Below are 144096 nucleotides of genomic sequence, written 5' to 3' on the forward strand. Positions count from 1 at the left end.
TACATACTACATAATAAATAAGCACAACAATATTAATAAAAGTTACATAAAAAACAAAAACACACCCACAAAAAAATACCCAGGAACAAACACTGTCAGTGTTTCCAAGCACTCTCCCAAAACACTCTCATCACACTGACAGATATTGACAAGCTTCACTTAAGAATATATTTATGACACAGACAGAGGTCAAATCCTCCACCATGACTTAGACCAACACTTGACTGTCTTCATAGATATTTTGCAGACCTTCTGATCGTATCAGTTAATTATGTGATGTCTCATTTCCTCGACTCCCCAGTTTACATCACTTCTCCCCACTGTGATATTAATGTAGGGAACATCTGGCCTCCCAACCCCTCCTGGGCATTCTACATCGGAGTCTGTTCTGGCTGTCTATTCTTCCCATCCATTGGTTCTAATGCTTCTTCATCTGAGATGACATGTCCTTGGGTAGGAGAGCAGCTTGGTAGTTAACAAGTGACATCAAGTGCCATAATAAGATACCAAGAACAGACAGTACCAAGAGTGGAGGAGGGTTAGTAATTGTTTTGAATTATATTGCTTATACTTTTCTATAAATTACTTACAAACAATATCTCATTAGGGTGCTAATCTGGACTTTATTACATTACAAAACTGTAATTCTATTTTAACCTATTGTGATGTACACTTGCTTTTCTGTTGCTGATCCTTGTCTGTATTCAGCTTTATCCCTCAGATGGATACTTGATTTTTTTCCTGAAACTCTTTTGGTCCTTCAATGATTATATGTCACTCAGGTCCTAATGCAGCAATTCATCCTCTTCCTGTACTAATTCTTAACCACTAAAATGAGGTTCAAACTCTGAAATGCAGTGTTATCTTTTCTCCTGGCATAATGAGGTGCAAATTGGCCAAACATCCCAACTTTGAACTCATCTTTTCATATAATATTATTCTGGCACTTCAGTAGACTCGAGATGATTAACATAACTGTGTTAGTGAGCTATGGTGTCTGCCATAAGATCCAGTTTTTTTCTCATGGCTCTTGTGTTTCTCCACTAGACACTGACCTTAACTGATACCAGAAAAGCTTGAAGACCCATACATTTTCTTCCAGGATTCTTTGTCATTTCATCCTTATTGCGCTTCCACAACATTAATGACATTCATTAAGAAAGGAAATCAGGAGAAAAATAATTCTCAAAAAATGTATACAACATTAGAGCACAGTATTAATAAATTGTCAAAATTGAACAGCATTCATCCCCAAAAAGGCATACAGTCTTCTAGAAATGAACCTGTTTATGACAGAAAGAATCTGTCAGTGGACATGTTGACTACTAGCATTATACTGCCATCTCCACTTCCAGGTACTTTCTTTGTGCAGCATGTTTACTTTCTGAATTCAAGAGCTTTTTCCAGGTTCTCAGTTGTCTTCTTAAATCTCAGAGATGTGTTGGCTGGTAACATTAATTTGGCTAGTTTTAGTGGTATTAGGTGTGTACATAGGCATGTCCTGCTGTGGGCTTGTATCCCACCCTGGTCTGTAGCATCCTGAGATCTTGAATGAGTTCTTCACCTTTTATGAGCTACGTGGCCTCCTTCGAAGTTTTACTTTTTATATTTCATCTGCTCTGCCTCTTTTTAACATGTGTTTTTACTACATCATTCTCTGACCACCACATATTCGACTAGACAGCTTCTACCATCTTCAAAATAACATTTATTTAATTGCACTTTCCTGGGTTGTGTGGTTCCTTGAAGACCTCTTCATTCTGGTAAAAGTTCTTTTCTGAGAAACTGTGTCTCTTTGGCTTTGAAAACATTCCTAACATGTGTACAAGTAGAAATCTTTAATTTATAGTAGACTGCCTAGCTGGATACTGACGGATTAAGAAACCTGAATTTAGCTTTTGTTAGTCATATGCAGGAAGAGTCTTTTTATAATCTGTGCTTCATAAATCTGTTTGTGGCTATTTATGGAACTGGTTACCGATCTAAATGAATAAAGTTTTTTTCAAGAATAATCATGTGAATGTGATTCTTCATGTGGATGGTTCCTTTGGAGACCGAAAACAGTTACCCTATGGCATCACTCTGACAAACCATATTGGCACCTTCCTTTTTTATTATGTTCTACTTCTGGGGAATGTCTAGATACAATTCTCTTTAAAACTCTCTCACAACCTCTTTCTGTACGATTTTGCTGGTCAAAAACTTAAAATTCCTCCCCAACCCACTTCCCTTCATTGCATCTTAGACCTTTTTCCATTTGTTTATTTTAAAGTTGACTTTTTTGCACTTTCTGTGCTGTCAAAAAATCCTTAATCATTAATCAGACCCCATTTATATTCAGGTTTTTGTGTTCATGAGAATTACTTATGAATGCTCACCTGTACGGGAAAAACCCCACATATGATACACTGTTCGACATGTCTTGATGTCACTATGGACTCAAAAAAACCCTCATTTCAGGCCATTTAGGCACCATATTTTATGCAGGAAATTGCAGCTTTATAATGATTAATAAACAAATAGGTTTGTTCAGCTAAAAAGAACAGAAGGACTTGAAGGACTTGAAGTTAAATATGCCACATCAACTGGCCCCAGAGGTTCACCCCCTGAAGGGAAATGAGGGTCAAAGATAATCCTTTTCACAAAATATACACATATCTATAGGCATGAGGAGTGCTTTTTTGAGGTTGCTGACTATGATATTCTGTGGTGGGCTGGCGCCCTGCCTGCCTGGGGTTTGTTTCCTGCATTGTGCCCTGTGTTGGCTGGGATTGGCTCCAGAAGACCCCCGTGACCCTGTAGTTAGGATATAGTGGGTTGGATAATGGATGGATGGATGACTATGATATTTTTGAAAACTGATTCTTTATCAGTGGATGTAATCATAACTCTCTCGATGGTTAAAAATGATACATTTCAAACATAAGTGTACGGTTTATGGTTTTAGACTATTTCCAGGTCAGTGATTATGAATTTGATGTTTTTTTTTTTTTTATTTCTGATCTTTTATTAGGGATCTGGCCCTCTATGTACCTTGACCAATTAGTGTTACAATCGAGAATATTTATACTCATTTTATACACATTTCAATATTTCAAATATTTTATGCAGCTACAGTATTCTTGTTTATTATGTACTTCTACCTCAGGTAAATCATAAAATTTCTTATGAACACCCTATTAGAGTTTGTCTTTCTTAAAATATCGTTGCCCCATCCAGGGTTTCCACCTTGCTCCCAATGCTGCTGAGATACATTTAGCACTGAAACAGACCATGGCTTTCAAAATAAATGTAGTTGGGATTTGATAGCAGGGTGTTTACAGACAATGCCTAAAGTCTCAATATCTTCTTATAATTTGTGTTTTAATATAAATTCTTGCTATGTATTCATGTCGCTTGCTTTTTAAAATGCTTTCTGATGATTTTTTCTGGGAAAGCCACTATATGAAATAAAAAATAAGATTGGTTGATTGATTGATTCTTGAATGGCCACAACAGGGGTGTTACAGTGGACCTAATAAAGCGCCTTAGTGGTAAGGTCCTCTATATATCAGTTTGACTAAAATTAAATTGTGTCTTATAAGATCTCTCTTTATTATTCTTAAAAGCCAAGCAACTCTACTTCTTTTAAAAATTGTATGTGCCATTTCCTAATAGAAAATGTCAACCTTCATCCATCAGATGACACTGGCCATATTCACATTCTAATAATAACACATGTGAAGTGTCTTTGATATATTTTATAAATTCTAAGATTTTCAGACAACTAAGACCCAAGATCCCTAATAATAAAACCCTGATTTTGGATTGGCCTAAATAAAACCTCCCAAGTATGCAGCTGCCGGAGCTTCTAGGCATGCCATTGTCACGATCCCAGCATTCACATCACGTTTACCAAGAAAAATCACTCAGCTATGAAAAGGTCCATTCAAGGCATTCTGTCTTCTCATTCAATCATCTGAAAAGAGCAAGTGTCTTAGGGTAATTTTCGGAAGTAGAAACGGGGAATGGGGAAAAATGGATGGCTTTCTGATAGTGGTGTTAGTAAGTTACATAGCATGTTAATTGACACTTGCATATAATCGCACAGTTTCATTTTTTATTTTGATGCAGGGTATAGAAATGCACTAAGAAAAAAGTTTTGATTAAGTAACACAGTCACCAATGTCATGCAAACACTCACATGATACAACATATAGATGATGCTGGCAATTGTTCATCTCCAGTGCATTATGATTGGCCTAAAAGTTGCTGAATCCCAGGGTGTAGTAAAACTATTTAAATACTGTATGTCAAAAATGTACATTTTAATGGCAGTCAAAACATTACTGAAATAACTTCTGACAGAATCTTTAAGTTCAGTATTCGCCGCAGCAGAATAAATTTGCCCCTAGCTCAATTAAGAAGAGCTGAAGTTTGGCTGACACCCTTTGCCCAAGGAACATGTATTTATTTATTGGAGACTTTAGTCTGCAGCAGCTGCCACCCACTGCTACTGCAGTTCTTTTGCAGTGCCTGTCACATTCTGGCAGATCTTTTGTGGAGTTTGATGTCTCCACCCCATTTTATGGAAATGGACGTGCAACACTGATGGCATTCACTCTGCGGGGCTCGCTTGCTGCTTCAGAAAGTCACTCGGTGAGTGGGAGTGCTAACAGATCAGGGTGCAAGTGTGCAGGGCAAGGGACATCGTAGGAAAGTGAAGAGAAAACAGAATGTGCAAAAGAAGTTCATTCTTCAATCGATTTGAAAAGCACTTCGACAAATCTGTTTCATCCAAAACAGCTATAAAGTACTGTACAAAACCAGGACATATTTTATAAACATTTTGGAAAAGCAATTAAATAATAGAGGAAACATTCTTTCTTTCTTTCTTTCTTTCTTTCTTTCAGTTTAAGTGATATAAGGCAAAGTGGATCCAGAGTACTGGCTTTAAATTCTGCACTTGATCTTTATCTGCGTCTTACCGTCTCCTCCAGTGCTCATGTAGGATTTTCTCCCACATTGCACAGATATGCAGGTTAGGTTAAGGTGTGGATTTGTCCTACTGAGATTTTGAGTAAAAGTGTGTGATTCCTGCCAGAATAGGCTCAGCTCTCTAAGGGTTACCCAGGTTTGAGAATGATGTTCGTTTCTCTTTTTATTAGAAAAACTCCATTACATAAAAACACACACAATAATTTCTATTTACTCAAAACTTTAAAAAAAAGTCAAACATCTACACAAAAATATGCCACTGGATATTAAACCACCAGTAATAAAGCACTTTGTTATTTAAACACTTCTTGCGCAATAACACTTTCAAACTGTTTTGCCACCCCCTACTCTGGCCCCCTTAGCCAGGCTCTCTTTTGTAGACGTCTCTCCCCCATTGTCTGCTTCGTCTCTAATTTTAAAACCAAATCAAAGGCCCGCTTTTTCTTCTACCCTGCAGGATTTTGCTCTAATTTCTTTCCTAAATAGGGGTGTGAATTTTCTGTTCCAGTCTTATTGTTTTTGCTTCTTTTATTCCATTTGTATTACTTTAGTTCCTTCATTATTTTTCTATTTCAACATGATTTTGCCCACAATAATGCTAAAGTGTACACCTTAAAGGATGGCTATTCCAGACTTAGGTGGCATACTGGTGAAATGCTGCTTCCTATCCATGGATCTCACTTTCTAGCTATAAACCTCAGCCTTGTCACCATCTCAGTGGACTTTGTCAAAGGCATTACAGTAATGCTAGATATATTATTTTACGATTTGCTTTGGGTCATTGCATCAGGTGTTGCTTTCACTACTGTACTTGTAGCAACAGCCCAAAAAACACAAATTAAAATAACACAGATATGCTTCAAGGTTGCTTGTCTTTTTGCCATCACATACAGTATGAGTAGCACCCCTCTGCTAGTGCAGCTCAAGTTCAATCCATTTTTATTCACTTCTGTTGTATTGCTGGTGCCATGTAATGTTGTATCTTGTTTACAGAACATCTTATAAAATGTGCTGAAGATATCTGAGTGTGTGACTTCACAGTGCCATGTGTTTCTGATTAATGGCAGATTACTCAAATGAAATTTGAAGCCACAATTTGACTTTTTTTCTTTCGCTGTAGAAGTGAACCATGATCAAATTACAGCTTCTACGATTTTCTGAATTTTGTTTATTTATGAAGAACAGAAAGCCAAAGTTTTATGAAAAGGTTTACAGCCCACCAGGCCTAATGATCACAAGACACTGGGCTGGCGCTAAACAATATTCAAACCACATGTCTATGTAATGTTGATTTGCTTGCACTAAAACTTAATACAAATGGGGCAGTCGAAGAGGTCTGCGTATTTAGAATACAACACACACATAGTATGTGTAAAAGTGAAAACAAAGTTCGGTGTCTGGCACACGTCTGACTTCTCCTCAATATTTAAAAGTCAGTTATTCATAACTCTGTGGTGTTTGTTTGATATTCTAGTTCTGTGCTTTTTCATTTCTGCTTTGTTTGGTCTTATATAGTACTCTTCTCCAAGTACAGGCTCAACATTCATAAAATTTTAATGTAACATAAAAAGAAGAGGCAGTCACAGCAGCCTTCTACACTCAGAACAACACAAAGGAGGCAAAAGATGCAAAAATATGGTGCCGTTATTGTGCATAAATTACAGAAAGATCTAAAAACTGCAAGAAAAACAAAAAAGAAAGTGGTTGTGCTCCTTGATCCAGTCACACTGCGGGCCCAAAGGATGCAGTCTGCAATAGGTTGGCTTTTCTGTCACAAAGGAGAAAGTCAGACACAAAACGAATTATCACAAGACAAGGAGATGTAAGAGGGAAACAAAGTCTGGGATGGGTAAAGGTCAAAAGCAATGCGATCATTAACCCAAAACACCAAAGTCATTATTCCACACAAAGTCCTAACTAAATGAATGCATTCTTTGACAATATCCACAAACTTGGATGATGAGAGTTCAATGATGCCAGCTGATGTTATGATATTATGTTACATGTGTCTGTGTATTTTACTATTGTTTTTATTATTTCTGAGTTGTTATGTATTGCATTCTCATGTATTGTCTGTTATGTTTTTAATTACATACTGTCGCTTTAAATGTGGTTATACTCCATGTTCTTTTTTGAGTGGAGCCCCAAGAGGCAGGGCCACCCTGACATCACAACTCCTGCAACCTCTTTCAGGTTATTTAAGTCAAAGCCAAAAGGAGAGCTCAGGCATGGTGTATTATGTCCTGAAATGGAGTCAGAACCAAAACAACAATGGGGTTTAAGAAACCCAGAAGGATTCATTGACCAGCCCAGGCCACTGTGCCTGCCTGGAAACGCCTCACCCCAATGGGCTTAATCTCAATTCTTCTGGCCTGCCTCAGGCCCTGCAGGCCCAAAAGGGATTTAAGCCTGAAAAATAACTTAAATGTCATAAAGTGTCAAATTATCTCTCAAGAAAAGAACAATTTAAAGAAAAAACTTTTGTTGAAGAGACCAACTGAGCATGCACTGATGTAGCACATTGAATCATTATAAATAAAGAGATATTTATTAGAAATTCAAAAATATAAACAAAGGCTCAAAGAGGGGTCTCAAAGGCAATCCTTAACTAACAAGTCCTAGATGTCATAAACCAAGAACAAGGCAGAAAAAATGTCAAACAATAGCCAGTAAATCCAGAAACAAAGAACAATCCTCATAATTCCAATAGATTTCAGTGTGCATTGAACTAAACTCTCCTTTGGCTTTGACCTGAATAGCCAGAGGGGGGGCTCAGGAGTGGTGATGTCAGGGTGGCCCCACCTCTTGGGGCTCCACCCACAAAGAACAAGGAACGTAAACACATTTAAAGTGACAGTACCTCATTCTAAACATAGCAGATAATACATTTAAAAAACAACTGCTAAGAACCAACAATAAACATAAACACATGTTCAATATCATAAAAGATGATGTACTTCCAATAACCACATGGTAGCAATGGTAGGCTTTAACTAGGAACCCACAATCAAAAACTACAAACAAAATGACAAACCAGTAAATAGTACCATCAATCTCAATAGCACAGGCATCAACTTCAATTTCAAATTGCAAAGCTATATTTTGGTAATGTAAAATTGGTGCTGTACTGAATATTTCTTTTAAAGTTTCAAAAGATTGCCAAGACTCTGATGTCTATGTAAATATTGGAGATGATTTGATGGTTGGTGAAGCGATGGGAGGAATTTTTGCACAGGTTGAGAACAGGCAGTCAAAAAGAGCAGAGAGGAACAGAAGATGAAATTTAATTGTGAAACACAGAGGGGGCTGAAACCAAAAAGATGATCATAAAGGTGCAAGAATGAAATTCAAAAGTCAAAATCAAATTATTTAGATCTAATCATTTGTAACCAGGTAATCAAACAAAAGTAAAAGAGAAACACTTTTAGAAAGCATGCATAACCCTGGACATAGAAGGATATGCAGCGCCGGTTTAAATATTTTCATGGCAGTAATGTGCAGCAAGACTTCTGGTGCTCTCTAGCAATGAAGAGTTATGTCATAGTAACTATTAATCAAAATGGTGGCATCTTTAAAAAAAAAAAAAAAAGTCGTTATTATGGTGTTTTCAAAACAAAGCAATGAAAAACAAATATGTTACACATAATTACAGGTAATTAATAAAAATGAACGTAAATTCCCCACACTTCCAAAACCATAATAAAAAAATTAAATTCATGATAAAAAGATTGAATATAGGTTATCATAACAGGGAACAATAATTATCCCAGAGATTTTAATAAAACATTGATAATAAACCAATATCCTATGAAGCATTGGACTTATTCTGGATGCTTATTTTGGTATTTTACAAGTCAAGACAGCAAGAACTCTTGACTTGTCCATGCTTAGGCCTACTCTAGAGATTCCGTAACATAGAAAAATCACTGACAACCAGATGAATTCAAATTTTTCTAATTTTAAGAAATTTGTAGACCAATGAAAGAACTCTACCATGGAAAATATATTGTATCATGAAAAATAAAAATGTCTTTAATGCACACTAAAAACTAGGGTCAAAGAATATTTCTGAAAATGTGACTAACGATCAATAACCAATATAAGGACATGAACACTTATCTTTTTTCTTTGAACAAGTAAGACAGAGCTTCAGTAAGACCATCTGCTGAAATCATTTGGCAAATTTTCTGAAATATGCACTATTCTCCATGGCTTTAGATTCTGGCCTGTAAAACACATACATTTCCACTTTGGGTAGTGGAGCTTCCAGCAATAATCACATTCATAGCCCTTATGGAATGGTAGATTTTTGCAAAAAAAAAAATCTTACACGCAGAAGGAGTTTCCCTTGAAAAATAATGGAGACTTGTGGGTTCTACTTTCATTAAAGATTTCTTAAAACACGAGACCCAATGATTTAATACCATAGAAAACCAATTTATTTTGGACCTATTACCTATCTGTAATCATGAATAAAAATGAATTAAATAGGGCTCAGATCTACTAATAAAGAATTTAATTGTATAATAGTGCAAACTTCCTACTTAGAAAGAACTGAAGGTGTACAATATTCCAGAAGCCCATGGCCAATGGGTCCTCCATCTATTAAGATATTGTAATGGAATTTTTTCAGTGCTCTGTTGTTTCAAGATTGCTGAGCTACAGAAGTTCTTAGCTGCACCAACGTCAATTTTTTAAGGTACAGTAAAGTATAATAATTGTTTTTGGATTTCATTATTTTTTGTGGTCTTCAAATTGTGCGGCACTATAGTTTTTCATGTGAATGGTTACAAATTTAGTATTTTATTTTTTACATTTTGTTTTGAATATCCATGTGGTCATCACCATTCTGTGACTTTATTGCCAGAATGCAATGATCATTAACTAGGAAGTGGCTGCCCAAGAAGTATTTAACACAAAAATTTAAAATCCATCACCACATATTCACTGTTTTCAACGATTATGGATATTCTTGAATCAAATTCTGTTACGTTCGACTCTATAGTCTTTTAATTAACAGTTTTGAAATAGCTAGTGCTTCATCTTTAGACAATGATCTTAGTTTACAATTATGACTTGGGGCTCTTGGTTTCCTTAGAATCAACTGCTTTTGACCCAGCGAGTTCAGAGACTTTAAGTTTTCATTTCCCAGTCCTTTTCTTCAGCCCTTGCAGCATATCTTCTTTTACACCTTTGGTAGAACACAATGAGAGCTAATGATTCCTTATTATTTATAATTCACTAAGGCAAGACACCTATGGAAAGCACGCCGGAAGGGGCGTGGATTCACTAAGCCGCCGACAAGTAAGACACCTATGGCGCACGCAGGATGGAGCCACGCCCACCAACTCCAAGACCATTGGATACGACGTCAACTCGCAGAGCCACGCACACCAACTCGGACGCGACGACACAGAGAAAACGGCGTCATTTATATTCGTCTGTCGTAGAGGCCACATGCTACTCCAAGCCACGTTGACTGTTCATAGAGGCGTGTTTCTCACGGAGGTGAATCACCATATGCAGCATGTAAAACGGTTTGCGAGGGGTATTCCCATGGGATCCTTAAAACATTCCTTTACAACTGAGGTTAAAACACAATGAAATAAGCAGTCTTTAAAAACCGAGTTTTCGGTTTTGCACGACCACATGCACCATAGCAAACTGTTTTACATGCTACATACAGCAATTCGCCTCCGTGACAAACATGCGTCTTCTTAGATGCTCCTGCACTTTGTACACACCCACCTCCCACCTCACTGCTACCGTGGTCGGGTGTCTTGGTGGATTATATATAGAAAGGCAGCCAAAACCACACAGAGCAATGAAAAATTTACGTGAGTCACAGGTGTATCTGGACTGCACAAAGAAGACAACGACTCGAGTGACGAGTTGGAGGTGGGCACATGAGCAGGCAGTACATACTGGACGAGAAATCAGCAGACTAGCATGACGGAGGGAGCGAGTGGACGTCTTCTCCTCTCCTCCCATTCCACCCTCCGTGCCTGAGTGCCGCACGGACGATTGTGTGTTGGTTCTTTCCGTGCATTGTAACAATGTTGCTTTTCTTGCTGATTTATTACATTACCGATTTTTCAAATGTTAATTTTCTCCCTGTGCTTAAAAATTATTAAAAATCTGGCCTGATTATGCGGCGTATGGTACGCCGCGGGTTGGCTAGTTATTTATAATTACTGAGATTTTTCAGTAGGTTCCAAAAATCATTTTATTACTTTTAAATGCTACAGCTCTTAAAATAGACCCATTTATTATGTTTGGCCTTCATCTTAGAACACAATAAACATCAAAGATGCAAGTCTACACAACAAAAACAATTAAAAACAATAATCTCATTAACAAAGCGTAATCTTATTCTTTTAGAAACACCATGGTGTTGTGTTTTGATTTTAGTTTTTTTAGTGTTTTGTTTTCAGTTGTTAATTGAATGTGCCAAAGCAACAATCTCTTCAAAACTAAATGTGTCTAGGTCATTATTTTCTTATCTTTTGATTCATCTGCTCAACTGTATTTATTTGATCTTCTCCCATTATTCTTACTTCTCCAGGTACCTAATAAAGTGTCAGTTCAAGTTTATGTTTGGGCACAAACGACTAAAGCAGACTGCAAAACTATCCCCACAAAGACCAGAGGCCTCATGCATAACGTTGTGCATAGAATTCGCACTATAACATGACGTAAGCACAAAAGCCGAAATGTGCTTACGCACAGAAAATTCCAGATGCAGGAATCTGTGCGTACTCCAACTTTCGTGTTCTTCCATAAATCCTGATCAGCATGAAAACTAATGTACCTGCACGCGCCTTCTGTCCCACCCCGTCTCCTCCCAGAATTACGCCTCTTTGAATATGCAAATCAATATAAATAGACCTTAAGCTCAGCGTTCTGTGAAAAGGCAATGGCAAAAGCAAGAGGGAAAATATAAGAATTTCAGCGAATACCAAGTGGAGGCAAAGAAAAACGTACTATTTGTTGGTTTATACAGTGGTATAATCAACAAAAGGAAATTGATCGAGTGACATAGCGTGTTGGAGAAACAAGCTCAAGTTCACAAAGTCACACAGTGCCTGACATAAAAAAGAAGTGGTCACACATGAGTCACCGTGAAAACGTGAGACGTAGCCCACCGTCTGAGTGTCATATGAAAGTTTATTAGGGTACAGTGAGAAAAAAAGGCACAGAGTAGGAAAAACGCATGAAATGTTAACTTCAATCTCGAAATATCCACTTTAATCATGTAATTTATTTTGTCATTAAAGCAGAACATAAACTTCATCTTAAAATCATTTAATTTACTAGTTTCTCAAATCCCATCGTAACTAAAGTAGCCTGTTAAATGCTTTGTTTTGTATTTGATTTTCAATGTGCTCTATGTGTGTGAATCACTATGTGCTTCCGTTCTTTCTCTTTCTCTGACAGGACACAGAATCCATTACATTTGTGATATTACAGCTCTCTGAATAATTAAAATACTGAGATGTATACGTGATATCTTTATCATGATGATAGGAGTTAAAGCATGTTATTAAACAGGGGAACATGGTGCGTGATTGTGTGCGACCTTCGATGAAATTATTGTAGCAGTACTGTCTCTTTCAAACATACTAAAGTGCTAACTTTTCTTTCTCCAAATACCCAATCGCCACACAATAAGCTCTGTAATAGACGTTAAGCCATCTGTAAGCTTACAATGCCAATTCTTCAAAACTTTTAAGGAACATTGAAATATCTTCATAGTACGTGTTTAATTATTCTATCCATCTATCCTTCCAGTGTCGCACCATCCTCAGCAAATATACAGCGCAAAGCAGGAACAATCCGCGAACTAGCTAGTGCTGCGGCACCGTGTCCTCACATGTTTAAATATTAACAATACAGATTATTTAAATGAATTTAAAGTTGTATCTGTATAATATAATCAACATATTTTGCTGAATTTCATCTTAAAAATGATATCGTCATCATATGTAAATACATAATTTATAAAGTGGTGCAGGTTGTGTAATATTATAACTGTAGTGCAAGTTTACAGTGAAGTTAATGTACTTATAAGTACAAACAGTTCAACAAGGAGCAATTGATTGAGTGCGTTTATAGTTCTTGGGATGAAACTCTTTCTGAGTCGCGAGGTCCGTACAGGAAAGGCTTTGAAACATTTTGTCGCGGCTGAGGCAGAGTGGGCTTGATGCTGTATACCGATAATTCTCTTTCCGATCAGCTGCTGCTGTGATTCCCCACTCAGATACAGTGATATAAATATTCAGAGTGTTGCAGTGAGAGTAATATGGAAAAAGATGATCCTTTGTGACAACTCCTAACGGGAGCAGCTGAAAGAAGGAAATAAAAGGTGCAGTGAGAGTTACAACGCTAAAGCAGTTATGGTATTTGGAATACTATGGCTGTTCCCTGGACCATTATATTGTTACAGGTTAATTACAATCAGATGCATTACACTAATAAACAATATGCGGTTAGTTTCAGTGTATTTATAAAGCTGCGTCAGGAATGTGGTTCTGCAAAACTGAGTGGAGAACTTGCGTATGACTGGGTATGAGGTACCGTGGAAAAGTGCGTGGCTTTACGCCAAGTGTAGGTTTTATACATCGCGATTTAAACGTGAAAATGTTCTTACGCAACATTTCTGTGCATATGCACCATTTATGCATGAGGCCCCAGGAGACATAAGAAAGAAGATTTTTATTAGCAAAATGCACACAAGAATTCTCCCACAATATCCAGACTATAGCGGCAACCAAAGGCTGTAACACAACAGAAAAAAACCTGAAAAAGGCAATAAGAAACTACAGAAAAAATGGTAATACGATAAATCAATAAACATAAAGATCAGAATTACTAAATAGTCAAAATTAAGATATAAACACAAGATACAAGTTATATTTAACCAATTGCAGTAAAATCTCTAAAATCATGACAGAAGGAAGGCCAAGAGAAGTTCCTTCAGATCATCATTGCTCTTTCTACAGAAAAGAAAAACTCATGACCTTCGGCATAACCACCAAATCCTTTCATGGTGTCCCCTTTATAAGAACTGTGCCAGCTTCTCAAACGTAACTCAGGTATTTAACTAAGAAGTCCATTACCCAAGAAAAGTGTTGCAAAGAGCAGGTGAAGATCAAACCGAACAAAACAGCAGTCAGAGCAAATTCAAACGTGTACAAAAATACTATAGGGAAGCAGATTTCAAAAAGGCCTGCTTACTAAATTTCAAAATAAATACTATTATTTATACTATTTATGCTATTTATACTATTTTAACAATTATCTTAACCTCATTTTGTTTTGTGCAATGTGTATAATGCATTAAAGTAATCAATTCTTCTTCAGTTTCATGTATGAATTATCTTTCAAGTAACCAGTGCCATGATTATTGCTGCTACCTTGCAGCTTCTGGAAACTGGGCTGAAGTCCCAGCCATGTCACTGTGACCAATTTATGCATCCTCCCCATGTCTGCTTGGGATTCTTCCAAAAATTAAAAAAATATGTAAAATGTAAGGTTAATTGACAATTCTCATTTGTCCAAGTGAGAATGAATGCACATTTCTCATTTGTGTGTGTGAAGGTATCCAGTGCTCCATTGAGGATTAGTTTCTGTCTTCCACCAGATACTTTGATGCTAAATGATCATTACAAGCTAGAACCCAAATGTGGGTTGGCTTGTGGTTAAATGTCTGAGCAAAGTGTAGAGCTAAAAAATTTGAAGGTGTAGAGTTTGGGTAAAAAAGGTTGTTTGTTTGGTTAACTAAATTCTTGCCGTTACATTTGATAACTGGTTTGGATGATTTTTTTTTCTTCTAGACAAGACATCTATCATTTATAGCACAGGGCAGATGTGTTGAGAACTATGATTTGGTGCTTAACCTGAAAGGACTCACCAATGGCTGGAAAGAGGTGCCCTAAAGTCATTGATTGGGCGATGAAGATAAGAGAGGGGTAGTAAACAACTTCTCTCTGTATCTTATGGATTATTTGAGTTTAGAACATTAAAAACTGTACACACTGATGTATTGACACAAGATAGGCAGGAACAGTGGACACACCTAAAGAAAATGTTAGAAGGACCAGGAGATGTGAAATAATATTGTAATAAAAAACAGGCCAAGGTTAAAACTAAGAGAAGAAATTAAAGAAAAAGAAAATTAAAAATAATCAGAAAATTAAATCACCAGAGCCTAAATGTGTAAAACCAAAATCAGTCAATTAAACAGACAAGAAATCCTGTCTCCAATTAAGCATTATATACCACAAAAGAATTTGCTTGAGATATCCAAATATTTGCACATCGGGGTGGCACACTACCATATTTTTGATTGGGGAATGATGATTTTAAAATATTATATAGTTACATTTTCATAAAACCAGCCACCGGCATAGCAACTTGTAAATAATATGCCCACATCCTTAAGAAGAGACATGAAGTGAAGGCTGAGCTTACAACAAACGGCACAAAATGGGGGTGACTGTGATCGTCCTAAACATAATAAAATGTTTTCATAATAAGAAAAACCAATATTCAAAGTGGAAAACATTGTGTAGGAGGTCTTGTGCAAAATCAAATAAACGAAATCTTGACAACTGCATGGCCACAGTATTTAAAGGAGTTACACGGTGTGAAAAGATCAGACTCGATACACTCAAAAAAGGTTTGGGGCAGCCTCCCGTATACTATCCCTGACTGCAATGGGTTTGTGGATAAGACAAGGAGTCCAAATGTGAACTGAAATCAGGTTGTAAAAATGGTTGGCTTTAAATGCCAAGGCCGGAACTGATATATGGGAACCAGAAGTGACCTTCTTCTGACACAACAACCAGAAGTGACATCGTCATAGGCGCCGGAACCGGACGTGATGTCTTCAGGGATGAGTCAGACAGGTATTCCCGCGTCTGGTCTGTAGAGACAACAGAAGAAGGTTTAGCACACCCTGCCACCCACTGGCTTGGAGTGGAATTACCCTCACTTGGTCCATACCACGTCCTCCTACTTGCACATGCGTGACAATGGGTACCCATGTGATTAAAGATTTAAGTGATACTGCTAATCAGGATATTAGTAGGCACACCACATGTGATGTGATTGGTAATACTTTAGTGGCTTTCATCCTTGGCAGTGTAAAGGGTACATTGAGAATAGGACACCACCCAAAAAAAATCGACCCAGCAATGTTCCTATGGCTATAAACAGATTACTGATGAAAGAGGCCCAAAGAGTCTAATATGACATGTCAGAGTCTCAGACATGCAGTCAGTTAATACCGTTTTGTGAATTGGAGTCTTGTTTATCATAAGGAATTATTTCTTCTCAAAAATGTATCTCTTGACATTTAATTTACTTCTTCTTCTTAATTTTTAGCATGTTTTTGATCAGTACATTGTCTATGGTGTCTTACAGACAGACCTCAGTATGTGCGTCTTGGGAATTGCAGGTCTGACACTGTGGTCAGCAGCACAGGAGCGCCGCAGGGGACTGTACTTTCTCCGGTCCTGTTCAGCCTATATACATCGGACTTCCAATAAAACTCAGAGTCCTGCCACGTGCAAAAGTTTGCTGACGACACTGCCATCGTGGGCTGTATCAGGAGTGGGCAGGAGGAGGAGTATAGGAACCTAATCAAAGACTTTGTTAAATGGTGTGACTCAAACCACTTACACCTGAACACAAGCAAAACCAAGGAGCTGGTGGTGAATTTTAGGAGGACGAGGCCCCTAATGGACCCCGTGATCATCAGAGGTGACTGTGTGTAGAGGGTACAGACCTATAAATACCTGGGAGTGCAGCTGGATGATAAATTGGACTGGACAGCCAATACTGATGCTCTGTGCAAGAGAGGACAGAGCCGACTATACTTCCTTTGAAGGCTGGCATCCTTCAACATCTGAAATAAGATGCTGCAGCTGTTCTATCAGATGGTTGTGGCGAGCACCATCTTCTACACCTTGGTGTGCTGGGGAGGCAGCATAAAGAAGAGGGACACCTCATGCCTGGACAAACTGGTGAGTTAGGCAGGCTTAATTGTAGGCACGGAGCTGGACAGTTTGAGATCTGTGGCAGAGCGACGGGCACTGAGCAGGCTCCTGTCAATCATGGAGAATCCACTGCATCCACTGAGGAGTATCATCTCCAGACAGAGGAGCAGCTTCAGCGACAGACTGTTGTCACCATCCTGCTCCACTGACAGACTGAGGAGATCGTTCAATTCCATCCGGGCACTGGGGGTAAACGTTAACATTATACAAGATTATAGACTGTTATACCTGCCTTGCACTCTCCACCTTGCATTTTTTAACTTGCACTGCATTTTTATTGCTCTTAATTAATATTGTTTTTATCAGTATGCTGCTGCTGGAGTATGTGAATTTCCCCTTGGGAATTAATAAAGTATCTATCTATCTATCTATCTATCTATCTATCTATCTATCTATCTATCTATCTATCTATCTATCTATCTATCTATCTATCTATCTATCTATCTATCTATCTATCTATCTATCTATCTATCTATCACTCCAATTTTAGAATCTTTACACTACCTACCAGTGGAATACAGAATTCATTTATAATTTTGCCATTCACTCATAGAGCACTGCATGGTTTAGCTCCACAGTATATTATAGATCTTGTGCATCACCATTCTTCTAATCTGGCCCTTCTTACCAAGATCTTTTTAGTTGTTCCATGTATGAGAGTGAAGACACATGGTGATTGAGCTTTTCTGTATGATGCACTGAGATTATGGAACAGACGTTTTCCTGCTTTATGTGCGGAGGGTTCTAATAGAGTATTTAAAAAGCAGTTATAAACATCTGATTTGGCAGGCATTTCATTTAGCGGAGTGATTTAAGTTGAGTCAAGTGTCTTTTTGTTGCTTATTGTTTGTTTTTAGCTAGTTTTTAAATGTTTTGATTTTGATATTGAGTTTATGCATTATGTTGCTATTTTGTATAGCATTCTGTGACTGCTGTCTGAGATGGGTGCTTTAAAAATAAATAAATCAATTAAATAAATAAAGGATTAGGTCTTTCCTAATTGCAATTTTTAAACCAAAGAATGATTACAATAACCTGTTGATCATTGTCATTATTTTCTTTTTTTTTAACATATCATTGACATTAATTTGTCCTATCCCAGCTTGGCAAGAATGGGCATATTTTATGAAAAATGAAGATAACCAGACTAAACTTTAAATTTCTTCTTTTTATACTGTTAGTGATGAATTGCAGGTCAAATTTATTTTTGAAATCACTGCTTCTATAAAAATCTTTTTTTATTTGCATTTTTCTTTCTGTCCTAACTTTTTTCTGAGTTGGGGTTGTATAAAAGTCGGTCTAAGAACATAACTGTGAATTCAGTTTAGGATGGTAGCCTGCCCAGTTACAACATCTCAACTCAGTCAAGAACTTATAGATCAAGAGTAAGGGAGCTATTTGAAGTTAAGGCTCATCACTAGGTAAGGCCACAGTGGACGTGATGGGGGCCAGCATCCTGTGCTGCATTTTCAACATTTTCTTAAGTCTGCGTAGCATTTTCCTGGGTAGCTTATAAACTGGCTACTTAGAGTTTATTGGGAAATATAATCCATAAGGAAAGGTAGTACCATAGAGGTAATACTTACAAAATTAACTGCACACTTTTGTGACTGAGCACTATGTCTTTGTATTTTTTTTATCATTAAAAAAGAATGTTTGTGTTGATGACTGCCAGATGGCATCACTGCTGTTATCACTTTGATCTCAGCTCCCTTTATTCTAATTGCCAAGCTGTAAAACATTACCAGTGATGGCCTTCGTCCGGAGAAAAAAGTTTATAGAAAAAGAGAGATGATTGTAGGTATTCCCTTGGCGAATCCAGAGCTGGTAGAAAGTGTGGCAAGAGCTCACGGCAAGGTTGTTATTCAAGTATTTATGTTTTGGAATTAAGTAAAGAGTTTGGCTACCCTGATTTTACCTTTTGTTTAGGTAGCTCTCCATATGCAGCCAGATGCTGTTTTGATTCCACCAGCACAATCCTACAAAATGTTACCTTCATCCTATAATGTAAATGGTGGCTTTTCAAGTGTTGAACAATTTAACAGCTAAGAGCTGAATGAAACAGATAGTCAGGAAGCTTGAATTCTCTATCAAGCTGACTCTCTGCAAGAAGGTGCTGTATTGCTGCCTTCAATACAAGCATTTATCTGAAAATAATAATAGACACTGTAGTTGAAAGTGTTAAGGTATTCAGAGCTGCCCAAATTCCTGTTATCTTTATAGCTCCTAACTTTCATAGTAAGTAGACTGTATATCCCTAATTCATTCTTTAAGCCTAAGACTGCTTATGATGCTCCGTTTGCATTATAGACTCCCTGTGTTCATTTTTCACACAGTGCTGGGTATTTGTGCTTACGGTCAGTCAAATATGTACAGCCACATCATTCCAGATCATATGAGGACTCCTTGACTTTTGTTTGATTTAATTGCATTCAGATTTCCTTCCTCTCTGCTGCTGTTTTGTGCTGCTTTGTCTAACAGTCTTATGTGTGTTATAGAATGGAGCTATGGAAAATAGCTTTTGATTGTGCGTTCTTATGCATCGTTGAAGCAAACAGATTCACGAAGTGCAGAAACATCTCAAAACTTTACAAAAACTAAATATATCAAGGAAAAAAACCAATAAAGATAAACCCAGGATGACTTTCTTACATAAACACTGGACAGAAACCAGTAGAAATGTCATCTGTAAATATACTGTGTACTGTGTCCTGGAGTCTGAAATGATGCCAAAGAAACCAAAGTATTCAAAATGGATGTGTTTATTTTATATTTTTATAAGTCAAAATGAACAAAGGTAGGATACAAATTGCACAATAAAAGGTAGAAAATGAATGAGCAACTCTGCTGCTTCTCAGGACTTCCCCACTCAGGTTACCAGTCAGTAAGATGTTTGACAATTGCCACGAAGTACTGCAATAAGAACCCTTATCCTAACTCATCATCCTCTCATGATTTGGGTAATTTTGCTTTTTTAATGCTGTTGTCTTCAGCTCCCTTCTCAATGTTGAAGTCCAATCCATCCATCTCCCCAACCGCCTTATCCACTGCAGGGGTGCAGAGCAGTCGGAGCCTGTCCCACCAAACATCAGGTGCAAAGTGGAAACAACACTTGGACAGGATACCAGTCCATCATCTGTGAACACACTCACACTCAGCCGTATACTAGGGCCAATTTAGCACCTAACTGACATGACTTTGGAAAAAAACTCATGGGGAGAACATGTAAACTCCACTCGGAGAACACTTGGGACGCAAACCCCGGTCTCTGTACTATGAGGCAGAGTCAATATGTTATTTTTTTCTTTTGTGGCACCGATTCTTATTCTGCCATTTTTTGTAATCCTGACTTTGTGTTTGTTTATTAAGAATAATTTTGTATTGTTGTCATTACCGTATTATTTCTATATAGATGGCACCATTTTGTTTCACTGCTATGAAGCACAGTTCCAGAGGTTGCACAATTAATGACATCAGAGCAGCGCTATTAAGAGCAGCATTGTTTTGCAGATAACTAAGTTACAAACCTTTGTGTGTGTGTGTGTGTGTGTGTATAGTAGTACTATTTAGATTTCCCAGTACCTGAAGTTTGGCTTTTGTTTCTAACTTTGATGCTTGGTTTATGATTTTTGATCAGATGAAAGATCAGCTTGATTCTTAGTTAAAGCTCTTGGCTTGCTTAAGGGTTCCACTTTTGTTTACTTGCGTTCAATCTGTTTGCCTTTCCCAGTGAGAAGTATAACACTCCTGACTCTTAAGTTCAATGGTTGTGTTATGAAAGCCATTGCGCCATCCACTCACAGCTCTCTCTGTTGTATCCCAAGTACATCTGCTGTCTTGTGCTCCAGCCAGACTTCATAAGGTGTCACACACGTGCGCAGTGGAGGTAGTCAAAGGGCGTAACTGAGGGTAAAATGCCGAGTTGAGGGTTGATAAAGTGCACTAATGTCTTGTCTCCCTCTTCTACAGATCATCAGAAGGGAAACCCACATAATCCAAGAGCAACTTACCCATCCCCGTCCAGACCACACCCTACTACTGACCTCACTTCCGCCAGTTCCCTCACAGACCCACCTGTTCCAGCCAATCGTTTATAAAAGCCAACCACCTCACCTTTCCTTTTAGCTCTGTTCGGGACTCTTTGAGATTGCTCTGGTGATATCGTTTTTTTTGAGATTTTTCCTTCACAAAATACAGGGAGGATCCCCAAACCTTTTGTTTTCCCTTGTTACAAGAGGTAAGCAAGCCCCAGGTAGCAGATCTTTCTCATTATGCAGTAGGAATCCACTTTACTGCCATCTGGAAGACATTGGACATAGCCCACCCTACTTTCCATCTTTCCTACTATCCTGTACCATCCATCTCTGCCTTAAATGGCTGTGATTGTCAGGCCTTTCAAATCATAAAAGTAATAACGAGCTGCAGAGTGGCTACAACTACAGTCTCACATCTATAGAAGGCTGAGTTAGACTCTGACCTAACAACTCCCTGTGTGGGATCTGCATGTGCTCCAGTGTCCTCTAAAAATGTTCTCCAGTGAATTCGGCTTTCCCTCTCACTCAATTGGATGTTAAGTCAATTGGACAATTTAAGCTGTCTGTTTTAAAATGTATGGGTGTGAGCACAAGTGTTTCCAATTATAAAAATATACATTTTTATTCTTAACATCACACTGTGCTGATATCTTTATGTATAATATGCTACCATGGCTGTGCATTTGTCTGTCTAGGATTTTAAATCACCTGCAGCTCACAAATTGTTTGACCTATTGACCTGAAATTTGGTACACAAATACTACATGACATCTACTATGCGCTTTCAGGGTAATGATTCACCCCTATAGTTATTCCTCTTTTTATTTTATTTTATTGTAGAATCAACTCTTGGCAGTGGCAAGCGTACAGCGTACTGGCACCATTCTCATACCTATCACCTTTGCTGTCACTTCCCCTGCCTCTTCATATCTTAAATCATTCTTGAGGCAGACTGAAGACTTAAGTGCCAGCTTAAGTGAAAAATTAAGGAAAACAAACTAAGAAATTGCAACACAAACCCTGACTTAAGATGCCGAACAAAAGAAGAGAAGAAGTGGGCAGCAATGGCTCAGAAAAGAAGAGCTGCTTAGGAAGCAGCAAGCGCATCAACCTCTAAGCAAACAAATGCAAATGTACAGAGAAAGAGGATGAAAACTATGAATGCTCAAGTCAAGTGTATTGGTGCAGTGCGCCGTTACTGGTTCATTATAAAAAGGTACTATATAAATAAAGGCAGAAAAGAAATAAATGAATTTCTAATGTACCTTGACATCCTGACCCTTCTTTCACTTTTCCCGCTCTGTCCAGATGTCCAGGATGATTAGCATTTATATCACAAATTATGTTTTTGTTCAGGGGTTTATTGCAGTATTTTGTATTTTTTGTATTATGTACTGTGGTTTACTCTCCTATTTTAATTGAAATCTTTGTGTTTCCTGTACTTGTCTTTATTTAGCATTTATGTAGTGACTAGCTGTGCTACCCATCTAAGACAGGTTAAAATCTAAGTAATCAGCTGTAAAGGAGGCACAAAGACAAAAGAAAAACTTTTAGAAATTCACCCTGTACACTTCAAATAAATTGTGAAGGATGTTGGTCTTTACAGACTTGAGCTCAAAACAGAACTGATTGGTATTAAAACGGCTGACATATATATAGCTGGCAGACAGGAAATGATGTAATGGGGAGCTGGCATTCTGGGAATTGGAAGTGTGCTCAGGTTGTGGGGGGATATTGAGAACTGGAAGGGGACATCTGAGGACCGCAAGAGAATGTATGGGAGGGTTATTTTATTTGTTCAGCAGGGAAAGAGGAGAAAGAGTTAGTGAATAGTATCAAAACCAGCCATACAAGTATTTGAGCCCATAAGCTCTCTCCCAGGCACACATGTGTGTGACACAGCATAGCCTTAATGTTCGCAGTGCACCATCTTTTGGAATGTATATGTAGTAATAAAATGTACTGCAATTGTCATCCCAGCAGATGATGTATCACAAACATTTGTAGTATTAAAATGTTTGTGATGTGCCATCTGTTGGAATTTCATATAAAATGTCATATAAATCTCTGTTAAAAGCAATGATAATATTTATAACGTGTCATCTGTTTGAATGTCTAGTGCAATGTATTTTATTACTACAAATGTTTGTTATGTACTATCCGCTCGAATAACAGAGACATAGTAACCAGACAGACACACAGTCACTTAACCTTTTACTAAGGTAGACTAGCTGTGCTGTCTGTCTAAGACTTGTTGAAATCTAAGTAATCAATGTAGATACTGTAAATGACCGTGAAATCATTCCGTACGTAGGAAACGTAACAACGTAAAATACCAGAAGTGTGAAGAAACAGTGAGGACTAATGCTATCTCTGAAACGGTGACCTTTTAGATTCGTTGCACCACTTGGTAAGCGGAGCAAGGTACGCAATTAATTGTATGTTCTTTCATTTGTTCATTCGTTCTGTTACTTTGTAGAATGTTAAAAAAATGTATGTTTATATTTGTTTATAGTTTTCACGGTGCTCGTGACGATATAACGACTACAGTAAAGAGCCACAGTTTGAGACATAAATAAAGATAAACGCACCAGTCTGAGACTCTTTGCGTATCGATTCTTTGAAAACCAAGGGCTGCTACAGATACATCATGCAATGCATATGTCTCTGAGATTCGCAAAAGCCATGTTAATATTTATGTTGCATCATCTATTGGAATGACAAATGCATAGGTCTCTGTTAAAAGCAGTGTTAATGCTTGTAATGCACCATCTGTTGGAATGACAAATGCAATGCATTTTATTACTACAAATGTTTGTGATGTTCCCCATCTGTTGGAATGACACATACATTTCATATTTTATTTTAAAAGCAGTGTTAATATTTGTGATGTGGCATCTATTGGAAAGACAAATGCAATGCATTTTATTATTAAAAATGTTTGTGATGCACCAACCTTTGGAATGACAGAGACATGCAACTGGATGGACGCACAGAGACACAGACACTTATGGACTATTTTACTGTATATCCAATGATGTACATTCCCTTTTGTTCATTTTAAATTTCTGTGAAACAGTTTGAGTGTAGAGAAGGCACTATATAAATTCTAAATTCGTACACATTGAACACCGGTTATAAATTGAATCTCAGCATTAAAGTGTTTGGGTTTAGACTGACATTGTATTGATGAAAGGTGCTGTTTTAACCTCCCAACTTTGTTATGAGTTAACCAATATTAAGATGTTTAGCCATTCATTTTTATAATATGCCAAGTCATACATATTTGGAGCCAGTCCCAGCAGCACTGAACTAGGGGGAGGAACCAGACTGGAATGAGACACTTAGGGGACACTCATAGTGGAAAGTCACCAGTCAACTGTGGGATGTGGGAAGAAATCGGAGTGCTAGGAGAATGTCTACATGACCATGAGGAGAATCTTTACGCAGAGAAGGAGAGGCTAGGAAACTGAAGCCATGTTGTTTGTTTCAGATAAAACTGGTGCACATAATTCCACAAGGAAATTTATCATGAATAGTACATCAGCAAATAAATATGAATTTTGAATATGAAAGGGCTTAACCTGCAATTTTTCAAACTATTACAAGAATCAAAATTGTATAAAGTTATATTTTTGTGTGACATTTTTCTCTATCTTTTTAATTCAATTAGTTTGACTTTATTCTGTTTCCTGTAGTGATTTAACTTCTTTTTAAATTCAGTTTTGTAAACTGTTGTTTAATGTTTCAAGACTTTAAGTCAATAATACATAAGTTTACACATGTCTTAAACAACTATTATCATACACTGATAATTTCTACATTATCGATATCTATTATTTATTATTTATTTATTATAGTACATACCTATTGACTATATTTATGTATCTAGATACATACCATACATTGCATCAATGTTCATATTGCTAACTACACATCAACATTGCACTTCATGTTGTTACACTGTGGACCCTGAGCTTCACAATTTCATCTATCTAGGTTGAGACAACAATAAAGTTCTCTTTGACTTTGCATTATGGTTATATATCATAACATTCTCAAACTGCATAATCAAACTCGTGGTTACCAGAAGTAGCAGCCATTCCCAACAGCACTGATGACAAAGCAGGAACCAATGCTGGACGAGCCACAAGTTTATTGCATTCCCCACTCTTGCATGTCCCCACATTCACATGGGCAAACTTATTAATGTCCATTTAGCTTAACTTGTGAGGAATTGAAATTTGAGAGAAAAACCAGAGTGTCCAGAGGACAACTCTTGCAGACAGAAGAAAAACAGGCAGACTCAAGATGATGGGGCAGAAGGGTTAACTGTTGCTCACTCATGCTGTCTAGTTTTGCAACAGTTGTCAATTTTTATACTGATATCTTAAAAAACTGCAAAGTTTGTTTTCTTTTTCTTGTGTACTTCAGTTAAATTTTGGACTAATTTGCCAGATAAAATTAACTGGAAGATCGGTAAGATTGTTCTTTAATGGTAATGGACAATGCAGCCTCATTCTGTACTTAATCTTAGTCATGTCTTTAAAATATGGAAACAAATGGTTTAGCAAATGATTGTTTCAGTATAGCCCGTGTCTCTGCGCTGGAAGTGAGAGTGATTTGTTCAACATCCATTTATCAGAGCTTGACTTAGCAATTCCTGCCCACATCCCCACCCCAAACTCCCCCCTCCCCCAAAAAACTTTTTAGGGAAGAACCACTAGCTCAGCACATTATGCGCAAACATAGACTCTCAAGTTTCTAGCCTCAAAAGAGGCCAAGTGCCAAGATGAACTATAGCAAAATCAGCGGCTTGGAAATTATAAGACAACTGGTAAAGGAGGCTGCACAATGTCCGCTTCGATACAATTAGTCACGCGGCTTCTCCTTTTGCAATAATGCAGATAAGGAACTGCATGTGATTGTTGTTTGGAAAGAGTTTTTCAAGAAATCGAGGAAAACTGGAAGCACCCCGAAGTTCCCTCAGGAATTCTGTGCATCAGCATACAAAGACGCATTGTTGAGGCGCGCAACAGCAGACTGGAGTTATCGTCCCTCATTATCTGCTTTAATAAGGAAAACAAAGCTGAACTTGCGGTGTTTCATGTAGGTCCAGCTGGAAATTTGTGGAGGTTCCAAGAGTATTACAGGAAATGACATTTCCTACATTTGCAGGAGAGAAAAGTGATTGAAGAGGGAGGGTGTTTTTAACTGGGAACAGAAAAGCACTGTTTCAAATTACAAAAAAAAAAGGATCCTTTAGCTAAAGCGCTTTGATTGAGTTTATGGATACTGAATGCCCAAAACATGGAAATCTCTTTACTGGTGATGGTGTTCTTGTCTAAAACATTAACGGAAGGTAAGACTTCGTCTCACATCTACTCTTCGTGCCAGATGTCGGATATAAGTCGTTTTTTGTACGGTTATGTTAAAAGAAAAGTTTTACAGTATGGCTACAGAGGCTGAAAGGTTAGAAAAGGAGAGTTTATATAGCACAAGACATCACGTTTTCAAGTCTCAGTGAGCGGATACCTGTGCGTAAGACCAGAGATAATAATCCTGCACGGCGTGGCGCTATATTAAATGATTACGAAACTGGAGGCATTTGGAAGAAAGAAACAATTCTGCTCGGTTGATTTTCCTTTTAAACGTCTTTCTTTCTTTCTTTCTTTCTTTCTTTCTTAGTCCATAGCGCGGTGCCGCTTTTACCGTCATCTTCCAGATCGGGTGGTTTGGCACTTGAATGGGAAAAGTTGAAGCTATGAAGTTCCACATTAACATTCTTCGTCTGATGCCCACTTGTTGTGTTCATATTATATAAATGTGCTTTAGCCATTTTATTTGAGTATATATATATATGTGTTTGTGTGTGTGTCTGTGTGTGTGTATGTATATAGACTGTATATATGTATACCATTGTAATGTGCTTTATAAAGAAAATATTACCATACAATATTAAACTGAAATCAATTAATAGAGCATATTTTTTAAGATAATTGTATATAAAACACATGAGTAATTGGATGTTAAAAAAGAGTTTTGTGTCAATTATTTTTGTGTACTATATACGATCCGTATAATATTCTAATTATTTCATTATTAATTTTACAGTATTATTATTATACATTTTTTAAACTGCTTCTTCTTCTTCTTTTTCTTATTATTATTACTTTGTTAATGCAAATAATACTTATAGCAGGATGGGTAAAAGTAGTAGCATTCCCAGGTACCCTCTAAATGAATTATCAATATCCATCCATCTGAGATTTAACCCAATTTTTGGTTCTTAAAGAGCCTGAGTCCATCATTGGATGCAAAACAGAAACCTAATCTGGATAGTGTGCCAAACTGTCAAGAGGTCCACAGAGGCACATTCACTGCCTCACTTGGAATTTGAAAGTAATCAATTGATTTAACACTCACATCTTTGGGATGTGGAAGGAAAGCTGGACTTGGAGAAAACCCACAGAGACATGTAAAGAATATTGTGCAGCTGTGCCAGCACATCTTTAATAATATTAACACTTCTATAATATAATATCAGTCACTAATGTGCCAGCTATCATTAACATTATAATTAACTCTCTCTAGTGGGATTCAAAACTGAAGCTGGGCTTTAACCTTAGTACCTTGAAAGCAAGTAACTCTACCATCCATCCATTCTTTAAACCTGCTTATCCTGGGCAGGGTCATTAGGAAGCTGGAGCCTAACCCAGCAAGCATCAAGTTCAAGGCAGGAACAGTTTCTGGTCAGGGTGCCCGTTCATCACAAGGTACGAGCTTCAACATTTGAGCCAGAGGAACATTCTGAGTGGTTCCTAATTGTCATGACATTGTATTAGAAAGGAGAGAACAACTTTCATATTATTGGTATACTACTATTACTACTGCTACTACTACTACTACAACTACTACTACTACTAATAATAATAATAATAACAATAATAATAATAATACAAGAAGGAAAGTATTAAAAATCTAAATTTCAAGATGAATAATTAAACTAGTAATTAAATATGTTTATAAATAACATTCAATTATCCTTAAGTTTTTTCTTTAAAATATTTACTGTAAATCAAATAACATCAGTCTTTAATGGAACAACTGTTGCCTTCCTTTGTTTTTCCACTGAAGGAGCTCAAAGTCAGTGGAAAATTCCTACTGATATAATATTATGTATGGCATGCTGAACTAGTGGTGGTTTTGAAAAGCAGCTATTATACAAAATGTAATTTTCATTATAGAGATGAGCGCTGTCTGTCAAGGCGTTGAGATGGTCAGGATGGCACAAGTATCTGTCTAGCTGACTGGCTGTGAAATGCCATGTGGAAGAGTAGAAATGTCCTGCTTTTATTTATTTCATATGATTTAAGAAAAGTGTAAATGGGCTGCAGAGGAACTGATCTTGAATCAATGAGATCATGGGGTTCGTTCATGTGTGAATAACTATTTGTATTTAAAAATTGTTATAGCCAGAGTGTACAATTATATGAGATCTTTGTTTATTCTTAAAGGATCTACAAATGAGTTGTTTATATGAAAATGGAATTGGTAAGCAAAACTTACTTACGATTATTTAGTAGCTAATTAAATTATTTTATTATCAGAGCTGAGTTGTTCAGTTATATCAAAGCAATAATCTAAACTTTAAATGTCTTAAAACCCTGCAGTTAATGAACAAGACTCTGTCGTTTTGCATGAACAAATCCATGTAACTTTCATGACTTCTGATTGCTGTGACAAAGTCCTGCTGTGCTTCTGAACTTCAAGGGTTTTATTGTTTTGTCCAGGTATCCAAACTTGTGATCCATCAAGCGAGCCCACTACTCCCAGCATCCACGTTGCAACCAGCACACATTTGCGTATAATAAAATCTGCTCCCTTCCGGCTATAGGGAGACACAGAGGGGGATACAGCTGTCTCCTCAGTATTTCCTGGAGTGCGTGTCTTCCTATTTACTAACTTCTTCTCCTGTGTTTGGACATCACAGCTGTCATAAACATCCATTGATCCTTCAGTTTTCTAACCCATTTTCCCAGTTTAGGGTTGTGAGGATTTTTTTTTTTTTTGCTATTCTGGTAGCTCTGAGGAGTAGATAGTATGTAGATCATCACAGGAAGCACTCACAATTTGAGACATGGATGAAATGACAAAGAACCCAGAGAAAAACCCACACAGCATAGTGAGAACATGCAAACTCCACATACTCCACGATCCATAATTCAAACTTTTGGCTCTGGAGCTAGCATGAATATTAAATAATAATGAAATAGCCTGGTTACAGGAGGAGGAGATGCAGCCTCTTAAATCCCTGACTTATGGAATACTATCTAAAACTGAGATCTTTCTATATAAAAATGTCATGACATAACGCTAAGGACAGTGCAGTGGTTAACTTTATAGTTTTGGTCTCAGTGCAGCCAATGTTGGTGAGAATTTTGCACAGTTTTTATGTTCTCATGGGAGTTTTTCTTATTGACATTAAGTGTAATTTGTGTTGTCTGGTTTGGAAGGATATGAGTGGGTGAAGAAGTTTCCTCTGCAATACACAGGCATCTCATCCAGCGCTGCTTCACTCCTCATGCTTCATGTTGATAAGCTTTATATCTCTTAGTGAAGTTCAGTTAAGAAAATAGGAGGAAGAATAGCTAGATAAATTCATGTAATCTGCACCTAATCGTTAGTTTTGACTTTAATGTACATTTCTTCTGAGTGGCATCTTCTTTAGATTCTCACCAAGCACCGGTTGTATTAACAAAATTATTAGTCATGGAAAGCCTATTGCTATTTATTAAAATGGAAAAACTATTAAATACTGGTTTATTTGATTTATTTGCATATTACTGCGGTGATTCACTGAGTAGATACATGGCGTTTATCTGTTGTGGTGAAAGCAAATTAGCCGTATATGACAAAGAGGGCAAGAGAGTAAATGGAAATATTTTCATCAGGTTGCAGACACACAGATTTTGCAAGATTTGACATGACACACTTCACTTGTCTTCAGTTTGAAAACATCTTCCTGCGTTCTGAGCAGAACTGAACTGATCTATGCCTTGAGTGAACACTTAATTTGACACTTCTACAGTGGTTTATGTTCTGGAATAGGCACAGTCTATGTTGGGATATAGGAGCAACTGTCCATCCAATCCTGATGCAATCCTAGAGAAAAGTCACAATGGTAAAAATGAGTTTCAAAGATGCTTTGCATTGGGTTGTCATTGTCAGATAAGTACATAGAAACTTGTGGACACATACAAGAGAGGAGCCAGGATTGGTTGGATGTGGAGGGCTTTGATGTGAAATACTACAGTAGTTTAACAATTTTAGAATGTCGAGGAGTCTTTCTGCAAGACTACCCTTGAAAAAACTATGTACTTGTATGGCAATACTTCAGAAAACATGTAGCAACTGGGCTGTGTTGGCAGGCTTTCTTTCTTTTATATCTTTCACAATTCTTGAAAAAAGATCAACAGTATAATGAATTTCTAAGAGGACAGCTCTTTATATAACCCTTCAGCCTAACATTCTTCTCACAAATTCCATTAGAAAGAGCATATTTCATAGCTCCTTATATGCTGATAAATCAGTTAAGTCCAGATGCACCTTCGGCAGCCATGACAGCCTTGTGTCTGTGTGCACAGTCTGTCTATCAGCTTTGCACATTTTTTTTTAATTCATTCTTCTTTGCAAAGCTGCTCAAACTCTGTCAGGGGTTTTTGGGGGATCAGGAGTGAACAGTCTTTTACAGGTCTAGCTACAAATTCTCAGTTGAATTGAAATTTGGACTCTGACTCAGCCACCCCAGGACATTAACATTATTGTTTTTAAGACATTCCAGTGTAGCTTTGGGTTTGTTCTTGGAGTGGTTGTCTTACAGGAAAACAAGTCTCTCAAAGCACATGTTCCTTCCACATATTTAACTCCAAGATTTCTCTGACATTTGCTGCATTTATTTCCCTTTTTACCCTCACAAATCTTCCAGGCCCTGCTGCACCAACTCAGGATGGTGTGTTGTTGTTAATGTGTACTGTTTGGATTACTTCCATTTAGTCTAATGACATAAAAGCTTAATTTTGATCTCATCAGATCATAGAACTTTCTTCCAGTTGACTTCAGAGTCGCCCATTTACCTTCTGGCAAATTTTATTTTATTTATTTACTTTTAACTTTTATTGAATTTATTTAAAGCATGTAACATTCTATACAATCAACTCAAACTTAAGCTAAATTCAATTTAACCCCCACCCACGAGAAAGAGAGAAAGGTCAACAGCCAGAGTAAAACTTTTGAGAGTAGTATAGTGGGGAAGGAGTCTTTCTCCCCAACATAAATGCTTATTCTAAAATATTATTGATTAGATCCTGCCAGGTTTTTAAAAAGTTTTGAACAGATCCTCTAAGCGAGAGTTAGATTTTTTCCATTTTCAAATAGTTTATAACATGAGTTACCCACTGACTTAACAGAGGTGGGTTAGGATTCTTCCAGTTGAGCAAAATAAGTCTATGTGCTAGTAGTGTAGTAAAGGCAATTGCAGTTTGTTTGTCCCTCTCTACTTTAATTTCATCTGGGAGTACACCAAACAGAGCTGTTAATGGATTAGGGGTGATTGTGACACCAAGGCTGTCTAAAAGACATTTAAAATGTTTTGTCCAAAATGATGTTAATTTGGTACACGCCTAAAACATGTGGCCTAATGAAGCTAGAGCTTGATTACAATGCTCGCAGGTTGGATCTTACCCTGGAAACATTCTGGACAAATTTAAATGAGATATGAGATGTGCCTGATAAAAAAAATTAAAGTTGAATAATTGAATGCTTTGTGCATATGGAGCTTGAGTGAAATCTGTGCATGGCTGCCTTCTATTCCTTTTCCTGCTGTACTTTGGGATCTTTAAAAGGAAGGGACTTTAAAATGATTTTATATATTATAGAAATGCTGTCTGAGTCTTCAAGGCTGATCAATATCTCTTCTGGAATAGAAGTAGGTGGGAGGTGAGGAAAATTGAGCAGATTTTCTTTAGCAAAGTTTTGTAATTTGGAGATAGTGGAAAAATTGTGCTGATGGGAAACTAAATTTAGAGTGTAATTGTTCATAGGATGCAAACATATCATTTATATACAAATATTTAAATGAGTTAATCCCATACATTTTACAAACATTAAAAACTGTGTACGTTTGAGAGGGTGGAAAAGGTGGTTATCACGTACAGGTGCCTCAGATAAAATATTCTCTGACTTGAAGTGCTTCCTACATTGGTTCCATATTCTGAGTGAATGAAGGACAATTGGGTTGTTAGTATATTGACGCTACCTTGTATTTACTGGGGTAAAAAGGAAGGAATATAAAGATGTATTGCAGGATTTAATTTCTATTGCAGACCAAGCTGGTGTGTGTTCGTCTATTTGTGTCAGTGTCCACGCTTTTATACCTTGTATGCTTGCTGCCCAGTAATAAAATTGAAAATTAGGTAGAGCCATGCCACCTTCTGATTTATGTCATTGTTGGGTTGCCCTTTGGATGCGTGGATATTTTGAATTCCAAATAAATTAGGTTATGATTGGATCTAATTTCTTAAAATAATATTTGTTAATGTATATGGGGATGTTTTGAAATAGAAATAGAAGCTTAGGGAGGAACTTCATCTTGATAGTGTTAATCCTCCCTGCCAAAGTAAGATGGAAGGTAGACCATCAATGCATGTCTTGTTTTATTTTGTCCATGCAAACAGCAAACCGTTTTATTGACAAAGAGCTTTATATTTATTTGTAATGTTTACCCCTAGGTATTTAAACTGATGTGCAATGATAAAAGGGAAGGTGTCCAATCTAATGCTGTTTGCTAGAGAATTCCCTGGAAAAAACACACTTTTGTTTAAATTAATTTTGAGTCCAGATACCTTTTGAAATTCTGCTAGTTCAGTTAGGGTTCTAGGCACTGAAATTTGTGGGTCTGATATATACAGTACCATATCATCTGCATATAGTGAAATTTTCTGTTCAAGTCCTTCTATGAAAATCCCTTTATCTCTGATGCATTTCAAAAGAGAACAGCCCATTGGCTCAATGGCGATTGCAAATAGCAGTGATGATAAGGGGCAACAATTTCTTGCCTGCGATCAAATCTTGCAAATACAACACTATTGTTATCTCCAACCATGTCCCTCTGATCATGGAGTTCACATCACTATGCCCCACTTACTTATCTTGCAGCTGTCATCTTAACCCCCTGTTATTAGCTGATGAGAACTGTACAAAATTTATATCCAAGCATATATATTTATATCTAGAGACAAAGGCATCCTCAGTGGTTTCTGCAGTATTACTCTGAGAAACTCTGAAGGCATTTTAAAAAGGACAGATTATCTCATGTCTCTCCTAGACAAATAAATCGGAAACCAAAAAGGTCCGAATAGACCAAAAACATGCCAGATCTCCAAATGAGGCACTTTTTAGAAAAAGACAGGTTTTGCAATCAGAACTCAACCTCTTGACAACAAAAAAAACAGAACAACTCATTTTTAAATTGCAACATCATTACTATGAATACAGACAGAAGGCTAATAAGATCTTATCTGAACAAATCCACAAGGAGGGAGTTCGCAATGCAATATCAGTAATCACCAGCACAGACGGAAATAGAATCATTGGCCATAAAAATATAATACACACATTTAGAGATTTTATAAATACTTATATTTGGCTCAGTTTAAAGAATATAAGACATAATCTATTGAATTTTGTAGCACACGACTGATACTACAGCTATATACTTTCAGTGCAGAGGAATTGGATAAACCTCTGACACTATCAGAATTATTAAACACTATAAACTCAGTTCAGAGTGGGAAAGCACCAGGTCCTGATGGCTACCCTGCTGAATTTTATAAAAAAATTTCAATCAAGTTAGTTTCTCTGTGGTGGGCAGGCGCCCAGCCCAGGGATTTGTTCCTGCCTTGCACCCTGTTTTGGCTGGAATTGGCTCCAGCAGATCCCCGTGACCCTGTAGTTAGGATATAGCGGGTTGGATAATGGATGGATGGATGGAAGTTAGTTCCTCTTTTATTAGCAACTTTTATAGAAGCCAGAGACAATAAGATTCTACCTCAAACTTTTCACCAAGCATTAATTACCAATTTTCCTAAGAAAAATAAGGATGTATTACAATGTGCATCATATAGACCAATCTCAATTCTGATTAATGATGTTAAGATATTCTCCAAAGTCCTAGCTAGAAGGATTGAGAAAGTGCTCCCTTCAGTAATATCACAAGAGCAAACTGGATTTATTAAAGGTAGACATTTGTCTTCCAATCTTCAATGCCTATTTAATGTAATATATAAACCCATAAAGTGTAACACTTCAGAAATCTTATTATCTTTGGATGCAGAAAAAGCATTTGATATGGTTGAATGGGATTACCTATTACCACTTTGCATGAATCTGGGTTTGGCCCTAACATATGGATAAAACTACTGCATACCAGTCGAGAAGCTTCAGTTTGTCTTAACAACACTTTCTCAGACTATTTCAAACTAGAATGCAGCACTAGACAAGAATGCCCCTTGCCTTCTGGCAAATTTTAGGAGAGATGTCATGGACCTTTTTTATCTTTGTCCTCCCTGATAAAGGTGTAACTGGTGAGCAATCTCCTCAGTCTATTTCACTAGCTTCTAAGTCGTTCAAAAATCTCAAAGGTTTCATAGTGGCATCTCTTTCTAGTCTTCTTCTTGCACAATCACTCAGTTTTTTGTGGACTACCTCACCTTGGAAGACTTACAACTGTGCCATTCCTAATAACTGATTTAATTGGACTCCAATGGATATTCAACAACTTGGATATTTTCTTCTGTATATCTCCTGACTCCTCACTGAGGCTATTGGGATGTCGCCAGTTAGTCACTGCAGGAAAATTTGCAAATTCAGTATGGCCTGAAAATAACTGAAGCTTCATGAATAGATTATGTATAGCAGCAGAAATGCACAACTCAAATGGCATAACAATAAAGGCCATTAGTTGCCACAGCCTTAGTCCATTTGTGTGCAGAATTTTGGGAGTACTTTCAGACCTCAGACCATCGTTAACAGCTCAGAGAAAACATCATAGGAAGAGCATAACACTCTTACTTGCCATCATTTTACATGTAAAAATGTCTAGTGGTAGCTGAAGATCAGTAAGAGGAAGTAAGTAAAGTTTAGTATCAGGATAAGACAAGACTGGGCTCTTCAGACAACGAAATGAGGCAAAATGAGCAAGAAAAGGGAAACATTAAGGAATTTATACAAAAAAACAAAAGGAACCATGAAAGTGGATGTGAGATGTAACAGCTGCTGATGTTTCCCTTTCATTTATTTTTTCATTTTTTTTTTTGGTCTGTTTGGTCGGTCACTTTATGTCGTTGGAGAGTATGCACATGCATATGACCCGCAAGTGCTAATAGCTGACATTGTGATGGTCATTGCTTGAAATGTGACATTTTACTGTTTTTCTCAATGTTTGCTGTTGTCTTCTTTAATTATTTTGCTTAATTTTCTATCTATTATGCTCACTTTTTTCCCTACATTTCCTTTTCTTGCATATTTAGTATGTGGAACCCAGCCACAGGGGATGCACAAACCAGTGTGCTTCTTCGTGCTGGTTCCAAGCCCGGATAAATGGGGAGGGTTACGTCAGGATGGGCATCCGGTGTCAAATTTTGCCAAATCAATATGTGGACAATAATACAAATTTCCATACCGGATCGGTTGAGCTCCGGGTTAACAACAACCGCCAATAGTACTATTAGCCAACAGGGTGCTGGAGGAAATTTGGCTACTGTTGGCCGAAGAAGGAGAAGAAGAGGGGGGTGACGTGTCTGGAGGCAGAAGGAAAGGAGGAAAGTAAACAGAGTGGAACTGAGGGTAGGAACTTTGTATGTTGGCAGTATGACTGGTAAGGGGAGAGAGTTAGCAGATATGATGGAGAGAAGGAAGGTTGATATATTGTGCGTGCAAGAGACTAAATGGAAGGGGAGTAAGGCCAGGTGGATTGGAGGTGGATTCAAATTGTTCTATCATGGTGTGGATGGGAGGAAAAATGGGGTATGAGTTATCCTAATGGAACGGTATGTCAAGAGTGTTTTGGAGGTGAAAAGAGTGTCAGGCAGAGTAATGATTATGAAGCTGGAAATTGGAGGTGTGATGATGAATTTTGTTAGTGCATATGCACGCAAGTTGGGTGTGCAATGGATGAGAAAGAAGATTTTTGGAGTGAGTTGGATGAAGTGATGAACAGTGTACCCAAGGGACAGAAAGTGGTGATTGGAGCGGATTTCAATGGGCATGTTGGTGAAGGGAACAGTGGAGACAAGGAGGTGATGGGTACGTAAGGTGTCAAGGAGAGGATTGAAGAAGGTCAGAGGAAAGTGGAGTTTGTCAAAAGAATGGACATGGCTGTGGTGAATATGTGTTTTAAGAAGAGGGAGGAACATAGGGTTATGTACAAGAGTGGAGGAAAATGCACACAGGCAGATTACATCCTATGCAGAAGAGTTGATCTGAAGGAGAATGAAGACTGCAAAGTGGTGGCAGGGAAAGTATAGTTAAGCAGCATAGGATGGTGGTCTGTAGGATGATGTTGGAGATCAAGAAGAGGAAGAGAATGAGGGCAGAGCCAAGGATCAAATGGTGGAAGTTGAAAAGGAAGACTGCAAGGTTGAGTTTAAGGAGGAGGTGAGACAGGCACTGGGTGGCAGTGAAGAGTTACAAGACAGCTGGGAAACTACAGCAGATGTAGTAAGGGTGACAGCAAGAAAGGTGCTTGGTGTGACATCTGGAAAGAGGAAGGAAGAAAAGGAAACCTGGTGGTGGAATGAGGAAATACAGGAGAGTATACAGAGGAAGAGGATGGCAAAGAAGAAGTGGGCTAGTCAGAGAGATGCAGAAAGTAGACAAGAGTACAAGGAGATAAAGCACAAGGTGAAGAGAGAGGTGGCAAAGGCTAAAGAAAAGGTATATGATGAGCTGTATGAGAGGTTGGACACTAAAGAGGGAGAAAAGGACCTGTACCGATTGGCTAGACAGAGGGACTGAGCTGGGAAAGATGTGCAGCAGGTTATGGTGATAAAGGATAAATATGGAAACGTGCTCGCAAGCGAGGAGAGTGTGTTGAGCTGATGGAAAGAGTACTTTGAGAGGCTGATGAATGAAGAGAACAAGAGAGAGAAGAGGTTGGATGATGTGGAGATAGTGAATCAGGAAGTGCAACGGATTAGCAAGGAGGAAGTAAGGACAGCTATGAAGAGGATGAAAAATGGAAAGGCCGTTGGTCCAGATGACATACCTGTGGAAGCATGGAGGTGTTTAGGAGAGATGGCAGTGGAGTTTTTAACCAGATTGTTTAATGGAATCTTGGAAAGTGAGAGGATGCCTGAGGAGTGGAGAAGAAGTGTACTGGTGCCGATATTTAAGAATAAGGGTGATGTGCAGGACTGCAGTAACTACAGGGGATAAAATTGATGAGCCACAGCATGAAGTTATGGGAAAGAGTAGTGGAAGCTAGGTTAAGAAGTGAGGTGATGATTAGTGAGCAGCAGTATGATTTCATGCCAAGATAAAGCACCACAGATGCAATGTTTGCTCTGAGGATGCTGATGGAGAAGTTTAGAGAAGGCCAGAGGGAGTTGCATTGCATCTTTGTGGACCTGGAGAAAGCATATGACAGGGTGCCTCGAGAGGAGCTGTGGTATTGTATGAGGAAGTTGGGAGTGGCAGAGAAGTACGTAAGAGTTGTACAGGATATGTACGAGGAAAGTGTGACAGTGGTGAGGTCTGCAGTAGGAGTGATGGATGCATTCAAGTTGAAGGTGGGATTACATCAGGGATCGGCTCTGAGCCCTTTCTTATTTGCAACGGTGATGGACAGGTTGACAGAGGAGATTAGACAGGTGTCCCTGTGGACTATGATGTTTGCTGATGACATGATCTGTAGCGATAGTAGAGAGCAGGTTGAGGAGACCCTGGAGAGGTGGAGATATGCTCTAGAGAGGAGAGTAATGAAGGTCAGTAGGAACAAGACAGAATACATGTGTGTAAATGAAAGGGAGGTCAGTGGAATGGTGAGGATGCAGGGAGTAGAGCTGGCGAAGGGGGATGAGTGTAAATACTTGGGATCAACAGTACAGAGTAATGGGGATTGTGGAAGAGAAGTGAATAAAGAGATTGCAGGCAGAGTGGAATGGGTGGAGAAGAATGTCAGGAGTAATTTGTGACAGATGGGTATCAGCAAGAGTTAAAGAGAAGGTCTACAGGACGGTAGTGAGACCTGCAATGTTATATGGGTTGGAGATGGTGGCACTCTCCAGAAAGCAGGAGACAGAGCCGGAGATGGCAGAGTTAAAGATTCTAAGATTTGCACTGGGTGTGATAAGGATGGATAGGATTAGAAATGAGTACATTAGAGGATCAGCTCAAGGTGGACGGTTGGGAGACAAAGTCAGAGATGCAAGATTGTGTTGGTTTGGACATGTGCAGAGGACAGATGCTGGGTATATTGGGAGAAGGATGCTAAGGATAGAGCTGCCAGGGAAGAGGAAAAGAGGAAAGCCTAAGCGAAGGTTTATGGATGTGGTGAGAGAGGACATGCAGGTGATGGGTGTAACAGAACAAGATGCAGAGGATAGAAAGATATGGAAGAAGATGATCTGCTGTGGCGACCCCTAACGGGAACAGCCGAAAGAAGAAGAAGCATATTTAGAATGTGGAGGTTTTCTTTGATCTATGGAAAAGGTTAGTGTGAGCTCTCTGGTGCTGCTGCTTAGGTCACCCATTATTTTTCATTGTAAAAGCATACATTAGTGTTAAGTCTTGGTAGAATGATAACACATGGAACACATTGGAAGTCTCTGCAAGTACCAAAAAGTCAGGCCGAACAGCAGAAATTTGTTTTTCTGTGGAAGCTAAGTACTCACATCAGATCTCAACAAGCTAATTACAGATCTCATAGAAGAGCAGCTGCGCCTCATGGTGCTCTGACATAACAATGTGCATGATGACCAAGAATATACTCCTATTTGAAATAAGTGTCTGTTCAGTAGAAAAGGTGTAGTCTGAAAATGGCAGCAAGATGCTGAAGTACTTGTCCTGGTTGTAGGGTGCACAGAAAGTAAGTAGAGATCCTTAATTTACTGTACAAAGTTGAAGTGAGAGGATCAGACTTTCTGATCTCATAATATACCTTCTGTAAAAAGCTGGGGTAAAGGCCTATGCAGAGAAGGATAGGAAAGTTACTGCTGGAGGAGGCAGAAAAATGAAGTTTCTATCTATGGCTGAGAAGAAGGGATGGAAACTAGGGGAAGAGCATCCTTAACTGAAAAAAAGATGAGGTTCAAAGTTTAAAAGAGAGACATATGTCGTTATTCCATCACCAAGAGATAAACAGAGATCAGAGCGTCTGTTTTTACAAAGTATGGACAGCAACTCTCAGAAAGTAAGAGTGGGACCTTTTGGCGTCTTTTATTCCCTTTGTCATAACACTCCTTGGTTTCTGCTATTTCTGTGTTTCTTGTTTTGGCCTTGTTGGCTTTTTGACTTTTTTTCCTTTAATTTGATGCATTGGCATTTCTGGTTAAATGTCTACTAACACTTTTTATTTATTTATTTTTCACTTTCATAAAAAAAAAACAACTAGAATGACAGCAGGAAAATACTAGTCTGGTTGCTACATTTTGAATGGTCTTCTACATTGTGAAGATAACTATCAGGATCTAGGGCCACTCACTTATGCTTTGCACATTTTTGTTTTAAAGTTCTTTTTATGTTTATTTCTGTTCTTTTGTATTTAATTTCTGGAAGCGTTGATGTATTTTTTGACATTACTTTTCCTCAGTACTATGGATGCCACCATTTTATCCTGTTTTTTGCTGGACATGACCATGTTGTTGATAGTAACAATAGCTATTGCCAAGCATGTGACTGTCATTGCAACATATGATGTCATTATTTTTACTTCTTAAAATGTTTATGTGTTTACTCCCAAAAGGGCCTAGGCCCTATTTACTGAAAAAAGCCCTGAGTCCTAAACTTCAGCAGAAAGTGAATGGAGAACCATAACCCTCTGCTCCACAAACAACAAAGCATTGAGCTATATTTTTAATAAATTGTATTCAACTAAATTCAAAAAGTGTCCAAAATTGCAAAAGAAGTCAATAATAAAAAAAGTCTAAATAATTCCAAACACATTTTCCAAAACAATTTAGTCCATGATCCAAAACATTAAACTGGGATACAAAGAAAAGAGTCAAAAAGGCAACTAATTCAAATATTATTACTTGCAAATGCAAACATCAATATCAAGGACTTTGAGGGGAGATAAACTCCAAAAGCCGCAGCAGTTTGCCGGTGGAATACCTGAGGCAATGCTATATCTGGACTTTCATCTCCTTAGCCTCAACATACAAACTAATACAAACAGAAAAAGAATTGACATAAGCGACACGTCATTTAACAAAATAAAAAAAGATGAAACAAACTATCAAATATACTAGCATGAATAAGTATTATAAAATTAACAAAAAACAAAAGCATGAATAAATGACAAAATAGACGAGATTGGGCCCAGCTAAGACTATGATATTATCTAGGCATTGGATAAGAATGAAGAACACTATCAACAGCTGAGGGTAAAAGAAACCATCCATCCATCCATTATCCAACCCGTTATATCCTAACTATAGGGTCACGGGGGTCTCCTGGAGCCAATCCCAGCCAACACAGGGCACAAGGTAGGAAACAATCCCTGGGCGGGGTTCCAGCCCACCGCAGGGTAAAGAAACCATGATAGTACAATGATCTTTAACTTTACTGATTCAGAATTAGATTTTTGCTTAGGATTTTGGGGTATGACGATCAGTTTTGGTTTACTTCTTATGGTTTCCTGACCTTAGTAAGTTTTAATTATTTGTATTTTCCAGCACCTTTAATGAATATTCATTTTATGGCCATATTTATTGTACAAAAATATAAAAATTTGAAGACCTGCTCTGCCTGGATAGGATGGATATTTGATTGCTATTGCTGAGGACATTGTACATATGACATTACAGGCACCATTTGGCTTAAAGGCAGCCAGCCAGTGCTTTGGATAGTGTAGAGGAAGCTAAGACATTTGCATTTATTTGGTTGGCAGACGCTTTGATCCAAAGTGGCTTACAAAAGAGACATTATTTGTAAAATTAAAATATTTGTAAAACAACAATATGAAATAAAAGACAAGATGATAAGTTTAGTATGCATACAGTATGTGAATTTAGGACAGCCTACAAGGAAGCACTAATCACACTTTTATATTTTTGTGCTCTTTTCCAGTCTGCCAAGCTTTAAATGTGACCGTTTCCCCGGGACCAGAAGCAATGTTCATGGAAGGCGAAAATGCTACTCTATCCTGTCAAGTGTCTCAACAAAAAAAAACCAACAGCCATTTGGTGTTGCGCTGGGTATTTTCTTGTATGTCCAATGAAGAACACCTTATTGTGAAGATGAACATGAAAGGTGGGCAAATGTATGGCAACTACACCAAACGCTTTGTTCAGAAGCGGTTTCAGCTGTTTGAAGAGAAACCAGAAAAAGCTTTTAATTTAATCATTTTAAACATTTCAAAAGAAGACAAAGGACAATATACCTGTAAAGTTCAGGAAATCAGAAAACATCGAAATAAATGGAAAGCATCTTCAAATGGCACTGCCACAACAAAATTAAAAGGTAAGGAAAAATCAGATGTTGACATTTTTTTTATGTTTTTGCGTGTAAGTAAATATTACTTTTACTAAACTTAAACATTTCCAAACATATCTGTATTTCCCCATTTTTCCTGATTCACAAGAATGTATTTGAGACTTAAACAAGAACTGAATCTGAAAAATGCAAATTATACTTTTAGCCATTCCTAAAAGTTGTCAGATTCCACCACATGACTACCACTTGTAAGTATTTTGAACAGTACTTGAACAGATAAGCACATTGCTCACTTTATTGATGGAAAACAGAGTCTGTGAAGTAGATGATCCATTGCCATGTCCTTTATAGTTCTTGAGGCTGAGAGTAACTTACTTATTTAAAGCTAAACTCAATTAAACCGGTTTGATAATGGATGAGAGAATTGAATGTATGTCGTAATTCATTTTATATGTAGGTCACATGATAAAATTGGTGTCATTCATTTATGATGAAGAAGAGTAACATATGGTTATGCCTAAATTACTACATTTTAATTTTAAATGGTGTTTTTTTTAAAAAATTATAATTGTCCACACCAGCGTTTTCACATTGTTTATGAAAGTATCTCAGTCCACACTAAAACAACTGAAACCTCTAATGATGTAGACATTTGCTTTCACAGGGCATGTATGCATTGATGGAAAAATCGTGAATAGATTGTAATGCTGCTGGCCATGAGATTCATCGCAAAACTGTAGCGACTGGTAAATGATTTGCCTTTTACACGTATTTGCTGTATTCAAACTGAGCAAAACGCAATTAAGATGCATACGGCATCATAGAAAACAACTGTTCTATCCACGCTATGTTAGAATATAGTTTTCTTCCCTTATAGGGTGGCTAACCAGGTAATGAGATGTTGTAAGGAGCAGGGCCGCGCAATAAGCACAAAGTGCAATTAGAGTCAGCGTTTTTGAAAACCGTGTTTTCACCAGTCCATACAATAATTCAGAGACTGCATTTTTAAAAGTATATGCCTCTGCAGAGTGTTTAAAAAAAATAAAACATTTTCCTGGTGTGGCCGGATGTGGGAATGACAGTTCAGGATGCAGCAAGGAAAATTTGGAGAGCCAACTAGGTTGTCCTTTTTATTGTCCTGAAACAGCAAATTCAAACAAAGATAAACAAAAATAACATTTACTGGTGTTTCAGAGAAAGACAAAAGGTGCGGTGACTCTAGTGGACCGTCGTCTGGCGGGTTGTTCTGGCCAGTAGTGATACATCGTTCCAGGATACCTGGGATTTTATAGTGGCTAGACAGGAAGGGGCAGGGCTAAATGCCATCGGCATTATGGGAAAAGAAGGAGATGACAACGTTAGCAGCAGTGCTCCCTCTTGTTGTGGTGGGTTATTACATACCTTGACTGAGCCGGCGAGGAGGTCCTACCACACACATCTGTCAAACTGGTGTGAAAACACAGAGGTAGTGTAGACAAAAGGCTAAAACAGAGAGTAATATCTGTATTTTAAATGGAAACATAATAATGTGGATGGGGCCTTAGCTGTGTACAGCCAAACTGTTACACACTCACTACTGCTTTTATACTAAAATAGGAACAGAAGTAGGAAGACTGTCTGGTTTCATGTGTTTTTCCATTTAAGCAAATATACTAAGAATAAAGTTACCTATTTATTAGTTATTTTAAATGGAACTGCTAGATATGTGTGTATTTATGGAGTATAATGAGGAAATGTAGCTTGATTTTGGTTTTATTTTGTATTTCTTTCCATGTTTTTCAGTGGGCCTTATGTACATTTTTACTTCTTTTGGGATGTCTGTCTATTTTCTTCTTTTATCATGGCTCAAGTTCCTTGAAAGCTGTTTGTTATTGTTTCACATAAGCTATCCTCTCTGTCTCCAGCCCTTGTAGTTTTGATTTAATTTCAATTTTTTATTTGCCTACCAGTTGACCTAAGATACATTGTGACTCATTGCATAATTTTGTATGTGACTCAGGAGAATGGGGTCCTGCCCTTTTGTTTTTTACATGCCCCTGCTGCTGTTTATTGAGACGATACACGTAATCTTTCTCTTTCTTTCGTTCTATTTGTTAGTGTTGGACGCTTCATTCAGGATGGGTTTGGGATGAGGCCTGGGGTGGGGGGTGAGCATCATTCATAGTTTCTTTTTATTTAGTTTTTTTCTGTTCTCCTTTTTTGACTGATTCTACAATATAATAGTTCCAACTTTGTACATTATCATTTACTGTCTTGTCAAAATTAATCAAAGAAAAAGGATCGATTTCCTTAGGCTCCCCAACTACGTTACATGGTTGTACTTTGGGGTGTACTGCACTTTTAACTCCATTTTACAAAAAAAAAAACTGAATACTTTATTTAAAAAAAACACAGATAGAAAATTTCCAATGGTTCTGAATTATTTTTGACATTTTTTAGAACATTAGAACATCAGAAAAAAATTTGATGAGAAGAGGCTATTCAGCCCAACAAAGCCTGCCAGTCCTATCCACTTAATTCTTTCAAAATAACATCACGTTGAATTGTGAAAGTTCCTAAAGTTCTACTTTCTACCACACTACTTACTTTTCTATGTGACTGTGCTTCCCTGTGTAAAGAAAAACTTTCTAACATTTGGGCACAATCTGTCCTAACAAGTTTCCATCTTCTTGAAGAACAACAACACTAATTCCTTTCTTTTGTTAAAAAATAGCTTAATCGTGTACCTCTGCTTGAATTGAAAAGGTTCAACTCCTTCAGTCTTTCTTCGTAGCTCAAACCCTGCAGTCTTAATGTCAGCCTAGTTGCTCTTTTCTGGACTTCCTCTATCTCTACTGTGTCTTTTTAATTTTTTGATATGGAGACCCAAATTGTACACAGTATTCTAAAGAGGGCATCACCTGTGTGCTATAAAGTTTAAGCATAACCTCCTTAGACTAATGTACACATCATGGTGCTATATAACCTAAAATTCTGTTAGCCTTCTTAATGGCTCCTGAACACTATCTGGAAGTTGATTTTTTCAGGTCCACTGTGACTCCTAAATCCTTCTCATAAGTACTTTCCATTTTCAGACCTCTAATTGTGTATTCAAACCTAACATTTCTGTTTCCTATGTGTAATGCTTTAAATTTCCTAACATTAAATTTCATCTACCCAAGCCTGTACGCTGTTCAAGTCCCTCTGTAATGATAGAGCGGATTCTCGATTATCTGCCAATCCTCCTGGCTTGGTATCATCTGCAAACTTAACCAGCTTATTATTTATATTCCTAGCCAATGTAGCTATAACATTTTTACTTCCCACCACAAATCTGCCTACGCCTGGATTATATCTAGATTCCTCTGTAGCGATTCCACCTAGTTTGGTATCATCTGCAAACTTAATCAGTATGTATTTATATTCTTATACTGATCATTTATATATACTAAAACAGCAGAGACCCCAGCACTCATCCCTACTGAATACCACTTCTCCAAATTCTGTAAAAACATTAAAGTGTTTGCATTTAAAATGCTCAAAGGCGTTTATGGATATTGGCATATTTCCTTTGGGATAAGGTCAACTCCTCTCTTTAAGAATACTATTGAACAGGTATGAAGCAGTTGTGAACGCTGACCCGGACACACACAGACGGACAACATAGTTCCACCCAACACACGTTTATTTTCACAATATTTACAATTAGTGCACTCCAATCCCCAGTGCCTCCAGCACCGATTCCCCCAATGTCCAGGCCACATAGTCCTGTGCCTCTCTTTCTCCTGGCCGCCTCCAGTCCTCACTCCAGCTCCATCCTCTTCCACCCGACCTCCGCTAATGACTGGAGGGAGGCGGCCCCTTTTATAGGAACCCGGATGGGCTCCAGCTGCTTCCCGGCAATCTCCCGCGGACACACCCCCATGTGGCGGAAGTGCCAGCTGCGCACCCGGAAGCCGTCTGGGTGTCCCCTGTCGTCTTCCCCCCGGCACTTCCTGGTGTGGCGGAAGTGCCGAGCTCCCGGGATAATCAGGCACTGGGGCGCCGCCTGGCGGTGGCCACGGGTCCCTACAGGGCTGGGCTTTCAAGCCCTCTACCCGAGGCCTCCAGCATAACCAGGACGGACGCCCCCTCGCGGTCTGGAGGAGGCACAAGCCCTCCTCTGGTCCTCCTGGGCGTCCCAGCCGGGCTCCAGCCCCGGCCGGGGACCACACAGTCTAAAAGGAATCCAATTCTAACTGGTGAACCAGGTAATGGTAGGCTGTCAGGTTCTCACTGTGGGCCATCCTTGTCTTTTTTTATTTATTATTTTTTACTTGTTAGGGTATATTATTTTATTCTCATCATTATATTTTTGGTGTTAGTTTGTTTTGTAATATTAAATGATTTGTCATTAATTGTCTTCATTTTTGTTAATAGTTTTGGTGTTATCTTCCTTTTTTCTTTTTTTTTACTTTCTCATCTTTTAGTTGGGTCCAAGGAGATGAGATCTTATAATTTGACAGGTGTTGCTGTCAACAAGGGTATATTTTGACCCCACTTAAGTCATTCACAGGCACCAGTCCAGTTTCTGGAGCACTCGATTCCAGAGGTGTCCAGTCTTTTTGTATTTCTACCTAAAGATACAGCTTGAGTGGCGTTTAACTGTTGAGAATCCAGATTTGTTTAGGTCTTTGTTTAAGGATCTTCTTGATTTAGGAGTCATTTTCCTTTCTTTTTTTCTACTTGGCATTTTCTTCTGTTTAATTATTGTTTGTTTGAAACTTCGCTTTAAATATTAGTCTCTCTTTTTTCAACTACATTAACTATTATTAATTTAGCCCTTCAGCTTTAATTTTTTATCTTTAGTGAAATACTTAATAATTCTTTTTTTGTTTGTTTTAATGGATTTGTTAAGCCAGGGGTTCTCAAACTCGGTCCTGGGGGCCCACTATGGCTGCAGGTTTTTGTTCTAACCAGATTCCTAATCAGGGACAACACCTGATAGCACTGATCTCATTTAAATTAGCTGGTTTTATTTATCTTTTATTCTACATTCAGAAAAGCACAGCAGCATGATTTTTACATTTATAAGAAACACTTCTAATAAATATTTCTGTTTTTGCTATGGATTTAAATGCTTAACTCTCTTTTTATTATATTTCACCCTTTCTCTGTGCAGTTTGCTCCCTTCATTGAATCTTAATAATGCCAATTAAAAACAAGCAGAGCAGAAACCCAAGCAAACAACACTCAATCGTGAATGACTGCATCTACTTTAGTGTCAGCCCCCCAAAGATAATAATAATAGATTGATTAAACAATTTGAACACCTAGAAAAGTAGAATGACAATCAAGATGAAAAAACTGTTAAAAAGAAAAAAATACATACTGCTTAGTACATTTTACTACTTCTTTAAAAAAAATTTTACCAAACTTAGTTTCCTAATTTGTATATTTTCCCAAAACAGGGCATCTGGGAAACAACAGTTCACTTAATTAACACAGGAGTCCAATTAAAAACAGAGGCTGGCTGGAACAAAAACCTGCAGCCACAGTGGACCCCCAGGACCGAGTTTGAGAACCCCTGTGTTAAGCTATTAGTGTTGCTTTAAATAAATTATTTACTCTTTATAACTCATGATTTTTACATTACAACTTGAGAACAAATGGCACAAACAGGGAAATCAAAAAATTTGACTGGCGTCATGAAAAAAATAGAACACTATGGGCTTCTTGTAATGAAAGGTGTTATGTCACTTAACTTTAAGATTTTATTACATATTTAAGGCACGTCATCAATGTACTTAGATTGCAGAAATCTTCTTCAAATGTTTATTATTAATGTCACAGCACTGGAAAATGTAACTCAAGTGAGGCCATTCCTGGGATTAATAAATTCCATCCATTCATTTTATAGCTCACTTGTCAGTTTCAGTGCCATGGAGAGCCAGTCTATCACACTCTCTGCTATAAACATTTCAAAGTTCCCAAATGAAGCAACTGAAAAGCTGGAAAAATAACTTGTGAGAGGCAGAGACACTGTAGGGCTAAACTGGAAGAATTGTAAGGGGAGGGCAGACATCTTAAACACATAAAGACAAAATTACTGACTATTAAGAAGACAGGTGAAGGATGGGTCAGAAGTGAAATAAAGCCAAAAGCAAAACTCAAAAGCACTCGAAGACATTAACTAGTAGACCTTTTTCCTTTATCACGCAAATTTCAGACAACAATAAAACACACAACTTGGCCTTAAATAAAGTAGCTACCCAAGTGATGTAAATATACCACACGGCATCATAGGCATACACACATGTAGAACACGCGTCTAGCAATGTGTGCAGTCGTGGCAACCAAAAAATCCAAAATAACACAACAATGATGCTATCACTGCATGCAATGCAAGAATGAGAAAAATAATTCATTGAAGATAAAAATAAAACAAAATGCATTTTTGAATAAATTATAACAAGTGGTCATTTTAATCAAATTAAACGTGTTTAGGATAAGAGGATGAGGAAAAAATGGAATACCCTGAGAAGAGCCCATACACACACAAAGAATATGCAACTACCAGAAAGGCAGCGGCCCGGGCCAGGCTTTAAGATGAGGGGTCTGCAGCTTTGAGTCACCAGTGCCAATAAATTCTATGCCACCCTGCCACCCACACTATGTGAAAAACTTCACAACATAATCAATGACTAAATGCAGTTCAGACTTAATGTCTAAGTTTAACTTTTGAGTTTTCATACAAGTCCAAGGAGGTTATGCTTAAGCTTTTTAACGCACTGGTGAGGCCTCATCTGGAGTACTGTGTGCAGTTTTGGTCTCCAGGCTATAATAAAGACATAGAATCGTTAAAGTCCAGAGAAGAGCAACTAGGCTGATTCCAGGACTGCAGGGGATGAGTTATGAGGAAATATTGAAGGAATTGAACCATTTAAGTAAACGGACATTAAGAACAGACATGATTGAAGTGTTTAAAAGGGGACTGGGCAGTCTAATGGTCTGGAATCCCTACAGATTTTATTTTTTTTCTCCAGCCGTCTGGAGTTTTTTTTTGTTTTTTCTGTCCCCCCTGGCCATTGAACCTTACTCTTATTCTGTGTTAATTAATGTTGACTTATTTTGTTTTCTTATTGTGTCTTTTATTTTTCTATTCTTTATTATGTAAAGCACTTTGAGCTACTGTTTGTATGAAAATGTGCTATATAAATAAATGTTGTTGTTGTTGATGAAGGGAATTAGCATAATGGATGGAGTCTGTTACTTTAAAATGAGTTCAACAAGAACATGGGGACACTGTTAGAAACTTGTTAAGGGCAAATTTTGCACAAACATTCTTCTTTACACAGAGAACCACAGACACGTGGAATAAGTTACCAAGTAGTGTGGTAGACAGTGGGACATTGAGAACCTTCAAAACTCATCATGATTTTATTTTGGAAGAATTAAGTAGATAAGACTGGTGAGCTTTGTTGGGCTGAATGGTCTGTTCACATGAAAATGTTTATAATGTTATATGTTCTAATATATTACAGAGGTAGCAAGCATCATGAACACAAATGTTTGACTATAAGACAAGGATTTCATTGTATGTGAAACAGCATATGTTACCATGAATTTATTTCAACAATTGTATTCATTTTGTTTCAAGATTTTACAGAAATCAAGTTTATTGCAGAAAGTGACTTGCAAATGGCTATATAATATCTCATGGAAATGGCTATATAATGTCTTAAATGTAGAGAAAAGCCAAGCAAAATGACACCTTTTATTGGCTAAGCCAATAAAAGGTGTCATTTTGCTTGGCTTTTCTTTACATTCATAATGGCTAACACGGTACAACACCCTAGTACTAATGTCTTAAAGAGAATTTTAGTTACTATCTTTGGTCATGAAATAATCCCACTAGTACTCAGAGTGAAGAAAATAACACCCAAATCCATAGCAGGGGACTATGTGCTTGCCATTATAAGCCAGGAGGTCTTCTACTGATGTATTTTGGTCTGTCTGTCTTATGCCGTCAGCCTTATACATGCTGTTGTGCTGCTTTCTAGTGTCCTGTGGGATTTTTCACAACTGTGTTTAGGTTGTCGAGATCTGCTTCCTACTCAGTTGACTTCAGACGATTATATCTGGTAAGTGAATCATTCATATTGGGGGGTGGGTTATCATCTGTCAGCAACCATCTTGACTTTTTTTTTCCTTTGACACAGTGGTGGACTGTCAGCCTATTTTTACATGCCACAAAAATCATCACCCATATTCAGTTATATTTATACATCCTCTGAGCTCAATATAGGGTCATGAGGAACTGGGTACTACCTTTACCGGATGCATTGTAGAAAGGCAGAGTCAAACTATGCACAGCTCACTGGGCCACACTCACTTACACAGGACTGATTTATGAGCAGAATCCTAAATTAATCAAAAACTTCATGTCTTTGGGATGTGGGAGGAAACTGAAGTATCCAGAGAAAATCAGCATGAACATTGAGGAAATGTGAAAAACTTCACTAAGCCATTGACCCAGCTAGGATTTGAACCCTGGACTCGGCGGAGCAGTTAAGCAATGACCCTAATGAATCCATCACCAAGCCAGTTTTAAAAGTTATATTAATAAATGTTGGCCATACCAAGTGTCACTGTACAGGTGCTTCCGTTGTCTGCTCGGCCCCTTTTCTGGTGAGGTAATTTGTTTCAGTGGAGACGGCAATTTCCTGCTGTGTGTGGCGAGAAGTAAATCAGTGGGACAAAACAGACAATTCACTGGCTCACTTTACAGTTATGACAGCTAGTCAGTGAACAGACGGAAACCAAACTGTTAAGGTATTTGTCAGCCCTTTACTTAATCATGAAAACACACCGTGCATATTTAATAGTCCTCATTTTAGTTTGTCTCTTGTTTGGGATATCATGGATCATGTTGCAACTGAACTTTACATTACAGTTTAGGGTTCTGATGAGCATATGTTACCAATGCAGCTCTTACTTTACATTCTGTACTGCATGTGTGTGTGCGAGAGAGAGAGACAGAGAGGGGTTTCTACTGTGCTGCCAGGAAAAACAATTGCTAAACCTGAAAACCTGTATAACTTCAGTAGCAGAAGGAACCTTTGTGCAGATTCATAATATTGGCTTTGGCTGAGAAATCTGTTTTCCATGGTCTCTACACAGTGTTAGACATTCTCGCAAATATGTAAGTCATATCAGAATGGCCAGATTATTCTTTTAAGTGCCATTACATCTACAGCAAAAATTGCTTTAGCCAGTGCAGGATTACAGAGACTAGAACCTGTCCTGGCCTGAGAACAGGAGCAAACCCACGGGGTACACTCCCTGGACCAGGGCTGCTAATCAATGTAGGATACATGTCTTATAGGATGTGGGAGGAAAATCACATAAAAAACCCCATGGCATTACTGAAAGAACATGCAGACTCGACACATACAACGACAGGACTGGAATTTGAACCTGGCTGCCCATAGCTTTGAGGCTGCAGTGCTATCTATTGTGCCACCAAACAGAACCATAAACATGGAGGAAACGGAATCTGTTTCATCTTACATACAATGCTACCTTAAAATATGTGACAATTAATATTATTATGAAAAATCAACACATTTTGTTAAAAAAGACACATTTTTACTTGACACAAAATATTCGCTCTTCTGTTTATCTGTTATCCGAGTTTATTGGTGCTTGATTTCCGAATGTTGCAAATAGTGTTGAATGGTGTGCCATTCTTTTTATAGTATTAACTGTAAATTAAGAACCTGTTCCACTGTAGCATCACATGCGGCTAGAAAGATAGACAGATGTGGACAAATTTGTTGATTCCCTCACAGCTCATTGAAAAAATGCTGCGTACCTCCTGAAAAGTGATTAAATGAAAAGAAGTTCCATCCATCCATCCATTATCCAACCCGCTATATCCTAACTACAGGGTCACGGCCAACAAAGGGCACAAGGTAGGAAACAAACCCTGGGCAGGGTGCCAGCCCAACGCAGGGCACATCCACACACCATGCACACACTAGGGACAATTTAGAATCACCAATCCACCTAACCTGCATGTCTTTGGACTGTGGAAGGAAACCAGAGTACCCGGAGGAAACCCACGCAAACACGGGGAGAACATGCAAACTCCACGCAGGGAGGACCCGGGAAGCGAACCTGGGTCTGAAAAGAAGTTGTGCCATGTATACCTGTCATGCCTTTGTAATGTCATCAGCTAAAGCAAAGCTAATGTGAAAAGAGATCAGGTATTGCTTATTCTATAATGGCCTGTACACATCTGTTGGTACCCTAGAAAAGATCCTAAATAATTGGATATGAGTGATTGTTTAAGGGCAGCATGGTGGCACAGTGGTAGTGCTGCTGCCTCGCAGTAAGGAGACCTGGGTTTGCTTCCCGGGACCTCCCCGTGTCTGCATGGGTTTCCTCTGAGTGCTCCTGTTTCCTCCCACAGTCCAACGACATGTAGGTTAGATGCATTGCCGATACTAAAATTGTCCAAAGTGTGTGCTTGGCGTGTGCCCTGCCTGGGATTTGCTCCAGCAGACCCCTTTGACCCTGTAGTTAGGATATAGTGGGTTTGAAAATGACTGACTGACTGATTTTTTTAAACAAGCTTTTTTTTAAATAGTATCACACATGTCTCCAGTCATTCAGCCTATTTAAATGGGAAAAAAATTAATCATTCTGCTGTTTAGTATCATTGTGTGTCTCACATTGAACATGGACCAGGGAAAGGAAAGGAGAAAGTTGTCTGAGGAGATCAGAAAGAAAACTATAGACAAGCATGTTAAAGGCAAAGAGTATATAAAGGCCATTTCCAAGTAGCTTGATGTCCCTGGGACAACAATTGCAAATATTATTAAGGAGTTTAAAGTCCATTTGACTGTAGCCAACATCCCTGGATGTGGCAGCAAGAGGAAAATCAACCCCAGAATGGACAGAAGGATAGTGAGAATGGTAGACAAAAAGCCATGAACAACTTCCAATGAGATACAAGCTGAACCTCTAGGTTAAATTCCACCCATGTTTGATCGGACCACCTGTTGCTTTTTGAGTGACAGTGGGCACAATGGAAGTAGATGCTGGAGGACTCCACTGTTTAAAGACAAACATAAAATACTTAGAGTGGAATTTGCTAAAATGCATATTGACAAGCCACGGCGCTTCTGGGAGAATGTCCTTTGAGGAAATGAGACAGAACGGGGTCTTTTTGGCAAGGCATATCAGCTTTATGTCCACAGATGAAAAAAAAAATAAAGATTTCAAAGAATAAAAACACCATACCTACTGTGAAACATGGAAGGGGCTCAGTTATGTTTTGGAGCTGCTTTGCTGGGTCTGACACAGGGTGCCTTGAGTCTGTGCAGGGAAAATTTAAATCTCAAGACTCTCAAGACATTCTGGAGTGAAATGTACTGTCCAGTGTCAGAAAGCTCTGTCCCAGTCACAGATCATGGTCCTCCAACAGGATAAGGACCCAAAACACACCGCTAAAAGCACCCAAGAACAGCTAAGACTATTCCAAAGTGGCCTTCTATGAGCCCTAATTTGAATCCTATGGAACATCTATGGAAAGAACTCAAACATACAGTCTGGAGAAACCCCCAAACCTGACACGGCTGGAACAGTTTGCTCAGGAAGAGTGGGCCGTGGGCTGAACTACCTGTTGACGGGTGCAGAAGTCTCACTGAGACCTACAGGATTTGCTTGTTTGCAGTGATGGCCTCTTAGGGTTGTACAACAAAATATTAGATTAAGGGTCCCTTTATTTTTGTCAATGCCATGTTCATTTGTGTTATTATTCCAATGAAATATTATGTTGAATCAAAACTCTAAAGCAAAGTTGGATTTTTGTTAAATATGAAATTTTAAAAAAGATGGGTGTCAGTTACTTTTGTCAGCTTCAAGAGTCAATTGTGGGTTCTTTTTGTGAAGGGGTTCCAAAAAGTTTGTCCATGTCTGTATAGAAAGATGGTAAAAGCAAAGAGCAAACTATTACAGCAAAATAAAGTGAATTTAGAAAGTATTCAGGCCCCTTTCACTTTATGCAAACTTTATTGTGTTGTAGATTTATTTTGATAAAACTTGCTATTTTTGCCCATCGATCTACATTCAATAACCTACAATGTCAAGGTAAAAACATTTTCAGAAGGCTTTGCAAACTTATTAAAAAATCAAAAACTCAAACCTCTCATTCATATAAGAATTTAGACCCTCTATTCTCTGCTTTATAGAAGCCCCATTGGCAGCAGTTACAGCTATGAGTAGTTAGATTAGATCTACATTAGATTGGAGGGGAAGCATACATAAATTTCTGTCTTCAGGTCTCCCCACAGATGTTTTCTGGGGTTTAAATCATGGCTTATGGTGAATTACTGGAAGATGGCCAGAGACTTGTCTTGAAGCCACTTGTTTTGGCTCTATGCTAGGGTCACTGTTGTGATGAAAGGTGAACCGTCACCGCAGTCTGAGGTCAAGTGCACTTCTTCAAGGAACTCTCTGTATTTGGCTCTATTCATCCTGCCCTCAATTCTGACCAGTCTCCCTGTCTGTGCTGCTGCAGAGCACCACCATAGCATGACTGTCTCATTACTATGCTTTACTATAGGGATGGAGCCAGGTAGGCGATAATCAGTGCCTGGTCTTTGCCAAATATAGTGCTTGGAGTTCTGCCTAAATGTTTGTCTCATCAGACCGGAGAATGTTTTACCTCATGCTCTCGGAATCTTTTAAATGCTGTTTGACATACTCAAAGCTGGAGTTAGCCGCTCTACCATAAATGTCTGATTGATGGCGTGCTGCTGACACAGACATCCTTCTGACACGATCTTCCATCACAGCAGAAGTCTTCTGAACGTCTTTTACAGTGACAGTTTGGTTCTTGGTTGTCTCCCTGACCAAGGCAGGCCCAGCTTGTCCAGTTACTCATTTTGGCCAGACAGCCAACTGTAGGTCGAATCCTGGTCGTTCTAAACTTATTTCATTTACTGAGGCCACTGTGCTCTTGGAAACACCCGAAGCTTTAGATATGGTTTTACACCCTTGCCCTGATCCATGCCTAATGACAACATGATCGTCTAGGTCGACAGAGAGCTCATTGGATTTCATGGCATGGTTTTTGTCCTGAAATGAAGTGTGAGTTGTGAAACCGTATATACATAGGTGTTTGCCTGTCTAGACAATGTCCAATCAATTCAGTTTTCCACAGTTGGACTCCAATCAAGTTCTTGACACATCTCAAGGAAAATTAAAGCAATCAGGATGCACCTAACCACAGTTTGTAGTGCCACAGCAAAAGGTCTGAAGACTGATATATAAGTGAGATATTTCTGCCTTTAATTTTAATAAAAGTTGCAAACCTTTCTGAAAACATGTCTTCATTACATGATTATGAGGTACTGTGTACAACACAATAAAGTGTGCAGAAAGTGAAGGAGTCTGAGAACTTTCTAGATCCACTGTATATTACAATGTATATTGGTCTTTTGCATGTCTTTATGTTATATCTGGATAGAAGTAAGATGGGCATGACAGGAGATTCAATTATATAGTCTGATGGCAGTGGGCTTAAAAGAGCTGCAGTAGTGCCATGGTGGAATCAGTTAGTGGCATGATGTGCTATAGGTCAACTCATCATGGAAAAGATGGGCAGAATTATTGCCTTTAACTTTGCTGTCATTCTCCTTTCTACCACTGTCTGCAGTGAGTCCAGAGTCAATCTGGTGATACCATTGGTGATCCTGATCAGCGAATGACACCCTGCTTTATAATCCATCCATGAGTTATATGCTGTATTTTGTTGGTGGCTTTCCAGTTTTACTAACAATGCATAGTAACGCTTAAGGGTTGATAAACTGGTTATACCATCTATGATCTTCTTGTGAATTTCTTCAGTCTCTCTTGCCTCTGGCAGTTTACATGATTTACTGCATATTTTCAACAGTCTTACATGCTTAAAACAGCTTGTTTGACTTGATTAGCTGGCAATAATTCATTCAGGAAGTTAGAAAGCCAGTTTACAATGCAAATGAAAAAGTGATTACAGCTTATTATCCTTCAGTTCACTTTCAGAGTGACTTAATCCAATCCTGGGTTACAAAGCATAAAAGAGTATCGCAGGTGCAAGACAGTAACCAGCCCTGTATGGGATACCTGCCAATCTCAAAATGCACTTAAATGTGAAATAGTTGAATAGTCACTAACTAATCTGAGATGTGGAAAGGAATAAAGAGTTTTCCTGTTTCCTGATGGAGACAATCCCATGCAGACACAGTCTGAGGTAGGATCTGAAGCCAGTCTTCTAGGAATGTGAGGAAGAAATGTGATTGTGCTGACTTCCATTTAATCATACGTTACCAACATTTGTTTATAAAACACACTACCCAATGCACAACCCTTTGATTTTGTAGTTCTGAGGTTTCTGTTACACTTTGCCTGACAATTTGCCAGCTGTTTGCTTCTTTTGTACTTTTAACCATATCACTGACTAGAAATTCACCCAGAGTGTCACTGTTCCTCTCCAGGCCAATGAGCTTAAGGTAAACTAAGAGAGGCAATTATTTAGGAAAAGATCAAGTAGCACAGAACAAGAACAGGTGTATAAGCAAATAGTCAACATGGGTTTGGATGGGGAAGGTCGTGTTTCCCTAATATATCAGAATTCTATGAGGAAGCAACAAAGGCATACAATGAAAAGGGCTTATGATTTTATTTATCTGGATTTTGAGAAGGGTTTTGATAAGGTACCACATGAGAGGATAGTGATTAAACTAAAGGAAGTGAGAATTCAAGGTGGTATGTGTAGGTGGGTATAGAATTGGCTCAACACAGGAAAGAATGTTTATCAGAATTAGGTGATTTTAAAAGTGGTGGCCATCAGGAATTAGTGTTGGGGCCACTGCCTTTTTTACTCTATGTGGACAAGAATGTAATCAAAAAGATGGTTAAGTTTGCAGATGATACAAAACTAGGTATAAGGGCAGATAATGTAGAGTCAGCTAGATTGCTACAGAGAGACTTAGACAGCATACAGGCTTGGACAGATTTGTGGGAGATGAAACTTAACGTAAGTAAATGTAAGCTATTACATTTAGTAAATATAAACGTTAGATTTGAATAAACAATGGGAGGTGTGAAACTTCAATGTGCACCTTGCGAGAAGGACCTAGGAGTCATAGTGGACCCAAAAGTTGATTTAGAAGTTGTAGTAGACTCATCACTATCAAATTCCAAAAAGTGTTCTGAAACTACTAAGGTGGCTAGCAGAATGTTGAATTATAAAATTTTTGATATGTAGAGTACAAGTCAAAGAAGATAATGCTGAAGCTTTATAATGCACTGGTGAGGCCTCATCTGGAGTACTGTATACAATTTTGTTCACCTTATTACAAAAAAAGACAGTACTACCAGGAAAAGTCTACAGAATAGCATGCAGGTTGATTCCCGTAGGGAGAGCTATAAACCACAAGGAGAGATTGAGGGAGTTACAAATTTTCAGTTTAAGTAAATGGAGATTAAGAGGTGACATGATTGAAGTGTTTAAAATTACAAAAGGAATGAGTACAGTGGATTGAGAATGTTACTTTTTAATGAGTTCAAGAAGAAAATAAGGGCATAGTTGGAAACTTGTTAAGGGCAAATATCATACAAATTTTAGAAAGTTTTCTTTAAAAAAAGAGCCATAGACACATGGAGTAAATTACTAAGTAGTGTGGTACAGGGTAGGACTTTAGGGACCTTCAGGTCTTGACGTGATGTTATTTTAGACAATGTAGGTGAATAGGATGAACAAGCCTGTTGGGGTGAATGGCTTGCTAGTGTCACAGTGTTTCTAATGTTTTCAAGGCCTTATATCTCCCTGAGATGGTTGCAGTGAGAATCTCTCAAGGGCCTTCAGATTAGAAAGTTTGTCATATACTGCTGAGCCATAAATTTAGAACTTTCACAGGCCAACTGCCAGAAGAAGCTTTGTGTCTTGGACACAATGACATCTTGAAAAAGTGCAAATTCTTATAGGCTGGCAAACAGGGAGGAAAACTAGAACAAAAATCTGTCCTCTGCACATGTCCAAACCAACACAATCTCGCCTCTCTGACTGTCTCCCAACCATCCAACTTGAGCTGACCCTCTAATGTACTTATTTCTAATCCTATCCATCCTCGTCACACCCAATGCAAATCTTGGCATCTTTAACTCTGCCACCTTCGGCTCTGTCTCAAGATTTTTTTTCAGTGCCACCATCTCCAACCCATATAACATAGCTGGTCTCACTACCGTCCTGTAGACCTTCCCTTTCACTCTTGCTAATATCCGTCTGTCACTAATTACTCCTGACACTCTTCTCCACCCATTCCACTCTGCCTGCACTCTCTTTTTCACCTCTCTTCCACAACCCCAATTACTCTGTACTGTTTATCTCAAGTATTTTAACTCATCCACCTTCGCCAACTCTACTCCTTGCATCCTCATCATTCCACTGACCTCCCTCTCATTTACACACATGTTGGGTTGGGGATCTCAAACAGTTGTGAACTCATAATGCAACAGCATCTGGTCAAGTATCTCGCTGTTTTCCTCTGTGCCACAATATCTGTTAAAAATGATTGGCATGGTGAATTTCACTAACTTCTGTTCTGAGTTTTCTCATATTATGAAGTAGCTGAGGTGGTAGTTGCCATTGCCAAGTCAATATACCTGTACTTTACTCCTCATTTGATACCCACTTGACATTGCTTCTATGTAGAGTTTACATAAACAAATGGGTTTCCTTCAGGGTTTGTGCTCTGTTTTCAGAACCTTTAAGATATGATAACAAGCTGGTTGGCAAGAATAAATTCACCTGTGAGTCTGCCATCTGATGGAGAAGATGCTGTCCACTGTTGTTGGGATAAAGTTCAGCATTCTGTGGCAATCAGGCCTAGACAAGAAATTTGTGGATTAAATAGCAGAGCGTGCAATGTAAGAAATGTTCAAAACCAGATATACCAATCATCTGTGTTCCTTTGCATTGGGTGCCTAGTTATGGTACACTAGTATGAAGATTTTCTTTTTCTTTAGTTTGTGTGAATCATTTTATTATCAAAATATTATAAGTGAGAATGGGTGTGTGCCTGAGAGTGTGTCTTGTGATAGATTGGGACCCATTCCAGGGCTGACTCCTTCCTTTCTGTTAAAGCTGGATAGGTATGGCTTCATTCTAGACACCTGAAATAGATGGGGAGGCAGATCAATAGATAGATGGTAGATATTCTTATCTGTCTCAATAGATAGATGGTAGATATTCTTATCTATCTATCTATCTATCTATCTATCTATCTATCTATCTATCTATCTATCTATCTATCTATCTATCTATCTAAGTAATTACAGGGCCATCAAGATCAGAACAGCTACTGTTAGATAAGTCACAACCGCTGCCTATTCCAATCAAGAACAGAAGTGACTTTGGCTAATATTTCTGATACCCTCTGGGCATCTCCCATATGAGGTATGCCAGACACGTTCCACTGAGATATTACCTGGGACAATTTCAGGGTGCTCTGGGGAGATTATATTAATTTAATGACTAGGAATTCCCAACAAGGAACTGAAGGATGCTAATATGCATCAGGTGGCCTGGTCTATCCAGCCCACCATGTTCTCACCATGACACTCAGTAGGAAGAGCAGGCTGAAAATGATAAGGATGATTCTTATTTAAATTTATTTATAAATATAAAAAAGATTAGCATATTTGATGTTATTCTGTTATCCTAGCAAAGTGAAATTTGTATTTTTATATACAATGTTAAAGGTACTAAAAACTAAAATGAAAGAAGTAGAGCTATTTCACTTCTAAAGATTAAACTGGCAAGTCGAATAGCTTTCAAAGGGAAAGTGTACCCGTGTTCAGATGATTTATTGAGTAAACAGATGATTTCTTGTCATTAATGTACAGAGGAATTCCTTCAATATGGAGACATAAGCAGACTATTTTATATCAATGATGACAAGACACGACACGACCTGGGACCCACCTGCTGAGCTGTGCTTGTAGCTCACTAATTAATGACATGCTGTGTTAAAAAAGAAAGAAAAAAACATCGCTCAAATTTACCAGGCAGAATCATTTAATAATAAGAGCTGTCGTGTTAACATAGCCTGTGAAGGCCTTATGAGACTTTCTTTGAAAATAAATTAAGAGTTAATTAAGACTTTGTGCTTCTATTTGCATGTACAGCATGGAAAGTTCAATAATTTCGTTTTTTATACAATACTAGGAAGCACTCAGACATCTGGTCCTTGATCGTGTGGCCATGCCACCACTTGTCTTAAAAAGAAGCCCAAAGCCCAATTATGTGATCATGGTAGCCCACACCTCCAATTCTTAGAGGTATCACATCATAAGCTCTAAATGAAGGCCAAGTTTGAAACTCAAGTGCAGTGCTTCACAAATTTTTGTGTGACAGTTGGACAACCCTTAGCATTTTATATGTATACATTTTCATAGCAACCATAATCTGTATTCCTTATTGTCAAACTTGGTTTTAAACAGCCAATGTTTCTTTTTTTGAGATCAATCAACTTCATGCTCATATTCTGAAAATTCATTAAACTACACTGCTTATGAAAAGTATTCCCCCTTTTGGAAGTTTTCACATTTTTTTGTCATACAAAATTGAATCATGATGCATTTAAATTGCTTTTTGATGCTGACCACCAGAAAAAGACTTTTTAATGTCAAAGTGAAAACAGGTGTCTGCAAAGTGGTCTAAATTAATTACAAATTTAAAACATTAAAAATAACTGATTGCATAAGTATTTACCCCTTCAAATCAGTATTTATCAGTTCCAGCCTTAAGTCTGTGTGTGCAGGTTTCTATTAACTTTGCACAACTGGACATTGAAGTTTTTCCTCCATTCCTCTTTGAAAAAGTGTTCAAGCTCTGTCAGGTTACATGGGGATCATGAGTGAACAGCCATTTTCAAATCCAGCCACAACTTATCAATGAGACTGAGATCTAGACTCTGGACATGCACATTGTTGTTTTTAAGCCAACCTTGTGTGGCTTACTCTTTATGCTTGAGGTCATTGTCTTGCTGGAAACCAAATCTTCTCCCAACATGCAGATTTCTCACCGACTGTAACAGATTTTCCACCAGGATATCCCTGTAATGATGTGCTGCATCTGGTTTACCCATTGGCATCACAAGTCTTCCAGGGCCTGCTGTAGAGACACATCTCCACAGCATAATGCTGTCACCACCATGTGTCACAATAGGACTGTTAGATTTTTGATAATGTGCAGTATTTATGTTACATAAAGCTTAGTCTAAAAGCCAAAAAAAGCTCTATTGTGATTTCATAAGACTGTAGAACCTTCTTCCAGCTGAATTCAAGGTCTACCATGGATCCTCTGTTGAGATGATATATACATTTATTAACAGTGACTTTCTTTTTGACTCTATTCTGTAAAGCTAAAACAATAAATGCCAATGCCAGAGTAAATGTTTTTTTGTGAAAATGGAAGGACCAATACAATGTGGTACATGACCGTAATTGAGGTACCTTTTAGGTGAAAGAATATGATTTGAGTTCAGCTATACTGAAATTCTGGCACATGTACTGAATTACGTACACACACAATTGCACATATTCAGTCATACATGATTTAATGGGAGATGCATACACACGCAAAGAAAATGGAAAGGTCATTCTGGTGTTTGCATACATTGTCAGGTCTGCTGTGTCTGTGAAAACATGCAGTTTTTAAGAGCAACAATCTCTTTTTTATCTTTTAATGGCTAAAATTACTTTTTTTGCTGTTAAAAGTTAGAAAACTGTCAGTGCACCCCATTAGCTTTACTTTCATGCCATAATTTTGGCATCGTATTGTGACTTTTCTTTCTCGGGTGCGCTGTCATTTTCTTCTGATTTTGTGACAGCGGCCATGTTGTCTGTTGACCGTCACATGCCCAGGCATCATCATTATGTGTAACATTATTGATGCAATTCTTATATAAGTACTACCTACATAATTTCCTTAGAAATACGCCTCAGTTACAGCTCTCTCAGTTAATTGGATGTGACGAAAGTTCTATGTAATTAACTGAGTAATTTTCTGTACACAATATTTATAGTTATTTTATTATTATTTTTTTTTACCAGGGACTATTATTTTTACTGCTGTAAATCAATTTGTGCTTTTCCAAGTGATTGATTTTAGGTTTTGTTGATGGTTATTGCAAAACACAATTTTAGAGGAAATTAATAAGTTGTAGATAATTAGTAAGTAATAGCAGTGCCATAGTATCATTATTGGGGTGTTTTTATTATATTATTATGGTTTGACCCTGGATTCCAATTCTAGACAATAAAATTTTAACACTGAATCATATTTTATTTTAACTTATTACGTACAGCATTGACGTTTACAGGCTGCAGACATGGCTCATTCAATTAAATGAATGTTTTAAGCATTGTACATAAAACAACAGCTGAAAAGAAATGATATTGTGAACTCTGCACAGTGTCTCCCCCATTCTATATTATGCATCATCTCTGTATATATATATATATATATAATCCAATGCCTGTCTGTCTGTCTGTCTGTATGAGAACTACTTAATGGATTTAGATCTGTTTTTTTTCTATAATTTGCTTGAGCATTCCAATTGATTTTGCGACTACTCTCATCATGCTAAGAATCATAGTTTGCTTGCGGGAGCAATATATTCATACTAATCCGAGACAGAGGCTACGGGCCAAGGGGAGAGAGAAGCATGACATCAGGAGTAGGGAGCCAAGCAGGGCCCTCTTCGCTGCCCTGTTTCACTTCTACGCGGGTGGTGCCGCAGGGGAAGGCTAGTGAGGAATAATAAGAAGTCAGAAGAGTAGGGAGTACTGCATGTAGCCAAGGATGCAACTTCATCTTCTATTTCTCTCTCCTTTCCTTTTTTCTTCTGGCAAAAAACACTTACAATCACAGCCACAACACGTGGCACACACAAACACTCAAGGCTAAAGCATGCTTGATAGCCACATCTTCTTTGAGCTTTGACATGCTTTCATCCATCCACTTTAGGTCTTTGGTCTTCATCTGCTTAAAGCAACAAGTTGCATTCATCTGCATGATTCCTTTTTAGGGCTCACCCAAAAAAAAGGTACAGTGTGTTAGTAGAGCCTACTCACTATAGTATTGTTACCAATACATATCAACAAAAAAAAAAACATGGGTTGGCTAATTTTCTTTTTTCTTTAATGTCACCAAATTTAGATGACACCAGTCAAGGCATTTTTTAGATTTTGGGAAAATTTTGTTTTTCTATTGTACAGGTTGTTTTTACCGCTAAATATTGAAATATCAAAATATCCCTTCTTAGCAGATACCTAATGTCCTAGATGCATAATCCTGCCAAATTTCAGCTTCTAAACTAAACAGGAAATAGTTTTTGTTGATGAGTGAGCAGGCAAGCGAGTGAGTCTGACTTGCCTTAACATTTTATATAAATAAACCAAGGTTTTGGATTTATGAATTAAACAAAAAATTTTGTTGCCAGTGCTAACTATAGATAGGGAAAGACTCTTTGGAAATGGTTGGGAACTTTTCTTCTTTTTCTTTTTTTACTTTGTGATAATAATACAATAAAGACATCATCAAGATTTGGGGCAGCTACCTGTATATTGTTTTTCCCAGCTGCAAAAGTTTACGTTTTTTTAAGCACAATGTGCATAGAACAGAGTCCACAACAGAACTGATTACAATAGCCCAAGATGGAGGCTTTAAAGGCCCGTAGAGGAAATGATGTCATCAAGAGGGCCGGAACCAGAAGTGATGTCAGCAAAGGGGCCGGCTTCGGAAGTGAAGTCAGCAAAGGGGCCGCCTCCAGAAGTGATGTCTTCTGAGGTGCCGGAACCTTGCAGGACTTCCCAGGAAAGGTCTGTAGGGAACCGAGAAAGACAGTCAGAGTACTCCGCCGCCCCCTGGTCAGATGTTTTATTACAATTACAAAGACCCTTTAGCTGCCTCCTACTCGTATGTGTGTGACAACTTTTATTTTTATGACTAACATTTGGCTTTGCCCACTGGAGATTTTTAGTCTTTTTTTGGCTTCAAATGTCTTCCTTTTTTTTCAGTTTCCTTTTGTTTTACCTGTTAATTAAAACATCTCTTAGCCCATTTTTTTCTAAAACTGGATTCTTTGAACCATCCAGTCTTCATTTTGACTATTAATATTTATATACTTTGCTCAACATGCAGAAGGAAGGGAGTCAAGAAGAAATAAGAGATTAAGGGAGTGCTTTGTATGATACTTTGGGAACAGCATGTGGGTGAACCACTCACTAAATAAGCAGATGTTCAGCTCTGATTGAAGATGTTATACTGTAGGTGTTTCCCAGACTGAGAACAGGGCTTTTCTTTTACTTCTGCTTACACTGAAGATTTGAGTTTTCCTTGTTTACTTCTCCTTTGTTTGTTTTCAGTATGTTCATCATTTTTATTTATGATTAAGAGTAAAAGGGGGAAATCTTTGAGCACCAGAATCATTTCTAAGATGAGGGCTGTAGGGTTGGTTTGTCTCATCTACTTGTGTCCCTGTCCTTTACATTTGCCTAGAAGTGGTGAAGTGAAGGATACACATTGACCACACAAGATCTTGGCCAAGATCTTTTTTATGTTCACAGTTTTGCCTCAACTGCCAGATCATGTGAGACATTTTACACTTCACTGCAGAAAATAAGAATCAGATGTGCATTACCATGCATCGTGTGAGGTGCTCTACAGTATTTTCATAAACTCAGGTCAGCTATTTTTTTTAAGCCACATAAATAAAACGGGTCCACTGATGCTGGAGAAATGACATTCATTCAGGCTGTGCTTTTGGTGCCTGGTGGTAACTGTATAAAGTGTAATTTGCTTTAAAAGAGCAAGGAAGTACGTCACCTTGATTGCACGGCTTTCAAAAGTGGTGTTTTCATTAAGAAAACATTATCCTGACAGCTGGAGTCTGCCTTGTGAAAGACAAACCTGGGATTTGCGGCAGGCAATGAAGCACATAAAATGTGGACGTTTTGCTGCTTCCGGCCAAGCTGCTGGGCTCAAAGCAGAAATGAACCAGTTATACAGTCAAGCGGCACTGACTTCATACTGTTTACTTTCTTGAGTAAAGAGCTAAATTTGACTTTTACTTCATCCTCTGCCCAAATAATAGAGTACTGAGTTTGTCACATCAGACATGTTTTGGATGCTGCAAATTATCCAAAACAAAAGGACCAAAGATCATATCCAGTTCATATGCAGGCTGCTATACCTGAGAAATAAATCAAGAGAATATTACGACACTGCAGTGAGCAAGGTGGGTATCTGAACTTGGTGCTGTCTTAGTGTAAATTCACTTGTTCATTCATTCATTTACAGTATTACTGTCTCCCCTTATGTGAAAGAAGGCTATTCCGCAAAAACAAAAGCCATTTTGATTCTGTCTGAGGTGGGCTGCTGGTATGAAAGGTTGTGTGACAGCCAGCTGGGTATGTGTGCATGTGTGTGTTTGTGTGTGTTAGGGGCGTGTGTGCACACCAGTGATTAGTAGCACTCTCAGGTTTGGCTTCCAAGTACACTGGACGTTGTTAGCTAAATTATACTGACATAAAGAGGATGACTGTTATCCATACCTTAACATGGCCTCCTCTAAAGTCTTCTTCTCATAATATCAGAATACAGTTTTAGATTCTTTTCTAGATAGATCGATCGATAGATTATACTTTATTTGTCCCCAAGCAATGCATCTTTCACCAACATTCATCAAGGCAGAATATTTGTTATATATGGAATTGTTATATGTATAACAGTTGCTTACTGCAGTGGCCTGGCACCCTGACCGGGGTTTGTTTCCTACCTTGTGCCCTGTGTTGGCTGGGATTGGCTCCAGCAGACCCCCGTGACCCTGTAGTTAGGATATAGAGGGTTGGATAATGGATGGATGGATAATGGTTAATTATATTACTCTTTTCAAGTTTCCTACTTGGTTGCTGGGTTCTGAAGGGGGGGGATTGATGGATTCTTCAAAACACGTTGGCCATATCTATGCATCTATTTATTAGATCCATGTGTGGCTCACAATGTTTATTTGATGTTGACTATTGTTAGCTGCTAGGTGATCTTTTTGGTCACATCTATTTTGTTTAATTGATTCTGTACATGTTTTTGTTTACTGGTATGCAAGTTGTGCCTTGTTCCTTGGTTTATGTAAATATTGTATGATTTTTGCTTTGTTGTTATATGATATGTTATATGTTGTCACAAAAGCCACAAAGTGCCATAGTAAGGTTTGGGGCAGCCACCCGTACATTTGGTTTCCTGGCTGCAAATTGTAGTTTAAATGATAGCACTGCTGTGCACAAAACCAAGTCCAAAACAGAACTGAGGGAATAGGGAAAAGGTGGACGCTTTTAAAGCGGAAGACAGGAAGTGAGATCAAAGGGGTCGGGCTCATGAAGGTCTTCAGCCATAGGTTCGAGCCCGGATGTGACATCAAGAGGGCCAGGTGGAATCTACCGTGAATGGTTTGCAGGAAAGGGAGAAAAAGAGTCAGTGCACTCTGCCACATCCTGGTATGACTTGGAACTGCCCTTACTCAAGCCCTTTAGCTGCCTCCCATGTGCACGTGTGTGACAATGTATAATTGGTTGCTTATTTTTTTTTATTTTTTTTTTTTGAGATTTTATTAATTTTATTACAATCGTTCCATACAAATCAATCAATTTTTACAAAAAGTAGAATTAAAAACAAGTCGACCCCCACCCCGAAAGAGAGCAAGGCCAACGGAGTAAAATTGAAGGCTTGTAAACACACCTAAATTGAAAGTTTGATAAGCCAATAGAGATGAATGGAGAAGAAAAAGAAATACAGAAATAATTGCTTCCTCTGTGCTTTAAGAGCTTATTTTAAAATATTACTGATTAGATTCTGCCATGTTTTGAAAAAAATATGTATAGATCCTCTAACTGAGTATTTGATTTTTTCCAATTTCAAATAGTATAAAATAGTATAAAACATCAGTTTCCCACTGACTTAAAAGAGGAGAGTTTGGGTTCTTCCAGTTTATCAGAATAAGTCTGCGTGCCAAGAGTGTAGTGAATGCCATCACAATTTGTTTGTCCTTCTCCACTTTAAGCCCCTCTGGAAGAACCCCAAACACAGCTGTTAATGGGTTAGGAGGGATTGTGAGTCCAAGGCTGTCTGAGAGGTAATTAAAAATGTTTGTCCAGAATAATGTTAATTTGGTGCAGGACCAGAACATGTGACCCAGTGAGGCTGGGACTTGATTGCAGCGTTCGCAGGTTGGATCCTGCCCTGGAAACATTTTGGTGAGTTTTAGATGAGACAGATGTGCTCAATATATAATTTTGTGTTGAATAATTGTATGCTTTGCGCATATGGAGCTCGAGTGAATTCTCTGCATTGCTACTTTCCACTCCTTTTCTGATGTATTAATTGAGAGATCTTTTTCCCAGTGTCCTTTTGGATCTTTGAAAGAGAGGGACTGTAAAATGATTTTATATCTTTATTTCTAATTTATTTCTGTGGGAAAGATATGAGATAATCTGTCCCCTTAAGAAGGCTTTAAGAGTTTCCCAGAGTATCCATGCAGAAATCTCTAAGGATGAATTCGTCTCTAGGAAGAAACTGATTTGTTTGGATATAAATTCTGGACAACTAGCCAACCCGCGGCGTACCATACGCCGCATAATCAGGCCGGTTTTTTAATAATGTTTAAACACAGGGAGAAAATTAACATTTGAAAAATCGGTAATGTAATAAATCAGCAAGAAAAGCAACATTGTAACAATGCACGGAACGAAACAACACACAATCGTCCATGCGGCGCTCAGGCGTGGAGGGTGGAATGGGAGGAGAGGAGAAGGACGTCCACTCGCTCCCTCCGTCATGCTAGTCTGCTGATTTCTCAAAAAGTATACACTGCCTGCTCATGTGCCCACCTCCAACTCGTCACTCGAGTCGTTGTCGTCTTTGTGCAGTCCAGATACACCTGTGACTCATGCAGATTTTTCATTGCTCTGTGTGGTTTTGGCTGCCTTTCTATACATAATCCACCAAGACACCCGACCATGGTAGCAGCGAGGTGGGAGGGGGGTGTGTACAAAGTGCAAGAGCATCTAAGAAGACGCATGTTTGTTGCGGATGAGAATTGCTGTATGTATCGTGTAAAACAGTTTGCTATGGTGCACGCGGTCGTGCGTTGTAACCGAAAACTCGGTTTTTAAAGACTGCTCACTTCATTGTGTATATGACTGTAGGTGAATGAAAAGATGCAACTCTGGAGAGGGCAACACACAATACAGCGTTTTACACGCTGCATACAGCGATTCACATTCACGACAAATTGTTTCACATGCTGCATACAGCGATTTACATCCGTGACAATCATGCCTCTTCTTAGATAGTCCTGTTGCGTCCACCCTCGTTCTCGAAGCATACACAGCACCTGGTCATGTGGTGCCTCTGTGTGAACCGGTCAGGCACAGAGAAGGTCAGCTGCCGAGAGAGCGTCTCGACTGTTGCAGGGCCTGCATTGGTAAAGCAGGTGAGACGGTAATGAAACAGAGGCACAGGGCTTATTGGTTTTTAAAGACTGCCTCCTTCATTGGGTTTTAACCAATGCACGGAACAAACCAACACATAATCGTCCGTGCGGCGCTCAGGCGTGGAGGATGGAACGGGAGGAGAGGAGAAGGTCGTCCACTCCGCTCCCTCCGTCATGCTAGTCTGCTAATTTCTCGTTCAGTATACACTGCCTGCTCATGTGCCCACCTCCAACTCGTCACTCGAGTCGTTGTCGTCTTTGCACAGTCCAGATGCACCTGTGACTCACGTAGACTTTTCATTGCTCTGTGCGGTTTTGGCTGCCTTTCTATATATAATCCACCAAGACACCCGACCACGGTGGGAGGGGGGTGTGTACAAAGTGCAGGAGCATCAAAGAAGACGCATGTTTGTCGCGGATGCGAATTGCTATATGTAGCATGTAAAACAGTTTGCCAGGGTGCACGTGGTTGTGCGTCTTGCCTTAGTGAATTATATATATAGATTCTCGTCTGCTAATAGAAGAGGTTTAGACGCCATCTGCGAGGTGCGTGTGTGGGGCATAGTAACTTTAGCTCCAAGATCAGAGGTGCATGCTCAGAAATAACAATAACATCGTATTTGCAAGATTTAATCAAAGGCAAGAAATTATTATCTATAAAAAAATAATCAATTCTTGAGTAGCAATGATGTACTGGTGAGTAGAAAGAATATGTTCTTGAGTTTGGGTTTAAAAACCTCCAGGGGTCTGATAAGTTGTGATCCGTTATAAACTTTGTAATTATCTTTGCAGTGTTAGATGTCATCCCCCCTGGGGTAGAAGTCCTGTCTAAGAGTGGATTTAAAACACAGTTAAAGTCTCCAGCCATTATAACTTTATGAGAGTTCAGATTGGGAATTGATGCAAATAAATTTTGTATTAATTCCTTATAATGCATAAGCATTTATCAAAATCATTTTACAGTTATATAAGTTGCCCATGACCATCACATATCTCCCTTCAGGATCCAATACTACATCTGATGCTACAAATGAGACTGTTCTATGTATGAGAATTCCCACACCTCTAGTTTTCTTTGTAAAGCTAGAATGGAACATTTGGCCAGTCCAGTCCTTTTGCAGCCGGAACTGATCCTTGCTTAGTAAAAATACTATTTTAGCATTTAAATCTGTTAGGTGAGAGAGTATTTTCTTTCTCTTTAATTCGTGATTCAGGCCTTTAACATTCCAGCTCACAAAGTTAACTGTCCCATCATGGAGACATTGATTCTGAATTTTTGATGTCATTTTATAAACTTAACTGAAAGTGAGTCAGCTTCAGCCTTAATTTCTTATTTCCCCAAGAGTTATTGCCATGCAGCCTATTATTACTTTGGCAGTTATAATTATAAAGATTTAAAGGATAGATTAGGTATAGATATAGCCTGCTCTCTTTCTCTCCCCCCTTATCCCCCCACCCTCCCATTTTGTCTCCCCACATGAGGCTAGAACCCACTTCACACAGTCCCGGTCCTCTGACATACCCAGAGACAGAGCACGTCCAAAGCAAAACAAGCCCCCACGCAGCGGCGTTTTAGGATTAAAAAAATAGAGATATCTATTACCAATATAGTCTAAATACAATATGCCTAAAATTTAATCATTAACAAACTATGAACTTAAAATATATATAATCTTCAGCAATCTTAATGTATTAAGATAATACACCCAGATGATAAACCCGGGGAATGGTGTTAGAAAGTGGTCCAGAATAAGCATAATAAGTCTTAATGCAATAATAGCAATAACAATAAACCAAGGGTATGATGTTGAACAGTCTTGTTTAGGGTAGAGAAAAAATAATTAGATAAGAGAAAAAAAAAAGGAATTAAGCACAAACGTCTATAACTGTAGTTAAAACATAAACAGATAGCGTCCGAGTAATAATGAGGATATATAATGATAAAAACCCGTATCTTAACAAATAGATCAGACAGTAATTTATTTATCCTTTCCATATCAAGAACGGCTATGACTCACTATTATGTTTCAGAATAGTGCCGGGATCAGCTTTCTTAATTCCTTTTCTGCTTCTTCTTTGCTGGCGAAGACATAGAATTGACCATGCAATTCCACTTTCAGTTTGGCAGGATACAAGAGGCTGTATTTGATGTTGGCTTGTCGTAACCGCTGTTTAATGTTGTAGAAGGCTGCACATTTAGTAGCTGTTGCTGGAGAGAAATCAGGGAAGATACGAATGTGGTTATTTTCATATATAATCTCTTGCTTGTGTCTGAGGAGTGCCATCACCTCTATCTTAAATAATAATCTCTCAAAGCGAATAATAAAAGATCTAGGTCTAACGGTATTTGATCCGCATATGCGATAAGCCGCTGCTATCTCAGAATCTACTTTAAAGTCCTCTCCAATTATTTTAGAAAATAGTTTGGCTGCGAATTTCACTGGGTTTGGACTTTCTTGATTCTCAGGCAGACCTTCAATTCTGATATTACTCCTTCTGCTTTCATCTTCCAAAGCAGCAAATCTGTCTCCGAGTTTTTTGCATTCGGAGCTGACAGCTGTTGCTTTTTCTTCAGCACTGGCAGCTAGATTTTCGGCTGTTTCAATCCGAGTCGTGAATGTCTCCTTGACATCCTCCAGTTGATCAGCAAGCGAGCTCAGTTTAAACAAGGTTTCCTGAATGTGCTCTTCAATTTTATCCAGCATATCTTTAAAGACTGCCTCAAAGCGAACCCACATGCGTTTCTCCAAGTCTTTATTATCCTGCTGCCGCTCCTGTTGCAGCTCTTGTCACAGCTTCTCATTTGCCTTTTCCCTTGCTTTCTCATTTGCCTTCTCGCTTTTCTTTATATCTTTCTTAATCTCTTGCATGAGCTCAGCGATCATCACTTTCAGTTCAGACACATCAATTCTGCTTTCGTGTACCGTAGGTGAGGCAGCAGGCTCTTTTGTAGCCGGTGCTCCCGATGTTCCCGGCTCGCGTGGAGCAGTTGAAACCGTGGACTGCAAGGCCTTTTCCAGTTTCAGGTGATCTTCTCCATCCGGCGAGCTATCAAGACCTGCTTCACTCACGTTCGTACATTCGCTCCCCATTTCACTCTCAGCCGAAGACAATATGGCGGACCGTGGTCCCGAGGAGTCTGGGCTTTTGCCCATCTGATCCGTAAAGGCCGTACCTTGAACTTGGGCTTGCTGAACTTAGCTTGGATGTAGCTTTCGTTTTCGGTTCTTTTGGACCCCCTTTTTTGTTGGCCATGTTTATAAATGCTTGCATATACTGTAGTAGTGCCCCTCAGGTTGGATAAATACAGGATATCTCAGGATAATAAGCAATAATATGAAAAATAACACCGCTGCTAGTGGAGCTCCGCTTCAGACATCCATCTCTCGCAGCAGAAGAGACCAACTCAATTGGTTGCTTATTGACTCAGATATATTACTTGTGGCATATTATAAAACAAATGTACCTACTAGATTTAAATTGTTTATTTTTTTTATGAAAAAAAATACTCATTTTGTATGTATGTTTAAAACAAGTGTTCATATGTTACAATATATAATTAATTTAATTCAGTACACTTAGTGTCTGCTTACTTTGAGGGTTTCTTTAGATTATTTCTGATAAAAAGCCATTGAAATGCGCTGTATTAGAACAAAATGATGGTGTACTCGTGAACAGTGACATCTCAGTGGCTGTGAATACTTGGAAAGTGTTATCATGTATGTAATGATATGTAATTTGCTATTATTTTATTTTAATTGTAACCATGTGTAAATCATCTCAGCTGTAAATAGCTACTTAGAGTTTATATTGAAAAAAAAGTGTTTTAAATAGATGCTCATAATGGATACGATACCTAAACTAAACTGTTACCAAAATAAGTAAGTGTTCAATGCTTAGAGTCTCTGAAGACTACTATTCGGGAGGAGATTGGGGGCATTCACTGATACAGCGCGTTGCCACACCACCCACACGACAAACCACCTCAGGATGCTAATTACAACCCGAGTGCATCTGTGCAGTGGGTGACACCTCAGCACGACACTACCTCGAATGGAATGGATCAGTGTGAGGTTTTTACAGTGACTGGAATGCCAACCCCTGAGTTTTCCCTGCAAGTTGGAGGATCTGCTTTCAGGATAATAGACGTAATGCCGTTGGTGGTCTGCCCCTCAATCACCCATTCTGAGGAGGGAGGAAGAGAAAAGCAATTAAGTGACAACATTAACCTCTGGCTTGGAGTGTAATTCCCAGTAGACGAGCCATGAAGTTGTCTCTCTTGTGCATGTTTGTGAAACCACGTTGCTTTAGAAAGGAATTAAAAAAGCAAACAGACTATTAGTGAGATTTGGCAGTTTTAAAAGAAAACCATCTCTGCATCTAATCTTGGCAAATTTCTCTACCTCCATGATAACCTTTCACCACTCAGAAATGGGGCTTCCTCTAGCTTGTGTTGTGAATGCCCACACACAACTTTCATTTTGAGAATTTTCTACTTTCATGTACATTTTCTTTCAGAATTTAGACAAATTAGCTATCTTTTTAAATCTGTAAAATTCTTGACTATATGGATGAGAATACATTTAGCATTATCAATGAACTATATTTGTACAAGCCAGAATATACTGATGAGGATATCCAACAGGATGAAGAGGAAAGAACATAAAGGAGTGCAGAATTAGAGACAAAATATGCAACTGAAAGTTACAGCGATGGAATGAACAAACAGCGATTGGTGGTGCACATGTGGAAAATATGAAGTGATGGCCTCTCAGGAAGAGTATCTCTGTTGTAGGGACTGGGATGTGCTTCTTCAACTGCTGGAACACTTAGACATATTGGGGATGAGCCTGCTTTGTCACACAAGGGTGCAGCATGTTCGAAAGTTAACTACTTTTTCAGCTATCATCAATTACAGAGTTCTGGAAACATTTTTCCGCTTTCCAGAAGTAAACTGTAAGAAACATTTAAAACCTGAAGTACCAAACGGACAGTATTCAGTTTGCTAGTGACAGACATTGCTTGTTATTATTTTACAGCTCGACATTTCAGCCTGCTTCGGTTGCAGTTGAAGTGAAATGACTCACCAGAAATATGTTTTGAACTGCAGTTGGCTTGGGTGATCAGAAACACATTTTTTTTCCTGTTCCTGGAAGTACTTGTCCATGGAGAAATAACCACTACTAACACACAGGTCTGCTTTCAGCAGGTCTTCCATTTATTGCTCACATCCAACCTAAACACTACAAACCATAACTCTAAGGTATCTTTCTTTTGGTAACTTTAAGGCGGTAACCATAAGAAAGTCCATGGACACAGTGAATACTTTTTATGTTTTCTAAATTTATATTCACATTCTGGATATGCTTATTTTTTAACCATTTTCTTGACAGACAAAAGTCCATGCAGCTTCAAGCACGTATTTACAGAACAGTGGCCATGAGCAAACAAGTGAACAGGGAATGCAGTCTTACCTCAAGGAAAAGAGTTTCAAGAATCAGTGATAAAGTAGTTGTAGTTTCCTTTTGTTATTACAAGAATACTTCACAAACACGGAAGGCACGTATTCTTAAATTGAACCCTTTGCAGCATCAGAGTGGACGTATTTGGTAAGTTTATGTCTTTTATGTCAAGCTAGCACATGGGTTACAATAAGCCCTCTATTGTAAAGTGCAAGAACAGACAAAGTGTTGAGAAAAATTAAAAAACACCACTTTAGAACTCAATTTTGTGAGGCAAAATAATATATAACTCAATATATCCTTCAACAGACTTTGGGAATGAAAGAAATAGCTTCATACTAGTGCAGGATGATATGAATTAGAAATGATAGTGTACAAATGACAGCAATGCTGTTGGGCTTTTGATGCATTTGAGTGTCATAGGTGTATCAAGAATTGCCCATCACCTTAAAGACACTCTCCTCATGGGGAGTCTGCAGTCTAAAGTGTTACAGGGACTTCGACAGGGCTATAAACACAGATGAACTTACAGAACATTCACACAACTGCTCGTGAGTGTTGAAAGAGACCTATTAGAATGCACAAGTCATCTGTTCTTGTGTTCTTTCACAGAACAAATACAGCATGGCAACCAACAAGTCAGCTTCAACCCTAGCAGCAGAAAACAAGAAGATGCGTTTGTCATATGGAATACAAACTCGGAAATACTAAAGGGCTAGAAAAACACTCCTGTGTTCTTGCTGATGCAAGCTAACGAGAGGCCAAAAAATGTTGACAATCCCATGGATCTGTCATACAAAGTGTCATTAATACAGGCTGGTTTGTTTGTTTTGGTGCCACTCATTAACATTTTTTGTTAAATACCAACAGAACTTCACAGAAAACCTGTAATGTAGTGCATTTGTTCATGGCAGCAGTGTGTTCATTTTTTAGCAGGATAATATCCATGACGCAAGCTAGGAAAGCTTTTAGTGTCTGTGAAAAAAAGAGAAAAACACAATGAATTCAACTACAAATGGTGGCCATTCCATCTCAAGATCTCAGTCCTTCTAAGAAAAGAACGTCAAAAAACAGAACTCCCACTCAGTAAATGCAATGTGTATGGCATACATTGGAGATGAAGTTGATCTGTGGAACCTCTACTGCATTTTCAACACCTTGATGAGTGCAAATATTGACATTCAAGTGGTTTGTAGGACAGATGTGGATTCAAATTGATGTTAGCTAATTGCACCCAATATATAAAACGCTTGATCAGCTTTAAAGTTATGTGAAAGGTTCATAAAGCTTATCTGCGATTACATTCCTAGTTCACTGTGCACTCAAAAATGTATGATATCTCTGTTTCTATCCTCCTTTTCTGCTCACGTTTAACCTTGGTGTTATTTCTGTCAGGCTGAATTCACTTTATATGAATAAGTCCTTTCTGTGGCCATCATTTTCAAAGTGACTTCCAAATAGGTACCAATAATTGAACATGCTTCTTCTTCCCACTTGTATGTGGCGTCAATGTGCTTGATCAGCCTTCTTCATACAGATTGGTCCTTTACCTCCTCCCCAGTCAGACCCTTTTCCTTCAAATCTTCTTTTACTCTAATTGAATTTGCTACACAAGTTATTAATGACCAGCCCTCTGGCCAGCTGCTATCCACTACCAGGATGAGTGAAGGTATGCAAACGTCTAGGACTTTAGCAATAGGCTTTGGGCCTGTGTTATGTAAGTTGTTCCATTCTGGGGACCCATTCTGTAAATTTTATCAACAGTGCTGAAAAATATGTCCTTACTGAGCATTACATAAAGTAAAAAACACAGTGCTCACTGCATTCCTACAACTGCAGCAAAACCAGACCAGAGAACTAATATCATATAAGATGTAACTATTAGTGGAAGAAGGAAAGTGGCCAAAACACAGTAACCAAATCTGTAGCTTTGAAATCAAGGATAAAATGAGGCAAGGAATTCACGAGGCATCAGGAGTTCAAGTAGAATTGATCTAGTTCTGATGGGTTTTATAGGGCAGGAGGTCTTGGTGAATTGTCTGTCTACACACAGCAGCTTTGAGCACTCAGTGGAATTAACAACAGGTGACCTTGAAGTGTGCAGATGATCAGTAGTGTCATCATATCACCCATTGGCAACACAGGCTATGAAGATATGAGCAGAAACCCCCTTCAGTAAGAGTCGTGAATGTCTGATCAGTATGTTAGCATTCCTGCTGCTTAACTCTGCTCACTAATGCCAGCAATGTGTACACCACATACTTTCTGAAGTTCTCACGCCTTTCTTTAATGGAAATTGTTTCTGACATTGAGAAGAAGATGTGCACAGAAGAAAATGCTATTGACTGCTCCAGAATCTTTCGTTCATAATGTTTGGTTATAAATGTGAGACTTTTAAAGAGTGAAATTCATGTGGTAATTCTGTACCACATACTGGAGATTTTGTTTACTATTTATTGTTGTATTATTTTCCAGCATGGCATTGGCTATTTCATGTACACAATACTTCTTCATCTTCTTTCGGCTGCTCCTGCTCCTGTTGCCACAGTGGATCATCTTCTTCCATTGTCTTTCTGTCCTCTGCATCTTGTTGTATTGCAATTTTATTTGTTGCTCCTTTGTCCTTTATGTTATTATTTAGTGCTGAAAATATATGGTACTGCCATAGCTCCTAATGTTAGTTTCACAGCTCCTTCAGAGGTGGTTTCAGTCTCCAGCCCAGTCAATGTTCAAGTTTACTCTTATTGTCATGTGTACATAGTATATAGTGTGCATAGTACATTCAAATTTTTACTTTCATGTCTTCTCAGAATAATTGATATAAAAGCAACAAAATCTTCAGGAGAACATACACATAATATGCAAATATATACAGTGTCAGTTATGTTAATCTTCTTTTTTTGGCTACTTCCATTAGGGATCGTCACAGTGGATCATCTTTTTCCATATCTTTCTGTCCTCTGCATCTTCTTAAAGCGCTTTTTATACAATGTGAGGAGTGACTTAAACTCCCACTAATATAGTATCCACCTGGATAATGCAACAGCAACCATTTTTGCACCAATACACTCACCTTACATTAGCTATTAGGTGGTGACGTAGTGAGCGAGATAGCCAATTAGAGACTGGGGATGATTAGGGGGCCAGAATAACTAGGTCATGGAGGGCAGTTTAGCCTGGATATAAGGATACACCATGCTGTTTATGAAGGATGCCCAGGGATCGTTTATGACCCCAAAGAATGAGGACCTCAATTTTACATCTTATCCAAAGGATGGCACCTTTTTTACAGCACAGTGTCCCCATCTCTGTACTGGGGCATTGCGGTCCACATTCAGACAACTGGGTATGAGTCCCCTGCTAGTCCAACTAACAATCTTTCCAGCACCAATCCAAGCTTTTCTCCTATCCAAGTACTGGCCGGGCCTGAAAATGTATTAGCTTCAGGTGGATTACCTATTCTGAAGTGCATGTGGTGTACAATATTTGTTCTTATGATTGACTATTTAGCAACATCATGATCCGTGAATACAATTTACTGGTGTGAGTGCTCATGGCCCTGTATCATTTGCCAGAAATAACAAATGAGAAAAACAACTGTACAGGATGGCAGATGTCTTTAATAATCCTGTTTGTCTTTCTAAGGCAGTGAATGTTATATACTGTATGTCCTCAACTGAAGACAGCTGGGTGTCGCTAATATTCTATGCTGCCTTCACTACCCTTTTACAAGGCTTTATTAATAATGCTTGTTTGTGGTCTTTAAATGTTCAAATTACTGCAAAGTTTTTCCCTGGGTACTTCACTTCTTACCTACATTATATCTCAAACATGTGCTTATTAGTTAAACTAACAAGCCTAAAATGCCACAACGTGGATGTGCACTCAAGCATAGCATGTAAAAGATTGGCCTGCCATTGGAAGTTGGCACCTGCCTTGTATCTGGCATAGGTTTCGATTGAGATGAGCACTCAGAGTCAAGCAAGGTCTGTCACTTGTGTGAAAGAAGTTTGGCTTTTGCTTACTTACCCACTTTTTTTCAGCATGTGTGTGGAGGACTGAACCCGAGTATGCACACAGTATATTTGTCAGTGTTAAATTAACTCTTTACTCTTTGTATAGTGTAATTTTCCAGTACAGTATTGGTTTTACTCCAACACTATACAACATCAACTAGTATAACAGTGACACTATCCAACTCCCTGAATGTTAACTAAATATTATTCTGACACTACTTTAACTCCCTGAAGTGTACATAGTAGAAATGTACTCTGGGATTCAAATCTCCGGTTACATTGTGGGGTGTTATTTAATACTCTGCAAGGTACACACACTTTAGTTTACCCCCTCTGTAATACAGTATTTCAAGTATTACACTACAGTGTAAAGTTGACAGTTTGTTATATATTACCCAGTTAAGTATTTATATATAATGCACATACATTATGGAGTGATACATGTTGCTCAGCCTGGTGTTAACTCCACATAAAGTACCCTGCAGATCTGTGATGCTACTAAAAGCTTACCATTTGTTCTGATTTAAAAAAAAAATCTCTCTTGTTAGTTGCAACATTCAAACTAAACAATCAATCACAGATCACACCCTTTAATATTTTCTACAATACATAATAACTCTAAATTCACTCAGATGATGCAAAAGAAATGGTGGTTGCCTGCTCAAAGCTTGTCACGTAACATTGAACTTGACTCCACAATTTAACTCCAGCTTTTAACATCAGTACTGAGAGGCGTTTTACATTTTCAGTTGTTAATTTTGCACAGTTGGTGTTAAAAAAAAGTTAACACTGTGATTTTAACACTACCATTTTTACTGAACGTTAACACTGTGATCTTAACATTACCATTTTTACTGAATGTTAACACTGTGATTTTAACACCACCATTTTTATTGAACATAAACACTGTGATTTTAACACCACCATTTTTACTGAACGTTAACACTGTGATTTTAACGCCACCATTTTTACTGAATTTTAACACTGTGATTTTAACATTTTTATTTACCATTTTTACTGAACGTTAACACTGTGATTTTAACATTACCATTTTTTTACTGAATGTTAACACTGTGATTTTAACACTACCATTTTTACTGAACGTTAACACTGTGATTTTAACGCCACCATTTTTACTGAATGTTAACACTGTGATAACACCACCATTTTTATTTAACATTACCATTTTTACTGAACGTTAACACTGTGATCTTAACATTACCATTTTTATTATTGATTTTAACACTACCATAGCGTTAACACTGTGATTTTAACACTACCATTTTTACTGAACGTTAACACTGTGATTTTAACGCCACCATTTTTACTGAATTTTAACACTGTGATTTTAACACTACCATTTTTACTGAACATAAACACTGTGATTTTAACACTACCATTTTTACTGAATGTTAACACTGTGATCTTAGCACTACCATTTTTACTGTGCATCCCAGAAAAGGAGACAATGCATAGTGGGGCTGTTTATTTGCAAACCGAGTCCTGTTATGTTAAGGATATGTTCCACATTAATCAGACTGGCTGTGCGAGAAAGGAATTTACTGTAGAGGGCAAAGCTCAGCCAGGCAGAATTATGTCTCACACTAGGAAAGGCAAACAGAATGATTGGAAGTGACCAGGAAAGGAAATGTAAAGCAAGCCAAAAGTCGTAACTAAGAATCAAGCCCATCTTTCATCTGATGGAAAATCATAAGTAATAAACAGAAGTTAAAATGTCAGGAACCGGGAACTCTAAAAAGCAGTACTATACACATTCACAAAGTGAGGTCTGCACATGTACAATGAGACCTGTCAAATTATTACTGGTCACTAAGACCAACACCAAAAGAAAAAAATTATATCATATTAGATGAAATTTGAGGAAAAATAACAGCCAATCGTGAACTTAAAAACTTTAACATCAGATGAGCACTCCCTGTTTGCCAAACTACCCGTACAATAAAGGTTGAGGTCTAGAAAGAGCTTGTACATTTCATCAATGTGTCTTGATAGACCATGACCTCCAAGACCATGATTCATAGCAACTGTCCTTGCATCTTGATGACAGTGGCACAAAATGTCAGCATCCTGGGAAAAAACAATATTGCTAGTAATAAAAAATATTTTTTTAATAATGAAACACAAAATGCAAAATACAAATAAATGCCAGAATATGAACCTGTGCCATAAAAACATCCCATAATGGGACTTAGAAATGGAGTGGGGAGTTCAACACAATCACATTAAACATTTTAAACTACATGAATCAGACAGAACCTAACACAACTTAAATGAAATGAGCCTGTTGGAAGATGAGCGTTCAAGAACATAAATAGCTAATTGAAGAAAAAAAGCTTGATTGGCAAAAGTGCTTGTTTGATCGCTGCCCACACAGATAGCAGAGCCCTGTGGCTGGATTGGCTAAGAGCTGTTTTTCATTCATTGCATGGAAGGAAGTATACAAGTTTACATCCTGGAGAGGACAACTCATTGTGTATAAATATGAACCTGTTGCATTATCTAAATAGCATCACTAATCACATGCACAAAGGGAGGCCTGCACATGACCGATGAGGCCTGTCAAATTATTACTGGTCAATAAGACCAACACCAAAAGAAAAAATGAATATCCTAGTAGATGATATTTGAAGAGAAACAGCAGCCAATCATGAACATTTATAAACTTTAACATCAGATGAGCACTCCCTGTTTGCCCATCAACCCGTGCAATAAAGATTGAGGTCTAGAAAGAGCTGTTACATTTCATCGACGTGTCTTGATAGTACCATCAAAAACATGAGGGGAAATGCTTGGAAGGAGAGAACTACATTTCTTTCCATCCAAAAGTCTCAATAGATTGCATCATGGGGTTACAAAATGTCAATCTAATCTCAGAACATGGGGCCTTCTAGCAATATAAAACTTAGGTGATTGTAAGGAAGAACAAGCAACCACCCACTTGTGCCAATACCCATCATGTCCTACTAGCTGCACAATTAATGACCTGACAATGGCTTAAACTAATACAATTAATGTAGCTAAATTTTGGAAAAAACTTATACAGTATAAGTGACATGTATATTCCTGTATTCCCTCCAATTTTTACATACTCTTCTGTTACTGTCACCTATAAATAACTATTTAGACTATGATTTAACCTGCAATGAGTTTGATTTTACTGATTCTAGTGTTGATCTGCGAATTTCGCCAAAGCATTATTCATAGCGGGCGGCACGGTGGCTCAGTGGTAGCGCTGCTGCCTTGCAGTTAGGAGTAGGTCCTCCCTGCGTGCAGTTTGCATGTTCTCTCCGTGTCAGCGTGAGTTTCCTCTGGGCGCTCTGGTTTCCTCCCACAGTCCAAAAACATGCAGGTTAGGTGGGTTGGCGATTCTAAATTGGCCCTAGTGTGTGCTTGGTGTGTGGGTGTGTTTGTGTGTGTCCTGTGGTGGGTTGGCACCCTGATGGGATTGATTCCTGCCTTGTGCCCAGTGTTGGCTGGGATTGGCTCCAGCAGATCCCCGTGACCCTGTGTTTGGATTCAGCGGGTTGGAAAATGGATGGCATTATTCATAGCGAATTTGCTGTGTTTGAGTTTACCTCTATTGTTTGATTTAGGAGAATTTTTTTTTAATGCCAGCACCCCATAATTCTTTGTGAAGCTAGTGCAACGTCCTCGAAGCTGTAACAGCCAACATTGATTGGACTGCCCCCTGGGAATATAATGTAATGCTGTTTACTTGCATTGCAGACTCTGCGGGAGGAGTTATCTGTACTTGTAGCCAAATGTGCAGATCGATCTTTGTGTGACCTATGAATGCATAATAATTAGCCACGGGGCGCAGCGAGAGTGCAATGAAACCTTGAAGGAGCCTGACACCCCAACACAGAGAAGACTTTATGAAATAATAATAATAATGAAAGATTACTATTTACAAGACATTTCTATTTTTTTGATAGATAAAAAGTGAAAGCATCAGCAATGACAGCTGAAAGAGCATTCAGTGTGACTTCAAAAAATAGAATGAGCTAGAGGTTTCAATCATGACACACCATTTTGAATTTTCTGCTTTTAAAAGACCAACATAATTATTCTGACTTTTGACAATGATTTCGGTATTTCCGCTTTGTTTTGATGAAATATATTATTGCACCGCTCTGACTGCTTTTTTTTTCTTTGATCTCACAGAGGTACGGTGGTGCAGTGGTTGTCACTGCTGCGGCAAAGCTCAGGTCACCTTTTTTGGCCACAATAATGAAACCTATAAAGCATAAATAATGAGTTATATCTACTCGTGGAGTTGTAATGTATTATAATGAACAGTTTTGATTTTAAAATGTTAATTGCGTCAGTTGCAAGTATCCAAAGTGCTTGGCTAGACCACTGCATAGAGGAGGTCCACTTACTTTTTTAGTTGCCGCTGACGTCTTTGAATTGTCAGCTGTCAACAGGGTTTGTGAGTAACTGTAAAGATGGCCCAACATTATCTTATACTAGACAGTAAAACCATCTGACTGAGAAATGTTCAAAGCCATTAAACAAATTCAAGTTGTTTCTAGAACCAAGATGCTAAAACCATAACTCAAACTGAAAAAACTGAATGCTATGAGTCATTAACCAGAGTTTTTTCACTAATGTACAGGTCGATCTTCGAGTACGATGCCATTGTAAGAGATGGAGACACGTGCCCTATGCATGCATAATAATTAGCCACGTGCAGATAAAAACAAACCTGGAAGGTTACTATTTACAAGATGTTCCTATCTTTTTGATAAAAGAAAAAGTGTAAAGCATGAACACAGACAGTTTGAAGAGCCTTCAGCGTAACTTCAAAAAATAGAACGAACCAGCGGCTTCAATCGTGACATGCCACTTTGAATTTTCTGCCATTAAAAGACCTACATATTATTTTCTGACTTTTGACTATGATTTTGGCATTTCCGCTTCGTTTTGACAAAACCTGTGATTGCTCGTCTCTGTATTTTCATCTTTGATCTCACTGAGGCATTGTACTGTAGTGGTTGCACAGCCCAGGTCTACTTTTTGGCCACAATAATCAGTCTAGTATAGTTGGCAGAAATTATTTCCCTAGCCCTAAGGCCACTTTAAAGACAACTGCACAATTATAATCCAGTAATATCTAGTTAAATTAGTCCTTCCTCATTGAGTTTAATGCAGTTTGTCAAGTTCTGCGAATATCACAAACATTTCCGTGATTTCGTGGAACTCACGGGGAAGTGAACTCTGCAATGTTTGCTCAATCATGTCTTTCTGTATTATAATAAATAATAATATGAACCACATTATACATTTTGCCAACTACGGATGCCATTCTCAATCTCCTGTACTGTTGCCATAGCCTATTGACATTATGGAGCAAGATGTATGCCAGGGTCTACAGGTACCTACATGGCATTCTGATTTGCTCTCTCTCTCTCTCTCACCCCATACAGATTATTGTCATGTGCCAAAACAAAGAGCTATTCAAATTGTTCACCATTTTCCAGAACTGTTGCTCAGTCACTGCAGGTGAATGCTTTTCATTTACAGCTCTCTGAGTTATTAATTCAAGAGTAGCTGCTCCTCTCCATGTTCTAACATAACTGTGAATACGTCCCAGAGGCCAGTGTCTCCAAACAAAACATGACATCAGATTACCACCTGCCATGATTAATTTTGACTTTGAAATTCTGTCAGGGAAGAACAAGGAGAAAACAGTTGGGCTCTAATTTGATTGTCTAACAGAGCTAAATGCAATTTGTTGTGATATTTTCTTGACTGTTCATAAATTGGGTTGACACATCTATTAACTACCATATGCTGTTTTTAAAGAGTGATGTCATGACCACAACTGAATGTTGTGGTTAATGAGTAATTCCCTTCAAAACACCAACAGTACATTGCAGTAGCATTTCATAAACTTTAGTGTTCTGAGGAGGAACATCTTAAAATCCATAAGGGGATGAATTCAGCTATCAAAATTGAAGGGTGAATTACCAGCTCTGACTAAGACACTGAGTATTGATATTTCTTTAGTCTCTTTTAGTAGCACCAGGTGCAAGGTAGAAAGAAACCCTAAATAAGGTAACAGGCAATATTACAATTTAAAAGGAATACTATTTGATTCTGACCGTTTGAAAAGTTAAAATTATGTGGTACGAGTTTGCAATAATCCAGACAGAATTTGGATAGAAAATGGAGCTCGTGTATATTGGAGTAAGTTCATGATGTGGAGTCAGTACTGATAAGTGTATAGCTCCTGTTGATCGCAGTGGCTATAAAAGTCAATTTAGTGTATCAGTTTAGATCCTTTGCCTCATGTTTTTTGTTTGCCTAGTGCACAGTTCTGGCATATCCCATCAGTACAGCAGAACTTGACAATGTCTAACTAACAACAGGAATGGGGAGACTTTGTACATTGGTATAACTAGCAGGATAACAGTGTGACCTAATGTTCACTCTCTGTTTAAAAGCATGTATCCATCCTGTGGTAATGTTAATGATGTCAGAAAGTCTGGTTATGGGTGTACGCGGAAGACTGCAGGCTGACGAACACAAAAAGAAAACTGTGGAGCTTTGAAGAAAAAAAATTATTCTGGAACACTTACTAAATTTCTTCCAATCTAAATTCATGAGCATGAGACTCTGTTTGAACACTGGATGTAGTAAACCTTTATTTTGGGCACCCAATGTGCACAGACCTTGTCTTATTTTAATTGTTCATGAGAAATGGATTTACTAGAAGACAACATCCAGCCATGACCATTTTTTACTTATGATTAATACTAAATAGAATATTGCATGTATTCCCTGCAAAAGAGGGCACAAACAAGGATAAAGACTTAGCGCACCACCTTGGTGACCCCATATAATTAGATGAGAAATAAAGAAAACACGTAATAAATGTGGAGTAGTCTTTTCAGGCTGGAGTTCTCAAATTGAACTCAAACAGGATTGCCGATTTCCAGGTTATGAGGTCCGGACGGACGGACACAGAAGTGACGCCAGAGATGGAGTGGCTGTTAAACTTTTATTGTGCAGAGGGAGGAGAAGAGAAGGCATTAGTGCACAGTGCCAACCTCTAGTCCGACGGGTAATATCATCACCAAAGCCCTTTACCTTCCTCCCATGCCATGTGAGTGACATGACGTAGTTAAGGTGAAAGGCAGTGACTTTGCTAGTATATCTTGAAAGTAAAAACCTGTATCTGTTGGGTAAATATTTAGTGTTTATGATTTTCTTTCTTCATATTTAAAAGAAAAGCTTATCTTAAGGATAACAGAACTTCCTATTGAACTCATAGCTTCACACTGTGTGTGCGGCCTGTCACGCACACATACTGTAGAAGTTAAAAAAACATATTTAAAGCATGCAGACCCCAAAAAAGGGTAAGACATGAATATGTGAATTTAATTATCTAACATACAAGAAATCTAGGAACACGCAAAAACGCTGGGCCACAAAGAATGATATTTTCTAAGACAATTCTGGATAAGAGTTACAAGGAGGAATATAATTCATAAAACTGTGCCCTTTCAAAGGATTAGAAGAAAAAGAAACCATTTTGTCTTGTCTGTTTATTGGGTTGAATGCATATACTGTATCTTAAACTTTAATCCTTGTGTTATGGATAAATTGTGCTGTTTTGTTAAAGCAATGGAGTTTGGGTTATTTTGTGTTACAGCTCAACAGCCTGCCTGATACACCAAAAACTTAAAGTAAAAGTAGTTTATGTGACCTTTAAAATTTTATAAAAATAGTTTATGAATTCAAAGTTTGCCTCACCTCTGAAAACTTAGGCAGCACAATGCTGGTTTGTGCTTGAGCAAATCCACATAGCCTTCCACATTCTCTGACCTAGTGACTGGTATTCATCATACTGCCCAGCAGTTCTACTCTTTTTCTTGCTTTTCATCTTCCCATGGATGGAAATGAGGGGTGGCTTGGAGGATATGGGCTTGTTGGCAGTTGTTCCTTTTCAATGGCTTCCCACATTCCAATCACCTTGGTTACACCCTGCACGCATTGTTCCTCTCAGGATTCATTCCGGCTGCAGTGGATTGTTCATCCTTGGGAGCATCTCATTAAATGGTCAACAAGTCAGTATTAAAGTGTTTCTGCAGCCTTGTGTGACTAAATATACTTTAAGAAATAGTGTGGATGGCATTATCAAAATGACTTTTACTAAAGTGGTATCTGGAAGACAAGAACGATTTCTTTTGTTGCTTTAAAAAGTGCAGAGTAGTGGCAAAAATAATGAGCTGTAAACCACATGGTCGTCAGTTCAGTTTACTCCACTAACTCAGTATGTGATCTTAGCTGTGTCACTTCATTGGCTACTACTCCAACAACTAAAATATATATCTAAATATATGTACTATAAAGTTGTTTATGATGGTCTTCATTTAATAAAAATGATCCGTCCATCCATCCATTTTCTAACCCGCTGAATCCAAACACAGGGTCACGGGGTAATAAAAATGATGTATGAGTTTGATGTATGAGTTTATAGACAATATGGGTAGTCAATGGTGGAACTGGAATCCACAATCCTGTGGTCTCTAGTCCAGCACTTCTACTGCTACATGAGATCCAGGCTGTGTATCTGCAATGTCTCTTTTCCTTAGATGTTAGACCATACTTCCTGGAAGGTGTGACTTGAACCCTACCATCTCTTTGGGTACATCAAGGGGGCTCAGACTCTTTCAGGCACTTACCACTAACAATATCCTCTCTCTTCTTCAAGTTTTGCCCCTTGCTCTTTCACTGGGTCTCCTGGCTTAAAGTTTGCAGTTTCTAAACGTGACTGCTAGTGTGTCTTGCAATATTATGATGTTTACTATGGGTAACATTTCCATGAATGTGGCAGGCTGGTTACCAATATGATTGACAGCAGGTGAGAATTATCTTAGCGTCTTGAATGGACTTGTGAGTAAATCTTATCATAATTATAGTCATTGCAATTAGGATTTCCCAGGTTCAAGTGATCTGACGAAAAACATTTCTTCTATGTCACTTAACAGAAAGCTGATTATCAATAAGATTTATGGTAGTTAACTCACATTGCTACGGTTGGCAACCATCTCCTAGCCAGTCACTCAGCCTAATAGCTGTTGTCACTATTCTGTTTGCTTCCCGTATTTTCAAAACTATTTTCAGGATACAGTGTGGGTGTTGGTAGCCACTAGTGAGTGAATCAGGAAGTGGGTCCACAGCAAAGTATATCTTTGGATGCCTTTATATGATGTTCCACCTACGGCATGTAATTTATAGAATGTTTAAATACATATAATCATCCTACTTTTAGCTGTGTGCTTACATGTCTCTAAATCTGTTTCAGTACACATTTCCTCAATTCTGAAGAGCAACAGAGGAATCTGGAGTTTGTTTGAAGGTAAATCAGTTTTCTTATTATTTATTATATTTCATTAAAAATATTAATCTTAATTTGTTTCATTTTAGTTTCCATGGTGTTGCTTATTATGTTAGAAGACTTATAGGTTTTTAATGCCATGATCTGGAGATTTAGATTTTTTCCCTTTCAGTTTTGCATTTATTTTGTCCCATTCTCCTTTTTTATGTTATACTAATTGCATTTTCTCTATGACCTGTGTTGTCACAATGTGCATGCAATAGTAATATCATCATGGGTGCCATTTTGTATAAAGCAGGTGGCAGAACAAAAGAGAAACCCAATCAATTAACTTACTTGCTAAGGTTGTTGAAGCTCAAGAGGCATTTCCTTTTGGAATATAGACTTAAGATGTCAGACACACATTGATAACTGGATAGGTTTTCAATGATAACTACCCTGGGAACAGAATGTACTTACCATATATTTACTCTGTACTTACACTGGATTGGCCTACTTAATGTAAAAACCTAGAGGGACACCTCCTTGACATGTTTTGCTTAAACAAGCATTTGTCACATTCTTGTAGTTGTGTTACACTATTTATTGTTGATTTTTTTTGGGCTATTATTATACCCCTCCCTAACATTATACTGCCAAACTTGCATCATTCAATCAAGGTACACAGGGCTACAGAGCCTTTCCATGCATCACTGGGCACAAGGCAGGAAACGGCCTAGGATGAGGAGCCATCCCATTGCAAGGCCCACTGACAAACATACCAGCACTCACTCTCTCACACATGTGGCCACATAACCCAACCTACATGTCCCTGGGATGTGGCAGTAAAACCCATAAAGAAGACATAGGGAGACATAGGTAGAATGTAAAAATTTTACACACATATCTCCAGACAGAATTCCCTCTCAGGATAATGGATCTGTGAGGCAAAAGCGTTAACCATTTTGCAAAGGCGTTTTCACCATTTAAAACAGATCTTGAAATATCATCGAAAACCTATGCAGTTATCACTGCAATTCTCCATTACAATTGCCCAGACCATGGATCATCTGTTACATAGTTGTAGTTACATACCCTGATGTTTTTTATTACATTTTGAAAATACGGATACAATGTAACTATGTAAGTACAATTGTTTTTGGATCAGTGATAAATTGTTACATTGTAATTATATAAACTGTGGAATAACAATGACAACTGAGTAATTAACTATAGCTATATAACTTTATATTACACAGTAAGTATGGAGTAATAACTCGTAGTTACACTGTACTTATACAGGTAATTACATAGTAGTTACAGTGTAATTATGGACACTTAATGTAAAGTGTTAACAAGATGTATTTTTAACAAAAATGCTCTGTAGTAAAAGAAACTCCTCGGAGCACAGGTTCAAAAATCCAACTGGTAAAGGAATTGGCTGAGAAGGGAATGCAATCCATGGCAAACAGAATTGAAAACGAAGTTAAAAACAGAGCAGGTTCAAAACTCCATTAATCACAAATGGTACTAAATACAGGAAAACATAAATAAACGCTGTACTCCCTAGCACATTTAAAATGAACCGCCAGGAACTACGGGAAACCCTCCTCATTTATAGGGTGCAGGGCAGTTCCTGGTAGTGATTAGCAGTTGCTCCCGTCTCTTGGGGAACCACCCACAAAACACAAGGAACATTGGCAGCAAAGCATATAATAAACAAAATAACATTAACATAGATAAATGATTCAAGAAAAATCAAATCACTACAGCAGACTGCCCAAAGTGTAGCTGCACTTTCTGACACTGGGCATTTTTATCTATTTTCACTGCACGTCTTACAGTAATTATCGATATTGCTATGAAGTGTCTTGTGAAGATAGGCTGAAGACGAGGACTTTAACAGCAACTATAGAAGATAACATTATTAAGGAATGAGCCTATTAGTGAGTGAGGGGTGCAACATAAGGGTGGTGGTCTGAACTCAATGTGTATCGTTCCTTTGAGACATGAAGTTAAGTTCTTTCTTTTTCCACTGATCTGTGGTGCACAAGGCACCAACCATGACAATATTTTATCCCTGGCAACAATTATAGTTAGCTTAGATTGCAAATTATATATGTAGTCACATATTTTATGTGCAGTATTTAAATTGGTATATGATTATTATGAATATTTTAAGCAATGAGGTCATACTTGGAGAACTGACTGTCACTAAGCTTCCAAGAAGTCAAAAACTAGACACACACACTCACACACACACACACACAAATTGTGTATAAATATACAGACACTGATCAGCCGCAACTTTAAAATCACCTGTCTAATATTTTGTAGGTCCCTTCTTGCCACAGAAATTGCTTTGACTTGCTAAGGCATGGACTCCACGAGAGCTTTGAAGGTGTCCTGTGTTTTGTGGCACCAAGATGTTAATTGCAGGTCCTTTAAGTCCTTTAAGTTGTGAGGTGGGGTCTCCATGGATTGGACTTATTTTTCCAGCACATAGCACTTATACTCGACTTGATTTATATCTGGAGAATTTGCTTCAGGTATACATAATAAGAAAAAGGTCAATAAGAGAAAAATAAAACCAAAAAACAGATTACACATAATATTTAACAGAGTCCTTCTCTTTTATTGCCACTCTTGACTCATTGGCCAATAGGTACATGCACCTTTAGTATAACTGTTTCCTACAGCAGGAGAAAGCAACAGACCCCACTTTTCCAGAGTTAGAGCCATTTTTGCTTTACCAGTTCTTTCTTGTCTCATCTAGGTTCTCCTTTTATTAAGGTCCACAGCAACATGAGACTAGAAGAGGCGGGATTAAGTTATTTGTCTGTTGTTATTTGACACAAAAAGAAAAAGAAATCCTGTAGTCAATAATAAATGCTTATGACCCCACTGGTGTCTAAAAGTGAGATGACAAAATTTGCGAATGTCATAATTAAATATCTCCCAATTTAGGCTGTATCAGAATTCTGTCCAGTTATGGTGTTACATTCTCTTAACCCCGGGTACTGCATATCTCCATAGATAAGCATCTACCAGGGATGGCAAAAATGAATAACTGTTGTAAAACTCTATGACCTTCACTAAGTGAAAAACTGATAGATGAATGAAAAGCTCAGTGGTATAGAAAAGCATGGATGAGAAAAGGAACTGATGAACATTAATAAATCAATTGATTAGTCATCAGTTTTACCTTTGGCAATGGCAAAAATTAATTAGACACACTTATTTTTCTTACCTTTCTCTGTAGATGGAGCTCTCGGTCACAAGTTAATTTGAATTGTACTGTTGTACATACAGAAACAGAATAATACAATTGAACAATTCACAATAGACTTACGATTGCTGCTTATATATCAATATATACACCAGAATGCAAGACAGACACAACAGGCAGGTTGTTTGTTTGTTTACAGATTTTCTAGATTTTACAAGTTTTAGTGTGTCTTGTTTCACTTCACTTTGTTGCTTCAGCTCACACTTGTTCTGATGCATAGCCCTGTATGAGGGAGGACTAGACCTACAGAGGGGCTTCGTTTCATGATTAGCTAAAGACTTGTAAAAGCCAGAAGTTTACCGAACGTGCTTATTACACAGTACAAATCTAACACATGAAAGAATGTCCTTAGCTGGCTATTTACTGGCTAAGAGTTCTAATGTAAGTTAGCACAGTGGCTTTAAGAATGATATCTGATGCTGTGTGGAGTTACATGTTGTTGCTGTGGGTTCAAGTGAAGAATGTGGCTTGTGGTGAAGTGTACTCTTTGTCTCTGTCACGTGTCCTTTTGTCTAAGTCTGTCATTTACCATTGTCTTCCCTGGCAGGCTATAAGGCTGTTTGCCACGTCTTCTGCAACTTCCTAGAGAAAGTATGACTCTTTAATTTTCAAGAGTTTAAGTACTAAAGTTTTCTTTTGTAACTACAGTAGACAGACATGTCAACTCATTTTTGGTTCATACTTCTTATTACAAGATTAAATAGGTGGACCAGATTGTCCTGGTTCCAAAACAGGACCTAACTCATTAATCCAGTGAGTGTGCTAAAAAGAAAATGAATGGAAAAATCCAGGGGTTTGGGCTGGGATTCCCCCATGGAGTATCGTGTACTTTGTCAAAATCGAAGTCCCCTTTGCATTTCAGCTGCATAAAACTGGGACAAAAAGGGACAAATAATACATTTCGGTCAATTTCAGAATGATAGACATAAAACGGGATATGATGCTGGACTTCCTGAGAAAAAACGGGTCATCTGGTCAGTCAAATGGGAATGCATAGCCTGAAATTAGGACTGTCCTGGTTAATCTAGTCACCCTTAGATTAGAAAGGTAAGATGACTGAATGTTGGTAGAGCTACAGATTTGCCATTTATTTGCCATTTTAATGCAGGGGGTGATGGAAGGGGGAGTGCAGATGGCTTCTCTTGTAAGTCTGCACTCTTAAAAGGCCCAACAATAGTGTGAGCCCGTTGCATACACTAACTCCTGCGGAAAATGCACTCACTGCCACGTTCTCTCAGATGTTTTGTCTAGCATCTGTCTTTTGACTTTCTTTTTCCAGCAGACATTCCTCATTTGGTCCGCTGAGAGACATATAATGCAAGCTAGACAGCCTAACAAGTGAGTGCAAGAAAGGATGTGCTGCTGGATCAGGATGCAAAGTGACAGGGAAAACGGGACCAATAGGGGATGGAGTGAAGAAATCAGAAAGCCTAGAAAAGAAAGTTGTGAAGGCTGGTTAGGAAATGGGGAAATCCCTGTGTTGTCCCTGTGTTCTGCTAGGCCTGCTAAAACAGAACAAAAAATAAATAAATAAACAGAAGTAAACATTTAAATGTATTTTTCTGATCATGGTGCACCTAATTAGTATTTGCTTGTTTTGTGTTCATTTTCCCAACTTTTATATTTATCTCATTAAAATTTTACTTTAATTTAGTTCTATTTTCTTGGCCAGACTGAGGGTTTTCCACTCTGCTACATTCTATAATATGTGGAAAGCTGTGGAGACAAGAAAATGAGCTTTGATATAATATTCTTAATACTTAGTGCTCTAACAAATTCATCTCTGTCCTACAGTACATAAATCGTTTCTTAACTCTCTTCAGTCGTCAGTTACTTCCCAGCATGTAGAGAAACATTTAATTACATTTTCCACAGGCCCACATGCATGTGTTTCAAATTAAAAAAACATAATCAAAGCATAAAGTGAAGCATGAGAATCTCAGTGTTGAGGCCACACCAGTCAGGGAAACAGTGTTTGATGTGATGAGCCTCCATGTGGCTTCCATGAAGAAAACGGGCCATGAAAAGTTGACTTGCATTCTACATTAAGCAGAGAAACCAGATCATACTTGTGCCAATTAAAAGCACGTGTAAAGGAAGCCATTCCAAACCATACCTGGCACAGCATGTGCAGACACAACACTTGAACCTCCGCTGCGGCTTACTCAGATAACCCCAGTAGTCGACATCAGTGTTAGGGACAAAGACTGAAATCTTCACAGCTGTGGTCCTTTTTTTTCTTTATTTTCTTTTTGTAAAGGTCATAAGGACAAGGAAGACAATGTTAGAAAAAAAAAAAAACTTTTCTTAGGAAGAAATCAGCCATCCCCTTTGAAAATGAAGAGGAGCATATGAAGCAATATTGGTATTAATATCGTCGGTAACAGGCAGTACTCACAAGACACCCTTTTGTCATGTATAACATTGATATGATGTAATTAATAAGTTAATAAGCTTATCAAACATATAATTACCATCTACTGCATTATTTAATGATGACCATCCTTACATTTTCTGAAACCCCTTTAGCTGTTTCAATGGCAAGATTTAATAAGTAAAAACTTGTAATCTAAAAAACCTAAACTTATAAAAATCAAATCAATTTAGCAGCTGGAGAAATCCTATTTATACCATAGAATGTTTTTAGCACAGAATTGCCAAACATCTGTAAAGAGTAAACTGTCGTGAATCTGACTTTTGTATCATTAGAAAGTTTGTTTTCAGATTTTTTTTACTGTTAATTATTTCTATGTTATTGCAGTATTGTCATCTTGTTGCCATTTTGGATAGTTTTTATCACAATTTACTCACATTTTTTTTTCACGTGGCTATAGCCATACTAATCTGAAGTGTGATGCCATCTTGCAAATGCTACTTAAGTTGAAAGTTGACAGACCTCCATTTTTTAGAAATTAATTCTAAACTCAGTGCGTAGCTCTTCATTAATTAGGCATTTCTTTTTTGAGTTTGGCTTGTTCACCCGACCACCCTGCGTTGGGCTGGCACCCTGCCCAGGGTTTGCTTCCTGCCTTGTGCCCTGTGTTGGCTGGGATTGGCTCCAGCAGACCCCCGTGACCCTGTAGTTAGGATATAGCAGTTTGGATAATGGATGGATGGATGGATGAATGGATCGTTGACCCGACCACCATTTTTGACTAATATTTTTCTAACTTTTTGTTTGCCATTTGGATCTTAGTCTGCCTGATGACCTTGATTTTGATCTCTTATTTCTGTTTTTGAGTTCCTCTCCTTGTCAATTTCTTTCTTTTTTCAGCTACCTGGCACTCACATGCTTTTGGTCAAATCATAACATAAGTAATCATATAAAGCTAAGTAAATAAAGAAATATTTTCTTAAACAATAGTTAGATTTATTCATTGAAGTAACTAATAATGGTAATTAAACTGTAAATGTTTACATGGCTTTCTAGACTCAGTGGGTGGAGTTTCAAATACAGAATAGCACATTTTAATCAGTATTAATATTATTATTTATTAATTATTGCTGTGTATTTAACTGAGTCTTTTTTCCAAGGCAACTTACAAGTTTAGGATACAACTGCTGCAGGAATTTTTAAGTACTGGTAAGTTAAATGACTTGCACACAATAAGGCAGATGCAACTGCAGTTGTAAGTCTGTGTATTCATTATTTTGTGCAATGAAGTTACTGTATTAAACTTACTCTGCTTTTTAAAATTATATAAAACCTTTTTTTGCCATATTCAATTTTAGTTGTAGGATCTAGTTAGCCTGTTTTATAAGTGAAAATGACATATAAAATAATGCAGAACTTCTTTCTCTTTTTCAGATCTTTATCTCTGTGCTGTATTGATATGCTCTCTGGGGATTATCTGCATGTTCCTTTTCACAATCATCATTATTTGCCAGTGTCTGTTTAAAAAGCAGAGATTAAAAGGTACGCACATCACCTGATCTGAAGCCATGTTATTCAGCATTACTGTCGCTTTGTTGTATTCTGAACTTCCTATGGAGGATTTTATTGCTTATCTTAAGAAAGAAAATCATATTTGCTACCAGGGATGGAATAATGGTGAAGTAGTTGGCACTGCTAATGCACATCTTCAGAATCCGAGCTTCAAACCCCTGCACACTGGAGACTGCATGTTCTCCTTCCCTGTCATGATGGTGTTTCTCAGGGTACCCAGGTTTAATGTTATCTGTGTGTGTGTGTGTGTGTGTGTGTGTGTGTTAGCTTTTTTATGACAAAAAACTGGCCCAGCATAAATGTGGAATGGAAGCCCATTCAAGCAGTTTAAAGCTTCTGCGATATGCTTCTTGTCCCCAGTCCTCGTGCTGAAATAAGTCGATTCAGAAAGTGAGATTAATGTTTTCTATCATCATGTTTTAATTATAACTACAGAAAAAAGTCTCCATTTTTAATTTTTTCTGGCTTGCCCGTGGTTTTTTTTTTTTAATATGCATTTGAGTTCACTCTCCTTATTATGGTCTCTAAATGTCCTCAGCTTTTGTTTACTGCACTGAAACTTTTACAGAGATTTGTATATATTAATGATGTTTATAAATTACATTTCCTTTTTATTTCTTGACAGCAAGCTATTATTTGGTGAAATGTCCACAAAACAGGTATGGATGCTGATTTGTATTACTTAATTTTGTTTATTTACGAGGGATGTTCAAAAAGTTTCTGCACTTTTATTTTTTCATTGGAAACAGTGAAGGCGGGAGGAGTAGTAATTGGGCATTAAAAAGTTGGTACAACGCTGGGAAAATTGCATTGCAAATGAAGGTGACTATGTAGAAAAGTGATGTAATTTGATTTTGAAACTTTTAATAAATGGAGTTAAAGAAGAGTGCGGAAACTTTTTGAATGTCTTTCCTATGTATGTATGTATGTATTTATTTGTCATCAGATCTAAAGGTTTTTAGGCATCTACCAAAGAACATTAAACATGCACTCCTGTGAAAGTGATATTCTTTAGGACATGAACAGATATTTTAGAGGGCATACATCATCAGTTTTTTAGGGATGTCTGTTTTAACTTGTACTTCTAATCTGTAATTGTAAAAGCCGTACTAAACGGAATGAACGCTGCATTGGAATTTCCTATAGAAACACAGCTGTGGCACAGTTAGCTCTGCTGCTCCTGCAGCTTCATGAGGCTGGGTTCATCTCCCAATATGATCCTTACCTTTGAGGATTTTACTTGTTCTCCTAATATTATTGTGAGTTTCTAAACATACTGGGATTACAAGAAGCTCACACTCAGTGTAAGGTGCTACAAACAGTTGAATGGTGTACTGTTTTCTCCTTTCACATTCCAGATATTTGTGTTTTAATTTAATTTATTGGGTACAGTTTGTGTCAGTTTTTATACCATGCAATGAAGTGGAATTTTGATAAAAGTTGGTTTTTGCCTTTCTCTGCAAGAACAGACTCAGATCCCTGAGACTCTGAATTGAAAAAAGTGGGTACAGTCAATGAAGAGATGCACAGAAGTACTAAGAAATGTCTGACTGTACTGGTAATTGGTAATTCCATCGATTATTCTCACCTCTGAATGAGAAAATTATATCAATTGCTTCAGTTGCATGTTCATAGTTCAGTTTGAGAAGAACCCTGACAAAAAACATGTTATTTCCTAAACAAGTGGTGAATGAGTTTCTAATGAAGGGGCAGATGACATTGACCCACAACTTCAAAGTGCATATGAAGTGCAGTGTCAGATATCTCTGATGGGATGGGATTTTTTAAAGCTTGTTTTTAGATATTTAAAGAGGTGCATGTAATGCAGAAATCATGATTCCCCTGCCAATCTCATTTGAATTGAATAATCACCTTTGGAAGTCAGCAGGTGGTTATTTACCGAACAGCAGCTGAGACTGATAGGAATCGTGAGGACTGAAATGGTTTTAAGGACCAGGTACACGAGTACTCCTGGCTTGGCCCCAGTCTGCATTGAGTCGATTCATTCCCACCTGCCATTTACATGAGCTTCCTGTAGATATTCTGATTGCCTGTCATTAACTGGAGGACATGGTGAATCATCCCAGTTTCAATGAGGCTCATCATCAACCTTCCTTTAAGATCTGTACTGAAAGGCTTTAGGCTTCTCACAAATATTTATTGGGGAATAAAGGGTTCCAAAAATCATAGATTTCAAACTAGATGAATCCAGTTCTTGGGGTCACATGAGGTGTGAGGGGACAGGAGCCAGTCCTGGACAATGTGCCGCTCCCACACATACCTTTACTCATTCACAGCCAGTTTAGACTGCCCATTTAACCAAATCTGCATGTGTTTAGAATATACAAGAAGAACAAAAATTAAAAAAAAACAGACTGGGATTACAAGAAGCTCACACTCAGTGTAAGGTGATACAAATAGTTGAATGGTGTTGGGTGGAACATGCAGACCCCATAAAGAGGATCTGAGCTAGGTTTTGAACCCAGGACTCTGTGCCACTGGAGCAGCAATGTTGTTCCACCTTCACTGATTACTATTAGCTATCCACGTAGATTGAAATGCTGATGTACCTTCATAGATTTAAAATCTGTCTTCCATAAAGTAGAGATTTTAACTGTAAAATATTACATAGAATGAAATGAAAGAATCACATTGTGTTGAAAAACAAAAGGTATTCTTTTTTCCTTAGTTTTGCTGTAGCTGAGGTGTAAACTTGCACAAAAAATATTTTTATACTGCACAAAAACTAGAGAAGCAATTCTGTTCAACGTAAATAGGCTACTGTCTTATTGCAAGGCTATTGGCTCAGGTTTCACTAGGATCAGCATGTCCATTGCCTGTCATTCAGAGACATGCACACCCATACATTACTCTCAGAATTGCCGGATTGAGTTTAGGGATACCGTGTAAATCAAATGATAATGTGAAGTCATCACATTGACCATACAATATTCTCCATATACTGGATGGATACATAGCAATTATTGTAACAAAGCTTTTATGGGTCACTTCATTTTCACCCTGCTTGACGTTGTGAAGATCGAGGAGGTAATATGTAGAACAAGACCACCCAATCTTCAGCAACTTCTTTTAGGAATAATACACAAACATACATTCTCCTTGTGTCCTCTTCTTATAGTAATGGTGGATGATGGAGAAAAAAGACATGACTCCCACCTTCAGGAAAAACAGAAAATCTGATTTGGGACAATTAGCTAACTCACATTTTCTTTGAATATTGTGTATTCTTTATACATCTATCCACTGCCTTACTGTAATTAAAATGCACATTGAACCCTTGTAATTAACAAGCACCATCACAAAGTACTATATGACTCTAGAAATGTAATTACAGCACTACTGTAGTTCAATTCTGCACCTTTCAGATTTTAATAATTTACGCTAAAGGAGACATTTATTAGGACAGTAGCAAAAGAAACGTTAAAATTAAGTGCAGAAAATCAAATTTAAGGATTGTTGTTTCTTCTTAGCAGAGAAATGATGAGTCTTTAAGCTTATTATAAATTGTAATGGCCATAGAAAGGCTTGTGGTGAGAATACCAGACAGTGGCTACTGGAGGTTTGTGAAGTGGGAATGGTGACAATGCAAAGATCTCTAAAGTCTCAAAACTGGGCCTTAAAAATTTAAAAAGTGATCATTTTTTTCATATCCACCTCCCATTGCTTTTTTAGGTCGGGCACTAAAATGGGTAAAAAGTTGTCACTGACATGACAATAAAGAACAAGAAGTACATAAAGCTTTGTATCCTGGAAAACATTTGCCCACTTTGGTTATTTACAAATAAGCTGTCGCATCTGAGGTTTTGTGTTATTAATTGTTAATAAGATGCACTATACGTTTTGAACTTTGAATGTAATTCTATATTTCTTTTTGGGTATTCTGAATGCTTTCCAGTTCAGGAGAAACGGTGACCAGTGTTATCAGCACATCTTCTAATCGGACCCAAAAAGAAAAGAAGCACAAACAGAAAAAGGTCAAAGACAATGCTGACAGCCCACCGGAAGTCCCAGCAAAAGGTAAGGTGGGGGGTGGCGGCACCACATGAGCGCATGGAATAAGAACTTAGGGCAGCACCCATGCCTTGGTAATATGGAGTTCTTTATGTGTGTCTCTGACGAGTGTCACCTAGTGCTTACTGTCTAGATAACTTTTAAAATTTATATTTTTACACAACATTCTGTTTAGCATACAAAACATTTCAAGCACAAACATTCTTTCCTTTTTATAATATTTTGTATAGTGAGTGCCATTAGAAACCAAAGTCCAATAGCTACATGTATGACACACTGCTGGTCACAAGCACGGATTGACTGTTATAAGATCAAAAGCCTTAGCCACAAAGTGTCACTGCCAAATATGACAATGATACATTTTTTTTTAATAAATTCCAATGTTTTATATCCTAACCTAAACAGTAATGTTACAACTGATTTGCCTTTACAGTTCCAATTGCTGACATACCCAGAAGACCAAAACTTTTAAAATCACAATCAAGAAAAGTGGTTCTGGTGAGTTTGGCTTTTTACAATGCATGTAACCAAATCATTGAAGGGCACTTTAGTGTTGTTTCTCCAGTGAACAGGTGAACAGAGCAAAGAGGACTGAGGACTCCAAAATGTCCCAGTGTCATTAAGTATAGATGTGTGAGTGTGTGTGAGTCAATTGCAGCCTTGCGCCTGATATGCTCTTGTGCTTTTCCATACCCTGAATTAAATAAGACAGGTTTATGAATGGAAAGAAAGTCTCAGCTTCTCTGATTTTAGTCTCATATAACAACAATGAAATCTTTAAAAAAATAAAAAATATATATCTCATTACTTCCAGCTTCAAATTATACAAATGAATTTTCAAGCAAATTTTGGGAAAGGATTTTGTCACTATGATTGTTGGAAGGAAGTGCATATCCACAAGGAGAAAATGTTTGGGCATCAAACCAGTCGTCCTCATTTAAATATGAAAATAGTCCAAACAAAACATGCAGTCGATGGTGCTACACCAGGGGTCACCAACTCCGGCCCTTGAAGACCACCATGGCAGCAGGTTTTCATTCTAACCTTTTTCTTAATGAGTGGCCTGTTTTTGCTGCTAATTAACTTCTTTTGAACTAATTTTAATTTACTTGCTCTTGAAGACTCAGATCCCTAAATTGTTTCTTTTTCCGTAATTAGCAGCCGTACAATAATGAGATACAAAATGTGCCAAAACAACTGGTGTCCATCATACAATATCTGAAAATAAAGAAAGATGAAGGTCTCATGGATGTCGATCTGCTCAGGTCCCCAAAATATTTTAACAGACCTCTTAGAAAAGAGAAAATCAACAATTTTGGAAATGTCTGCAAATGCACCACGAGAGCAGCAACAAGCCATGAAATTAATGAATGGGTTTAATTAACAACAAGAATTGGCACCTCATTAAGCAGCTGGTTGGAGCGAAGTTGGTTGGAGTTTGAGACCCTGACTTAGTTGGTCTTCTGTTGGCTCACTCACTTCACATTTAATTTCTGTTTAAGGAAAGAAATGATTCAATCCATTTATCGGAAGAACGATAAAGAAATTCAGGGGAACAAATCTTAAAAACACAATTCAATTAAAATAAATTCACAAGAAGTTAATTAGCAGCACAAACAGGGCAACTCATTAAAAAAAAGGGTTAGAATGAAAACCTGCAGCCACAGTGGTCCTCCAGGACCGGACTTGGCGACCCCTGTGCTAAACAAACAAAACTCAGGTTCCTAGTGTAAGGAACCATTTCTGGGCTATTTAAGCCTATGATAGTCACAGTGTGCTAAGAAGTAGGGGGACCAGAAGGGCCGGAGTCAGTTGCCCTTACAGGGCATCTTCTTGGCACTGTGGTTAAGGTTAAGGTCTCAGAAGGGCCTGGAGGATGATCCACTGACAGGCTTGCATGATGGGTATGTTTATTTGAATTTTAGATTTAATTCCCAATGTAACATCATTAGAATCTGACACTTTTGCACTTTCCTGGTATGCCCTTCTAATTTAATGGTGCTTGACAGGATCTGCCAGGAAGAATGGTATAAACTGCCCAAATGTAGTTGAACAAAGCTTGTAGGGACTTACCCAAGAAGACAAAAGGGTTTCTACAAAATATTGAAGTAAGGGGTCTGAATACTTATACGAATGAGAGATTTCAATTTTGGATTTTTAGTAAATCAGAAAATATTACTGAAAACATGATTCTTAATTTGTCACTATGAATTATTGAGTATAGATTGATAGGGCAAAAATGGCAAATTAATTCATTTAAAATTAAATCTACAACAGAATAAAGGGTGCAGAAATTGAAGGGATCTGAGTCCACTATAGTTATTTACTGGTAGTATATTTTCCTGATTTCTGCCTTGTGTCCCTTGCTATCAGTATTGCCTGTAGCCCACTATGCCTCTTAAACTGGATTAAGCTGGTTCATTAAACAGATTGTTAAAATAGCAACCCCTATATGAAATGGGGGATAGCAAAGGAAGAAGATTAAACAGATTGTTAGATGGAAACACGTTACACTGAGACAAAGAAAATAACCAATCTAATGTAAAACTCAGAAGTTGCAGGTGCTCGTTTCTTGGCTTTCTGTTCCCGAGTTAAAGTCTCAGTTTCTCTTTAATACTTGGTCAAAGAATCCAAACCTCTCATCAGTCTTATTTTAGTTCCGGTTATTAAATAATACTATTAGAGGATTATCTGGTTTCATGGGTCATCAAATGAGGATGAGCTTATCGTTACTTTCACAAGGATTAGGGAACGTAGAGCCCACCAGAGTTGAGAGATCAGCTTTGTCTTCGGTGTGATCTCCAGCAACGTCAGGCCCCTCCATAACAAAGAAAGGTTATCCTTCTCTAAATCTTTTTTCCCTCTCTATTAGATTTGAAAACAAAAAGATTGAAGGGCCTAAAGGCTGACCCCACATTCCTATTATGGCTTTCTATTACTTGCTGTCATGCCTTTAATCAGAAGCTGCATGAGCTAAAGTTTTCACTGGATATTACAATATAGTTTATTGAAAATAGATTTAATTTACTCTTATAAAGCTGAACTCCATTGAAAAGCCCAGTGCCCTATATTCTAACTGTACTACACTAAATCCTAATAAAAACTCTGAACATCTTTAATTCAACTTATTTTTTATGAAAACATTTGAACAGTTCTAACTAGCATCGCCCATTCAGCCCAAGAAAGCCTGTCGATCTTTTTCATCGACTTTCTACAAATTAAGTCCAGTTGTGAAGGTCAATGAAGTTCTATGATCTACCTACTTTATTCCATGTGTCTTTAGATTTCCATGTGAAGGAATTGTTTTTAACATTTGTGTGAAATTTGTTCTTGTGTCAGTGTGTTTTAAATTAATTGCCATGCTTGACTGTACTAATTAATTCCATAAGTTTGAATTTTTCAATCATGTCACCCCTTAAATTCCTTTTGCTTAAAATTATAAGGTTTATCTCCTTTAATTTTTCCTCATAGTTCATTCCTCACAGTCTTGGAATTACCCCAGATTTCTCTAGCCCTGCAATGTCGGTTTTATATTATGGAGGATAAGACTGCACACAATACAGTGAGAGGGATCTCAGTAGAGTGTAACCCTCTTGACTTGCACTCTGCCCATCAGGCTATATAACCTGATGCCCTGTTAGCCATCCTAACCTCATCTGAATTCTCTCTGGATGCACAGTAATTATAATGATAATCATTACGTTAATACTGTGCTTTTCTCACTATTCAAAGTGCTTTACATAATCATCGACAAGCCACTTCAACCACCACCAACATGGAGCATTCACCTGGATGATCCAACAGCAGCCATTCTTGTGCCAGTACACTCACCACTCATTAACTATTAGGTAGTGAAGGGGTGAGAGTGAAAGACAATTAGGGTGCCAGAGTGACTAGGACAAGGTGGATAATTTATCCAATGCATTGGGATAAAGCTAACTCTTTTGTGCCTGCAGAGACTCAGGATCTCTGTTTTATACGTCATTCAAAGGATGGCACTCTTTTTACAGTTCAGTGTCCTTGTCACTGCACAGGGGCTTTGAGATCCATACTCCGACTACAGGGTAAGCGCCCTCTGCTGGTCTCACCAACACTTCTTCAAGCAGCAGCCCAAGCTCTTCCCAGGTGGTCCTCCATCCAAGTATTGTCTGGACCCAAATATGCTTAACCTCAGGTGGGTTACCTGTTCTGAATGGTGGTGTGGCTGATGAGTCCACTATGACTCCTAGGTTCTTCTCATAAGGTGTACTTTCACATTTTAAACCTCCATCATGTGTTCAAATCTAAAATTTGTACTTACAGTCATAGTAAATTTCACCTGCCAGTAATCTACTCAGTCCTGTTATGCTTCCCATGATTCTAGATTATTATTTGCTATTCCACCTAGTTTGGTATCATCTCCAAACTTAACCAGCCTATTTTTTATATTCGTATCCAGATCGTTTATGAATATTAAACAGCGCAGTAGCCTCAGGACTGACCCTGAGGGTTGCCATGTTTAATATTTCTTAATTCTGAAAAACTGTTTCTAACTGATTTTGCAGCCATCTGCAATTTGTACCATAAATTCACATTGTTTTAGTTGGGTTATAAGCCCCGTAGGTGGGATCTTATTAAAGCTATCTGAAAATCCAGATAACTATTATCATATGCACTACTCTGGTTGTGTACGTTTGTTGCTTCTTCATAGAATTCCAGCATATTCATGAAACATGACCTCCATTGTCTAAGCCCCTGCTGACTGTACACTAAGACACTCATTTCACTTGGTACTCAAAGTTTTTCGTATGTGCTTCCAATAATTTATGGCTGATGCATGGTAGCCCTGGGGTGGGCTGGCGCCCTGCCCAGGGTTTGTTTCCTGCCTTGCACCCTGTGTTGGCTGGGATTGGATCCGGCAGACCCCCGTGACCCTGTAGTTAGGATATGGCGGGTTGGATAATGGATGGATGTGTTTGATTTCAACTGTTTTTAATCAAAACAGTTAAGCATGTTCCCACGTAGGACATCCACAACATTCAGAGATTTAGTTTTGAAAAAGGAACCATATATATTAATACTATAAAGTTTGTAAAGGCCAGCCCTGACAAAGACAGGCATAGGACATGGGTTCAAAGCACACAAGAGTTTTTATTTTCTTTTACCTTGTGGGCAATGCCTTCCCTGTTCCCACAACCTCAGTACAGGCCCTAAACCACACAACACACAATTCTCTTCTTTCTTTTCTCTTTCCTCTTTCTCCACCACTCCTCCAGGCAAGCTTCGTCTCCATCCTATCGACTCTGACTCCCCGAATGGAGTGAGGCGGCCCCTTTTCTAATGTACCTGAATGTGCTCCAGGTGCTCCCTGATGATCTTCCTGCAGCACTTCCTGGTGTGGCGGAAGTGTTGCGTGGCCAGCCAAAAGCACTCCGGGTGTACGTGGTTCCTGTGGTGGAAGTGCTGCATTACATGGCTCCGGAACCATTCAGGTGCCCCCTGGCTGTGGCCACCGGCCCCCAGAAGGTTGAGCTTCCAAGCTCTGTGGCCCCCAGGCAACCAGGGGGGTTGCCCTCTTGCGTTCTGTGGAAGGAATTGCCCCTCTCCAGGTCCCCTACTTCTCCAGGCCTCCTGGTGGGGCAAAGACACCCGGCCTTCTATGACAAATTCTTATCTGTTCTTAACTTGGGACAGTGAGGTCAGAGAATAACCCAACATCATAAGAAACAACTTGGAGGCCACAAGAACAACTAGCAGATCTTTAGGATGAAATACTCAAACAAAACTCATGCAGACATGTGGCATTCTTCACCCAGGCAATGTCCAGGGAACTTCAGCACCCTGTATCCATGAGGCAGCAGTGCTAACAACATCACCATGCTGCCCTATGGAAAACACGTATCCTAGACAGTGCTAATGAATCATTTTTTTAGCCATCGATCTTTCATACTTACAGGAACTGAAACAAAGCAGCAAGTTTAACTCTTTGTTTTAAACATGGAAATAAGAAGTCGCTGTATGGAATCTGAATCGGTTCGCAGCTGAGTGTGAAGCAGCTGGGATGGGAATAAGCACCTCCAAATCCAAGACCATGGTCCTCAGCCAGAAAAGGGTAGAGCGCCCTCTCAGGGTTGGGAGCGAAATCCTGCCCCAAGTGGAGGAGTTCATGTATCTCGGGGTCTTGTTCACAAGCAAGGGAAGGATGGAGCGTTAGACCGACAGGCGGATCGGTGCAGCGTCCACAATGATGCATGCTCTGCATCGGTCTGTCGTGGTGATAAAGGAGCTGAGCCATAAGGCAAAGGTCTCAATTTACCGGTCGATCTATGGTCCTACCCTCACCTATGGTCATGAGCTATGGGTAGTGACCAAAAGAATGAGATCACGAATACAAGCGGCTGAAATGAGTTTCCTCCACAGGGAGTCTGGGCTTTCCCTTAAAGATAGGGTGAGAAGCTTAGGGACTATGTCTCCCAGTTGGCCTGGGAACGCCTCAGGATTCCCCTGGATGAGCTAGAAGAAGTGGCCGGGGATAGGAAAGTCTGGGCATCTCTGCTCAAGCTGCTGCTCCCGCGACCCGACCTCGGATAAGCGGGAGAGGATGGATGGATGGATGGATGTATGGAATGTAACTGGTAAGGTTAGTTACTGCTAAATAACACCCAGTGGTATTTTGTTTCTTCTTACCTCTTAAAATGTAATCAACAGAACATATGACTTTATTTAAAACATCTGCAAAAAATTTTGAGTACCCCTTTGTGTTGTTTGGAGCATAGTGTATTTATAAGGTTAGTAAGGTGGGTTTGGATGATGAATATATAACATACAGTACATATGAGATAGCTTAAACTAGTTATAGAACATTTAGTTTATACAAGCAACAGGCTTGGGACAACAACATGGGTCCTGGTAAATGTTGTAATGAGCCCAGCTGTCAGGAATTGTGGACTTCTCTGTTAATCATTCCTAAATAAAACAAGATCTTGGAGATACGTAAAGGTAAATCACAGGGGTCATCACTGTTTTTCACTTTAGCATATTGCTGTTTTTAGCATCTTCTTGTGTTTCTCGTTAAAGGAGCAGATTTCTCTTGCCATTTTTTCTCATTTGGTGCTATTTATTTTTTCAATTTGTTTATGAATCCTATGCAAACTACACAATGTTTGTAAGTTGCACATTAATAGTTAATAGTTATAGAATGGCACCTAAAACTCCTGAAGGGCTAGACAATGATATTCCAATGCTTTCAAAACGTTCGGTCACAATGAATGAAATAATTTTCATAGCAACGGCTAGGTACTATTCCAGAGGGCTTTTAAATTGGAGCTGAAAGAAATTTAGGTGCCCTAGAGAAGCCATTTCATCCACATTTTTGTCTTATTAAAAACAAAACAGCTCAGCGTTGTACTCAGTTTTCCTTAAATGCGCATATACATTTATGGCATGCTGTGAATAATTGACTGTATTTATGCTTCGATGGTTGGATTTCCCAAATGAATAAACTTTCTAAATAATAACATTGACAGTTTCACACCATATGAATTTGTACATAAATGTATTGCATATTCAAAGAATACATTTACGTGTATGGGTAAGGTACATTTCTATTGTTTTTGAATGAAATCAAATTTGAGAAAATTGGAAAACAGATTATATTCTGTATAAGAAGCTTGTTCCTATGTGTGTGTGTGTTCTTTTGTGTATCTTTTGAACTAAAATTCTACACTTCATGTATGTACTGTAGAGTTCAGCATTGCCATCGCAGGCCTGTATGTTCAAATCTCAGGCCTGTCTCTGTTGCATTTTATGAAAGCTCAATGAATTGGCAATTCTTTTAATTGACTCTAGCATAAGAGTGCCAGGGTGCGAAGAGGGCCGTGTAGTGGGCTCACGCTCTGCCTTGGGTTGTTTCTTGCCTTACATTCAGTGTTACCAGTATAGGATCTGGCTCCCTAAATTGGACTAATCAGGTTTGTGAATATTTTGTCATACTAACGGGTTTTTGGAACACTTAAATAAAGTAAATCTATATAGGGATGGATATTTGAGGAGTAAACCACAAGACAATGATTATATTTTTATTTTATGTACATTAAATAACCATCAACAACAAATCAAATCAAATTAATAATATATTGAACAATTATTATAAAAGGAAAATTGAATAAATCGGACTCTGCAGCTGTATGAATAAAAGGTAAAGTACCACTTCCGGTTAACGGAAATAGCTCAAACATTGACAGAAATCTACATTTTGTACCTAATACTTGGCTGACATAAGTGAAAGCATACTCAAGTTATCATGTTTACGTACACACACAGATAGACACACAGACATAATTCCAAAAATGGTATTTTCGGACTCAGGGAAGTCTAAAATGTTGAGATTCATCAAAATCTCAAAATGGAATTTTTGGGAGATTCCGATATTTTCCCTATACTTTGTATACAAGAAAGTCGGGGAGGTGTAAAATGGCGAGATTCATCAAAATCTTGACATTGAATCTTCAGACGATTACAATACTTTCCCTTTACTTTGTATACGAGAAAGTAAAAACGCTCAGCTCCTTCACTCTATTCTCATAGCTCATGCCTCCTACTCTCAGAATCAGCCTAGTCGCTCTTCTCAGGACTTTGTCTAGTGCTGCTATGTCTCTTTTAATAGCCAAGAGTATGGTTACACAACATAGTGTTGCCAGAAAAGTACCAAATAACAATGCTATTGTAGTTGTTAAGAACAAGCATTTCATATTCTTCACAAAAAAAGCTACATGTGTCAATGCAATGAGACTTTACAGGGGTCTTCGATACCCATTGATTTTTGCTTCAATACAATCGAGCTTCACGGGGTTCTAACACCCCTCCTTACTGCTTCAGTGTGATCAGGATTTCATGGGAACCCTTCCCACCTTACTGATTCTGTGTGAACAGGAAGCTGTGGGTAGTGCACCACACACCAGAGAGGCAAGCAATTGTTTTTTGCAGTTATCTGTTATTTGCCTTTGAACTGTTTTGGTACTGGTACTGAGGTGCAAAAGCTGGTATCAATACTAAAGTCACAATTTTAGTGTTGATCCAACACTAGCCCAGAGACTTAACCGGCACACAGTACTCACCAGAATGTTATATAACTGGAGCTTAACCTCCTTTGACTTGTACCCCACATCTAACACACTGTTAGCTTTCTCAATCACTTCTGTAGTCTATCTTGACGTAGATAGGGGTGAGTTCACTGTGACTCCTATGTCCTTCTCCTAAAGAGCACTTTCAATTTTCAGTCCTCCCAATATGTATTCAGATTTAACATTTTTACTTCCTACATAGAATTCTTTACATTTACTTAATGTTAAATTTCATCTCCCTTAAATCTACCCAAGATGGTACACTGTTTAATTACCTCTGTAACACTTTAGCTGATTCTACATGCTCTGTCCTTCTAGATAATTTGGTATCTTGTGCAAACTTAACCGGCTTGTTATTTTTATTCCTATCCAGATCATTTGTTTTTAAAAAGAGCAGTGGCTCCAGTGCCGATCTTTAATTCTCTTCATAATTTAAAACTTTCCATCATGTCGTCTCTTTATGTATAATCGCTTAAAATACAAAATTTAACTCTTTCAATCCTTCCTAGTGGAGCACATCATGTGGCTCTGGAATCGTTCTCATTTGTCTCAGGAATTTCACTTGTTACTTTCCTGTTCATTTTATAACACAGAGATCAAACTGCACACACCACTCTTGACGAGGCGTCACATAACCTGCCTTCACTTGTATTTGACACAGCATGTTTTGTCTCTGAGTAATCGGGTTAGCACAGGTAGATTTCTTCGCAAGTAACCAGGTTATGTGGCCATGTAAGCCCTTAACTGGGTTAGAGTTAAGCATTTTGTAGTCTGTGCATGTCTGTTGCACTCTGTTAGACTGCGCATGTCTTTGCTTCATACACACATCCAGCAGCCATGGGTAAAAGATGGTGGATGCGTCCACAAAATATATTTCCTGAGGCAAATGCTTAGGACTAATCCCTTTTCCTGGCCATCTCAATATTTCAGAAATGGCTACATTTATATTGATGAGCTGAATGTACAGCACTAAGCTTAGCAGCATAATGTCAGCAGACACAGACTCCATACTTGTTTCCAGATTTATGGCAGCCATTACTGAAGTTTAATCTTGTTTTAGCATATATTTTTAACACTGGAGCGTTTTACCAAAGGAGAACTCCATAAGTGGACTCTCACATGCAGCGGTGGCACCACCATTAAAACAAATTAGGTAATTGCCTAGGGAGCAGACCATGCGGGGGGACCAGCCAAACAGTTTGTTGGCTCACTAATAAGCTTGGCCTAGGATACAAAATAACCTAACACTGGCACTGCTCGCATGTAAGGGGAAGTTTTAAGAAACCCTTAACCGGGTCACTTACTCTATCTCAGTTTTGTGTGCACATGTAAACGCCCTTAGTGACTCATATATATTGTGGTCCAGATCTAATTATGCAATTTTCATTCTGCTATAACTTATTAAGTTTATTACATAGAAAATCACCTGAAAAATCCCGGACCATCGAGAAGTGTGCAAACTGATGACATGAAGAATCGTCTTTGCGCCAAACTGGAATCATTGCCGCATAAATCAGAGTCATCTAGACGATCTGGATCTGCATAATTAGATCTGGACCACCCTGTACAATACAATACAATTTATTTTTGTATAGCCCAAAATCACACAAGAATTGCCGCAATGGGCTTTAACAGGCCCTGCCTTTTGACAGCCCCCCAGCCTTGACTCTCTCAGAAGACAAGGAAAATAAATAAAAATGGAAGAAACCTTAGGAAAGGCAGTTCAAACAGAGACCCCTTTCCTGGTAGGCTGGGCGTGCAGTGGGTGTCAAACAAAGGGGGGTAAATACAACACAATACACAGAACAGAACACAAGTAATCCTCAATACAATATAATAGTGTAGTAGAAATATTACAAGTACAAAGCAGACTCAACTGTATACGATATCACATAATATGATTTGGATTTGTTTAGAGTCCTGGAGACCTCGGCCCAGTGGCGTAGCGTAGTGGGGGCAGCAGGGGCGGCCCACCCCGGGTGGCAATTTTAGGGGGCGGCAAATTATTACTGTATATTTTAGTCATTTAAATTGAAATACCTAAATAAGGGGGCGACTAAATTTTCCTCCGCCCCGGGCGGCTGACACTCACGCTACGCCACTGCCTCGGCCATCAAGTTGTTTCCCCCTGTTGGGCATTTCACAGTTGAGTCAGTGCTGGGCCAGCCAATCCAATGAAAGAACTGACTTTACTTTAGGCAGGCAAAACAACTTGGCAGGTGGGCAGTGGCACCAAGTGCCACATTTGAGTACTGAGAAGAGAAACATAACACAAAGTAGGTGAGGGTTAGTAACAAAACTGCCATATGTGATGGAAGATTTAGTTTCATATGTTCAGCTGGATGCCAAGGACACAAAAAGATTATGCTTCAATTTTAATCATATCATTTTTAATTTATCCCTGATTGAAGTAAAGCTCAGGACTTTGCACCTCATGAGGGGAGTCCATTTATTTACTTTTTTAAAGTAGGTTATGGGGGTTTCTTAATTTTATTGACAGTTATAACTCTGTTGCGAGGTGGGGAAGGCACTCTACAAGAAAAGCATACAGATTGGCAGTTCACTATACGGGAACCAGCATCATTTTATAAAGAAGCTCACTTAACCACATTTCCCTTCCTCTCATTGTCTACCATGGCAAAAATAGTGCAGTTACAGTGGAAAACTGCCAACCTGCCAGCAATTATGTAAATTACAGTACATTTTTAAGCTATACATCACATTAACATCAGGGTGTCTGTAAATATGAAATGAAGAACAATTAAATGTACTTAAATATGAAAACTCCAACTTTTAACTTTTTTCAACCCTAATAACTTAACCAACAGCCCATACCTGACATGCCTGAGCCAACCAATCAACAGCCTGCCTTGGGTTTACAGGCCAGCCCCCACCCTAGGCCACACCCACTCATCATAATGGTGTCTTTATTTATTTGGGCTCTATGTGCTGTTAAGTCATCAATGACCCAAATTTTAGTTACATGTTGTAGACAAAGCCAAACAGTTCACTGTACGTTATTTTTATAATATGAGAAAATGTTGACTTTGTTAATACAAGAAAACACAGTTTTAAACTATTCAGCATGACAAAGTGTAGCTGCCTCTTTTAGATTTGTTAAGGCGAATAATGCTATGATGAACTTATGTGCTTTGCGCACAAACATATTCACTATGCAAAACAATTGAGAACTAATTAAAAATAAATGTAATTATTACATTAAAGAAATTAAAGATATTCAGTTTATTAATCATGCTGCTATATTTAATCATTGCATAATACTTGGTAAAGTCTTTACATTTGAAAATCTCCAGTGTTTTTCTTCATATTTTCAATTGAATTATTTCAAGGAAGAAATATGCATGGGGGAAATTATGCTGAACGTTTTATAGTGCCCTATTGCTTGGAGAAGTTATTGCAGCACCTTTTCCATTTATGAAAGTACTAATTTTATTTTGTTTTATTGCTTTCTGAAACACAATTATTTATTTAGCGTGTTTTGTCTTTATTAAATTATGTTTACTATAGGGGTATCATAAAAATGTATAAAAACAAAACATCTCCCTAGCCTGCTCCATGACCCATCCTGAAAAACACAGAGTTATTTTTCAAATCCAGGCATAATACAATAACCTAAAAAATACCATAAGTAGATAATGCACCCTAGAAACATTGTAATATTGAACTAATAAAATCAAAAATCGGGCCGGTAATATTTTCTCAGCACAAGTTCTTAAATTTGCATGAGGTGGGGGCTTTGAGATTAGTCAGGGATAAGCAATATGTTTATTTCTAAGTGGAGGCATCGTCGGGGCACAAACATATAAAAATATGAAATCAAGGCAAAGTAAGAAGTGGCAGAAAGCTTTCCACTCAGACTCAGCGGTGTACAGTATTTTTAAAAAAATAATAAGTAGCCAGTGCATGCCAGAAAAGCAGTTAACTAAACAAAAAATTGGGCAGCATGGTGGCACAGTGGTTAGTACTTCATCCCTCGACTTCCATCCATCCATTTTCCAACCCGCTATATCCTAAGTACAAGGTCATGGGGGTCTGCTGGAGCCAATCCCAGCCAACACAGGGCGCAAGGCAGGAAACAAACCCCAGGCAGGGTGCCAGCCCACCATAGGGCATGCACACACACACACACACCAAGCACACACTAGGTACAATTTAGAATCGCCAATGCACCTAACCTACATGTCTTTGGACTGTGGGAGGTAACCGGAGTAACCGGTGGAAACCCATGCTGACACGGGGAGAACATGCAAACTCCATGCAGGGAAGACCCGGGAAGTGAACCCAGGTCTCCTTACTGTGAGGCAGCAGCGCTACCCACTGCGCCACCGTGCCGCCCGGCCCTCGACTTACTGCATTGAAATCTTAGTTTGAACATTTCCAAAGTCCATGTGGCTTTCCTCCGGTTCCCTCTCCGATCCCAATGACTTTAATTATTTTCACTTGAAAGGTACAGTATGATTATGTAAGCCCACAGTGTCACTTGCCAATAGTTAAATAGATACCTCCACAATGGGATCTTTCTATTGACATGAACATGACTGGAAAATGTATAAGTGACTAAAACACTCACCGTGTTTCTAAGTAGCCCCTTTGACCTCTGCTGCTCCAGTTCTTTAGGTAGATAAAAGGTTGTCATCTCAGTCTCTGTTATTTTCTTTTGTGTTGAAAGGTCCATCTATCTATTCATCAGCTATTAAACCTGCTTAACCCATCTTCGCAGCATCATTTGCAAAGCAGCAATCGGCACTGGATGGGCTGCCAGACCACAGAAGGATTCATTCACACCTATAGGATCAAATTTACAAAAACATACACATCTTTGAGACACATCAGCAGTAGAGTGTTGTACCATGTTAGCCATAGATTGACACACGAGAAGGTAGGGTGAAAAGACACTTTGTATTGGCTAACTAAATAGATTACAAATTGCAAGCTTTCGAGGCCCCTTCTTCAGGCAAGGTGTACTCCTACACTGATACAATGTCATTGGCAAGAATACACAGAGGACCCCATGCTGCTGCTTGTTGATTCGAAGGCCCCAGGATCCAAGCCAGCTTCTCTGTGTGATGACTAGAAGAGAGTCGAGGCTCCGAATTATTTTTTTGCTGGTGACACATGGATATTGTGCAAACTCCACACAACTAGTAACTTGAACCCAGGATTAGAGAGGGGTGAGGCAGCAGCAGCAGCCATCGCTGCACTACCCATTAGAAAGTTTCGTCTTGTCCGTTCTGTTTATTCGGGAAAGGCATAATTATATCATAGAATGTCCAACTGGTATACACAAAATGTGGGATCTTTAATGAATAATAGTGTAAAATGTATATTGAAACTCTTCTTTCACTTCTAAATCACCTGGTCAATGACCTACTAACAGCAGAGTGCCTGAGGCTGAAACAGAAACAATTGCACAGTATTGCTGTAGTTGTAAATCCCCTTTGTTTCCTTATTAGAAGGGGCCGTGTCAGACTACTGGTATAAACATGCCGTAGCAAGCCAGTAGTACCCCTTTTATTGGTATTTTCATTAAGAAAAAGTCCACAAAACCCACAAATTGGCTTGTGCTGAGAGCTAGTCTCTCTGCCTTCTCTGGGGTCAAAACATGACCCCCTGGTTTCATTCTGCCATCTTTATGGGCGCTGGGCCTGGATGGGCGGGACTAACACAGACCTTTGTGGGCGGGGCTATGCCTCCTCTCCTGGCAACTGTTCTGAGCTGTGGAGAAAGCTGGAGATAGTGTTAGCAACAGTGCCCCCTCTCACCTTCAGGTGGCATTTGTTGACTTACCAGAGCCATCCTGCCAATCCTGACAGTACAAATTAAAAAAAAAAAAAGGGCGGTAACTCTATAGGCATCTTTCACATATAAAGGTTTGGTTGAATAAAGCTCTTTCTTTACATAAAGCCCTTCCTACCTCTTTTACACCACAACAGTCTAAAGTTCTCTGGGTAATACCCACCATAATTAAAATAATGTCTTGATGGGATGTAGCAGACTTCTTCAAGTCTCCTTGTCTTTCAATCAGATTACATGTTTGATGACCCAAATGTACATGATGGCTTAGGTGGCATCTTCTTTCAGTGCCTGCCCAGCTCTGACTGATTTCTCAGCTTTTCTGATGGTTCATTTACCTGACACTTGTGTGCAAGGCAGAAAATGAGCTACATAACTGGCACTATACTTAAAAAAAAGATGCTTCAAAATATGATTCCCTACAATTCATACTCTGCAAAGAGACACAGGACAGACATTAAAGTGCAAGGAATTGCAGAACATGTTTACTTCCCAACATGCTTTGTCGACAACAAAAAAACTGAAATTCACTGGCATGCCTTGTGATTCTTTGGAAAGTGGTTAAGCCGACAAGCAGGAAACATATGTGGATTTCCAAACACTTAGACCACATCACAAGCTGGGATCTCTGCTTTCCATTTGTATTTGTCTTCTCTTAATTCTTCAGTCTGCAGGATTTGTCTCAGTCACGCTTCTGGAAAGGTGTTCGGCTCAGCACGGGTAGCACTCTAAATTTTAAAAGGGCTCTTCAGAAGTTTAAGAGTAACGCTTGGCCTCTTTAAATTTTGTGCAAAAATAAATGTTTAATAATAATAATAATAATAATAATACATTTTATTTAATAGGTGCCTTTCTTAGCACTCAAGGTATATTTACAATACAATTAAACAACATTAGTAAAATAAAAACAAGAAAATGGGTGGCATGGTGGCGCAGTGGGTAGTGCTGCTGCCTTGTAGTTAGGAGACCCGGGTTCACTTCCCGGGTCCTCCCTGCATGGAGTTTGCATGTTCTCCCCATGTCTGCGTGGGTTTCCTCCCACAGTCCAAAGACATGTAGCTTAGGTGCATTGGTGATTCTAAATTGTCTCTAGTGTGTGTTTGGTGTCTGGGCCCTGCCCTGTGCCCTGTAATTGGGATATAGCGGGTTGGATAATGGATGAAAAACAAGAAAATGTTAAATCAAAAGCAATATTTATCGCAGATGGACAAAAAGGAGGAACAGAGAGCAGTGATTTCACTGAAGAAATTGCAAATTTGGAAGATAATTGTCTGAAGCAAACCATGAACACATGCGTCTGTTCGTTCAGAATTTTTGTTTCACATTATAAAGTGGTTGATTTTGTGTATACTGATTTTTAAAAAACCACAGTTAAGCATATTTGACACCCAGAATTGGTGGCATGAATGTTTAGTTGCCTCATAACTCCAGAGTGAGTATTTGGCTGCTCATCAGGGCTGCGTTCTCCTCATTTTATGTAGTCTTTCCTCAGACACTCCTGTTGCCCCAAAACCAATGGACATTAATGGTTAAAACTATCTGGGTACATACACTTATACACATAGGTTTATGGCCAAAAGTACGTGGACATCTCTCCATATTATTGAGTTCTAGCATTTTAGCCTCCTCCATTGTTAACAAGTGGATATAATCAGGAAGAAACATGCAATCTCCATTGACAAACATTGGCAATAGAATGTCGTACTGAAGAGCTCAGTGACTTTAATCATGGCATTGTCATAGCATGCCACCTTGGCCACAAGTCAGTAGTGTATGTGAAATTTCTCTTCTTCTTGATCTGCTCTGGTCAGCTGTAAGTGCTATCATTGTGACGTGGAAGCTTGTTGGAGCATCGACAGCTCATCCATTGAACTTAATTCCTTTTTACAGCCTACAGTTTGAACACTATGAAAGTCTCATCTCATGATCATCACATAGAAACACATGCAGACTGTGAAATGAGAAAGCATGGCAGTTTATTGTATTTGATGAAGCAGAAGCAGCACCAGAGCGGCTCTTTCAAAGTAGTGACCCATGACCTCAAGTGTGACCACTCCAGCAGATCTTCTCAGTATTCAACCTCTCCATCCATTTCCTGAACTCCCATATTTCAATGTTAGGGTCAATGGGAGCTGCAGACCATCATGGATGCACTAGGCACAAGTTAAGAAACAAACTAGGAGGGACCATCAGTCTATCACAGGGTCAAATCACTGGCATCCTCTACTATCTGAGTTCAATTACATATACAATACAATTTATTTTGTATAGCCCAAAATCACACAAGAAGTGCCACAATGGGCTTTAACAGGCCTTGCCTCTTGACAGCTCCGAACCTTGACTCTCAAAGAAGACAAGGAAAAACTCCCAAAAAAAACTAGTAGGTAAAAAATGGAAGAAACCTTGGGAAAGGCAGTTCAAAGAGAGACCCCTTTCCAGGTAGGCTGGGTATGGAGTGGATGTCAGAAAAAGGGGGTAAATATAATGCAATACAAAGAACACAACACAAGTAATCCTCAATACAATGCAACAGTGCAATAGAAATATAACAAGTACAGAGCAGAATTCAACAGTAGATGATATCACATAATATGGCTTCATCAAATACCAAACTCTACTAATCAATGACGGTTTCAACCTCACAATGCACTTCATGGAGCAAACACAATTATAATGTAGCATCATCATTACAACAAAAAGTGAAACAGCAGTTCCTGAAGATACAAGAATGAAGTAATGGCAAAAACAAGGAGGAGCATGGGAAATGAGAACAAAAACGAGCAGGGCTTACTCACACGCCAAGCGAATTAAGACTAAGTGACTAATCTAAGCTTTAGTGTATGAGAGGAGAACGGGAGTCCCACATAGTCATGGAGGGAATCTGCAAACATCTAATTATTGTGGCACATATCTGTAGCCCCCGCCAAATATTTCATCATCTAAATGAAGTTTTTGTAATCTGTAATTCGACCAAAAACACACATACACACGTTTCTCTGTATCCTTAGAGCTGTTTTTTTTTTTTGTTTTATGGTCACTAGGGTCTTGCTTTTCTAGATCACCTTCCTCACCGGTTCATATATATGGGATGTATTTTGATTTCATTGGTTAGAAATGAACTTTGATTAAAGTCTGGGCACTCTTGTCAAAGAAATGCATCATGAAAACCACACGCATGTCCCGTGACACAAAATGTTTGGCATTATTGTTCTGCCCGAAATGGAGACCCATATTTAGAGGCTACATACTGCACTGTACTATGATCACCTACACCACGAGCTGTCTTGCTGTTGCACTCTGTGAGGCACTGTAAATATCTGGATTGGCTTACACAAATGCACACCGTTGAAGGATGTGTCCAGAGTTCATCCACTCAGATTGACCAGTGTCTGGCACATCAGGTCATGTTGAATTATGGAGCATGTGGACTGTAGAAGAGATGAGAATATGCATCTTGTAAGGAGCAAGGCCTGGTGACAGCAGTTAATACACATTATATCCTCCATAATGCCAAAGTAGCAGCTTCATCCTAGTCCACGTCAGGAGGATCTACTGTACAGTAGTGGTCAAACAAGCATCAAAAGGATTTGAAATGGCCACCGAATATTACAGGAGGCCCTTCACCATGTGCTTCTTGGTAGTAAGAATACTTCAGTGCTATGTGGAGGTCGCTGGAAAGAATGGAAAGACTAACAGATGGTTATCATTTAGACATTGCATGAGCTGTCTGGAAACAATTTGCTCAAGAATTTAGACATTAATGGTAAATTTGAGGTAGGATAAAATTTAAACAAAGCCTGATGTTAAGAACGATTTTCTTGTATGGAAGAGGGCAGCAGTGACTTGGGCAGTGGGCCATACGATCTGTAAAACTGCTAGTGCTTTTCTCATTGTATTCAACTGCTAGCTGTGCTACCTGCCTAAGTTGGGTTGAAATCTAAGAACTTGTAGACCTCACTGTTAACGCTTGCAGCGCACCATGCAATGCTTACATCTCTGTTATATGCCATTTGGTATGGGATTTCTTAAAAGCAGTGTTAATGTTAATGGCATCTGTTAGAATAACAAATGTAATGTATTTTATTACTAAAAATGTTTGTAATGTGCCATTTTTGGAATAACAGAGATACTCAGACACTTTTCCATGTATTAAGATGGTCTGAATTTACATCAGCCAATAAAGACAGATCCACCAAGCACTTCACAGTACATTCATTCATTCATATCCTCTGTGATATGACAGCAAAGCCCCTGCTTTCTGAGTACACCTACTGCTATGTAAGCCTCCACTCATGGGATCTGAGTGTGCTAATTGCAGGACCAGTTCACGCATAAGGGTCCAGTTTAGAGTCATTAGTTAACTTACCATACGTGGCTTAGGTGTGGGGGTGGAAAATGGGATATTCAAAGAAGGAGGTGTGTGGTGATATGACTCAGAAACGCATGGCTCATGATGTTGAAAGCAACTAGAGCAACAGCTGGGGAGAAAAGAAAACATGCAAACATGGGTTTAACTAACTCATTTAAAATACATGTTTGATTATTTCAGTAAACTCTTCTAGAAAGGGGTTAATGAAGGAATGTAGCAGCAATACCACTATAGGCTGACACTGCGTACCTATACGAGTGCTTTTATTAGAAAGAAAAGAATGATGGCATGCTTTTAACAACAAATAAACACATGCAGTACACTTTTATTTGATTAAGGATTAATACGTATTTATTATTTTGAAAAATGGATTGAAATTAACCCATAACTCTTGTAAGTGTTTTTAAGGCTTAGTCAACTCCAGAAACACCCTCTTTTAAAAAATTGTAACTTACATAAAATTTACTCTTTATTTTAAAAATTTCTCAACAGAAATTTATATCTAGCCTACCTAATCTTTGTGGCTTTGAGGCTAGGGATCTGCGCCGGCAATCAGAAGGTTGAATTACCTAAATACCAGAAGCGATTCTGCTTCATTGGACCCTTGAGCAAGGCCTTTAATCTTAAAGTGCTCTGTCCTGGGTACGGCATTAACCTGCATCCACCCCTGCAAGCAGGGCCTCCAACTTACAGAGAAAACTTAGGGATTGGTGGCAGGATTGGCACTCCGGCCACTGTAAAAAACCTCACTCACACTGTTCCACTCCATTTGAACTAGTGTGGTTCTGAGGTTGTCACCCATTGTACTGCTGCACTAGGCTCCTAATATGGGATCCTGAGGTGGTTTGCAGTGTGGTGGCTGCGGCAACACGCTGTATCAGTGCATGCTCCCGACGTCTATGTAATCTTTCAAATGTAAAAGCAGGCCTGTTAAACCCTTTCGGGTCTGTCTCAGCTCAGTCATCTGTAACTCTTGAAGCTGCACTAAGATGACGCTCTTGGTCCACGTGGTTATGTGGTGTCGACAGAAGCTTTAGATAGAGGTCTACATTCCTGGGGACGTGGACAAGGGCGATTAGACTTTATACCTGTGGTTGGGAGGGTAGATGAAGCTCTGAGAAAATTGCTCAAATATTAACAAAACATTAAACATGTTAATTTTTTAGAGTCACAACCATACTGCTAAATATGTACATCATAATACCAATTTAAATATCCTAACATAAAGTTACAATATAACCAAACTTTGAAATTACAACAAAGTACAGAAGGACCGTTAGCAATATTGAAATGAGAGAAAATGTGTTTAATTTAGTTTGTGGCAAAATAAACACTTTCTTATTTTTAAGCAAGTTAGGAAATGTACACATGGCATAACATTTGGGGTGTTCTGGGATTGGGGTATCTGTTTTAGAACACTTGCAATTTAGGTGGATTGACGATGATAAATTGAGTATGTGTGCGTGCGTGCGTGCATGTGAGTTCACTCTTTGATGGGCTAACATCCGGTCCAGGGATTGTTCCTGCCTTGAGCCTATTTCTTGCTGCGATAGGCTCCATCTCCATCTAGGTGTTTTTAGGAAGTAGCCCTGAGGTTGTAGCCTTTGCAGTGCAGGATATGGCATTTTTTAACAGGTTGCTGCCCCCAGACGTTTATTCTCATCTGAGAATCGGTCTGGCCCCGCAAGACTGCTCTATAACTGCCTCTATTTGTGTGTTTATTTTACAGCCTAGAATTGCTGAAGAAAGCCTGACATATGCAGAACTGGAGCTCGTGAAGCCACAACCAGAGACCAAAGCAGCTTGCACAGGCACAGTGTACGCACAGATCCTGTTTGAAGAGAGGCAGCTTTGAACAATGATATACTGAGTTTCTATTTAAACTATGTTTTCTTTATTTATAAAATATATTTTAGTATTTTTTTACATTGATTATAGATTTGACAGCTTTTTCTTTAAATTTTTTTCTCCGGTTGGAAAGCAAATTTTCAAAGTTCGCTCACTCCATTGTTTTTGGTTATTAGTACGTTATTTTATAATATAAACAGGACCAGAGACACCGACTCTGTCTGCTAAAACATCATTCATTTTTGAGGATTTTGAAATCATCATTCCTTCATTATTGAACCCTGCTCATGGGTAGTGGGACCAGGACCCTCTCCAGACAGATCAGACGCAGGACATGGAGTGGTCGTGAACAAAGTGCCAATCCAGCACAGGGTCCACTCATGCCACATGGACATCATATAAATGATCAAATTGATCTGCTCGTCTTTGGAACATTGCAGGACAAAAAAAAAAAAAAATAGAGTGAGTGCATGGAGAAAAAGCCATGGAGTGAACAGAGCAAATTCACAAAGGATTTCAAAACTGCAGATTTTTATTCCAAATTGAACTACATGGACTGAGTGAAGTTTGGGAATTTGCTCTTCAGTGAGGCAGATAACCAGTCGAAGACTCGTAAATGAAGTTAATCAGTTTAAAAACTTTGAGTAGTGCTTCGGTTTTGTTTGAGGTTCTGACCGGTGACACTAACACAATTCAAGGCCGCTGTAATTTCATTGGTATGTTTTGCTTTGTGACAACAAACCATTTTTATGTTATTAAAACAAACTTTAATGGTTTAACAAACACTACACATACATTAGGTATGTTTATAATAAATGACAAACACATTGGTGTACAGCTTTTTGCCGGGCAAAGGAAATTTAATAGATTTCTAAGTATTATGACAAGATGAAGATGTAAATAAATGAGCAAACTTTTAGGCATGAACTGTTAGGACGTGTAGATAGCTTAATAAACTAAGCCGAACTTTCAGTTAAACCTCATAATGTTAATTGCATGCTTTAGTAATATCAGTGTAAAATACTCATTGTACTTCACTGAGGTCTCAGATAATAAGGTATTCTTGATTGGAAAGACAATCATATTAAGAGGGAAGTTAAAATGAAATTTTAAATAAAGAAAAGCTGCATAACAAGATCAGACCCTCTTCTTGTGAACCTTTACTTTGATGAAACAAAAAGCTCTGTACTTTGTTACAATTTTAACAGCCTCATGAAATATAAGCCTTTGAAGGTTTCCTTTCTGTTAGCATACATAACAGATCTTTAAGAGAATACAAGTGACTTATGAGTTGATAGCACTGAGCTGATAAATATGGACTTACTGTTGTGGGCGATAAAACGGAATTTGTTGAGTTAACCTGATAATCAGCTAGTCAAAGATGCAAGAAAATTAAGGAGGGTGGGTTTATAAGATCAACTCTAGGAAACTTTTTGTCAAACCAAAGGTCACTGAAACTAATTACTGAATCATGAAGGGAATGAAGAAACCTTTACAGTTTTAAAAAATATTGAAAGTGTTTAACACTATAATTACCTGAGCCTATGAAAAAACTCGTAGATTGTCCCACCTTAAATCGCTTCTCACCTCTCCGGCAGCATCTTTTGTCCTTTAAATGTGTTGATAAACAGCAAACAGCAAGCAGTCTTCTATCACATCCCCCACCAGCGCGCAGTTTTCTCAGCTCAAGTCTGTTTAACTGCGTGTCAGTTGCTTGGAGTTGTATAGAGTGAGAAGTCAAGCAAAATCACACCTTTTATAAATACTATATCGTTATTTGAAACACTTGCATTTCATGTGTGTTCCGTGTCTACAACGATCTATGTCAGGGGTGCCCACACTTTTTCGGCTTGTGAGCTACTTTTAAAATGATCAGGTCAAAATAATCTACCTACATTAAAAATGATATATATATAAAATATAAAAATATATAAAAACATTTTTCATGTTTTAGTAATAATTGACAAAATGTAGACATGAAGTTTATAATGTGTGAAGCCTGAAGTCCAAATGTCAAAGAAACACTTTCACAAAAGGTACAAATATAACAGAACAAGTGCGCTTTTATTCAAAAATGTTACTAAAATATGAAAAAAGTTTCTTTTTTAACAATGTGTTTACATAAATTGGGGTGCCCAATGCGTCGATCACGATCGACCGATAGATCGGAAAGGTAGTGCAGGTAATTGCGTTGCATTCAAAAAAGTTAATTTTAAATGTTAGTCTATCATATATCCTCCCTATGGTATTTGCCACTTGATTGACATACAGGACGGCCTGTCTGAGATCTCTTTTCTTCTAACACACTGGTCATCCCGCACGCACGATCAAACGCGCGAGCTTCTGCAAAACTCTGGCTATCTAAGTGATCTAGTTAGCCTTCCAATTTATATCGACTAAAGAAGGGATTTAAAAAAAAAATTTGTTTATGGGCTTGATGTGGAATTGGAAGAGGATTTTTTTCTCTCACTTTGTGACAATTGAAGTGCATTTGTCTGATCTGTCAATCTATCATTGCTATTTCAAAGAAGGAAAATGTGAAAAAGCAGTTTTGAACTGTTCATAAAAACTTCGAAACTGACTTCCTTCCGAAAAGCGATCAGAGAAAGAGAAAGGAGAGGGAACTAAAATTGCAGTTGAGACGCAATGGAAGGCATGTGCGCAACTTGACAGCATACGCTACAGAGCAGATTGAAAATTGTCTGTCAGACTTTATCTAATGGAAAAAAGTAACAATTCGAGTGTTGCCCAATGTAGCGGAGTAAGAGTAGCGTTTCTTCTTCACAAATGTGCTCAAGTAAAAGTAAAAAGTATGGTGTACCCATACATTTGTCATTATCTTAGAAGTACAATCTTTTTAAAAAGTTACTCAAGTAAATGTAATGGGGTAAATGTAACTCGTTACTACCCACCTCTGATACTTAGCATATATATATATATATATAATTCACTAAGGGCACGCAAGACACTGAGGGCACGCAAGACAGTGAGCACAAGCAAGACAGAGCCCCGCCCGCCAACTCTAAGACCATGGGATACTCTCAACAGAGCCCCGCCCGCCAACTCTAACTAAGGACAAGCAAGACAGAGAGCACACGCAAGACAGAGAGCTACACCCGCCAAAGTCCACCCGCCAACTCTAACTAAGGTCAAACAAGACAGAGAGCCACGCCCGCCATCTCTAATCTTACTTCCACGTCCACCGTCGCTCTCAATCAAACAGCAATAATTAGCAAACAAACAAAGATAAAAGGCAGTAACAGTGCAAAATTCACAATTGGTATGCCAGTTTGAAAAGATAAGTTTTATGGGTAGTTTTAAAATGTGTTATTGAATCGAGCTGATGTATATGAGAGAGAAGAGAATTCCCGAGATGAAGAGCACTATGAGAGACGTTCGAGCTCCCATAGCACAGAGTTTGATGTGTGGTACAGAAAGTACAGCTGCAGATGAGGATCTGAATGAGCGAGACGAGTGTCAGTCTGTAGGAGATCAGTGATGCTGTGGAGAGCTTTAAATGTTAAGAGCGGTATTTAGTATTGTATTCTGTAGTTAACAGGGAACCAGTGAAGTTAAGAGAGAATAGATGTAGTATGTTCACTGGATTTAGAACAGCAGGTTATTATCCTGGCAGCAGAATTTTGAATAAATTGTAAGCGATGGATACGTTTTTGTGGGATGACAGATAGAATACCATTACAGTTATTTATACGTGAGGTGACTAGGGCATTAACCAATACTTTAGTACTGTGATGCGTAAGAACAGGACAAAGTCTAGAAATGTTTCGGAAATGGAAGAAGGCAGTCCAAGAAATGTTACTTATACGGAAGGAATTATTTAATAATAATAATTATTATTATTTAATAATAATAATTATTAGTGTATAAATGGATATAAATAATTTCATGTAAACGATTTGCCAAAATCTGTTGTATGTAGACGATACTGTTTAAACGTTATTGTTTTTCATCAGAAAACCTGGTTTCCACGTCTACCTATATTAGTTTAAATGGCACTTTTACCACTCGCAGAAGGACGGACGCGCTGACTTACCGTGTCGACTGGGCAACACAGTGAATGCGGCATCTGTCTATATATGTCTATGTTTTCCATAGCCTTCTACATGAAGGTACTCTCTCGACCATTGGCGTTGGTTTTGCTCCTTGCTATTTTCGTTATACTGCAACGGTGGTTTCCTAAGCTTTTGTTATACTGAATTCCTTTCTCACCATTTTCCGTTCCTAATCTTACACCGCTAGTATATATATAATTGTTAATGTAGGTAGATCATTTTGGCCTGATCATTTTAAAAGTAGCTCGCAAGCCGAAAAAGTGTGGGCACCCCTGACATAGATCGTTGTAGACACGGAACACACATGAAATGCAAATATGATATAGTATTTACAAAAGGTGTGATTTTGCTTGACTTCTCACTCTATACAACTCTAAGCAACTTAAGCTGAGAAAACTGTGCGCTGGTGGGGGATATGATAGCAGACTGCTTGGTGCTTGCTGCTTATCAACACATTTAAAGGACAAAAGACGCTGACGGAGAGGTGAAAAACGATTTAAGGTGGGATGGATCTATGAGTTTTTTTGTAGGCTATGGTAATTCTAGTGTTAAAAAAGATTTGACCTACTAATTGAATTAGGCCTCTTTAGTACTTACATGGGAACCTAATTCAGGTCTTCAAAATTCTCAAAAGTGGTTGATGAGAATTCTGTCAATTATACAGTAGTGAGACCAGCTTTGTTATATGGGTTGGAGACGGTGGCACTGTCCAGAAAGCAGGAGACAGAGCTGGAGGTAGCAGAGTTAAAGATGCTAAGATTTGCATTGGGTGTGACAAGAATGGATAGGATTAGAAATGAGTACATTAGAGGGTCAGCTCAGGTTGGATGGTTGGGAGACAAAGTCAGAGAGGTGAGATTGCGTTGGTTTGGACATGTGCAGAGGAGGGATGCTGGGTATATTAAAGATAGAGCTGCCACACAAGATGAAAAGAGGTAGGTCTAAGAGAAGGTTTTTGGATGTGGTGAGAGAGGACATGCAGGTGTCGAGTGTAACAGAGCAGGACAGGAGGATATGGAACAAAATGATCTGCTGTGGCAACCCCTAACGGGAGCAGCTGAAAGAAGAAGTAGAAGATACAGTAAACCACATACTGAAGAACACTGTTGGGAAAGTGCTTCCAAGAAGCAAGAATCTGGAAAGCAGGAAGTTAAGAAGACAAAATAAAAACCTTTCATAAGTATCTGGATTACTGTATGCTACTAATTGGCCAAGTGAGCTTGATGGACTGAATGGTTCTCCTCCTCCTCCACATCTTTGTAAAATGTTGTGTGATTTGTATCACCTGGCCACTGTGACACAGCTGGCATCATGTGAAGGCTATACATGCAAAACATCATTACTGTAGATGGGGTACATGGATTATGGTCTTTCAAGGGAGCAGAGGCTGAATGTGGTCACATTAGTTGAGGTAGGGGTATAGTCATGGCCAAAAGATTTGAGAATGACACAAGTATTGGTTTACACAAAGCTTGCTGCTTCAGTGTTTTTAGATCTTTCTGTCAGATGTTTCTATGGTATACTGAAGTATAATTACAAGCATTTCATAAGTTTCAAAGGCTTTTATTGACAATTACATTATGTTTATACAAAGAGTCAATATTTGCAGTATTGGCCTTTCTTTTCCAAGACCTCTGCAATTCACCCTGGCATGCTGTCAATCAACTTCTGGGCCAAATCCTGACTGATGGCAGCACATTGTTGTATACTAAATGCTTGGAGTTTGTCAGAATTTGAGGGTTTGTCCACCCGCCTCTTGAGGATTGACCACAAGTTCTCAATGGGATTAAGGTATGATTAGTTTCCTGGCCATGGACCCAACATTTCAATGTTTTGTTCCCCAAGCCACTTAGTTATAACTTTTGGCTTCTGGCACGGTGCTCCATCATCCTGGTAAAGTCATTGCTCGTCACCAAACTGATTTTGGATGGTTTGTAGAAGTTGCTCTCGGAGGATGTTTGGGTACCATACTTTATTCATGGCTGTGTTCTTAGGCAAAATTGTAAGTGAGCCCACTTCCTTGGCTGAGAAGCAACCCCACACATGAATGGTCTCAGCATACTTTACTGTTGGCAGGACACAGGACTGATGGTAGCGCTCATTTTTTCTTCTCTGGACAATCTTTTTTCCGGATGCCCCAAACAATAGGAAAAGGGATTCATCAGAGAAAATTATTTTACCCCAGCCATCCTCAGCACTCCAATCCCTGTACCATTTGCAGAATATATGTCTGTCCCTTATGTTTTTCTTGGAGAGAAGCAGTTTCCTTTACTGCCCTTCTTGACACCAGGCCATTCTCTAAAAGTCTCCAAAGTTCTGTGAAAACCAATACTTGTGTCATTCTCAAAACTTTTGACCAATTCTGTAGACTGGACAGCCCAAGCAAATGCACAGATCACTGCCTCCAAGTCCACACCTCACTAACCCAGGCAAAGTTTTCATCTCATTTATGAATGTTCCTGCATGTTTCTTGCTCTTTCAGGTGCCACTGTTTCTGCTTCAAAGTGCCCAAAAGCCAACATCCTAACCCAAGGCTGGTCAAGAATCAAGAATCAATGTGTGTTAATAGTGCAAAATTAAAACATCAAACCGTTTTTTTTCCATTGAATTATTAGCACATTGCATGACAATGTAATATAAGCACTTTTTACTTTGTTTTTATCTCCTTTTCAAATAACATGCAGTAATTAACTGACCGTATTGATTAGTGTCCCTGTTTCAGGCTCAAAAGGATGGCAAGCTGGTCACCAATTAATAGAAATAAACACTTGGTGTTTGATGGAAGAACTTAAAGGAGTCTTCTGCTTTATTTTGTATGTTTGGAACTGGTGTGTTTCATTTAATGACCAACAAAACAGTAATGTAAAAGTTATGCAGAAATGATATTCCACAGAGTGTTTAAAAACAACAAGAGGAAAAGAAAATGAAACAGGAAGACATGGCTTTTTAGTTCATAATAAGATTACAGCATTGGATGTCCGCTTTGCATTTGACATTAAAGGGTGAGGTAAGAGGCCAAGCTAAATAAGAAACAATAAATGACTGTTTATTTTATGCATCTAAATCTAATTTACACAAATACTTCACAGAGGAAATTCATTTCTGTTATGACTACTTCAGAGTACATACTGAAAAAAATGGATTGATTCCTATTTATCTAAATATGAGCATTATGTAATCATGTGATTCCATTGGCAAATTAACATATGGCTAGTTCTTTTTTGGCATCCATTTTTTCACCTCCTTCTTAGTTTCTAACTTCCTAAATCTTCATTAATTAAATTGACAAAGTACCTACTTACCCAATGATTCCATAAAACTCACCCTAAAACATCCTGTCCTGTGAAAAAGGATCTCTGAATGAGCACAGCAGCTTCTGATAACACAGACATGACCACTGTAAATGCACAATTTGTATACATAACGTTATTAAAATTGGAACAGCTTGTTGTTAAACATGAGGAGACTCCATCTGCCAAACATCCAGGGATGAGTTTGGTGCTGTCAAACGGGATTGGATAAAGGTCATGGAAGCTCACGGGACTGCGGAAAGTTGATGTGACTTTGGGCCAAGATGATAAGAAGATCTGGTAATGGGAAGATCATATTGCATTCTTATTAATGACAATGGAAAGGGTGACAATGCTATTCAAATTCTGAATTAAATATGGCCAGCTATGGTATATTTCATTCCTTGGATGGCTTACAACAAATGGGATATTGCAGGATTTGCTCTTCTAATTAGAATAAATCTCAACGAGACTGTTAAAATTAAATGTTTTTAATTATATTCACTGGGAAGTATGGATATTTCACAATTTGTCCTATAAAGGTTTAATTTTTTCCAGATATCACCTTTCATAGCAGGTAAACTATAAAAGGAGTCTAAGATGCTGGGTTACAACCATTCTTCTTCTTTCCTAATTGCCTTAGACTGATTCATGGCTCAGGGAAAGTTAACAGGCCATTGACAACACTCAAGAGAGCAGAACTTTTCTTCTATAATAAACAGCTTTGTTTTCGACGTCCCGTAAGTCACTGTGCCCAAGAAGCCATCAGTCTAGATAAACAGTGTAGAAACAGTAGTCTAGTGACTGCTGATCGCCTTTTCTGGTTAACTGTTGCTGGTGCATCACATTTTCCCTAATAAACTTAAAAAAACACAAGGAAATCTTAATAGACTTCTGGTGTTGTTGAAAAATCATTAATAACTCTCTTTCTATTGGGAAGGACTGCAGAAATTCCTGTTGCTGACAGGTCACCAGATTAAATGCTGGATCACAAATGTTACTATAAGGCAGTCTGTCCTGGAACTGCGTAAATTTGGGGTTGTTATTAGATTCTTTGTTTTATTTGATGTTTTTATTCATTTTAGTTCCTGTTTGGGGCGGCACGGTGGCGCAATGGTAGCACTGCTGCCTCGCAGTTAGGAGACCCGGGTTTGCTTCCTGGGTCCTCCCTGTGTGGAGTTTGCATGTTTTCCCCATGTCTGCGTGGGCTTCCTCTGGGTGCTCCGGTTTCCTCCCACAGTCCAAAGTCATGCAGGTTAGGTGCATTGGCGATCCTAAATTGTCCCTAGTGTGTGCTTGGTGTGTGTGTGTCCTGTGGTGGGCTGGCGCCCTGCCCAGGGTTTGTTTCCTGCCTTGCGCCCTCCAGCAGACCCTCGTTACCCTTTAGTTAAGATAATTATGTTTATGTTGTTTATGTTTAAGCAATTATTGCAGTGCAGTCAGGCAATGCAGTGGTGAGTGCTTTGCCACCATTAATTTAGATTTAATTCCATTACTGATTAAGGTTCATAAGAGCTGTGTTTTGTTGATGGATTCTGGGGTTTTTGGGGTGAGTTTGTGGTGTAGCCCTTTTGGTTTGCTGCATAATATGTGTAATGGAGGATGGAGTCTACTTTGGAATGATTCTTTAATTTCTACCTTATCTTCATTGTTAAGCTCTCTGTAGCTTCTTCCATCATCTGGGGCCTTGATTGAAACTTAAACAGTCACATGTCCTTGATTATGTCATGTGTTATCATGATATCTCCCACTACTTATCCTTTACCTAGGGGTAAGTGTACTCATCAGGTTTGCTACCAGGTTGGTCTACTGTTGCACCTCAAGATTAACACACACATACATAGATATACGTATACACACAGAAACTCAACAGTGCCCTATGAATGACACACACACACACACAGCTGGTTAATTTCTAGCACTTTAAACCGCACAAGTGCCTTATGAATAACACAACTTGTCACTCTCTGAGCACTTCAAGAGATTTGAATGCACGCTGACCCTAACCACAACAGTGCCCCATGAATGACACACACAGCTGGTTAACCTCTATCACTTTAAACCACATAAGTGCCTTAGGAATAACACAGCCTGTCACTCTTCTGGCACTTCAAGAGACTTACTTATTGTCGGCACAAACAACATACAATGTTTTAAATAAATATCAAACGTAAATTTTACCTTAGTCAAACATATTCAAACATACAAAGGCTCAACATCCTTGGCTATAGGCTATTTATCAACCAAGAATGCCTTACTTTACATACTGTTCACTACTATTGGGTGGAGCTCACACCCTGTGTCCTTAATAAACCTTGAAGCACAGAGCGTATGGCAAACTCCCTGCTGCTCTAGGTACTCTTAGAAACATATCTGCTTTATCACTTCTGTCACTCTAGACATAAAGACAAAGCAGAGTGGTATTTACTACATGAATAATAATACCAAATAGAACAAAGAATAATAGAAAATAAGATTGATAGTAAAGTCTGGATATATATAGTCTTTAGAAAAAGCTTACGAAAAAGTAAAGATGTCAAGGATGAATGTCACAGGTGGCTTGTGATCTAGTATTCGAAGCTGTTCATGAAATGCTTTGCTGACGATCAGATGAAAAATAGCCACTCTTTGCTGGTGCCCTCTCCTGACGTTGCTCTGTTCCCTTCTGATGTCTCTCCATTCCCTTTGTTTAGTCCATTATATTTATTTTAAAATTCTATGGGAGTTTTGCAAGATGTGATTGTTACATGCACCTGATTGGCTGGCTGTTCAATATGATAAATGAATTTGCTTAAACTCTTTCATCAGTTTGAGTATATCTATTTTCCCAAACAATACAGTTTTTATGTTTTTACAATCTCCTGTCTCAAGTTGCAAATCAATTTAGCCCTGGTGCCCTTCCCTTCACAGGCGATAAAATCATTAATACAGCTTGAGGCATCTCTTGAATTCCTGCTTAGATCAAACAAATGGTACTGCGATTCAGGAAAACAGATTGCTTTTGAAGGTAACTGTCCATGTACGTGACCGGTGTTTAAGTGCGTCTGTTGTTTTGTCTTACGCAAAATATAATGAAAATATAAACCAAAATTTACAGATTTTGCACACCACAGTATGTCAATGTTACTTTCCTTCAGTAAACCTGGCTGATGACTGAAGGTGTGTCCTCAAAAAGAAAACCAGTGTTGCTTTGTCTCTACCTCAAGAAGGTGTCATGTGGCTGTGCTTTTATGACATAGCACGATCTGTGGAGTACAAGTCCAAGGAGGTTATGCTCAACCTTTATAATGCACTGGTGAGGCCTCATCTTGAGTACTGTGTGCAGTTTTGGTCTCCAGGCTACAAAAAGGACATAGCAGCACTTGAAAAGGTCCAGAGAAGAGCGACTAGGCTGATTCCAGGTCTACAGGGGTTGAATTATGAGGAAAGATTAAAAGAGCTGAGCCTTTACAGTTTAAGCAAAAGAAGATTAAGAGGTGACATGATTGAAGTGTTTAAAATTATGAAGGGAATTAGTACAGTGGATCGAGACTTGTATTTTAAAATGAGCTCATCAAGAGCACGGGGACACAGTTGGAAACTTGTTAAGGGTAAATTTCGCACAAACATTAGGAAGTTTTTCTTTACACAAAGAACGATAGACACTTGGAATAAGCTACCAAGTAGTGTGGTAGACAGTAAGACGTTAGGGACTTTCAAAACTCGACTTGATGTTTTCTTGGAGGAAACAAGTGGATAGGACTGGCGAGCTTTGTTGGGCTGAATGGCCTGTTCTCGTCTAGATTGTTCTAATTCTAATTGTTCTAATTCTAAACTTCAAACCAAATCTTTACAACAGGCTTAAAACATTCTCTCTCGTTTTGCTACTTACTAGCTCAAGTAGATGGCAGAAAACTTGATATTTATACCCTCATCCCATGCTAGTCAACATTTTTGCCATTTTTAATTAAGTGAACAAACATCTCATTACTGGCATGAACACCAACTTCATACATGAACCCTCTATTACCAGATTCTTCTCTTCTTCTTCTTCAGTGTACCCCACATTCTACTTATTTACTGTGTTAGTTTGTCTCTGTCCAACTACCTACTTTAAGCTGTGCTTTTGTTCTTAAATGAGGCAAAGTTCATTAATTGGACAACAGTTGTAAATGTCCAATTTGTGCAGTATGGGTAAAGTGCATAAAGTAATTGTTTATGGACTTCTTTTCAGATTTACTGCCTTCAAATGCTGATAATGACATTCTGAATGTATGATGACTGCACAGAAGAGAGCTATCTTTACAAGATCTTTACAGTTTTAGCATCAGGAGATGGGGAGTCAGGAACAACAGTAGATCTACTATGAAACTAATGGCCCCAGAAGCAACTTTAGTCCACATTGCTTAAAAATTTGGGGTGTCTACTGTATGAGAAGGTTTTTGTAAATAATAATATTGTGTAATTGGTTATTAAAGTATAAAAAAAAAAAAAAATTGTGGTGATCTATCATGAAGCAACTCCATTGTATAAGATAACAGTGGCTAAGCAAACCTCACTGCTGGTTGCAAAGGAGTCCCCATAACAGTTCAAGCATCAGTGCTCCATAAATGTAGGTCCACTACTGGTCAGGAAAACCAAGCATAAACAGAACTCCAAATGTGAGGCAAAATCAGGTTCAGAAAAGACGTGGGGGGTGTCAAAAGCCAAGGGAATAATATGTAATTTAAACCAAAATGAGAGACAAGAATTAAAGTCAAAGACCAAATGACATCAAAATAAGGAGATCTAGCTAGATTAAAAGAAGTCACATGCTGAGTTTTTTGATCGATATCCACAAACCCGGACAACCCAGAAATTTGTGACTCTAACCATTAGCAGGTTGTGGAAATGGCATCACGCATCACACACACTTAGATCTTCTGGTCAGCTGTCACTTGTTGTCCCTCGTACCAAGTGTAAAACTAAGGGGGACAGGGCTTTTGCAGCTGCTGCTCCTCGCCTGTGGAACTCTTTACCTCGTCACATAAATGAGTTGTCTACAATTGAACTGTTCAAAACAAGATTAAAAACTCATTTCTATTCACTTGCATTCCGTGACCTTCAGTAATACTGATGGTTTCCTCATTGTGATTATATAACATTACTTCTATTCATTATTTATTTATTTTCATATATTTTATTTCTATTTATGTTATTTGTTTGTTTTCTTTTATTCTGTTATTGTAAAACACTTTAGCCACAGCATTCCTATGTTGTTCTAAATGTGCTATATAAATAAATTGACAGTGTGATAGTGTGACATCCAGTCATCTTGTCTAGCTACAGTCTGGCAACCATACAAGAGAAAGGCACAAAAACAAATTGGTGTTGCAGGAGAGCATTTTCAGAATGAAACATTATCAAAGATGCATCAAAATGAAAAATCATTGAATTCCTTGAAAGGAATAAAAAAAAAAAACAACTTATTGATATTTTGAGGCCAAGAAACATCAAACCATGATGAGATGTTGCTGCTGGATAACAAAAGCCCACCTACTCCATGACAATGGAGCCTTCGATTAGAGATTTGTTTTTGATCCTATTGTGCATCTCATTTGTCCAATCCATGATATTCTTTCTGAAGGCACTCAGCTCTCTCACAGGAATGTCACATTTTCGTCATGAAACTAACAGCTAAATGTGGCAGCTCTATCAAATGATAATCTGAAAATAATCTAACTTCACGCGACCTTTGGTTGTTTTTTTCCAATATAATTATGCTGCTTCATATGGTGAACAGCACCAAGACCTCTAGAAGTGAAATTATTAGGATGTTAAATCACACACAATGCCAAACCTACACAGTCCGTCAGTTAATGTAACATTTTTTTTTACACAAATGTAAAATATTATAACCATATTACTGCCCCTTTAAGCAGAAAGGCAGACAGAAACTGCAACTAGTTGGAATCCAAAGCCAGCTGTCAGCGTTGTGTGGCTGTGATAAACCCACTGATGCAACATTTATTAAAAATTATAGCAACTATGATGTCATTTAATAATTAGTTTTACAGTGCATTATAATTGGGTTAGACTACAAGATGGTTCTGCCTTGGTGTCATAATTTATTTGATTTAATTATTTGAAAGTCTCTAGCAGTGTGACATTTAATATTATAAAACCATTGGTGTATTAAAATTGAAAGTGCTATTGTCTTTTAGAAGGTCATTTACTTCCATACTGAGATATACGATTATTATTTTCCACTCTATTAAGCTCTTCTACTTAGTACAATTAGCACTGTGTGCAAAGGTTAAACAGCACGCACTCCTCCTCATCGAGGGTCCTAAAGTGCAGTTTTTCTCCAGCTCAGTCTGCTTTCTGACACCCTAAGAAATTGCTAAATATTACTACAATATATTATTTTTAGTAATGGTTTAGCTGTAATTTCTGTTATAAATTTCACTTAAAATGCAGTTCAAAAAAGCTTTGTACTTTGTATAACCAGGAATTCCTTTGGTTTATTCCAAATTCATATGCCATGAGTTAAAAGCATGTTTCATAGGAAGGTTTTTGAGGGTCATAACAAATACCTTTTACAATTAAAAAAAACAGCGTTGCGTATTATCAATATAGTTTTTTTTTTGTTGCGGTCATAGTGGAGCGTTAATTAATCTGACTGGATGTGGGAGAAAACTACAGTGCAAGGGCAAGTCCACAAGAATAATATGCAAAAAAATGAGGAAAATATACAAACCTCATACAGAAAATAACTTAACACAGCACCCCTAAATTCTTGCATTAAATTGAAAAAGAAGAATAATTATTACTTTGTACTGGGTTGCAGAACATGAGCTACTTTTGCCAGGAATGCTTTAAATGGTTGGAGCTACAATAGGTACTGTGGCATTGTGGGTAGGCAATAGGTGACACTGGGCTGTAAGCCACAAGGTAAATAACTTCATAATATTGTAAAACGCCTCAGTATGGTAAACACTGTTGCTTTATAAAGTCAGGTCACTTTAGTGTTTGTCTAATCCTCATAACTGCAGTGGATTAGTTGCTGGGTGGGTAGCTTTAGCTTTAGCAAGCTCATCATGTATTCACATTCGGTATCTAAGGGTGACATGATGTCGCTCCCTTCAAGTCCACAGAATGCAGTCACATTGGTTAGTGTCCCTGAACAGATCCCAAGAGAGTGAGTGGTGGTGTGTGCAGCAGTGTGCATTTTACTGGACTGGGGGGTCGATCTCGGGTTGTCGCCTACTTCTTGGATACAGCAGAATTAATGATTTGACAGCGCCATGTTTCTCTTGTTCATGGATGGTCATCTACCTAGAGGAGGGCATATATGGATTTGTGCCACTTATTGGACAAACAATGGACATGATATTTTTTCATTGTTACTTATCAGGGTGCTAGAGAGTGATGATGAGTAGCAGGCATATGCTAATACTTCTACTATCAACTTCAAATAGCCAGAACAAGCACAGTAACTGACATGATGAAGTTTGTGAATGAAAAGACACTTAACAGTTGAAGTTTGAAGTTATTTCTTCACCACCATGATATAGGTAAATTTGCCACATAAAACTCCATTCTACAGTGAAGCATATTTCATACATTTTAAAATATAGCTAACCCATCCATTTTCTAACCCGCTGAATCCAAACACAGGGTCACGGGGGTCTGCTGGAGCCAATCCCAGCCAACACAAGGCAGGAAACAATCCTGGGCAGGGTGCCAACCCACCGCAGGACACACACAAACACACCCACACACCAAGCACACACTAGGGCCAATTTAGAATCGCCAATCCACCTAACCTGCATGTCTTTGGACTGTGGGAGGAAACCGGAGCGCCCGGAGGAAACCCACGCAGACACGGGGAGAACATGCAAACTCCACGCAGGGAGGTCCCGGGAAGCGAACCCGGGTCTCCTAACTGCGAGGCAGCAGCACTACCACTGCGCCACCGTGCCGCCCATAGCTAACCCACTCTTGCATTTTAATATGGAGGTCAAGAGTAACGGAGGGCACCATGTTGTTTAATACATTGTGCTATTTCTCACTTTTTCTGCGTAAGACTTGATTGATTCATTGCCCCTTGGGGGGATGTGCCCTCTTGCATTCCGACGCATGGATACTCCATTATTTCATTGCGTGGGGAGATCGGTCCCCATTAATCATTTAGGCACATTGATACTACACCATTTTATCGAGCAGGTTGGGTTCCCCCTTTGTCAATTTGGATTGTGGATACTCAATTGTTTCATTGAGAGATGGGTTGCTGTCAAGGGTCCCTGGGCGTGCTCCCAGAACACCCTGATGGTAGATATACTCCTGAGCACAGGATCCTATTATAAAGAAAAGCCTTAAAACTGAATTTTACAAGCCAAAAATGTATTCAAGTATTGATCCATATCTTGAGATTACACATATTTTGTAAAACAGTGTATCCATTTTGAATTAAGAAGATTTTGAGATTCCAAATACTGTGGAACCTCGGTTCACGAACATCTCGGTACACGTACAAATCGGTTTATGACCAACAAGTTCGCCAAACTTTTGTCTCGGTTCACGACCACACACTCGGTATACGAACAAGCCAGTTTTCATTTCAGTTTGTACATGTTCAGTCTCTCCCTGTGCATTTCCTGTGCAGCGAGCAAGCAAGAGAGAGAGAGCGTGATACACACACAGAGGCACACGAGAGACAGACACACAGACACACACAGAGGCACACGAGACAGACACACACACATAGAGGCACGCAAGACAGAGGCGCACACACACACACACACACACACACACACACACACAGGCACGTGAGACAGAGGCACACACACAGGCGCTCCAGGCTTGCGAAAGAGACACACGCACACATGAAAGAGAGAAAGAGTGAGCGATAGAGGGATGGCTGGACGCATAAGGTAGAAAAGGCTTGTTTTTGTTTTCAGTTCTGTTTACAGCGATCGGTTCATAGCATGCATTGTGGCAGTGTTACTTTTCTTGGTGGTTTATTAAATTACGGATTTTTCAAATGTTAATTTTTTTCCCTGTGCTTAAAACTCATTAATAAAAAAAAAGTGTTTTTAGCGAGCGGTTCCTAGCACTATAGCGCGAACTATTGCAGTGTTAGTTTTCTCTGTTGTTCAAGGCTTTCTCAGTGTTATTCAATGTTTTTACATTTAGTTTACTATTATGCTGTGCATTCTATGGTATAATTAACTATATTTGTGCTTAAAAACTAAAAAAAATATATATTTACATACAGTTTGTACAGTCTGGAACAGATTAATTGTATTTACATACAATCCTATGGTGAAAATTGCTTCAGTTCACGATCAAATCGGTTTATGAACCGAGGTTCCACTGTATCAAAAATATCCTTTAAGAAAATGGACCTTTGATTCTCATTCACAAATATGCTTGAAAAATCCTCCATGCTTGCATGAGAAGAATCTGTTGACATGTAAATTCTTAAAGTAAACAGATTATAATGCTTTTTTAAAAAATGTGAAACAATGTGCTTTGGATAATCATCCTTTATGATGTCAGAGGCCGAGATTAAAGCCTCATTTGTTGAAAGTAAATAACTGTCCTCGAATAACAACACTAATGTCGTTCAAGGAATGACAGTTATCCAAAAACATCAGATCAACCACAGTAGTATAGGGTGGTCCAGATCTAATTATGCAATTTTCATTACGCTATAACTTACTTTATTTACTTTAGTTTATTACATAGAAAGTCACCTGAAAAATCCTGGACCATCGAGAAGTGTGCAAACTGACGACATGAAGAATCGTCTTTGTGCTGAACTGGAATTGTCCCCGCATAAATCAAAGTCATCCAGATGATCTGGATCTGCATAGTTAGATCTGGACCACCCTGTACATGTTCTGGGAAAATAGGTTTCCAAAATAAATGGATGACTGACCGTATTATGAGACAGAAGTGTACTGTCATGTGCTTTATGTGACACATGGTCATTTGGAATCTCTCACTGTGCTTTGTGGGGGATTTTTCTATAGCTTTATAGTTTTCTGGATTTTTGGGTCTTGCTACCCTAACCGTAAGTCTACCGCACAATATTATGGCAAGGTCATGTGTTAAGAATAACTTTTCTTCTCCTTCACCCATCCATCAGTTTTCCAACCTGCTTAATTCAATTTAGTGTTAAGGGATGTCACATATCCAGGCGCTTAGATGAGAGTCAGCAAGAAACCCTTTAAAGGGGTCTGCCTGGCTGTTTTCAAGTGTTATAAAAATGAAGTACTATGTTGCAACCTCACAGTGTTTGATTAAAATGGGTTCAAAAACACAGCCTGTACTGTCAGAAACAATTACAAACACTGGATGAACTCTTCACTCAACACTACTTTGTTATTTCAGTAGATGCAAAAGTATGGAAGGATGTTCTTTTCAGGATACAAAGTTAAAATACAGAGATTTCTGTAAATTATGTAAAGTGAAGTAAAACTGAGTCAGTGTGAATATGAAAAAGAAAAAAACAACATATTTCCAAACTAAAAACAATAAAAGGTTATAAGAAGAGCATTTCAGCTCGTAGGATACAACTGTAATTCTTACCAGCGTGTTTACAGGCCAACGTGCTACACATATACCTCAGATCTTATCCAAACTATCATTTGCACCTACAGGTCTGAAGATCTCATTTTAGGTTAACAGATATAAAGAATCCAGCTTAAAGTATCCATTAATGACTTAAGATTTTCCTTTCTATAAATTTCTTAACTAGACTGATTACAAGCACACACTTGGTGAAGATGTCTACCTGTAAATGAAATGCAGAATTGTTTACAAGAAGCGCTTGGTAACTGGCGTGACTTGGTCACAAGCTCATTAGTGCAATGGCAGCTTTGTTCACTTTGACCAGCATTTCCTCGCCGGATGATTCATACTCCTTGATGATGGTAATTACAGTTATGAAGCTCAAAGAGCCAAAAGTGAGGCAACAATTAGCCTTCTCCCCCAGGGAATCAGTGGTGCATGCACAGTAGGAGTTTCATATGCTGGCACCAAGGCCATTGTAAGTGGCAGTCTGAGACACCGTTTTGCAGATGTTATTTCTCAAGTGATGTATACTTGCCCTTCCACCGTCTACCCTTGAGTTCAGACATAATTCTGGAGAGAGAGTATTAAAGTGCATTAAAACTAATTATTTTGTAATGGGTCTGCTTTAGAAAGGGCCATTTCATCACGGTGAAGGTAAGATAATAACAATGTTTTGTCACATCGTTGTTGTTTGACAGTGCTAAAATTCCTCCCGTGCTTTGGGACCCCATACTGGAGTGAGCAATCAGAGTAGACAGCCTTCAGAAACACAAGGATTAAAGGATGGTGCTGCTGTTGGGAGCAGGGAGCCTTCACTTTTGATTTTTTATTATTCCCAATCAAGCAAAGTTGTACTTTAGCCAATAAAAAAAAAAACAGCTAAAACACATAAGACGAATAATTTTTATTTATTTTTTATTTTCAAATTCTGTTGGTTTTATGTAAGAAGATTAACTACTTCATTACTTTTATTAATCAGTTGTACGCTACAGTGAATATGTGTCAATTAAAGACAAGATACAAGCAGGGAAATGAAAAATGACAAACTAAAGAAAGACAAAAAAAAAATTGCAATTCAAATAAGCAAGATCTGGGAACAAAAGAGGACAAAAGTACCTGCTAGCAAACCCAAAATATTATTAAAAAATCAAGGTGTGAACTGTTACTAAAGAGCCTTTCTGTAAATAACATGAACACCAAATAAGAGCAGCTTGAAAACCAAGAGCTAAGAACCACCATCTTAAATAGGAAATGGACAATGATGTCATAGGACTTGCAACGGGGCCATTACAAATAATAAAATGTGAGGAAAACACCAAAAAATGGTAGTGAAAAATGTTTAAGAAAATGGTGGCACTGTGACATAACAAAAAGACGCCAATATGTTGGCTGGGATTGGCTCCAGCAGACCCCCGTGACCCTGTAGTTAGGATATAGCGGGTTGGATATTTAATTAATGGATGGATGGATGGAAAAAATACACCGAGGTTTGCATATCCTTAACCAGATTAAGAAGGTTGCTGGGTTGTGGAGAAGGGATGTTAGCGGTAACTTTATGTGTACTGAGTTTTCCTGTGGAAAAAACACAATAATTTGCACAATGGTGGATTTTAGTGTGGAAAATGTGACATTTTTTTAAAATGTACTGTGTTCCTCCACAGCCATGTAAACGAGAGACATAAATAGATCTGATTTTACCGGTGCGGTATGGATTTATATAAGTTACATAGCTGCAGAAAAGAACACAGGTAAACAAAGGGGAATGAACAAGGCTTTAGGAAACCTTTAGGAATTCTTAAAACCTCTAAATAAATATTAAATAAAGTTTTTGCTAAATGCAAAATTGTCTGCAAAACTAATTTTAGTGTCAGTTCACAAAACTGTACACTACTGGTTAAAAGTTTTAGAACATCTCAGCTTTTCATCAGATTTAATCAGTTTAAATGCAATGAAAGACCTAAAAAGGTGAAAAGGTAAGCAGTACACTGCCAGAAGTTTCAATTTAAAGTTTAGGTTAGCAAAAACTGATAAAAAGGACATTTCAGAATATGACAAATGGGTCTTCTTCAAGGAACAACTAATAGGTCACAACCTACAGAAGTTCTGCAACAATTAAAATAAACTAAGTTGAAGCAAACAATTTGTACAGGTGTCCCAACTTCGGTTGATTACTTAAAACCCTCTGTCTGTCTTAAAGCAGAGTTGGAACAGACTATGTCACTGTACCCTCTGAAGTACTGCTTGGACAATATTCCAGTGATAATGGCAAGAAACTGGCAATTAATAAATGAAATGAGAACAGGCATTATTACTCTTGGAAGAGTAGAAGAAAAAATCAAAGTGTGCATGAGTATGGTGTCCTACACAATCCAAAGACAATTGGGACCTGGAAGAAACTCTGATAGGAAGCTATTGTGCTGTGAGTTCTTTATTATCTACACTTCTGTTTTGTGTGTTACAGAGCCCTCTGAGATCTTCTGAAATGTCAGCAGGGTGTAATTGCAGATTGTTCAGAATGAAAGGACAAACAGATAAAACAGTCAATCAGTACCTAGTGTAGGACCATCACACTTGAGTAATCCAACGTGCAAGCTACAGTCAACTGTTTAAAAAACTATATTTCCATCTTTTCATCATTTCATTTAAAACAAAATGAGGAGGGTAAAAGCATACGCTAAGGCCATTTTCCAGCTCTGGTTGTAGGTTACAGGTAAAAAAGGAGCATCTGACTTTGAATGACAAAGCAAATAACACTCCCACAAATGATGTAACCTCTCGGGCAAGGGGTAGAGGGCAGAAAAGGGGCTGCAGAGTTTTATTTCTCATTTAGTGAGTCATTTTGCTCTAATATGATGGTAGTTTGATCTTAGAAAAGAGAAGCAGTGTAATATTTACATTCATTGGAAATGTATTAAATATTTGAATTTTTTTCCACATGCTTACTATCTTAACTCCCTTTTATAATTTCCCTAGTACTAGGGTGTTGTACCGTGTTAGCCATTATGAATGTAGTGAGAAATCAAGCAAAATGACCCCTTTTATTGGCAAACTAGAAAGATTACAATATGCAAGCTTTCAAGGCAACCTAGGCCCCTTCTTCATTGCCTGAAGAAGGGGCCTGAGTTATCATTTCTCTATTAATTCACCTTCACACTGAGGTAGTACATATTTTTGCAAAAGAGTGTCCTGAACCAAATGGATAAAATAAAAGGATAAACACCAACTAAGGACTTTCCTGAATACTAATCATTGAAGTCTATACAGCCTTTATCTCCAAAAAAAAAAAGGCTTTGGCATTCAGCTTCCACTTTATAGCTTCCACATTGTAAAAATAAAGTGTCATATTTAGAGTAATTTTGCCACACATTAAAAGTGTTTAAAGGAATGCTCATTTTTGATGTTATTTACACTAAAAATATTTAATCTCATGTTTTGATGCAAAATAGGAGAAAAATGTTTAAGACACAATAGAATGTAACTTTAAGCAATGCTTTACAACAGCAAGCAATGTGAAAAACATGAAAAAAGAAGAAAATTGTCATATGATTTGTGGGCACATGTCCATTATCCATATACTGTATGTATATTATATATATATATATATATTGTAACAAACTGAGGAGGAGACAGCACAAAGGTTTGGGGTTTTCCGGCCCCGTATATTGTCTCAGATCCACAATAAACTGTAAAGCAAAGAGGTCAAAAATATAAACAAACAAGTGTTCATAAGCGCGACACCAAGCATGGCGTCGGCGGGCATTTTAAACCGTGAGGGAGGATGGGATCGTTGACATCAGGGAAGATGGCGGAGGAAGGGCGGAAGTAGACGTAGTGAGGGCAAACTGGCTTATGGCGGTGGAGCGTCTTTTTTCCTGCAAAGAAGCATAGGGAGAAAGTTAGTACCCTGCCATTCCCTGGCGTTGAATGTCCTCCCAGGTGTGTCAAGATCCTTCCACGGTCTCCGATTCGCGCGTGCGTGACAATATATTCTTTTTCAATATGATTGTGTACTCCTTTAAAGTTATCCAGTTCTAAGTTAGAGTGCAGTTTCCTTTTTTATTGGAATTAATAACTTAGAAAGACATTCATCCATTCATTATCCAACCTGCTATATCCTAACTACAGGGTCACGGGGGTCTGCTGGAGCCAATCCCAGCCAACACAGGGCACAAGGCAGGAAACAAACCCCGGGCTGGGCTCACACACACACACACACACAGGACAATTTAGAATTTCATGTCTTTGGACTGTGGGAGGAAAACCAGAGTACCCGGAGGAAACCCATGCAGACACGGGGAGAACATGCAGACTCCACACAGGGAGGACCTGGGAAGCGAACCCGGGTCACCTAACTGTGAGGCAGCAGCGCTACCCACTGTGCCACCCTGAAAGACATTCAGTAAATTAGTATTAGGACAATGCTTTGCTGTAAAGTAATATAAAAATGTCAATTTGTTGACTTGTTGATTAAAATGTATTTCTAATAATTTTTTTCTGATTTTTGAAAGCGAAGCTTTAGGACATTGTATACTAAATTACATAACCTGAAAGGCAAAACATTAGGCCATAGCATTACTTACGAAAATATTGCATTAAAAAAGCAAACACTCCAAAATAAATACTAAACACTTACATTTACTCAATTATCAAGCATTCTCCAGATAAATGTGCTTTTGTGGTACTTACCTTTGTTCAGATGAAGTACATTTACAAAACTTCTTTCAGATTGTATGTGACAGATGGATATTTTTCAAACATACAATTTAACTTCTGATTGAAAGGCAGTTTGTGGTAATGAAATAATATTTAATTTACATCCATTAGTCAGTTAATTAGGTTTTCTTTCTGGAGCCATTCGTTTTGGACCATCGACCTTTTTAAATATGAAATACCAAAAGGCCATAATTATTAAAAATGTCCTTCTCACATACGGGAACGCACGCTGCATAGTAGATAGAGAAAACATCTAGGGCTAAAGAAAAAACTTCAGGTTAAATGTGGCATTGATTGCCTGGAAAGCAAGAAAATGTCTTGCTGTTCAGTTGTAAATTTTCCTGGGGATGACATTACGAAGGCAAAAAGAAAACTGCTGACATAGCAAACTGAGGCCAGACATCTCCAGGGAAGACTCAATGGACGCATGTAATCGAGTAAAAATTAGATGGGAGCAAATGGGACACATCAGTGGCATCAAAATAATGTTTAATGATAGTAGCGCATGCTGGCAGTGAAAAGGATAATTAGCGTATCATAGCTGGGCATCTAAAACACACGCCTTCAGTAAAATCAGCAACTCACAAACCAGATTACATCTGTTTAGCATAGTTTGATTACAAGCAGGAAAATTAAGCATTGCTTTGAAATGTACTGCTTTATTTTATAGAAATAGTGGGCACATATCCAGCTTACAACATACAGTACATTACCTTCCAGTCTCCTTGTAGATGTTCAAGCCAAAATGATGTACTCATTCTAAAAAAATCGACTCGTGCTGTGTCAACTAAAGAACCCACATTCATTTCAATTTGTGTAGTTCTGGTACTCATCCTGGCTTTATCATTACCTTACACCTGATGTTGCTAAGGAAAAGCTTCCTACTTTGGTACTAAATCGGTTATAAAAATAGATGGACAGATGATAGTGATTAAACGATCGGCATAGTTTTGTACTTCCTGGGATATTAAATGTTACAGGATCAGAACATCAAAATTTGCACACTGGACTACAAATCCAAGTGGATTAAAAGGATCGAAACATTTCAAACTGACATGGAGATTTCTGTGGAAGAAATTACTTTAAGCTCATGTGCATGAACTCCTAATTAGAAACTGCATACATATAACTTTTACCAATTAGTACTAAGTTGGTACCACTTCTTCCTCAGGGATTCAGATTCCTGAGTTCAAATGCCTGCGTGGAGTGGACTCTACATTTTCTTGCTGTGTCCCTGTGGTTTTTTCCCTTGATTACTCCACTTTTCCCCTCCTTGCACCTAAAGGCTAACAGAACTCTAAATTCCCCCTGTATAAGTGAGAGTGTGTGTGTTTAGGCTCAGAGTTGGTTCTTCTGTTACCATTGATGGTAATGTAAGTGTACATTTTAAGTCTGACCAAGCTAAACAAATCTATCTTCTTAGTTATTTATATGAAGGATCTTTATTGTCATTCTAACATCCATATGCAGAAACAAAATTCGGTACTCAGATCCTGGTAATTAAACAGTGCCCACGATAACCCCATAAAATAAAAATGATCCAATATGTAATCCTAGATAAACACAGAAAGATATAATGAAAGAACACTTATACATAAGTAAAGTAAGATAACTATAACTTAAAGAAATATTATTGCAGTATACCCTGAATTTAGCAGCAAGTAGAAAAGATAGCAGCAAATAGTTCAGTACATGAGACTACTAAAAAAAAACACAAAAGTGTGGAGTGTACAGTCAGATTTAGCAATGTTCTATTCATTAGTCTAATAGCATCCAAGAAGACGCTCTTTCTCAATTTGGTAGTGCTAGCCCGTAAGTGTAGTTAGGGGAACAAACATGTACAGGATGAGTGAGATCTTCCATAATGGAGGAGGCTTCACTTTTGCACCTGCTGGTGTAA

The 144096-nt window shown here is 38.4% G+C and overlaps 1 protein-coding gene across 1 annotated transcript; it reads left to right on the forward strand.

Moving 5' to 3' along the window:
- The first annotated feature begins 25805 nt into the window (after nt 1-25805).
- On the forward strand, nt 25806-120713 carry vstm4a (V-set and transmembrane domain containing 4a). The gene is made up of 8 exons (XM_039773947.1): nt 25806-26435; nt 41420-41812; nt 87168-87221; nt 94277-94384; nt 95040-95073; nt 98331-98452; nt 98880-98944; nt 119460-120713. Exons 1-8 carry the CDS (start codon nt 26384-26386, stop codon nt 119583-119585), a joined length of 954 nt encoding a protein of 317 aa, XP_039629881.1. The 5' UTR covers nt 25806-26383; the 3' UTR covers nt 119586-120713.
- Nucleotides 120714-144096: the final 23383 nt, after the last annotated feature.

The sequence above is a fragment of the Polypterus senegalus genome, chromosome 1 (genome assembly GCF_016835505.1).
Source record: "Polypterus senegalus isolate Bchr_013 chromosome 1, ASM1683550v1, whole genome shotgun sequence".
NCBI lineage: Eukaryota > Metazoa > Chordata > Cladistia > Polypteriformes > Polypteridae > Polypterus > Polypterus senegalus.

What these genes read in the sequence shown, in the direction of transcription:
- vstm4a (XM_039773947.1), top strand. Translation starts at nt 26,384, where the DNA reads ATGGAAATCTCTTTACTGGTGATGGTGTTCTTGTCTAAAACATTAACG. An exon ending in TAAAAAGCAGAGATTAAAAG is followed by an intron (nt 94,385 to 95,039) that starts GTACGCACATCA and finishes ATTTCTTGACAG; the next exon opens with CAAGCTATTATTTGGTGAAA. An exon ending in AATCAAGAAAAGTGGTTCTG is followed by an intron (nt 98,945 to 119,459) that starts GTGAGTTTGGCT and finishes TTTATTTTACAG; the next exon opens with CCTAGAATTGCTGAAGAAAG.